We start from the raw sequence: 144,179 nt of genomic DNA on the forward strand, positions 1-144,179 counted from the left end.
CAATACTTGACTTTTACCAGACCAACATCCGATCATCCCCATAATATTTAAGGATTCTAATTCCATCACAGCCCTCCCTACAGTAATATCTGGACTACAGAGAAGAGCAACCACAGAGCTCTTCAGGGAAGATGGAGTTAGTCTTACAAATTTATCCATCACAGTCCTTGTTAAAGGTGTGTCCTCTGGACATTCCTGGGGTGGGTGGGCAGCTCTCAAAAGGTAAATCCATTCTAGCATTCCAATCTCTCTAAGCCTTTTTTTTTTTTAATTATTTATTTATTTATTTTTAAATTACATTAAAAAAAATATGAGGTCCCATTCAACCCCACCGCCCCCGCCCCCCACTCCCCACACAGCAACACTCTCTCCCATCATCATGACACATCCATTGCATCTGGTAAGTTCATCTCTGAGCATCACTGCACCCCATAGTCAATGGTCCACATCATAGCCCAGACTCTCTCACGTTCCATCCAGTGGGCCCTGGGGGGATCTACAATGTCCCGTAATTGTCCATGAAGCACTATCCAGGACAACTCCACGTCCCGAAAACGCCTCCACATCTCCTCTCTTCCTCCCGTTCCCCTCTCTAAGTCTTTGAATTCCCTCTTCTACTGTGTACCAGGGCAAATTGGACAGCTCAACCTCAGACATACTAGGCCATCTTTTGGCCCATGTTTCAATCAGCCACCCAAACAAACGGTTAGAGCCCTTTCCAACCCCTCGAGCTAGAGCATTGAATCCAGAATTTCTGCTTAGTGGGCCCGTATCAATAAATTCAGCCTGATCCAACTTTATATTCCTTCCACCATTATCTCATACCATTGGTATCCATTCCCACACATATTCCCCTGATTTCTGTCTATATAAATGGGAAAGCTCATGCAGTTCTTTGTGAGTATACCTTACTTCCGCATGGGTCACATTGTGTATTTCACCTTTGGGCACTTGTTGTGATTTTAGTCTATTAATAGGTCTCAAAGACAAGAGAGGTGGTGGGGGTGGGTAAGGAGAAGGATTAGAAATGCCTTGCAAGCTACTGACCTCAGGACATTTCCTTACATTTTCTTCTGGTGAGACAGGATTAATCTCTTCAGGCAGAGGTTGGAAGGCAGTTTCCTCAGGGCAGACTGGAGACTGGGCTGTGCATGCTGGAGTTTGGCTGGTATGTTCCTCAGGTCTGGGAGGAGATCCAGACTCCCTGAAGCAGGCTGAAGGCTGGGCAGGGCAGGCTTCAGTTTGGCTGGTACCCACCTCAGGGCTGGAAGTTGTTTCAGATTCCCTGGGGCAGGCTGGAGGCTGGATGATAAAAGGTTGACAAGGTCTGGTCTGGACAGGGCAGACAAGGGCAGGCTTATCTGATAAAATCTCAGCAGAATTCAGGGTTCAATGTCTCCATCACTGTCATCATCATCTCATATGTTTCCATCCCAAGTCTCTGGATTCCACTCTTTTCCAATCAATGCCTTCACTTTAACTGCAGAAACCCTGCAGGGTTGAGATTTTAGTTTCCTTTGTAACTCTGCTACTCGTACAATGAGAGTCTGAGTTTGGTTCTCAGATATTTCGAATCTGTGGCTACAGGAGACAAGATTTTCTTTCAGAGCACACATAGAAACTTTCGCATCATCCATTTGGTGTTTAAGTTTCAAATTTGAAGACTTTAACTCATCTTTCTTTTGTAAGAGTATCCAGAGTATCTAGGAGGAGCTAGCCAACATTATTTTACCATTTGACTCCACAAAACTCTGTTAAGGTGTTAAAAACACTCTCACCCAGATCCTTTCTTACAAGCATGGAAGTAGGGGAACCCAGTGGTGCTATTTTGTGTATCTTGATTGCGAACTTGTACCATGAACTGTTAGCAGCATCTTCGTTATTGGAAAGGGAGTCGTCAGTACCCTTGAGTCCAATTAGGGTAGGGAGAAAATTGCAAAACTCCCAGAACCATTTCAGACACCCCATGTTTAAGATTCTGTTCCTCAAGAATGGCTCCCGGTAACAAGCTGTATCACTCAGGGTTCTCTAGAGAAACAGAATCAACAAGAGATACCTGTTAATAGTATGTGATTCTATAAAAGTCTCTCACATAGCCATGAAGGATGCACAAGTCCAGGTTCTGCAGGCAGGCTGCAATCAGGGGCTGCAGTGAAAGTCCAATGAAGGTTCTCAATGAGTTCTGGGAGATGTTGGCTATCCAGAGACGAGCTGGGAAATTCTCAATGCTGGAATTGCTTCCCCTTTTATATATATATTTTTTTATTTTTTTTATTTTATTTTTTTATTTTTTTATTTTTTAATTTTTTGCTTCCCCTTTTAAGGAATTCAATTAATTGCATTAAGCGTCACTCATTACTGATGGCCGTCTCCCTGATTGATGTAATTATAACCAGCTATCTATGATTTACCACTGCAGGGAAGTCAATGGTGATTTAAGTCCATAAATGCCCTTGTATTATACTTAGCCCAGTGCTTGCTTGACCAAATAACTTGGCACAATTACTTGGGCGAGTTGTCAGATAAAAACTGTTTTCTGGTCTACTAAGAGGGAAAGGGGACAGGGGACCTGGGCTCTGGAGGAGAGCCAGTGATGCTGGGGAAGGGATGTCCAGGAATGGGGGAAGGTGGACGAGTATCACTTGGTATCAATTCCATCCCAACCTACTGTTATAGACCAGCGATATTGACCAGACTCAGACTCTGAATAAAGTTCAATTGAGAGCTTTATTAGCCATGAGGCGACTGCCTCATCCTACCCAGAGGAGAGAGCAGCCCCGGGTCGGGGTGGGGAGTTGGCTTATATAGGCTTTTAGGTTCAGGGCAGGGGGTGGGGGGGGCCATAGCTCAGCAAGCAAGCACCTACAGAAGCAGGTGTTTGCGGTTAATCAAGCGCTGGGAATTCTATCAGGGGAGACAAGCGGTCGGAGAGTTCTTGTTATTTACAAGGGTCTGGGTCAGGTTGGTCTTTTGGCAGGGGCTGACGAGACTTTCTACAGGAGGAGGCCTTGAGGTAAGGTTTTACAGTTGAGCAAGCTTGTTACAGAAGCGAGATATATGCGGTTAGGGGACTGCGGAATTTTCCTGTTGGGTGGCGGTGGTCACGGGCTCCTACTTCTCCACACTACCTCCACCCAGAATCCGAGAGCATTATCAAGTGGGAGCAAAGAGGGACTTTCTGCCCAATAACCTGGAGGGTGGAATAAGAATCTACCACAAAGACTTCTGTGTGTCCACCAGCCAGGATAATGGATAAATGTGAATTAGTCGTTTCCAGAGGTCCTTCACTATGAAGCTGTAAAGGGCCAAAAACCATGGGTCCAGGGCCAACATCAAAGAAGAGACATCTTTGCTCCTTCAGTGATGGCAGAGAGAAAGGCCATCATCTAGAGTGACAAAGAGAGGAAGTGGCAGAGCTGCATGAGAGAGGATGTGGTGCTTTGAGAGAGAGGAAGGAGGAGGGAAGTGAGACATGGAGAGGGGGCGGTGGAGGAGGAGAACGAGAACAGCCATCTTCCTAATGGTACCCTTTTCAGAACGCTTCCTGCTGTGGTAGTGTTTAGTGCTCACAGCCGCCCTTCCTGATTGGTGATGCCTGTGGGCCTGTGTCTCTGGTGAGAAAACTAGAGAGTCCGTGTGTTTGCCTGGGGCCGATGATCGAGGAGGCCATGGGCTTAGCCCAGGCGCTGAGAGCCCCCAGCCCTGTCCTGCCACCCACGTCTTCAGCAGAAGAGACAGAGACAGGAAGCGAAAACAGCTGATCTGTGTAGAGAAAGACCCAGCAAAGAGAAACACCAAGAGGCGGAGGGAGGGAAGGGGAACCTGACACTGAAGAGCTCATGGAGAGGCCCAGAAGGAGTAACAGAAGTGTGTGGGGAGGGTGGCGTCAAAGGGGTGGGGACCTGTGGGCAGGAAGGCAAGTCCCCGGGCCCAGGCGGCCTGGGGACAAAGGCAGGTTTGCCTTAATGTAACAGTTTGATATTGTTTATGAATTCCAAAAATAGATATTGTGTTTGGAAACTGGTCTGTTCCTCTGGGTGTATTAGACTGTATTAGACTCAGAGGTTTCACTTTTACTTTATTAAATCAAGATTAGGGCTTTTATTTGACCATGTCATTAGGGTTGAGTCCTCACCCCCTTGGTGGGGATAAAACAGACTCTCACACATAAGTAAACACATGGAGAAGGACAACACAGAAACGGGCACACTGGAAGAGAGAGTGCTCCATAGACATGGCCCTAGGCAGAGAGAGGAGCCTGATAGTCTATAGCTGCCCTTGCGAAGAGAACTGAGCAGCTGAGCCCAGAAAGAAATGAGCCCTGGGGAGAGAGATGAGTCTTATGCCAGCCTACAGCTGAGATCAGAAGAAGCTGGGACCATGGAGCCTTAAGGGAAGGAGGAAGGCTGAGCCCTCGCAGACACCGTCCACCATCTTGCATCAACATGTGGCAACAGACTGGGTGAGAAAGTATCTTTTATGGTACCTTAAAGAGTTGGACTCTTTAAGCCTTGTGACTGTAAGCTCTATCCCAAATAAATATCCTTTATAAAAGCTAACAGAGTTCTGGTACTTTTCATCAGCACCCCTTTGGCTAACACACTTAGGGAGTGTGTCAAGACAAGCCCCTCCAGGTATCAGGCTGCCCCGTGGAGGATGCCCAGGGCAGGTGGCCTGGCCGAGGCCCCTCAGCCAGGGAAGCAGCTGACCCTGTCTGCTTACTTCGGGGCTGGAGTCTGCCTGCGGATTTGGGTAGGCCCTCTGGGCCTACATGGTCTGTACTGGTATTGAGCCGTGCTCCAGGCTGCCACCAAGCAAAGAGGCTCACCACATGCAGAACAGCAAAGATATGCCAGTGCCTGAGAGCAGGGGTCCAGACCCTTCTGCCCACTCCGTGGTACCCGTGGAGTCATTGTCGCCAAGGAAGACCCAAAACACACAAGCAGTGGTTGGAACAATGCTTCACTCACATGGGAAAGAGCATACTAAATTTGCTGTACTCGTCCCATTCCAGAATGTTCTCTGGAGGCTGCTGCTTTGTGTCACTGATTGTCCAGAATTTAGTCTTTGTGCCTTCAGTTTTTCTAGGTTTAGGGTTTAAAGAACAGGGTCTTTATCCTGTTACTTCCTCCCATACTCCTTAGACACACTTGCTTCTGGTGCTGGATGGCTCTGGGCCTGGATTGAGCCCCATGTGCCTGGAGCTGCACCGTCTTCTGCCTCTCTCTTGCTTGAACTTGGCTGCTGCCTCGGTACTTAGAACCTCATGTCCAGCAGGGGTCAATGCAGTGGTGGTGGGTGGGGGTGGGAGTGATGAGCGTGCCCCTTCGGTTGGGCAGTGTCCACCCCATAGGAGCACAAACACCATGGTGACCCCGTCTGCCACCACTGCCCATTGCCAACACAAGACAGACACCACAGAAGCCCTTTGGTACTTTTGTACCAAAACTAGTCTGTGTTTCTAGATTTTTAATCATATTATTCTTTTTGTTACAAATGCTCTCCCTCCTTAAATCATATGGTCCATAACAAACTTGATTTCTTTGTTCAGTGTTTAATGATTACTTCTTTTGAAATGATTGACATAGAATAAACAAAAAGGAATATCAGTGTTATTGAAGGTCACTCTCAGGTCACCTCTAATTGGAATATGTGACTCAAGAAAGGATACTTAATTAATTTATTAATGCACTTCAATAGAAAATTTAGGTGCTACTGAAAATTGAGTAACACTTTCAAAAGAATGAAATTACATAGGCAGAAATTTCAAACAGGCCCCCAAATAGATTTTGCTACTTACCTACTATTAAAGTTAGTGTGAAGGAAGCAGGGGTGGTGGAAGTAATTGTAAGTAGTGAAGAACATACAGGTTCACAGTATGGTGTGGGAAGCAAGTAAAATTTCCATAAAGCACAATGTGCCTACAGGTGATCCTACCTGGAACAGGTGACAGATAGAAAAGCCATTCAACCTGTGAAGCAAAAACTGCCCATTGAGGGAAGCGGACTTGGCCCAGTGGTTAGGGCATCCGTCTACCACATGGGAGGTCTGCGGTTCAAACCCCGGGCCTCCTTGACCCATGTGGAGCTGGCCCATGCACAGTACTGATGCGCGCAAGGAGTGCCGTGCCGTGAAGGGGTGTCCCCCGTGTAGGGGAGCCCCACGTGCAAGGAGTGCACCCCATAAGGAGAGCCGGCCAGCGCGAAAGAAAGTGCAGCCTGCCCAGGATGGTGCCGCACACATGGAGATCTGATATAGCAAGATGACGCAACAGAGAGAAACACAGATTCCAGTGCCGCTGACATCAACAGAAGCGGACGAAGAAGAACACACAGCAAATGGTCACAGAGAACAGACAACTTGGGGGTGGGGGGAAGAGGAGAGAAATAAATAAAAATAAATCTTTAAAAAACAACAAAACAAACAAAAAACCACCAAAAACTGCCCATTGATCTGAACCAAGTGATGCTGACTGCCTAGAGATGTGCTGGACAATGCACGGTGGCATCTGCAAACCATAGGCGTGGGACAGAACGTGTCAAATGGCCAGAGTCTCAAGAGGAGCTCCCAAAGAGCCCCAAGGAGTATTTTTTAAAAATGGATTTATTGGGGGAAGGAGTGAGGTGAGGGGGGTGGGGGGTATATTGGGATCTCATATTTTTTTAATGTAACATTAAATAAAGACAAAAAATGAAAAAAAAATAAAATGGATTTATTGGAATATAATTTATGTACCATACAATTCGCCCATTTGAAGTGCACAATTCAATGGCTTTTATTAATAGTATATCCAGAGTTATGCAACCATCGCTGCAATCTAATTTTAGAATATTTTCGTCATGCCAAAAGGAAACTTTGTACCCATTAGTGGTCACTCCTCACCCTTCCTTCCTTGCCTCCAGCCTCTGGTAGTCACTAATCTACTTTCAGTCTCTATAGGTTTGTCCGTTCTGAATATTTCAGATATAGGGAATCATACAATAAAGTGTTTTTTTGGTCTGCCTTTTTGTCTCTTAGAATAGGGATTTCAAAGTTCAAACATGTTATAGGGACCTAACTTTTAAATAAAAACTTTTGGAGCTGTTTTTAAAGATCATTGTTATACTTTCAACAAATAACTCATCCAGAAGAATAAACTTATGCAAAAAAGCATTCAAATTATAATTATCCACCTGCCACTAAAATTAGTGAGATGAGAATGAGGTGGGTGGTTGCACAATATTGAGCTGAAGAGGTTAACCATGGGAGGAGGGAAGTAAGATCTTTAAATCATCCTGGCATCTCGGGGCCATCCAAGCTGGAAGGACAGTGAGGATCTTAGAGCCTGGGTGTGATGTGAAGACTTGTATAAAGAGAGAAGAGCCCATCTGTGACCCAGATGAGGCTCTTGAAATACAGCAAGTACATGGTGGATGTGCCCAAGCGGAGAGCAGGTAAGGCTGGCTGACGGCCCAGTGTTTGCATGGGTGACTGGTGGTGGGTTTTGGGGTACATATTCAGGGAGGGGTCAGTGCTGCATCCCATGGTCAGAATCCAGAGAGGACATCCCATAGAACCCTGAATGTTGAATAGGATAGACCAGTGCTCCTGCAAGGAGACATTTCTATAACTAAAACGTGTGTTTTTTAGTTTCTGTGGGGAGTAAAGGGAAACTTCCAGAGAAAGAGAGACCGGAATGAAGCCTGACACTCAGGATGGGACTGACCAGGAGGAAGAGGGCGGGGAAGGGGAAGCAGAGATAATGTGGAGAGAGCTGAGAACATCCCTGGAGAGAAGAGAGAGAAGCGTGACCCTCAGAAGTCAGGGAGAGAGAAGCAGATGGAGACGTACAAACACCTTCCTGGGGTAGGAGCAGTGGTGCGGGGAGATTGGGTGCTGGTGGAAAAGGAGGGAGAAAGGAGCGAGGTCTAAGGAGATGGGGAGAGGCAGAGCAAGGCACCGCTGGCTCTCAGGTGTGGTCCTTGGTGCAGGCGGGTTTCTTAACAGGAATGGTTCCCTTGAGTTTTCAGTGTCAGAGAGCAGCGTGGCCACCCAGGGTCTGTTTCCCAGCCACTGCCTCTGGCCTGGCCTTTCCTTTTCCCTCTCCTCAGTCCCTGGTGAAGCCAAAGCTCAAATGAAAAAAGAGGCAACCAGAGGAGGTGCCCAGCCTACTGCCACGGGGTCACGGTAACTGTGACTGAGTCTTCCGTTTTAAGAGAAGAATTACCCAGTGAAGCTGCTGTGTGACTGTCTGCAGGGACGAGAAGCTTCCCTTTCTCCCCCGCCACCCACTGCCCCTGTGCACACAAGCCCAGCCTCTGGCTATTGAGGGAGGCAAGCAGGGCCTGGACAAGGATGCAGCCACCCACACTGCAACCGTTAAGGAGCCACTTGCTTGCAGGCACCCTGAGTGCCTCCTTAAATCTTGCACCTTAGGCATCTTCGTGCCTCATTCTCGACCTGCCCTGGAGGCCAGAGAGGAAGTAGTGAAGTCCTCAGTGGAAGAAGGAGGCCTGGCTGGAGAGGAGAACAAGGGTGGAAAATGTGGACAGACCAGGACCAGCAAATGATGAGTTATGCCAGGAAGCCCAGGTTTACCTAAACAGATATGAAATCCAGACTTTTCCAGGTTGGTGGAGGGTTGCTAGGGGGAGTCACAGGAACATGCAAATAATGTGTGTGAATGTCAGATTTGCAAAAAGGAAGATCACTGTGGTGGATCTCTGGACTGGAGAAGGAAAGGCTGGCTCTGGGGCTGTGTCCAAAGCCAAAAGATGAGACCTTTGGTGAGAGAGGGGAGTGACATTTGAGACAAGGACCACATGTAGGAAAACAATGATTGGAATAGTAGAGGCAGACAGAGTCAAGGTAGGTCCTGGAGAAACAGAGACAGAGGAGAAGAAGTGAGAGACCAGCAGAGAGGAGATAAATGGAAAACTCAAAAGAAAGACAGTGATAAACATTACCTGGAGAGAGGGGCATAGAGAACCAAGTAAATGACAAGAAAAGAGAAAGTGGGGGAAAGGCACAGAGGCATCTGAAGAAAAGGTGCTAGGTGAGAGGGAATGAAAGCTCCGTGGACAAAGAGGTCATGTGACAGAGAGAGGAGGCACCCTGAGATATTTAGGATTGGAGGGGAGGGTCATGAGTCACTGGATGGAAGTTTCTGGTACAGGAGGTTGTCCCCATTAGTAATGAGTGTTCAGGGTAAAATAGCCCCAGTTTCTGAAGGGGCATCTGTAACCCACTGAGATTAAAACAAACCCTCTCCAGAGTATCTCATCCTCCACAGGTCTCTCCATAGCCGACTGTGATGTTTAGGTAATTCTATCAACTTGGCCAGGTAATTGTGCCCAATTGTTTGGTCAAGCAAGCACTGGGCTAACTGTAATACAAAGGTATTTATGGACTTTAGTCACCATTGACTTTCCTGCAATGGTAAATCATAGAGAGCTGATTACAATTACATCAGTCAGGGAGATGGCCATCAGCAATGAGTGATGCTTTATCCAATCAGTTGAATGCCTTAAAAAGGGAAGTGATTCCAGCATTGAGTGAGAATTTCCCAGCTCGTCTTTGGACAGCCAACGTCTTCCAGAACTCGTTAAGAACCTTCACTGGACTTTCACTGCAGCCCCTGGTTGCAGCCTGGCCTTGTGCATCCCCACAGGTGCATGAGAGACTCATAAAATCTCATACTATTGACAGACATCTCTTGTCGATTCTGTTTCCCTAGAGAACCCTGAATAATACACCGAGTGATTCCAAACGCACATCCACCGCCCAGAACTATCTTCTTGCCCCATTCACCTAAGAGCCTAAATGTATCTCACTTGGATGTTTTCCAAGAACCTCAAACCCAGTGCTTCTAAAACTGAGCTCAGCAGCTTCTTCCATGAAACCAGATCCTTGTCCTCCTCTTTTTCCAGGTTCCTTCTTTCAGCAATGTAGCCATTCCTGTCCAATTTTCTCAAGCAAGAAACCCAGGAGTCCTCCATGAACCCTCCCCTTTGCCACCTCCATGCCCCACCTCCCCAGCACCCAGCCCTGTTGCCTTGACCTTGGCAGTATTTCCAACCTGACCATTTTTTCTCCATTGGTAAAGCTGTGGTCTAATCAGATGCTAACTTCTCTCCCTTGAACTTCAGCTGATGGATCTTACAAGATTGCAATATGTTCATGCTATATTCCCACCTAATACCCAGTGACTTTCACGACACTTGGGACTAAGTTGATTCTCCTCCACGAGGCTTCCGTAAACCACTGGCCTTGAGGACACTCTTCCTATTTCTCCAGCCTCTATCATCTCACTCCAAGTTCTGGTCTTGCTGACTTCTTTTAGTTACTGAAATGGGCCTCCAGTTCCCATGCTGGACCTTTGTATTTGCCCATGCTCTGTACTCTTCTTGGGTCTATTTTCTTGGCCTTATCTCTTCTCATGAGCCTCCCTAACCTACCTACCTCCTACTTGCATGAGAAGCCTTTCCTGTTTCTCAGAAGAGTAGTCCTTTGGCTTTCTGCTCTCAGAGCTCTTTGAACTGGCAGTAAGTTAACACTTACAACACTGTTATGATAATGCATTTCATGTGTGCCACCCCTGCCAAGCTGTGCGATTGGTGATGTGGGCGCCATGCCTGTCTTGTTCTTGCTGTGTCCTCAGAACCTAGCATGGTGCCTGGCACATAATAGAAGTTCATTTAATACTCATCAGGGAATGAAAGTGCCCATATTTCTGTATGCTAAAAATTGGACCCATCTTGGAAAAGTTCACAAACTTCACATTACTGATGTACTTCCACAGGAAGTTTGAAAAATATATATTTGTGTATTTATGTATTAAGCTACCTTTGTGGGAAGGAGCATAACTTGAGAATAAATACAAGGGAGCGGACTTGGCCCAGTGGTTAGGGTGCCTGCCTACCACATGGGAGGTCCGAGGCTCAAACCCCGGGCCTCCTTGACCCGTGTGGAGCTGGCCCATGCGCAGTGCTGATGTGCGCAAGGAGTGCCGTGCCACGCAGGGGTGTCCCCCGCGTAGGGGAGCCCCACATGCAAGGAGTGCGCCCCGTAAGGAGAGCTGCCCAGCACGAAAGAAAGTGCAGCCTGCCCAGGAATGGCCCCGCCCACACGGAGAGCTGACGAAGCAAGGTGGTGCAACAAACAGAAACACAGATTCCTGTGCCGCTGATAAGGATAGATGCAGTCGCGGAAGAACACACAGCAAGTGGACACAGAGAGCAGACAACTGGGGGGGCGGGGAAGGGGAGAGAAATAAATAAAATCATAAAAAATAAAAGAATAAATACAAAATTCAGCCAATGTAATTACCAGTTAATGGATGCGAATGATGGTTAAAAGGAAAAGAGAAAACTAGAAAGATACAGAGTCCAAGATAAAAAGAAAAAACACATGAGAAATGAAGAAAGAGTGAGGCAGCAGAAGAGAAGGAGTGATTCAGCACTAGAGTTATGCTCTGAAGTGGAAGTGGGGACAGGAGAGGAAGGGCTGAGGGGATGCTCTTTGAGGGAGGTAATGAAAATCTTCACAAATCATTATTTGGTCCAAGGGCAAAGCTATCCAGACATGAAGTTCAGGTATGTCTTTATGTTGTACAACTGGTAGATATATGGGATGTTCCTTGTTACTACCCAAAAAGTAACCACAAAGGCCAGTGAGCAAGAACAAAGCACTTGACAGACATCACGGCAGGGGCTGGGTGAGCAAGTCTACGGTGCGGTGACATCAGGTGTCACAGTGGAGATGACAGGCTGCCCTGCGTGGTGACCCAGCACAGGCTGCTGCAGGGGGAGGGGGACAGAGATGCGTAATGAGGGGCTGCTCCTAAACAGAGGAGAGTTGGTAGGAAATTGAAAAATATCAAGAGACATAGGAAGGGGAGAAAGAGCTGAGATATATAGAGCAAGATAGCCAGAGGGAAAGAAAAAGGGAGTAAGGAGAAGAACGCCACGTGAGGTCAGAGGAAGGAGAAACAGAAAGAGCTGGGGAGAAGAAAGAGCTATGGGCTGTGAGAAACAGGCAGAGAAATGGGCAGAGATGGGGGAAGGGTAAAAAGAGAGCGAGGGGTAAGAAGATGCGCAGCAAGACAAGCACAGCCAGTGACAGTAGCTGGAGTGCCGGTGACCTGCAGGCTGGAGGATTCCACGGGAAGACGGGGAGGGGCAGGACGTTCCTACCTGGGCGTGTGGGAGCTTCCAGGTCTTACGGGATTTCCCGCTGTGTCAGCTCCTCGGTCCCACATCGAGATCCCTAGGGAGTCTTGTTGCTTCAGGCAGGTATCAGCAGTGAGGACTCTGAAGAACCCCGTGAGGAGGAGGGTCCCAGGGAAGAATTGTCGGGGTCCAGCTGAGGAAGGGGAGGTCTGGTCTGTTGCTGGAAGTCCATAGTCTGTCTTCAGAGCCCCCCTTTCCTGGGGTGTTTTCCTCTGAGTGCATTCCACAGGCGACGGTTCAGTGAACACTGGGAGTCCGTTCTCTGCATCGATCTTATTTGGTACTTGGGGAAATGCAGGAAGGAAAGACCCTATTTATTGGATATGTGTGTTCACATACGGATGCTAGAGTAGAAACAAGCTGGCATATTTCTGTCATCATCCTTTCGCGCTTTCATGCCTATTTATACTGATGTCCTGAAATGATGTACTGATTTTCATCCCAACTGGTTTAGTTTCATAGGCTACTCCAGCAAATGCTGTGAAAAGGGTTGTTTTAAACAATGATAATTTATTAGCTTACAGTTTTGAGGCCAGGAAAATGTCCAAATTAAGGCATCATCAAGGCAATGCTTTCTTCTCATTTGTATACCTATGTATGTGTTTTTTTTATGCTTTCTTTTCAAAGACTGACTGCCGTGATCCTTGGCTCCTCTGCCATATGGCAAGGCATGTGGCAGCTTCTCTTAATCTCTCTCTTCTCTTCCCAGTTTTGCTGAGTTCAGCTTCTTGCTTCTGTGGTTTTGCTCTATGTCTGAATTTCATTCTCTTGTAAAGGACTCCAAAATTAGGATTAAGACCCATCCTGATTGAGGTGAATCACACCTTAACTGAAGCAACCTCATCAAAAGATCCTATGTACAATGGGTTTACCTTCACAGGAATGGATTAGATTTAAGTACATTCAGCTTCAAACCACCACACTCCTCCCCCTGGACCCCTAAAAGACATGTTCTTTCCATATGCAAAATACATTCATTCCATCACCATATCCCAAAAGCCTTAAATGATTTCTGAAACAGGGTTTAGTACAAAGTCTTATCAAAATTGGTTATGGGTATGGTCTGCCCTGGTGCACAGTTCCCCTCTCTATGGAACTGTGAAACCTAGAGAACAAGTTATCTGCTTCCAATATACAATGGAGGGACAGGAATAGGATAAACATTTCCATTCCCCTAGGAAGAAATAGGAAAGAAAACAAGGATCACAGGTCCCAAACAATTCCAAAACTCTAAAAGGCATACTCCATTAGATTTCAAGATCAGAGAGTCAACTATGGAATGATTTTTTGTCCTTCGGGCCTCATGGAGCAGCACCCCCACCCCTTCCGAGCACTTGCACAATGGTCTTGCTCTCCCGGAAAATGGGAGTGAAGTTTCCACCCTCTTCAAGCATTGGGGTGACACCAGACTTTGCAGTCTTCAGGGCACAGGGTCAACCCTTTTAAAATAGTCTAGTCAAAGCCATTCTATGCAATCTCCAGTGCATGGGCTCCACCCTATCTGAAGCCTGGGACAGCAGCACTCTTCCTGAACAACAGGGTAGAAGTTCTCCCTCTTTAAGGGCCGGGGCATACTCACCATATCCATACACATAGGTGGGCCTGCTTTGTTGGCCCAGGAAGATGTCTTCAGTCCAGACCTCAGTTTCCATGATTCTGCCCTTGAAGTAGTTTTTCCTTCAATCTGTCCCTTTTCTGTTCCTTTTATTCTGGGTTGGCAGTGGTTCCATTCATACAGATCTCACGACAAAACTGTTTTGCTTGTAGTACACAGGGGTTCCAAACCGTATGACAAAAGAACTTTCCACAGATCTCTGGAAAACTACATCTCCAATCCTGACTTGCTCTGAAATGGCTAACTGGGTCTGTATTAGTCAGCCAATGGGGTGCTGATACAAAGTACTAGGAATCTGTTGGCTTTTATAAAGGGTATTTATTTGCGGTAGAAGCTTACAGTTACAAGGCCCTAAATAGTCCAGCTGAAGGTTACTTCCTGTGACGTTAGGCTAATGTGTCAGCTCGGCCAGGTAATTGTGCCCAGTTGTTTGGTCAAGCAAGCACTGGGCTAACTGTAATACAAGAGAATTTATGGACTTTAATCACCATTGGCTTTCCTGCAGTGGTAAATCTTAGATAGCTGATCACAATTACATCAATCAGGGAGATTGCCATCAGCAGTGAGTGATGCTTTATCCAATCAGTTGAATGCCTTAAAAGGGGAAGTGATTCCAGCATTGAGTGAGAATTTCTCAGCTCATCTTTGAACTCTCAGAACTCATCAAGAACCTTCATTGGACTTTCACTGGAGCCCCTAGTTGCAGCCTGCCTGCGGAACCTCAACTTGTACATCCTCATCATCATGTGAGAGACTCTTATAGAATTGCATACTATTGACAGATATCTCTTGTTGATTCTGTTTCCCTAGAGAACACTGACTAATACATTTCCCTACCATACTCTGTTGCCAGGTGTTGAAGCAAGATGGCAATCAACATCTGTGAGGATTCAGCCTTCCTCTTCTCTTTAAGGCTCTCTAGGTCCAGCTTCTGATCTCAACTGTAGGCTGGCATAGGCCTCATCTCTCTCCCCAGGGCTTGTTTCTTTCTGGGCTCAGCTGCTCTTTTTTTCCCCACAAGGTCAGCTGTAAACTATCAGGCAAATGGCTCATCTCTTCTCCCAGGTTCTCTGCCCTATCAATGGAGCTGTCTCTCATCCTCTGTGTATCTTCTCTGTGTATCTACTTCTGTCTTCTTGATTGAATGCTCATTTATATAATCCACCAAGGGAGTGGGGACTCAACCCTGCTTACCCTAATGACTTGGTCAAATCAAAGCCCTAATCTTGATTTCCTAATCTGAGGAAAGCCTTTGAATTTAAATCAATCATAGGGTGTCATGCCCAGAGTAACAGACCAGTTTGCAAACATAATCAATATCTCTTTTTTTGGAATTCATAAATAATATCAAACTGTCACAGGGTCCATATTCAGTTAAATCCATATATGGAACATTATTCTCTGGGGACTCACTTTCTAGAAGCTCAGAATTTTCAAGCCATAAATTTCTACTTTCTTTGTGCTCAGGAGTTCAGTTTTCACCTTATCCCTTTCCTTTCACATTTTACCATAAACTGCAAGGAGAAACCAGGCTTCACTTTCCTCATTTAGCTTAGAAATTTCCTCAGCTAGATATCTAAGTTCATCACTCTCAAATTCTGCCTTCTGTCTGGCATCAGAATTCAATTTTGCCAATTCTTCTGCCACTTTAAAACAAGGATTGCCTTTCTTCCAGTTTCCAGTAACACATTCATCATTTTCTTCTAAGACCTCATCAGAAATAACTTTAGCAACCATATTTCTATGAACAGTCTCTTTAAAGCAAAGTAGCACCTCACATTTCTTTCACCCTCTACCGATTACCCAATTCTAAAGCCATTTCCACATTTTTGCAGTAGCAACACCCTACTCCTGGTACCAAAATCAGTTTCATTTCCTGGGCTGCTCCAGCAAATACCATGAAAAAGGTTGGCTCAAACAATGGGTATTTATAAAGTTACAGTTTTTGAGGCCAGGGAAATTTTCAAGTTAAGGCCTCATCAAAGTGATGTTTTTTTTCCTGAAGACTGGCTGCTACAATCCTTGGCTCCTCTGGCAAGGCAAAGCAAATGGTGATACCTGCTGGTCTCTCTCTTCTCTTCCTAGTTTTGTTGATTTCAGCTTCTTTCTTCCATGGTGCTCGCTCTGCCTTTATTTCATTATCTTATAAAGGACCTCAGGAATAGGATTAAGATCCACCTTGATTGAGGTGGGTCACTCCTTAACTGAAGTAGCCTCATCTACAGGTCCTACTTACAATGGGTTTACATTCACAGGAATGGATTTGATTTAAGAACATATTTTTTTCTGGGGTACATGTAGCTTTAAACTACCACAGCAACCAGCCCCTAACATCTGTAGAAAACAGAAAGCTAAATAATTTTTGATCGCTTGATACATAATATTGTCACTGGAAACTTGGAAAGACATAAATTTCCAATCCTGCCATTTAACTACTGATGGAAATGATTAATCTCAAATCCAATAATAGTCATTTTGACCAGTGTCTTCCAGCATGGCATTGGCTTGTATACAGAATTATTTTTCAAAAATAATTTTGAAAACAACATCTCATGTTATCTTTACAACATCCATAAAGAGTGGGCAGAATAACTATAATTATCCTTGTTTTATGATGAGGAAACTTAAGCACATCAATGCCTAAGTGCCTCTTAAAAAGTCATATGGAGAGGTAAAGCCAGAGGCAAGACTAGCATCCTAGATACCCACACCTGATTTCAGTGGCCATTTGTTTCCTTTAGAAAGAAGAGAAGGAAATAATAATTGAACATGACTGATATTACTTGTTACAGAATTTATGACTCTTTTATCAAACTGTTGCTATTTCTCTCCCATGGAGTTTATAAACATAAGCATTATTTTTATGTTTATGTTTATATATCCCAAGTTCAATCCTGCAAGAACTTTAGCAAATGTTTTGCCATTGCATAATGAGGGAAGCTCTGTTTCTAGGTTCTGATATCAATTTCCTTACCACCAAGCCAATAGAACATTTTAAGTTTTTAGTATGGCAATATCCCAATACCAGTACCAATATCTTTACTGGTTCCATATTATAGTCTATAGGATAATTGTTATAATAAATAGAATCCAAACATATAATAGCTCAAGCAAAATAGAAGTTAGTTTTTAAAGATTTATTGTTTTAAGTTTATTTCTCTCCCCTTCCTCCTCCCCACCCCCATTGTCTGCTCTCTGTGTCCATTCGCTGTATGTTCTTCTGTGTCCACATTGCAGTCTTAGCAGCAGCACCAGGAATCTGTGTCTCTTTTTGTTGCATCATCTTGCTGCATCAGCTCTCTGTGTGTGTGGCACCACTCCTGTGCAGGCTGCGCTTTTTTCACGTGCGGTGGCTCTCCTTGCGGGGCGCACTCCTTGCACATGGGGCTCCCCTATGTGGGAGACACCCCTGCGTGGCACGGCACTCCTATGCACATCAGCAGTGCACATGGGCCAGCTCACCACATGGGTCAGGAGGGCCCTGGGTTTGAACCCTGGACCTCCCATATGGTAGGCAGACGCTCTATCAGTTGAGCCAAATCTGCTTCCCCAAAATAGAAATTTGTTTCTAATTTTTGTGAACAGTCCGAGGTTCCTTTTGGTAGGAAGGATGGATGAGATTCTACTTACTTATTTGAAGAACCTGATCGGTGGAGCTTCTATTGCCTTTTGCACATGTTCTCGAAGTTTTCCACATATGAGAAAAATTGCATAGGTAGAAAAATATGTAGAAGCAAATTGAAAAGGTAAGAAGTGGAGCGTGAGTTGTAAGAAGAGTTTTTTAAGACAAAGCAATGTTGGCCATTGTGGGTAAAATTTTCCCAGCCTTTGGTGGTAAGTCAGATGAATCCAAAGGACAGACTAGCATAATTTGGGGGTGGGGGTACATTCCAGCCCTAGGTCTTTATCTTTCCATGTCTTTCCTATTGTTTTTTTGTTTTTTGTTTTGTGTGTGTGTGTTTTGTTTTTGTGTGTGTGTATGTGTGTGATTTTCTTCTGAGTTGGTTCCTGGGTCACACATCAAAATCCCTAAAGGATTTCACTCCCTTCTACAATGATCAGCACTTGTTTCTCTTCAGGAAATAATAAAGGAGAAAAGACCCAAGAACATAATTCTTCAAGAACATGGCCAGGCAAGGAAGATGAGGACTGTGGTTAGGAGCCTGCAATTCCTCCTTGTGTTCCACATGCAAGGGGTCCAGTTTATCCTTGGATCCATTATCTACATTTACCTTCTACGTCATAAATTCCCTGTTTAAGGAGCTGCACCCTTTGATTGACTGTATGTACTCGTATACTAATGTTTTAGTTGAAATATGCTAGCAAGATTATGTTGTTCATTTATTAGAACAGTTGTAAATTTACAGAAAAACCGTGCAGAAAGGACATATATGCCCCTGCCCCCCCAGTCTTCCTTATTATTAACATTTTCATTAGTGTGGGGTTTTTGTTACAGTTGATGGAACAATGTTATTATAATTATACTATTAACTATACTCCACAGGTTACATTAGGGTTCATTCTTATGTTGTTTTTTAAACTGCATAAAGTCAAAGTTTTGACTTTATGATGTGATTTCCATACTAAATTCTCATATTTACTTTGTTTTCTATAGAGCACAGAAAAGTAAGTATTCTATAAGTTGATAACGTTGTCATTTAGGCACAAATATGAAAGGTCTCAAAAGACAACTGGCTATCTAGTTAGTGCCAAAAAGAAAATCTGCAGAACAACTATTCCTAACCCAAATAATATCTTTGACAAATGTCCTCCAGTATGCCATTGGCTAATGTAATACTTCTTCAAAGAATTTTTGCAAATAAATAAGGACTTTCTTTTTCATACACCCTGAAGGGTTAGGCAGGATACTTGTTGTCTCTCTGTTTCATAAATGAAGAAATCAAACATATACATATTTAAGTCTTTTGTTTTGCAAAGTTTCATGGAGATTTTAAGATTCATACTAACTCTTTGCTCTGTCTTTCCCAATTAAAAATTTTGTTTTATATATGATGTACAGCATATTATGATTAGATGAATCTATCTGTTGTAACAAATACCTACCCCCCTGCCCACTGTGGCTCAAACACAATAGAACTTTATTTCCAACTTATCTAAAAAGGTCAAGGGTGTTACATGTTGGTGGAGGTGGAGGCAAGGTGTGTTGGATGGTTCTGCTACAGAGTCATTCAGGGACTCTGGAGTCTTTGCCATTCTCATCCAGGGCTTCCAATCCGCAAAAGGAGTATAGGAGATATCACTTTTGTGCACATTCCTTTGGCTAGAACTCAGGCAAATGGTCACACCTTGCTGCAAGGGAAGTTGGGGAATATAGTTTAGTTGTGTGTCCTAGAAAAAGAGAAGGCCATGGGTTTTGGTGAGCAGCGTGCAACGTCCAGTGCCCTGCTCCTGGGCTCTCCTGGGTCCTCCACCAAGTATTTGGTGGCGTTTCGGGCAGGAAAAATGTTCCTGAAAGGAACGACCGTCACCGCAGGGAACCGGAGAGGGCTCACGTACACGCTGCAGGCTGACGATTGCCTCATTCGCGTCTGCGGGGCCACCTGGACGCGGGGAAGGTCCCCGCGCAGCCTGCCCCACGCCCGTGCGTTCCGGCGGGGCCGCCGCGCCCCAGCGACAGCCCGAGGTGCTCAGGCTTGAGGCAGGGTGCGGGCGCCTCTTCTTTGGGATGCAGGAGCCCCAAACCGAGCGGGACCAGGAGCGCTGCGGGAGAGTGGACGCGGATCTGAGCAAGGCCGCGCTGCCGGGGCACCGCGGGCATCTGCAGTGCCTGCTGGGGACCGGGTGCGGCAGCGGCTCACGCAGCTCACCGCACCCGCCTGCGTGGAGGACTGGGTGGCTTCGGGCCCTGGAGCCTAGTTACCGGGCAGCGGGGGCTTCCGACCTGCAGCCCTTCGTGCAGCTCCCAGAGCCAGGCGGCCACTACCCTCCGCCGCCTCCTCTGCCCGTGCCACCCCAGGCCCCTCTGCTCCGGCAGCTGCCGCTGTCACCAGCCCGAGCCCCGCCCCCAACCCATCCAACTGAGCGACCTCCAGAACCTTCCAGCCGGCGAGGGTGGGAGTGACCTGGCCAGCGGGCCGACGCCCGACCTCGTGCTCCCGTGGCCCTCGCCCAGACAGCGAGGAGAGGCAGGGCGCGCCCTCTGGCCGCGCTTCCCGCGGTCTCGGGCATGGAGAGGCAGGGCGCGCCCTCTGGCCGCGCTTCCCGCGGTCTCGGGCATGGAGAGGCAGGGCGCGCCCTCTGGCCGCGCTTCCCGCGGTCTCGGGCATGGAGAGGCAGGGCGCGCCCTCTGGCCGCGCTTCCCGCGGTCTCGGGCATGGAGAGGCAGGGCGCGCCCTCTGGCCGCGCTTCCCGCGGTCTCGGGCACGCCCAGCGCGACCTTGGCCTCGGGACAGCGGGGCCGCTCAGGTGCCAGTCCCACCTGCCCGCGGAGGCTGGAGGCCGCCAGCAGGGGCGACGTGGGGGCATTTGCCAAAGCACTGCAGACCAGCGCCAAGTCGGGGCAGAGCTGGGCGACACCAAGGGCAAGAAGGATGAGGAGGAAGACGTGAGTTTAGATTGTTATTTGCGTCTTGTAAGGAGTTCAGAATTCTTAGTAATTCTGGCTTCAGTAGCCGCGTTTGTGGCTACCTTCACACCTCTGTTTAAACTTACTAATAAATAAAAGTCGTTTCTTCTACCTGCCAAAAGAATTTAAAAAGGCTGTACTGGTTAAGAAAACAAGCACCAACTGTATGCTAATCACAATAAAACCTGCTTTAAATAGGTTAAGAGAAAAAGGATGGAAAATAGATTCCTTGTTAACCTTAGTTGTTAAAATTAATCAAAAGAATGCTGGAGAAGGTGATATAATATCAAACAAAGTAGATTTCATAACCAAGAATATTATACCAGCAAGGCATTTCATGTTAATAAAGGGGCCAAATCATCAAGAGGATATAATAATCCCAAATGCATATGCACTGAACAGGAGAGCTTCAAAATGCATGAAGCAGAGAACTCCAAGAGGAAAAGATAAATCGACAATTATAGGAGGAGATTCCAAAATCCTTCTTTCTATGATTCGTAGAACAAATGGGAAAAAAAAAATCAGTAAGAATACAGACATCTTCAACAACACTATCAACCAGCTGGACCTAACATACATAATGCATTCCAATATATATTAGGTTTTGCTAGTTTATGCTATGGCCATGAACAACCCTGAGGTTTCAATGACTCAGTACAACAAAAGTTTTATTTCTTGCTCACTCGAAGCCCACTGTGGATCTGGAAGCCTTTCTGGGGTGGTAGTGAATTTATGTACCAAGGTTTCTTTAGGCTCTGTCCTCTCAACGCAAAGGCTCCATGGTCAGTGTGGCAGGGGAGAGGATGCACAGAGACCTCTTACTCCTTTTCTTTGACTCAGCTTGAGAATGGCACGTCACTTCTATCTAGAGACCATGGTCAGAATTAGCCATTTGGCCCTGCCTAGTGCAAAGGCTGGGAAATGTAGGGTGAGCTGCACTGTTTCTGTCACAAATACAAATGATAGACTGGCATAGAACCACTTCTAGATAATGATGTAAGGATCCTGCCAATCCAACACACTAAACAAAAAGGAGTTACAAAGAACAAAGGCCAAAGACTTAAACACTAAACCTAAGTGAAAGATATGACTTTATGAGGAGGCAAAGGAGTGAAAATAGAATACACTACAAGGGAAAGATTCAAGGAGAAAATATTTTGCTTGATCTGGGATGGAATTTCTTCAGTTCTTCTAGATAACTGTAGTCCCAGAAAATCTATTTTCTGTCAAGACCCTTGAAGTTTGACCTGTTTAAGAAACCATCCTCCTTTTAGTCCTTCTGTATGTAATGCATCTCTTTCTGGACTGTTGTAAGATTTTCCCCCTTATCACTCGTTTTTAAGGGATTTGATTATGATGTGTTTTCTTCATGTTTCTTGTGGCTGGTGCTTTGTTGAGCCTCTTGGGTGTATGGGTTTCTGTCTCATTTGTTTCTGAATCATCCCTAAGTATTTTCATTAATTGTAATGAGAAGTTTTTTTGATTGGGTATACTGGGACCCAATAAATGCAAAACTGCATTTATTACCCAAACCCCAGTCTCCTGGTAGATGGGCCATATGACTTTCCATAGCCCCCCAAAATGCACCAAGGGTCAGTGCTCAATAATCCTTTAAAGATAAGAGAATTTCCCTTTTTTTCCAGAACATGGTTACCTTGAAGAATAGACATAGGTCTCTGGGAAGGACTAGGAAACATATCAACTGTGGTTTCTGGGGTCTGCATTTATTTCACTTACCACCATCTAGCTCAGTAGACAACTAGAACTGCTTCTTCTTGCTTGAATTAACATTTTGAATACAGAATTTTTGCTATGTGTAGCCACAGTTATACAGTCATGTGTCTTAGACATGATTTTAAATGATTTATGTACAAAACCTCATTCAATGTTCAAAATTACCCACTCCAACAATAGAAGTTCTTTATTGAATCATGAAATGGTGCACTGGAGACTCAATTTTGGGGCAGCTAGAGACAGTAGTTTGTGGGGCTGTGATACTTCCCTGCAGTATATGTTCTGAAACAGCTAACAATACAACAAAATACATTTATCCTTGTTGCAGATACATTGAGTCAGAGAACCTGTCAAGCAAGGCTTGTCAGTGTGCTCTTTTCAGATTCCAGCAGTTCAATTACTTTCGTAGTCAGCAAAGAAAGAAAGGCGAAGGTGGCAGCTCCCTGTGACCTTTGTCCCACAAGACAGCAGTGAAAAGAAAGGGGCTGGATGGTATGAAGATGCAACATGAGGGATGGCACAAACTCATGCTGCACCTACGTGGTTTTATAGCCTGTAGCTGTACCCTAAAGAGGGCAAAGCAGAAAGCCTCCTATCTCATCAGAACCCCAAGGTGATGAGAAACTGTCATGACAGCCTCCCAAAAAGTTAGGGGGAGAGTGGGAAATGGCTGTGTAGCAGCTCCTCACTAGCCTCTCAACCCCTGCTGTTCCAAGAGGATCACACTGAGGGTTAGTGTTCAAGCAGTTCCTTGAAGATACGGGACTTAGACTTAGGTATGCTGAGGCTTAGGTCAGCTGCAGGGAAGACTTGCTTGGGTGGCCTGCGCAGGGATGTGCAGGGTTGCTGGGATCCGCTGGCAGAGCCTTTCCACAATGGGACCAAGAAGTATCTAAGGTTTTAGTGTCCAAGGGAGGAATGCTTCTCCCAGCAGGACCTACTAGGGTTCCATGAATAGAAAGTTGGAAATGCTATGTAGCCACTTGGGGCTTCCTGATGCCACTGATAAATGGCAAAAAGGGAGCTATCCAGTATTAAGAAAGGTAATCAGTGACAAAATGGGTATATAAATAACAGTAGCCATCTATGACAGGTTCAGATGTTAATAAAATACAATGGAGAAAAGATCACTTTCATGGTAACAACAAAATGCATAAAACAGTCAGGTTTGAACACACACATGTAGTCTTGTGCTGGGAGAAGGAAAGCAGAGAATATTTTACTGTAGAACCCAATGGAAGATTTGAATAAGTAGAAAGACGTAGTATGATCCTTTATGGAAAGACTCAATAACTTTAATAGTAAATTTCGCTCCAAATTAATCACTAAAAGAACTTGACGAGACAATTTAAAAAAGAAAGAGTTTGAAAAAGAAGTGTGCTATTGTTACAGCAAAGCCAGGAGTTCTGAGCAGCAGAAAAACCCAAACGGCATTTGGAGAGGCAGAGGAACAGATTTATTACGTGCGGGCCCAGAGGAGAGTCAGTCTCCAAATTCTGAACCCTGTCTTACAGTTTTACAGGTTTATATAGGGTTTTATGTAGAATTAGCATGGCTCTCACTTATTGGCTAATGCATTGCTGGGTTGGTGTGCAAATTTCCTACTGTAATATGCAAGTGGGGTTACAGAAGTAGAAAGCAAGAATGGTCAATTAGATAGTTTCTTGCAAGGTCATATTCTTGCAAGGGAGTTACAGAAGCAAAAGGCAGGTGTGGTCCATTAGACAGTCTCTTGCAAGGTCATGCTCTCCTGTTTCTCAACACTATGATAGTATTTGCAAGCTGCTGATAGGACTGAAACAGGGAGATAGAAATTGGATACATTAACACAGGGGCTCCAAACCAGAAATGTTGTCTGTTTCCTGGATTGCAAAAATCTCTTTGAAATATTTCTCAAATGCGGCTTCTAGTTTATGTCCCAGGTAGATGAAATTACTGCCCTGAAAAAGTAAGGACAAAAAATATTAATCACCATTGTCCATGAGTCTAGACTCCTTATGTTTCAGATAATTGGGAACCTCATTTTATATTATCATCTCAAATGTCAAGTGAGAATTAATCCAGATAAAAGTATCTTATGTTCCCTGAGAGCTTGGTTACTTCTCTGTTTCTGGAAAACAGAAAATCAAAAATTGGACTCTATTATGGTCTAATTACTGATCAGAAATTGATTAAATTTTCTTAAAAGTCTAGTTATTTGATTTTTGAACACAGTATTTATTATTCATAACACTATGATAGTACAGAAGTGTCTAAAGTAAATTAATGATGTCTTCCTTTTCCCTTCCCTCTCACCCATTGAGGTAATCCTTGTTAACTTTTTGATATACCACTAGGAATTTCAGGGGTAAAGAAATCCAAAATTTTGAAATTTGAGATATTTGATTTTATTTCATCTTTAGAAAAGAGAAGCACTTTTGCCTTTAAGTGCAACTCTGTTTCTGTGCAAGGGAATAGGTCTGCAATCTAGTGCTCTCTCTGGGAGAAAATCCAGTATGGAGACGTGAAGAAGGTCCCCAAGGTCCTAGGGAGTTTATCGTTACTTTTCCCTCCTTGGGTAGTGTAGCAGTTTAATATTACTTATGAATTGCAATAAAAGATATTTGATTATGTTTGTAAACTGATCTGTTCCTCTGGGTGTGATACCCCTTTGATTGTATTAGATTCAGCTGAGATGTCTTTGATTAAATTATGTTAAGATTAGGGCTTTAATTCAACCATGGCAGTAAGACAACTCACAATGAGTTCCTGCTCCCTTTGTAGGCTGTATAAAAGGACATTCACTCAAGAAGAACACAGAAGTAAATGCACAGAAGCCCATACATGAGAAAAGAGGAAGGGAGCTCCATGGACATGGTAGAGGTCCTGGAAGAGAGATGAGCCATTCGCCTGATAGTCTACAGCTGACTTTGTAAAGAGACTGGAGTAGCTGAGTCCAGAAAGAAATGAGCCCTCCAGTCTGCAGCTGAGATCAGAAGTTGGGCCCATGGAGCCTTAAGAGAAAGAGGAAGGTTGAGCCCTCTCAGACGTCACCCACCATCTTGTGTCAATAAATGGCAACAGACATTTGGTGAGGAAGTACCTTTTTTGGTACCTTGAGTTGGACTCTTTAAGGCTTTGTAATTGTAAGCTTCTACCCCAAATAAATACCCTTTATAGAAGCCAACAGATTTCAGTACCCCTTCGGCTAACTAATACAGATGAAAAGGTTTTTAGAAAATTTCAATATTTTATTTGGATGAGATTGCCACATGAGGAGGGAAATTGTAAAATTTTTATGATATAAGAAGATGAAAGACAAAGTGACTTAATTGAAAGAAAACAAAAACAAAAAAAAAAACCCCCACAAACGAACAAACAAAAGAACCCCAGGGCAGCATGGAAAGCCACTTACCTGGTAAAATATCCTGTGGTTATGAAAGATGAGGCGCATGTCCTGCACAAATTTTTCCACTCTCAAGTAAAGATTCTTATTAAGCCTTTTCCGGATCAGGTTTAATGACACAGGCTTCTTTGTATTCTTTTGACAAAAACACCCAAGGAAAGACTATTAGTGTAGGTCAAAGTCTATTTTTTATAGATTCCCATCAGTAAGGCAAAGATAATGGCAGCTTTATCCCATGAAATTCAGACCACAAATTCCACAACTGCCAGATTTATTGTTTGTTGTTGTTACTTACATAATTTGGCCTGTTGGCAAAAAAGAGGCTTTCTGAACAGCAACAGATCTTTAAGAGAAGGAATTCACATTTCTACAACAGAAGAAGAGGTTTGAAGTAAAAAGTGGCTTGAAGGGAATGAGCCCATACACACCCCTCATCAGAATCTATGACTCAGACTGTCATCCAGAACTTTCCCCAAATGTGGTGCTTTTTGGAAAAAATTCCAAAGAAAAACAATTTTCTTTGGAATACCAGTTTTGGCATTAGGTCATGTGATCACAGCACCGCGTGGGGCAATATTCCTCTAGCCTTCTGCAAAGCTCTGCTTCTCTCATGTTAAAGAAAAAGAGGAGGCTTCAGGTTTGCTTCAAACTCACCAACTTTTCCTCAGGTAGCATCGGCCTCTGTAGGACTTCCGATTCCTGACAGAGTGGGAATTCTGGGCACCTCTCCTGAGTATCCTTTATCCTGCAGAAGATACAGCTCCACGGTTCCCTGAGAGGTCAGGCATAAAAGTGAACAGAAGGAAGGTTCTCTGTGAAAACAGCCACCATTTCTATGGCTTCTGAAGTCCTCTATTCAAGAATGGTTGGTGGATTCCACCCTTCAGCCAACTAGACAAAAACACACACACTCTCACTCTTAATTGTGGTAACACACATACAACACAAATACTTCCCACTTTAATGACTTTTAAGTGTAATTTCAGTGGTATTAATTACATCCACCTGTTATACTATCATCACCACCATCCACTACCAAGAAATTTTCATGACCATAAACAGAAACTCTGTACCTATTAAGCAATAACTCTCCATTTCCCTCTCTCCCTAGCCCCCGGTAATCTTAAATCTACTTTCCATCTCTGTGAATTTGCTTATTCTAGAGACCTCACAAAAGTGAAATTGTACAATATTTCTTCCTTTTATGTCTGGATCATTTCACTTAATGTAATGTCTTAGAGATTCATCCATGCTGTAGCAGGTATGAGGACTTCATTTCTTTTTATGGCTAAATCATACTCCATGATATGTCTGTACCACACTTTGTTTATTCGTTCATCTGTTGATGAACACTTCGATTGTTCCCACCTTTTGGCTGTTGTGCATAATGCTGCTATGAACATTGGTGTGGAAGAATCTGAGCTCCTGCCAACTTCTCCCTTGAAGGCCCCCTGCACTCGAGCCCCATGTGGAGCCAATAGCCCTCCATTATCCTACTCATTCCACCTTCTACCATCAATTGTGGTTGCAGAGATGTCAGTCTGTTGAGTGAGGTGACAGGATGAGTGTTGAACTCTCATTCACCTCCAAGCTTGAGGTTCCCACCTGAGCCACAATGAGCTTGATGATGAGCCCTGCCTGCCAGAATCAAACATTGGAAACTGGTACCTTAATTACTGGGGTCTTTGACCTCGATGAACTCAATCACACCATGGTAAACAACAAAGAAACAAACAAAAAACAACAGGAAACCAGCTCTTATTTCTCAACTATGCTGAATGGCACAGAGGACAATCTATAAGCATCCTCTCCTCTAGCATTGCCATGTCTGTGAATAGAATCTGCAGAAACTTCTTAGAAAAGAAATCTATAGATAGGTGTCAGATATCTGCCATTTGCCCCTAGATTCTTTCTCCATTCTTCTCTACATGGTGTCTGCCTTGGGAGACTGTTGATTTGATGGATATGATGATCCATCTATAGTCAGTCAGCTTCTTTCCTTGGTCACCAGTGCTTACTCAGGGAGCCACATAGTGCCAAGATGGTGCTATACATGGGCTCAACAAAAAAGCAGATCTGTCTTCTGCTTCAGCAGCTTGCTCAACTAGCCAAAAGCAGAGATTAATGCTGAACCACTTGGATGGGACCATTCCCTGAGGGGGTGGTAGGCTACTAGTGGCAGATAGATTTTATTAGCCTTCTTCCGTTAAGGAGAATTCCTGGCCGAGATCTGTCTTTCCTATCTGTGCAGCAATTCTGCCACACCATCACTTACAGAATGACTTCTCAATCACCATGGTATACTACACATCACTTCTGACCAAAGACACATTTCACAGCAAAGGAAGTGTAGCGGTGGGTTCACACCCACAGAATCATGTGTCTAATCATGTACCCTGTAACCTACAATCAGCTAGATTGACAGACTGCTGGAATGATCATTAGAAGGATCATTTCAAGCCCAGCTTTATCAACTTTGTGGTGCACCCATAGGAGATATTATATGCAGCCAATGTGTGGTTTAACCACCCCGAACCCAGAATACATGCATCTGGGAACCAGGCAGGGGAGTAAGGTGTGATACCTCCCACTAGTACACCTAGAGGCCACTTGAAGAGTTCTTGCTTCCAATTAAACAGCTCTGGATTACGATTCTGGGTCCTTGCTTCCTCTGCATCAAGACATACATGACAAGTGGCAGAAACTCTGCAGGGTGAGCATGCATGGTTGGGAGAAGAGATGTGCAATGCAGAGGGGAGGAGAGGGACTACAGCCCACTGACCTCTCTGTTTCCACAGATGGAATGTGACAATCTTTATGAAAGGATCTTGAACAAGTATCACAGCAGTAGAGTTGTCCTGCATCTTTGCACACCTCACATTCATTTGCGTTTTCTGGCTGGAAGATGAGATAATAGAGACATGGCTGGAATCAGTGGGACCCCAGAATATGACATGATGGGCTACAACACATTACCTCTGCAAGTAGCAAACTGGACACCTTTAACTTTCTCTTCCCCAAAATGCTAAGGAACGAACACTGAGTGGAAATTTTATAAGTTCAGGGGGAAAGGGCTGTGTGCTAGGCTAGAAAAGTTTTCTCTGTGTGAAAAAAGGATGATGATTTAAAGGCAATCTGAGAAACGTATTATTCTGCTGGCAAAACCCAGTCCTGGACTACAATACCTTCTCTAGTTGTTTTATTGCATTGTCTAAATTGACTTGTGGAAGAGTGACATACTGAGAATTAAATATGATGGAATACATTGAGAAATCACTGCATTCTGTTTTGTTGGCTGTTTGCTGTCCATGAGGTGGAGACAAGGCCTGTGGAGGAGTTCCCAGGCTCTGGATTCTGTGACTGGAGGAACCCCTGGCCTATGCCAGCACCTCTGGGTTAGATGGACTGTGGAGATGACCAGATGGGTTCCTGGGAGGACTCAGCGCTTTGGCTCTGGGCCTGGGGCTTAGTTTGGCATGGAAGTCATGGATGTCAATGGGAAGGAAGGTGGTAGCAGCAACCACCCTGGGCTGAAGACTGGGGCTCTACTCTTATTCTCTGGGCCCATAAAAAAGAGCTGGCATTCTTGTTCTATATAGGAAAGTGAAGGGGCCCACAAAATTGACTGGCACTGGATTTCTTACCATTCTCAATGTTGGCACTTTTAGCCAGATTTAATTTCATTTGGAGAAGTTAAAATTTTGACAGTATTTGCATCCAAGTATTCTGGAGTAATTCACACATTTGAAAAACAATAGAATTTATAGGCCAAAAGTAAGAATTGGTCAAGGAATGAGCCCATTGCTGGGTAAGGGAAACCAAAGTCTTTTTTCCCCTTATTTATTTATTTTATAATTTTGTAGCAATACCACGTGAACGCCTACAGACTACAAATTCAATGTGTGAGTATCATGTGTCTGTGCTGAACAAATGTCCAGGAGAATGGGTACCTGCTTCCTCTCCTGGTCCTACCGAAGCAGAAAGAGGGCAGTTTGAGGAAACCTGTGAGGTGTGGAAACATTTTACCAATGACTAGCAGGGTCTACACCTAGGCGAAAACATCCCACGTATACCATAAGCTGGAAAGAATAATTCTCACCCTCGTGTGACAGTCTAAGTGTCCAGTGCTATTACAGACTGGGGGACTAGTCTGCCCAGTCCTGGGTGGTTGGGACTCTGGTGGGGAGTCAGGAAGTGGGGAAACTGATGAGCAGGGTATCAAGGAACACTATTCTAATTTGTGGGCCAGTTCTTCCTTCTAGAAACTCTACTGCTTTGTTCCATGACACTCTCTCGGAATTTTCCCAACACTCTGCCTCTTCTTTTCATGCTCTTTCCTTAGAATATTGGAATTCCTGGGGGCTCTGTCCTAGACACCCTGCTCATTTCACTACCGGTTCTCCATGGATGACCACAACTACTCCCATGACCACATTTAACCATCGTTATTATTCCCAGGTCTGTATCTCTGCCTCCTTTCAAGCCCCCAAACATCCAAACCCTGCTTTCCATAATCTCCAGTTAGATACCTTTCTTTCATCACATCTTAAATCCATCCTCTCCAGACCACATTGCTTATCTTCATGCTCCAAGATTGCTCCTATTTTAGTGCTCTTCATCTCACCAACCAACCTACCACCCCTTCAGAAACCTGGAAGTGAAGACTGAGTCCCTCCATTCCCTTATCCCATGTATCTGACCCACCATCAGTCCTGCTGGTTCTAATTTTTAAATATTTCATCACATTTTCAGAGCTTTTGTAAATTGGCTGCTATAAGGATGCAAAGGCCTTGATTAATAATACTATCATATTAACCCAAGAAAAACAGCCTGCTATTTGGGGTAAAATAATAAAGATCAGGCTATCATCTGTGATGGTTACTTTCACGATGACTTGGCTAGGTTATAGTGTCCAGTTGTTTGGTCAAACAGCCACTGGCTTGATTGTTAACTGTGAGGGTATTTTGTAGAGGTAATTTACATCCTTATTTCATTGCATCTACAGCTGATTACGTCTACAATCAACAAAGGAGATTGCTCTAAGCAATGGGGGGGTCTCCTTATCCAATCAGTTGGCAGTCTTAACGTGAGAACTTTAAGTCAGAAGTCAAAAGAAGAATTTCTATCTCTACTTCCAAAAATTCTACTTTTGGAGAATTCAGCATCATCTTCATCAGAGTTTCCAACTTGCAGCTTCTCCTAAGGAATTCAACTTCACCTTCATGGAGTTTCCAACTTGCTGCCTGCCTCAAAGAGTGTGGACTTGTCAATCCCCTTGGTCATGTGAGCCAGTTCCTCTATCACTTCTCTTTCTAGAACTGAAAAGAAACTTTACTAGTGCAAATATTGGTCCCAAGAGTTGTTGTTGAGAAATGAAATCTTAGTGGTGAGATTTCTGAATTGGTTCTGGGGTTTTTGGAATTGATTCTCTAATTTGATTAGATTAAAATGCCCTAATGACTCTTTTTCCAATGATCAAGAGAGCACTGATATTCCATGGTGTGAAATGGTAATAGGGATATGCAAATATCACCATTGGATACTACTACTCAAATGCTTATAAGAGGCAAGGCTCTGGGTGACAGTCTATTTGATAACTTAGCAGAGTTTTGGGAAGTTAAAAAATATATGAGAAAATTCTAGGCTGTTATCCTCTCAACTTTGTTCATTTCCTCTAATCAGCAGATTGGCCCTGACCTTTATCACTTTGAGATCCCTTTCTAGAGCTCCTGCTAGTCTACAGCTCTGACTCCCATACTCACTGTTGACAGGAAATGAGGAAGTGGGAATGTTTCCATCCAAGCAAATGGAAAAGATGCTTTCAAATGAAAACACCCAATGCAGGACCATCTGTCTGGTTTAGGTGATGCACCTGATAGTCTTTGCTCATCACTCTCGGTAACATACTCCAACTGAGAGTGAGCCTGCTTCAGGGAAAAGCAGTACTGTTACACATAATGTACCTAGGGGAAAGCCCTGGATTATTCTGGGATTATACAGTTGGAAATTATTACTTACATAAGGGTCGTTAATGATATTGTTGTCAGATGTCAGGATTTTCTGTTGAAAACGGAGAAAGACTGAATGTCAATATTAAATGTGATTTTTTATATCAATTGCACATTTGAGCAGGCTTCTTTATTCAAGAGATTCAAACCACAGACTACCTTTTACCTCTCTCTCTTCACCTTCCCCATTATCTATACAGCATGGGAACTATTGGCTTTTCACCTCCATGTACTCCTTCCATGGAGGGAGAATTCACCTTCATAGATGGATGTGAAGTCTTCATAGCCCTTCTTGCGGGACCAAAGGGAATCTTCCCAAAGGAAAGTAGCCCCTCAGAAGGGTGTATCTGCCTCCTGACCACCCTATTCCTAAAATTATCTCCATAAAGGAAAAAAAATCCCTTTGAAGTACTGCATGTGTGTGTGTTTGTGTAGGTATATGTAGTGGGAGGGAGTGGAAGATAAAAAAGAAAGGGAGAGAATGTGCTTTTTGCTGCTTATTTCACCAGATCACATATGTCTATACTACATTCCAGGGGGAATTCTCCTCTATATCAGGTCATTTGGAGTGACCATGGGGGGAATTTCGATTCCATTCTTATTTCATTAAATATAGAACCCAGAAAAATCAATGAAAAAAAAAATCAGTGTTCAAGTTGAGGCTGCAAAGACAATGGTTGTTACATGGATTGTTTTGTACATTTCAAAATTATGCTTGCTTTCCCAACTCCAGCACAAATTTTTAATGTTTAACTGTAAGCTGATATGGCCTCCAGACCCTTTTCTAAAACATATACACAACGTTAGTTCTGTCTCACTATCTATTTTTAAGGATCCACCCTTCCCATCTCATATGTGTTGATGCTTAAAGATGTCCTTATAATGTTCTAAAGCAGCTTTTACAGCCTATCACAAAAGGAGATTATTAGAATCAGTCTTTAGAAACTACAAAATAAAGCTACAGATATGGTAAAGCAACCATATGGTAGATGAGTCGTTGACAGAAGAACATATAAATATCACCTTTTTCCTTCGTCTTGGTGGGTCTGGTAGATATCCCTTCTGAAAGATAAAAGGGATTAATGATATGATGGGTCTTTGCTTCTGTTTTGTGAATTTGGCATTTCCAACTACTTTCCAGGTATTTCTACCTGGATGTCCTACTTTCACTTCAAATTCAAGATATCTTCATAGTAAATAACCTTCTCCAAATCTGTAACATGCCACTCTCTGTTATCCAGGATCAGCTTTAAAGTCAGCTCTGAAAACTGCACCCCATCTCTCCTTTTAAATTCTTGCTAGGTTTTCCTTCACAAACTCATCTACACACACCACTTCCTGTCCATTCCCGCAGTACCTTCAGCTGTGTCCTTACAGCTTCCATACTAAGGCAATTCCATCGGCACACACCTAGCGGGTAACAGACAGGTGTCACTCACCCTCCAAGACCTTGGGCACACAAAGGTATCCAGGCCCTTGGGTTAAGTGAGAAAAGTAAATATAAGATGAGTAAGGACAAGAGGGTATAAACTGTGTCCTCACAGAGTGCTTTGGGAGCCAGAGATGTGTGGGTTTTAAAGGGCTTCAGAGAGCATGTGATATCTGAGCTGGGCTTTGCAGGTTGTGTGTGGGTCTATTAGGCAAAAAGGCTGGTGTAGCCGTTTGATATAGTTCATGAATTCCAGAAAGAAATATTGGATTATGTAAACTGGTCTTTTCCTCCGGGCATATTAGAGTAGCTTGGATTCAGAGGTTTTACTTTTACTCAATTAAATCAAAATTAAGGTTTTGATTGGGCCATGCCAGTAGGCCATTGCATCCCTGCCCCTTCGGTGGGTGGGGACACACAGAGAAACTGCACCACAGAGAAGGAAGGTTGGAGTCTTGAGCTGGAGCTCCGGGAAGTAAGCACACAGAGGAATGTGGATATAAGGAAAGAGAGATGGTCCTGGGAATAGAAACAAGCAGTTTGCCTTATAGTCTGTAATATACAGCTGGCCTTGTGGAGATAATAGCAGCTGAGCCCAGAGAGAAGCAAGCCCGGGAAGAGAGGAACCCAGGAAGCCTGAACTCTGGCTGATGTCAGCAGCCATCTTGCTTCAACACATGGTAACAGACTTTGGTGGGGGAAGTAACTCACACTTTATGACCTGGTAACTGTAAGCTTCTACCCCAAATAAATACCCTTTGTAAAAGCGAACCCATTTCTGGTATTTTGCATCAGCACCCCTTTGGCTGACTATTACAGCTGGGGAATGTAATATCTGGTCTCCTTGGCTTCGGAGCACTCCACCCTCTGATTTTGCTCATGATCAGATGACTCCTTTTTGAGCACTGTTTCAACTGTCATTCCCTAATGCAAACCTTCAGTGATGTCCCAGTGTTTAAAGGAAGGGTTCGGACTCCTTCCTCAGGCCCCAGGCTGTGTGTTGAGGCTTATTACCCACAACATCGAGACAAACAGTAGGGTGGATTTTTATTCCATCCTTTCTACGCAGAATACCCTGTTCCTATATTTTTGCCTGTCAGAACTGTCTTTACTTGAGACCCAGCTCAGTGCAAACTCTGCCCTGAAACTGTCCTCAGCCACAAAGCCAGAAATGGCCTTTGTCTGCCTCCTGCATCTGTTCCCAATGGTGCCTGCATCCAGCACTGATAAGCCGTGTGGTCCTGTGGTTGAGAGTGTGCAGGCTTCCTCCTGGGTAAAAGGGGCACTTAGGGACTGGGGCTACACCTTGTGTCTTTAGCTATAGCTCAATAAATGTTTGCTGAGCAAAGAGCTTTTCCTTTATTATTCGAGTGCCACAAGGCAGGGCCTTTGGGGTATGTGAAAGAAAGAACACTGAATTTGAAATCAGAAAACACAAGGTTGCCTGCAGCAGATGCCATGGTCCCTGCTTTTTCCACCTCTAAGAGGTTGATATGAGACCAAAGGAGGTATTTAATATTCTTTCAAGAATGAGTCTGAGGCAGCTAATCCAAAGAAATAATGTTGAAACATTCTATACTCCAGGAAACACCCATACAGATGTATTATTTTCAGATATGTAATTTTACCATGTTACATTGGTCCCCAAGGTTTAAGAACCCACAGGTTTAAATAAATTTCTTCTGACCAAGTTATACAGTTGATTGGTGGCAGAGTCCAGACCACAACTAACTTTCCTACCTTGCAAATGATGAGAGTTCAATGCACTTAGAGGATTAAGCCATCATCTACCCCAGCCAGGATAATGCTTGGGTGGAACATGAATCTTAACGTAAGCACTGTGCCCTGAGCAATGGGGGTCATGACATTAAGAAAGTCTGCTAAAGTTTGGTGTCAGTGGATTATGACAGCTGAATCCTCGATCTAGGTCTCTTGGCACTGGAATACCTTTAATAGGGCTTGCAGGGGCCATCCACCACAGCGTATGCTTATCTTCCAGTTCTTTGATCTTCCATAGCCTCCTTCAATTTCAAATTCCCTGGGAGTGAACCATTTTCCATCCTCACTCTGTATAGACTTATCCAAGACTCCTGTAAAAACCAAGACCAGCTGAGTTGCCTTGTTCATGAGGAGGACCCAGACTGTGAAAATTCCTAAACTCGGTCTCCTAACACTGGCTTTGGAGCCAAGATCAGTAGCCGGAGAGTCTGAGTTTCCTGCAGACTTCTGGGGCCCCAGGCCCAGCCCGAGAGGCGAGGGCAGAAGGAGATTCCCCACTGCATGTGCTTGCTTCTTTGACCTTCACGCAATGAGAAGGGGGACAATAACCAGCAAAATGTATCTAGTTCAAGTACCTGACCATTTTTAAAAGGGAAAAAAAAGAATGGTTCTAAAGGATGACCAGGATTCTTCTCTTTCCCTTCTCTGAGACCCCTGCTAGAGGTTCAGCAGATCACACAGCTCTATCTTCTTGCTTGATATTTTCCACCCGGTGAATGGTAATCACTTTTTTATTTCTCACATTTTGCACTCACGGATATTTTATGTTGAAAGTAATTATGGAAAGGTTAGCAGTAGGTAACAATCTAGTCACAGAGTAAACATTTATACTTCTTGATGCCAGAAGGTGTATATTTTGGGAGGGAGGATCAATCATAACAGGCAAACATTACTACTGTGCTTTAACAATGATAATTTACAGCGTATTTTACATCTATTATCAATTTTTTTCTCACAAAAATACAACGAGGCAAATTTTATTATTTATTCCTATTTTATGCAGGAGGAAGTTCAGGATCAGTGAGACTGAGAATCTTGTTGCAGATGAAACAGATTCTTAACTTTTGGTATGATTGAAACTTGAATCCAGGTTTTCTGATTCTAAATCTTATTCACACTTAGCAGAAGACTGATATTACAGGGGGTGGGGCCATGAAGGATGTGTTTGTGCCTGAATTTCTCAAATACGTACATTAACTTTTTAAAAATTATTTTGTATAATTTTTTAATTAGAGGAGTTGTAGGTTTACAGAAAAATCATGCATGAAACCCAGAGTTCCCAATACCACCCTATTATTAACATCTTGCATCAGTTGGTACATTTCTTGCAATACAAATGCATATGTTAACTTTCGGAGGAAATAGCAAATTGTTTTCCATAAAAATGGAACCATTTGCGTTCCTATCAGCCATGAACATGAAGGAGGGCTCCAGTTTCTCCACATTCTGGCCAGCTTTTGTTATTTTCTTTACTTTTCCTTTTTTTTTTTTTTTTAAATTATGTCCATTCTAGTGGATGTGAAGTGTTATCTCATCATGATTTTGACTTGCATTTCCCTAATTTTTACTAAAGATATTGAACACCGTTCCACATGCATTTCATGAATTTTAAAAGTGTGGGGATGCCATCATTTCTTCAGCTAACTGGGTTGCCAACCCCCTGACAGTACGTTATTCACAAGGGTATTTTCCAGTTGAAAAAGACCGTGAAACTCACCTTGTTTAATTATCTGCTTATAGAGGATCCCCTTCAGCTTACCACAGGCCACAGGAAGTTCAGAAGAATGGAAATTCATATTTTCAGCTCTAAGAAATCTTGGAACTGAAAGACAGCATTTTTTATTCATTCTGTTTTCCTCTATAATTATGTCCTATTTCTCTCCCCTCTTTCTCCACACTTTTAAAAAAGATTTATTTATTTGTTTTTTTATTCCTCTCCCCTTCCATCCCCCGCCCCGCCCCGCCCCGCCCCGCCCCAGTTGTCTGTTCTCTGTGTCTATTTGCTGTGTGTTTTTCTTTGTCCTCATCTGTTGTTGTCAGCAGCACGGGAATCTGTGTTTCTTTTTGTTGCATCATCTTGTTGTGTCAGCTCTCTGTGTGTGCGGCGCCATTCCTGGGCAGGCTGAACTTCGTTTCACACTGGGCAGCTCTCCTTGCGGGGTGCAGTCCTTGCGCGTGGGGATCTCCTACCCGGGGACACCCCTGTGTGGCAGGGCACTCCTTGCACGCATCAGCACTGCGCATGGGCCAGCTCCACATGGGTCAAGTAGGCCCGGGGTTTGAACCGCGGACCTCCCATGTGGTAGACGGACACCCTATCCACTGGGCCAAGTCCGCTTCCCTTTCTCCACATTTTGGGATCCCTCTTTTATAATTTAAAATGTACTGAAAGAAATGAAATAGTTACATTTCAAGGTATTTATTTTATGGCAGATTAGATCCATATAACAATGTCTTTCTCCACTTCTACCCTTTAAAATCCTATGCAAAAGCCTTGCAATGAAGGATCTGAACGGTCAATTTAGTTGCCCACTGCTACCTATTACATGGTGATTTTAAAAAATTTTTATTGGGTAACGTATATGTAACACAAATTTTGAAATTCTAACTATTTTTAAGTGTATAACTCAGTGGTATTAATTACACTTATAGGGAAGCAGGTGTGGCTCAACTGACAGAGCATCTGCCTACCATATGGGAGGTCCAGGGTTCAAACCCAGGGCCTCCTGACCTGTGTGGTGAGCTGGCCCATGCACAGTGCTGATGTGCGCAAGGAGTGCCATGCCACGCAGGGGTATCCCCCACATAGGGGAGTCCCACACGCAAGGAGTGCACCCCACATGGAGAGCCGGCCTGCATGACAAAAAGTGCAGCTTGCCCAGGAGTGGCACTGCACACATGGAGAGCTGATGCAGCAAGACAATGCAATAAAAAGAGACACAGATTCCCAGTGCCACTGACAAGAATGCAAGCAGACACAGAAGAACACACAGCAAATGGACACAGAGAGCAGACAACTGGGGGTGGGGGGGAGAGAAAGAAATAAAAAATAAATCTTAAAAAAAATTACACGTATGATGTTGTGCCACCGTACCACTACCAGCAGCCATTATCCAAACGTTCTTATCACCTCAGAGAGCAAGTCTTTATTCATTAAGCAATACCACCACCACGACCCCCAGTTCCTCCTCCATGGCCCCTGGTTACCTCTAAACTATTTGATTATTCTAGATATTTTATATAACTGGAACCAAGCAGTATTTGACTATTTGTGTCTGGTTTATTTTTAGCATTATGTCCTCCTGATGTTTTGAAGGGCCAGCTCTATTCATGTTATTACTTTGCAGATACGGTTCGAGAAAAACATCCGCAATACCTTCAATTTGAGTGTTATGTCTCCATGTGTGGCACAGCCTGGAGGACAGAGAGCTGGAGAGCAAGGCGGCGCCTCTCAGGGGCGCTGGCCCTCGTCCCGCCCTGCTCTCTGCTCAGCTTCACTTCTCCTGCAGGTGAACTATCTCTGTGGCAGAAAGGGAAGTTCAGGAGGTTCTAGACCAGGGTTCTTATCAAGGGGTCCATGAGCTTGAATCAAAAGTCAAAAAAAACATTCTTCTTGTGTTGGTGCAGGTGTGGTAGATCTACTAAATAATACACAGTATAGTGTGGACTTAGGAAGGGGTCAGCGGTTTTCACCTGACTGGCAAAGGGGTAGGTGGAACAAAAAAGGTTAAGAACCCCTGCACTAGAAGAACGTGAAAACTGCTCAGGGAGAGGGTCCTTGCACACCCTTTGAGTGGGATGCACTGAGGATCTGATTCCACCGACGCAGGCCCTGAAGGTCTTCTATGAACTGCAGCAGCAGGAGCAGCTGCTGCTGACCTGCCAGCCATGGTGACGGGACCCATGAAAGACACCTGGCCTTGGCTTCTCCCCGGGATGGGCAAGGAAAGGCTGGCCATGGTCCTTCCAAGTCCAGCTCAGATATACCCAGAATATTAGAACTGGGGTGGGACCAGGAGAGCAGTGCATCCGGTCCACTCCCGCTTCCCTTACACATGAAGAAATTGAGGGAAAAAGGTCAAAAGACAGGAAATGTTGCTCAGTCCAAAGCAGTATAGGAATTAGAGCACAGGCCTGTATTGCCACCCAGGACCCCACGGCGGGCCACCTGTGCTCTCATTTGGACATGAGGAGGGACAACTAAATATCACATGGGTCACACACTTTATGCATTTTTCTTTATATTTCCCTCCTCAGAAGTTGTCAGTGCAATGCAACGGGCCCTGAGTCCTCTCCCATACAGCTAGCAAATCAGTGGGGCAGGTGCCATCACCACCCTGCCATGTTGTCAAAATTGTCTGATGCTGATGAATGTTCTAACTTTGGTGCCACTCTGTCAGGCAACTAATGAAATTGATTTGTCAGTCAGAACACAGAGTATAGAGTAAGAATTTCAACGTTTAATTCTTAAAAGTATAGTAATTACTTTTTTTACCTCTTTTTCGGACTTTTCTTAGATGTGCACTGTAGATTCTCTTTCTCTCTGTGAAAGTAGAAAAATAATATAAATTTCTCTTATTTATAATATTGCACTGCAAACAGTAATGTTTTACCAAAACCACATTCATGGGTAAATTTTCAAGGACCCATTTGGTACTTAAAAATATCAAATACTAGGAATTGGCAACTTTTTCTGTAAAGGGGCAGATAGTAAATCTTTTAGGTTTTACAGACCATAGTCTCCGTCACAACTTTTAACTTGGCCATTGTAGTATGAGGCAGTCATAAATAATATGTAAATGCATGGACATGGCTGTGACCCAATAAAACTTTATTTACAAAAATCAGGCAGTGTGCTGGATTTGGCGTGTGGGTTTTCTTTAGCTACAAATCTCATCCCTCTAGACTTAGGTATAAAGTAGATGCTTAACTAAGACCCATCCTATATTTCATTTATTAATTACCTAAATCATTCCAAATAAGCTTGAATGAGGAATTTTCCAAGCAACAGCGTGAGAACAATAATGAAAATGAAAATCTGTTGCGTGCTTATTGTATACCAGGAACTGTCCTTAGAATTTAACTTGTATTAACTTACTCCATCCTTGGAGCAAATCTATCCAATAGGGATGGATATTATTCTCATTTTACAGGTGATGAAACTGATACACAAGCAAGTTAATAGAGGCATTACGTCTTTCCTTTGGTGATGAGACAGAGATAAAAGGCAGTGATATAAGGCCTCAAGGGAAACCTCACCAAGGGCTTCATCAGCCAGGTAGCTGCTACAAAGGTGAAACTGAGTGAAGACTTTTGTGCTAAAAAAGGTGGGGAAAATGACCAAGGGCTTCACAACTAACCCAGTGAAGACTGCCCTAGAGGAATCACTTCCCAAGAGCAGTTGGTTCTACCCATTAAGATGTTACCCTGAGAGAGTTTGTCAAGATTATAGAAGAGCGTTTTGAGAGGAGAGATTACTAAACTTGCACAAAAAATTGTAAGCTCGACTATGGATACAAAAGGTGAAGGAGAAACAAGGAAAATAGAGAAAATGTAGACCTCAAGGAGAGAGATGAAGCTTTCTTGTCGCTCTTTGCCCATCTCTTAGTGAAAAGCTCTAGGTTGGTCAACTCCAAGACCGTATTGGGTCAGGTAGAGTAGTGGGTGTGGCCGCCCGGGGTAGAAGTTCTCTCTCACAGGTGTGGCTCTCGGGGGACTCTCCTCTCCTGCCACTCATGATGCCGAAGGGGTAAGTGTGCGGAGGAAAGCTGACCTGCTCTACTCTCTTGCTCCTTCTCCTTCTCCTCCTGCAAGGTTCAAGACCCCCTTCCGATTAAGAACCCCGACAATCCCGCTCTGCCTGCTCTCCTTTTCTGTAAATTGGCCAGATGAAGCCCTGGCCCTGGCCTTCACCTAGGTTTGTTCAGCAATACGCATTCCTGGCAAACATACACTCTCTTGCCGCCCCCTCCTCCCTCTGTTGAAATCCTTCTGGGGCTAGTGGGTGGGTTGGACTCACCTTTCATCCAAACCTACAGAGGACCAACAACTTCAGGGGAAAAAAAAGAAGCTTGTTCTTCAGCCCAGCAGCTGTTAGCATGGTAAAATTTGGGATGAAGAACAGATTTTATGTAATAAGGTACATATGAATTTTCTTCTACAAGTTTTTGTTTGTGTGTTTGTTTTGCTGCCTTGAGTTGGTTTGTTCATTTGTTTCCTTGTTGTGTTTTTTTGTTTGTTTGTTTTTAGGAGGCCCTGGGGATGGAACCCAGGACCTCCCATGTGGGCAGCAGGCACTCAACCACTTGAGCAGCATCTGGTCCCCAACAATGGTTCTTTGTGTGTTACATGCTCCAGCACCATGAGTATTGTTCCACATCCAGGAATTAAAATGTCTGGTGAAGTAAGATTTACCTATTCTTGGGCCCAGCAGTCTAAATGACCACCTAATAATGCTAACACCCTACCTTGACCCCTAATAAATAATAATGGGTTATTTAAAATTTAAAAAAGTTATTGAAAACTAATTTTGTGAATAGTAGGGCCTTACCATTCTGGGCAAAAAGAAAAATTGTATCAGCATGTTTAAGTGACTTTTATGTTTCCTCAGAGTATCAGCAGAAGCCCCAAAGTCCAAGAATAATTCAACAGAAGCCGCATAAAGCAAGGTGTTAGCCTTGCTGCACAGAACAAGGGAGGGGAAGTGAGGCTGGCTCCACCAGCAGAAGTCCTCTTCTACCTCCATGCCTATTGGAAAAGGTTACATTTCTTGGGAGATAATTGTTCAGTGCCTCCCCTCAAGCCAAGTAGAAGGAAGCAAGAGATGCCGGCAAGAGAGAGAGCTCTGTCCTTGGGAATGTGAGAGAAGGAGAGACTATTGAATTCATTCCTGAGATGAAAGGATAAAGGTGAAGGTTGTGGTGAGAAAGGCTTAGTGACAGAAAGGCTGAGCTGGGAACCTGCAAGGGAATCAAGCATGATTAAGCAGCATGGTTCCCAGGGACGGTGGGACCCTGTTGATGGGAGCTGGACTGGTTGTTCTTGTTAACTGCCAAAGAGGACCACCTGGAGTGGAGAGGTGACCATATCAATGCTGTGACCTTGTAGAAGGACCATCCAAATGTCTTAATTCCCAAGCAAGTTGGCTACCATCAGCTACTGAGAGGTGGTAGGGCATACTGCTTCTGCTGAACTAATAGGAGATTTCAAATGAAATCATGTCTTGCAGTTATGTGCCCAGAGAAAGAGTCTTAGACTGTAACTGTGTCCATAATTTGAGCAGGGACTGGCTGAGTGGAGAGGAGGACCATAGTGGGCCAGCCTGACTGGAGACGGTATCTGTCTTCTCTGTTTGCTTTATTTTTTCCTCACAGCAGCTTTCTCCTGGTAAAAAGAGAAGCTCTGGGGAGCTTCAGGATAATCTTCAAATTGCACAGGGAAGAGACTTTGCACTTCATAACCTCTATGTGGGAAAAGAAAGGAGCTGATTCCTAGAAATAGGTATAAAAGGTCTTAAAATGAACTTCAGGAAGATGGCTCACAGTTCCTTCCAGTCATTGACTCTGGGGAATCCATTAAAGTCACTCTATGGGGTTTCCCTTCATGGTACAAGGGAGTGGAACTGTCCATGGCCCTTCCCAAGTCTAGCGGGAGATACACAGAATGTATCACATGATCATTGCAGGCCACCATCAGACAAGGTGCACCAGCTCACTCACCTTGACTGGAGAACCAGCTTTTAGTCAGTTCCCCTCAAATTTTAGGCTCCAGGCTCCTGGGAAGAGCCTCCCCTTCCACCACTGCTCTCCCCACTTGTTGCTTACACCCTGCTTCATGGTGACACCAGTAGAACCACTCATTTATGGTCAACTTATACAGTCCTCCAAGTAAGAATCCCACTTAGGGCATGCAGTGTAGAGGGAGTCTCACCCCCACCAAAATAAGACCTACAGAAGTTCTGGGAGAAACTGTATTAGCCTTCCACATTGATTACTCAGGCTATTATCCATGGCAAAACAATGAAAATTTACCCATCTTCTAATTTGTCATTTCTGGCATCTCTTTATCCATTTCTTTATTTTTAATTAAAGTTTTTGTTTTTGCTTTAAGTATGTTTTGTACACATCATGTATTTGGATTAAACTTTTCATGGACTTTTTAAATCAACTTAATCATTTAATTTACTGATTCAACAAACATTTATTGGTCCCTTATTATGAAACAACCCACTATTCTAGGTGTTGAGAATGCAGTTGTGAATAAAACAATGTCCTTGCTTCCACAGAGCATTTATTATAGTGGAGAGACAAACGATGAAGAAATAAATACACTATGACAGTCTGTGGTCAGTCTATGATGAAAAATAAAGCAGAATCTGGAATCAAAGTGTGTTGGGTGAGGCAAAATGAGTGAGTAGTACTTTACAGAGAAAGATCAGAAAAAAACTTCTAGTAAGTCCACATTTGAGCAGAGAGGTGAAAGAAGTCAGGAAGTAAGCCATATATATCTCTGTAAGAAGTCCAATTATGTCGAGGGAAAGAGCAGAGTCCTGAGCTGGGAACATAGAAGAGTAATTGAATTACTCTTCATAGAAGAGTAATTGATCTTAAAAAGAAAAATCTAGCCCATTCACATTCATTGTGGTAAGTGCTATTCTGTGTTCCTCCTGCCATTATATATATATATATATATATATATATATATATATATATTTTACTCCTGCCACTCCTTCTGTGTTTTTGCTTATCTCCCCTTTTTTTGTGGTGTCACCTTGCTGAGTCAGCTTTCCACGGTGCTGGCGGGCTAGGCGGCACTCCACGGCACTGGCAGACTTGGCAGCACTGGCAGACTGGGCGGCACTCTGCGGCGCTCCTGCTATTACATTTTGAGTTTTACTTACTACATTCTCTGCTTGTTTCCTTTGTTTCTTTTCCTGATTTTTGCTAAAATCATGCATTATTTTTTCCCTTTCAATTTTCCTCCTAGCGATTCTGATGTTCAACATTCCATTTCTATCCTAAGAGAGAATATATTTAAATCTTTATCTGACATATTTGATACTGTATTGATGTTATTTCCCGGTTTTAAGATAAATTTTGAGGCACTTTCACCTCCCTCTTTTGCCCCTCCCATTTACATGCTTTCTTAAAATAATCTGGACCAATAAATGAGTAAAGTTTTTATATTCCACATCTTCCTTTTCAAGAATTTTTCACAAAAGCATCATCAAAAAATATTTTGATTTAATTATTAATGTTTTAGGTTAGGGTTCATTATAGTTTCTGGTACATTTTGTACAAATTCTCCCTGAGGCTTGTTCAGCGAGAGGGTCCTTGCACACCCTTTGAGTGGGATGCACTGAGGATCTGATTCCACCGACGCAGGCCCTGAAGGTCTTCTATGAACTGCAGCAGCAGGAGCAGCTGCTGCTGACCTGCCAGCCATGGTGACGGGACCCATGAAAGACACCTGGCCTTGGCTTCTCCCCGGGATGGGCAAGGAAAGGCTGGCCATGGTCCTTCCAAGTCCAGCTCAGATATACCCAGAATATTAGAACTGGGGTGGGACCAGGAGAGCAGTGCATCCGGTCCACTCCCGCTTCCCTTACACATGAAGAAATTGAGGGAAAAAGGTCAAAAGACAGGAAATGTTGCTCAGTCCAAAGCAGTATAGGAATTAGAGCACAGGCCTGTATTGCCACCCAGGACCCCACGGCGGGCCACCTGTGCTCTCATTTGGACATGAGGAGGGACAACTAAATATCACATGGGTCACACACTTTATGCATTTTTCTTTATATTTCCCTCCTCAGAAGTTGTCAGTGCAATGCAACGGGTCCTGAGTCCTCTCCCATACAGCTAGCAAATCAGTGGGGCAGGTGCCATCACCACCCTGCCATGTTGTCAAAATTGTCTGATGCTGATGAATGTTCTAACTTTGGTGCCACTCTGTCAGGCAACTAATGAAATTGATTTGTCAGTCAGAACACAGAGTATAGAGTAAGAATTTCAACGTTTAATTCTTAAAAGTATAGTAATTACTTCTTTTTACCTCTTTTTTGGACTTTTCTTAGATGTACACTGTAGATTCTCTTTCTCTCTGTGAAAGTAGAAAAATAATATAAATTTCTCTTATTTATAATACTGCATCGCAAACAGTAATGTTTTACCAAAACCACATTCATGGGTAAATTTTCAAGGACCCATTTGGTACTTAAAAATATCAAATACTAGGAATTGGCAACTTTTTCTGTAAAGGGGCAGATAGTAAATCTTTTAGGTTTTACAGACCATAGTCTCTGTCACAACTTTTAATTTGGCCGTTGTAGTATGAGGCAGTCATAAATAATATGTAAATGCATGGACATGGCTGTGACCCAATAAAACTTTATTTACAAAAATCAGGCAGTGTGCTGGATTTGGCGTGTAAGCTATATTAGCTACAAACCTGATCCCTCTAGACTTAGTTATAAAGCAGATGTTTAACTAAGACCTATCCTATATTTCATTTATTAATTACTTAAATCATTCCAAATAAGCTTGAAACAGTGGATGAGAAATTTTGCAAGCAACAGGGTGAGAACAATAATGAAAATGAAAATCTGTTGCGTGCTTATTGTATACCAGGAACTGTTCTTAGAATTTAACTTGTATTAACTTACTCCATCCTTGGAGCAAATCTATCCAATAGGGATGGATATTATTCTCATTTTACAGGTGATGAAACTGATACACAAGCAAGTTAATAGAGGCATTACGTCTTTCCTTTGGTGATGAGACAGTGATAAAAGGCAGTGATATAAGGCCTCAAGGGAAACCTCACCAAGGGCTTCATCAGCCAGGTAGCTGCTACAAAGGTGAAACTGAGTGAAGACTTTTGTGCTAAAAAAGGTGGGGAAAATGACCAAGGGCTTCACAACTAACCCAGTGAAGACTGCCCTAGAGGAATCACTTCCCAAGAGCAGTTGGTTCTACCCATTAAGATGTTACCCTGAGAGAGTTTATCAAGATTATAGAAGAGCGTTTTGAGAGGAGAGATTACTAAACTTGCACAAAAAATTGTAAGCTTGACTATGGATACAAAAGGTGAAGGAGAAACAAGGAAAATGGAGAAAATGTAGACCTCAAGGAAAGAGATGAAGCTTTCTTGTTACTCTTTGCCCATCTCTTAGTGAAAAGCTCTAGGTTGGTCAACTCCAAGACCGTATTGGGTCAGGTAGAGTAGTGGGTGTGGCCGCCCGGGGTAGAAGTTCTCTCTCACAGGTGTGGCTCTCGGGGGACTCTCCTCTCCTGCCACTCATGATGCCGAAGGGGTAAGTGTGCGGAGGAAAGCTGACCTGCTCTACTCTCTTGCTCCTTCTCCTTCTCCTCCTGCAAGGTTCAAGACCCCCTTCCGATTAAGAACCCCGACAATCCCGCTCTGCCTGCTCTCCTTTTCTGTTGTTTTTTAAAAAGATTTATTTATTTATTTCTCTCCCCTTCCCCCCCACCCAGGTTGTCTGTTCTCTGTGTCTATTTGCTGCATCTTCTTTGTCCGCTTCTGTTGTCGTCAGCGGCATGGGAATCTGTGTTTCTTTTTGTTGCATCATCTTGTTGTGTCAGCTCTCCGTGTGGGGCGGTGCCATTCTTGGGCAGGCTGCACTTTCTCTCCTGCTGGGCAACTCTCCTTACGGGGCGCACTCCTTGCGCGTGGGGCTCCCCTACATGGGGACACCCCTGCGTGGCACGGCACTCCTTGCGTGCATCAGCACTGCGCATGGGCCAGCTCCACACGGGTCAAGGATGCCCGGGATTTGAACCGCGGAACTCCCATGTGGTAGACGGGCGCCCTAACCCCTGGCCAAGTCCGCCGCCTCTCCTTTTCTGTTAATTGGCCAGATAAAACCCTTGCCCCAGACTTGTTCAGCAATATGCATTCCTGGCAAACATACACTCTCTTGCCGCCCCCTCCTCCCTCTGTTGAAATCCTTCTGGGGCTAGTGGGTGGGTTAGACTCACCTTTCATCCAAACCTACAGAGGACCAACAACTTCAGGGGAAAAAAAAGAAGCTTGTTCTTCAGCCCAGCAGCTGTTAGCATGGTAAAATTTGGGATGAAGAACAAATATTATGTAATGAAGTGCATCTGACTTTTCCTTTACAATTTTTTGTGTGTTTGTGTGTTTATTTTGCTGCCCTGAGTTGGTTTGTTCATTTGTTTGCTTGTTGTGGTTTTTTGTTTGTTTGTTTGTTTTTAGGAAGCCCTGGGGATGGAACCCAGGACCTCCCATGTGGGCAGCAGGTACTCAACCACTTGAGCAGCATCTGTTCCCCGACAATGGTTCTTTGTGTGTTACATGCTCCAGTACCATGAGTATTGTCCCACATCCAGGAAGTAAAATGTCTGGTGAAGTAAGATTTAACTATTATTGGGCTCACCAGCCTAAATAACCACTGAATAATGCTAATACCCAGTCTTGAAACCTATTAAATAATAATGAGTTATTTAAAAATCGTTTAGAACTAAAAAAGTTATTCAAAACTAATTTTGTGAATAATTAGGTCTAACCATTCTGGGCAAAAAAAATTGTATCAGGATGTTTAAGTGACTTTTATGTTTCCTCAGTATCAGCAGAAGCCCTAATGTCCAAGAATAATGCAACAGAAGCCCAGTACTCCTACCTCTTAAAGCAAGGTGTTAGCCTTGCTGCATGGAACAAGGCAGGGGAAGTGAGGCTGGCTTGGTCAGCAGAAACCCTCTTCTACTTCCAGGTCTGTTAGAAAAGGTAACATTTCTTGGGAGATAATTGTCCCATGCCTCCCCTCAAGCCAAGCAGAAAGAAGCAAGAGATCCAGGCAGGAGAGAGAGTACTGTCCTTGGGGATGTGATGAAGGAGAGATTATTGAATTCATCCCTATGATGAAAGTATAAAGGTGAAGGGTGTGGTAAGAAGGGCTTAGTGGCAGAAGGTCTGAGCTGGGAGCCTGCAAGGGAATCAAGCATGATTAAGCAGCATGGTTCCCACAGATGGTAGGGACCCTTTGATGGGAGCTTGACCGGTTGTTCTTGTTACTCTGCCAAAGAGGACCACCTGGAGTGGTGAGGTGACCATATCAATGGTGTGACCTTGTAGAAGGACCATCCAAATGTCTTAATTCCCAAGCAAGTTGACTACCATCAGCTACTGAGAGATGGTAGAGCATACTGCTTCTGCTGTACTAATAGGAGATTTCTAGCTAAATCATGTCTTTGCAGTTATGTGGCCAGAGAAAGAACCTTAGACTGTAATTGTGTTCATAATTTGTGAAATTTGTCTGTGACTTTGAGCAGGGACTGGCTGAGTGGAGAGCAGGACCATAGTGGGCCAGCCTAGTTGGAGATGGTATCTGTCTCCTTTGCTTGCTTCATTTTTCCTTCATAGCAGCTGAAAGGGAAGCTCTGGGGAGCTCCAGAATAATCTTCAAATTGCACAGGGAAGAGACTTTGCACTTCATAACCTCTATGTGGGAGGAGTGAGGAGCTGATTCCTAGAAATAGGTATAAAAGGTCTTAAAATGAACTTCAGGAAGATGGCCCACAGTTCCTTCCACTCATTGATTCTGGGGAATCCATTAAAATCACTTTATGGGGTTTCCCTTCACAGTGCAGGGGAGGGGGGCTGTCCTTCCCAAGGCCAATGGGAGATACACAGAATGTATCACATGATCACTGCAGGCCACCATCAGACAAGGCACACCAGCTCACTCACCTTGACTGGAGAACCAGCTTTTAGTCAGTTCCCCTCAAATCTTAGGTTCCAGGCTCCTGGGAAGAGCCTCCCCTTCCACTACTGCTCTCCCTACCTGTTGCTCACACCCTGCTTCATGGTGACACTAGTAGAGCCACTCATTTATGGTCAACTTATAGAGTCCTCCAGGTAAGAATCCCACTTAGGGCTTGCAGTCTAGAGGGAGTCTCACTCCCACCAAAATAAGACCTACAAAAGTTCTGGGAGAAACTGCATTAGCCTTCCACATTGATTACTCAGGTTATTATCTATGACAAAACAATGAAAATTCACCCATCTTCTAATTTGTCATTTCTGGCATCTTTTTTTTTTAAGATTTATTTTTTATTTATTTCTCTCTCCCCACCCCACTGTCTGCTCTCTGTGTCTATTCACTGTGTGTTCTTATATGTCCGCTTGGATTTTTGTCAGTGACACTGGGAATCTGTGTTTCTTTTTGTTGCGTCATCTCGCTACTTCACCTCTCCTTGTGGGTGGTGCCATACCTGGTCAGGCTGGGCTTTCTTTCTGCAGGGCAGCTCTCCTTCGCACTCCTTGTGCATGATGCTCCCCTATGCAGGGGACACCCCTGCGTGGCAGGGCACTCCTTGTGCACATCAGCATTGTGCGTGGGCCAGCTCACCACACGGGTCAGGAGGCCCTGGGTTTGAACCCTGGACCTCCATGTGGTAGGCACACACTCCATCTGTTGAGCCAAATCCACTTCCCTCTGGCATCTCTTTATCCATCTCTTTATTTTTAATGTTTTTTGTTTTTGTTTTAAGTATATACTTTGTACACATCATGTATTTGGATTAAACTTTTCATGGACTTTTTTAACCAACTTAATCATTTAATTTATTCATTCAACAAATATTTATTGGGCCCTTATTATGAAACAACCCACTATTCTAGGTGTTAAGAATGCAATTGTGAATAAAACACAATCCTTGCTTCCATAGAGCATGTATTACAGTGGAGAGACAAACAATGAAGAAATAAATACACTATGACAGTCTGTGGTCAGTCTATGATGAAAAATAAAGCAGAATCCAGAATCAAAGTGTGTTGGGTGGGGCAAAATGAGTGAGTGCTACTTTATATAGAAGGATCAGAAAAAAACTTCTAATAAGTCAACATTTGAGCAGAGATGGGAAAGAAGTCAGGGAATAAGCCATATATATTTCTGTAGGAAGACCAATATATGTCGAGGGAAAGAGGAAAGTTCTGAGCTGGGAACAATACTTGACACCTTCATGGAAGTGTAATTGGTCTTAAAATAGAAAAATTTAACCCGTTCACATTCAGTGGTAAGTGCTATTCTGTGCTCTTCCTGCCATTATATTTCCAGTTTTGTTTACTACATTCTCTGGTTGTTTTCTTTCTTTTCATGATTTTTGCTAAAATCATATTTATTTATTTATTTTTGCCTTTCAATTTTCCTCCCAGCAATTCTGATATTCAACATTCCATTTCTATCCTAAGAGAGAATATATTTAAATCTTTATCTAACATATTTGTTACTATATTGATGTTATTTCCCTGTAGTAAGATAAAAATTTCATGTACTTTCACCCCTCCCATTTCCATGCTTTGTTAAAATAATCTGGTCCAATAAATGAGCAAAGTTTTTATATTCTGCATCTTCCTTTTCAAGAATTTTTCACAAAAGCATCATCAAAAAATATTTTGATTTAATTATTAATGCTTTAGGTTTAGGGTTCACTATAGTTTTTGGTACATTTTGTTTTACCTTTCCTTGAATTCTCCATTCTGATTCAGTGTTTATTTACTGAATTACTTCCACTAGTAAGTATTTTTAAATAAAATTTGGTGATAGCTTGAAGTCCTGAAAATCTGAAAAATATCTTTTCTGTTACAAATAAAACATAGTTTGTTTGGGTATTGAAATCAAAGGTCATAAACTTTCTTTTAGAACTCTATAAAGATGTTTCCCTGCATTCCACTATGCAGTGATTTTGTTTCTCCTTCTCTAGGTTAACTTTTACTTTTACTTTCATGGTTGGATGATTACAGGGTTTTGGGTTTCTGTTTTCCTTGAATTCATAAATTTAGCAAATTAGATCAAGGCATGGATCTTTTTTCCATAATTGGTCTTGTCACTTTGTAAGCCATTTTGATGTAAGTTTCAGGAATTTCTATAAAATTTTCATTTTTCCTCTTGATTGTGGGCAGAGCTATCAAGACAAAAAGAGTTTTCTTCTGGGGAGAGAGGTTTTCAGTAAATATTCAGTTCAGTTTCCTGCGGATAAAGTGTTTTTCATTGGAAGGCCTTAGGAATGGTCTAAATCTTTCAGGCAGGAGCAGGTGCATGAGTGAGAACAGTCAGAATATGCTTTTCTATTAATAATAACTGGGGCATATACTTTACAAGAGTGTTTGTAATAGGTTCATAAAGCCCTATAGATTCAGTAAAACCTCCACTGTCCATATTGCCCAAAATGGAATTCTGAGAAAAATTATCAGGTCAAGATTTGTGTAGAAACTGGACTAATACATCCAGATGTTACATTCAACCCTTGTGGATGTCCCAGGAAAATTTTGCTTCTGACTTTGCTCATGTGTTCATTATTAAATTGTCATTTTTATCTCATAAATATGGATCTACCTGTGCTTATTCATCCAAGTTCGAAACTGAGTTAAAAGGCTTAATGAGATTGCTAATCTATTCTCCTTCTATCAGAAAAAAAACCTACCTAATGATCATTGGAATCACCAGTGGGTGCCTCTAGAAAGCTCTCTGGTGGTTGTGAGTTGCTGTCCTGTTCTACCTGAGAGCTCTAGTTTGTCTTTGAGGGGAATGGATTCACTAAAAAATATTTAACAAACCTGAGTTCCACTGGAAAATAATGGCCCTGGAAATCTGGTTTGGTTACTATTATATTGACTATGGATGCTTAAAGATAAAATAGCACCAAGCTGCAAAGGCTTAACTGCTTCCAATGCAGCATCTCTTCTTACCTTCTAAACAGCAGGGAGGAAGGACTTCCTATGTTGCTGGTCCCTTTTACCTTGAACAATATGAAGTATGGTCAGAGAGAAGAGGAAACTCTTCAAGAATTTGGGATATGACACTGGCCTAAACTTGCAGAATTTGTGCTTCTCTGCTTCATCATGGTGGGAAAATAAGGTAGTATTCACCTTGCATTTAGCACGGAAAGTTGCTGGGTTGTGGAGTTACGTCAACCAGTACATGTGTCAGTGAGAACCAGTGTTGAGACCATACCCTGGACTATACCAAATGAGACTCTTGCCATTTGCTTCTAGGTGAAACTTAGAGCACAAAAGTTCAGCTGCTCTGGGTTCACCATCTTATCCTTATCTTGTCCTGCCCGAATAGGCTCAGGTATGAGAGCTTCATCTGCAGCCAGTAAGATTCTGCCCACTCTTCAGAGGAGCACGAGCTTAGACAATGTTCTTCAAAGACCCGCCCTCTCTGTTGAAGCCTTCCATACCCCTGTTTGGGGGGACATCCCTATACCACCCAAATCTGGGCTTTTCCTTCCATTCCACCGAACTCTCTGTGTTACTCCAGTAATTATGGGTAGTCCTAAAGTCAAAGTTTGTTTTCCCCATCCAAAACAGATACTTTGAAGGAAGACAGTTTCAGCAGTCTGTAGCATAGATGTGGCCTGATTTACAAGGAAAGAAAAGTTGTGGAAGAACTAAGAGTGAGAAATGGGTAAGTAGAGCTATTAAAAGGGAAGTGTGAAGAGGTCATACGGATGAGGTATAGTAAAAGGAAAGTGTACAAAAAGACTCATCAATATTTGAAGATAAAAGGAAAAAATGTAGAAAGCATTTTAATGATGCTGAGAATAGTAATTAGCCTATAACTAGTGGTCTTACTTATAAAATATTATATAAGCTGTAGTCTTAAAAGAAGGCATCATCCGCACCCTCATGTAAATATTGAACAAATCGTTCACATTATGTATTTAGGAGAAGAGAAGAAAGAGAAATATAAAAATAAAAAGATAGGGGATCTCAAGCTGGTTCTGACTTAAGTAATGAGGATGAGGGGCTGTAAAAGAAAAAATCCATATGCATCCTTTTTCATTGTCTTTAGGTAAAATCACTTTCAGGCCCTTCTCCATTTCTGCCAATAAAATTGAGCTCTAGGGCCAGCTTTTCTTATAAAGCTAACCAATGAAATTCCAGACCCCATACTTTAAAAATGTACGTCTTTGTAACAAAACAAAAGGAATTACAGCAAGAGATGAGCAGATAGTCCCTTCAAACCACAGCTGTGGAAGGAGTGAGAGCATCCTGTACTGTAAAACTAACATGAAGAATATGATTTGACAAAATTCTAAACTGGGAAATTTCATAAGAATATACATCTTATTCTCTGGTAAAGTATGGAGAGTTATATAGCTATTCATAACCTTTACCAATCTATTATGTTCTCTGGTAACACAAATTTATCCTCAGATGAGTTATTTGAATGTCGGGGTCTTATAATAATCCCCAAATTAAGAATTATTGCCACTTCTCAGGAAATCCATTTCCAAAGAAACTTGTAATTCTGATTGATTATCTTATTTGATAATTTTTGGGCCTGGCCATAATATTCTTAAAGACATCTGGATCCCTAACTGTATATATGCTTGTAAGATTCTATATTAAATAAAAAGAGGATACTTGGCGCATGCAAGTAGGTAATAAAACGGCTTTAGATTTCCTACTTAAATTAAGAATTTGAGAGTGTGGTCTAATTTAAGTAAACTCCAGCTGTTACATAAGGGAATAAAAAGATATCATTGATAGTAACAAACAAATTTATCCAAGATATAAGTGTAAGTTAATAACAAAAGCATAAGAAATTTTTTTAAAACCTTAAACTTAAAAAAAGTACGAGACATAAAAAGAAAATTCTAAAACTTAATGGAAGAACTTTAAATGATATGGTTAAATGGGTAAAAGTCTCTGTTCTCCCCAGATTAATCTGAAAATTCAATACATTGCTAACCAGAATCCCAATGGACTTGGAGATGGGTTTAGGGACTATTCTAGAGTTGATTCTAAAGTTCACTCCAGTGAGTCATTAGGATAGCTCTACCTCTGAACATTCCTTTCTCTCCTATAGTCACTTCTGATGCTATAGTAAATACACACACACACAGATAAAGGCACTGTGTGGTCAAAGTGACGATTCAAATTCCAAGGCAATGGTGAAAGGAATGTTTTTTCAATTCCTACTTCATATATTCACAAAGAGTTAAAACCCATGTGAGTTATAGATGTAAACAGTGAAAATGATCAGGTACATCATTCTAGAATCAAATATACGGCAATATTTTTTAAATCTTGAGGTAGAAATGCCCTTGTAAATATGATATGAAACCCAGGAATCATAGAGAAAAAGGTAGACAGATTTGACTACCTAAAAACTTGAAATTTCTCTAGCATAAGAGTCCATTAACAAACCTAAAGGAAAAACAACTAATGGAACAAAATCTTAGCAACATCCATGACTAAGACTTAATATGCATTTTATAAACATTCCTATACTTCTTCAACATAGGAAGGAAAAAGACAACACCACAACAGAAAACACTGGCAAAGCATTCTATGACAAAGAATTCGATGAAGAATTGACCAATGACAAATGGAAAGTGCTCAACCACTTAAGAACAATGCATGTTAAAACACCACCAAAATAGGACTTTTCATAGTTCAATTAAAAAACATTAAATGTTTTTGGATAGGTATGATATATTAATTTAAAAAGCACAAAAAAGAGGAAAAGTATGTATAGAATTACCTTGTTTAGTTATATAAAAGTACATTTCTAAATGTGCTAACATCTGCTAAAAATTCTGACATGCATAAATGTTTACATGAAACAGATATTTAAAAATCAGAATAAAAGCAACGTTAAGATATGAGAATTTTTTAAAAAAATCTTACTTTAAAAGGTATTCACTTTTTGTCTTATGCAGTATATAGAAAATATTGATAAAAACTAAGCTTTAAAAATAATTTGTTTGCAACATCAAAATCAAGTGAATTCTTATTTATGCTTACTTCTTTTCTTACGACGTTTTCCCAAAGCAAAATTGTTTCCGATATCCATTGTATCTAGAAAATAACAGGTGGTAGTGAGACAACTGCAATTTATAAATAAAAGTCACACATCTTTAAGTCTTCACACTGAGCAAAGCTTGCATGTATAATGATACTTTGAAAATTATTTCTCTTTCTTCTCTCTAAAGGAACTGGACAGGTACGGAATTGATAAACAAAGATTCCTCATTTGTGACCCAGAGATAGTGACAGTTATCTTGTTCAGGCTTTGAATTCTCTGTGTGAAGATTAAATAGGACTTACTTGTAAGAGCCCATAGAAAATTCTTCTGTGAGTCAATAACATGGTGGAGGGCATCCCTAAAGCTGTGTGCTGTATTTAAGACCAGTGAATCTGAAGTATTTTTTTCCGACAGGCAGTGGGGCCATTTGTCTTTTGAGGTTTTCCCAGGATTGTGACAAAGTGACACTGTTATCTACCATCAAAAGAACACTGGGTTTCTTTGTTTCATGGACAAGGGTGAAAGTCACCATGAAAAGGCAGCACTTTAGTATTAATATGCTAATGTAGTAAATAAGATATTGTCATTTCTACCATGATATCCATATGTAATCACCTGGGCTTGTCCTCTTAAACACAACTCCATAACAATCTCTTGCCTCACTGCAGTTCCCAAAAGGGTCAGGTCAAGCAAATGCAGAGAACAGGGCTCTGGGATGGACCGGACCCATTCCTCATCACAATACCTTGCCCAGAGTCAAGGGCATTAGGAAATGGGAACTTTGATTTCAGACTTCTAATATCCTACAGTCTGGAACCTGGGCCTCACCTTCCAAGCCTGGCCCACTTCCTAATACCCTCTTTGAACCCTGATCACCTCCCATGCCCTTCTGTGGGCCTGTGGTACCTGCAAGCCATCCCAACCCCAGGTCCCTTGGGCAGCCTTACCCATCTTGTCAAATGCTTGACAGCTTCCACCTTCTGCTTCCTGGGCTCCTGACACATATTCTGGGGCACACATGATACAGGGACACTTCTCAACTCCAGGTCCCAGTAGCTCTGTTCCTAAAATGTGATTAGTAAAGAATTTTCATTTGTGCCCTCCCTTCAATGAGTTTCTTTTCTGCCAACATTAGTGACTGCTTCCTCCCCACTCCCACCTCAAAAGACAGCTCTACCTCTGAAACCTCTTTCTTTTATGTTCCCCCTCACAATGTCTATCCCTTATTTTCAATCATTGTCTTTTTTCTCTTTTCCCCAAATCTCTTTTTTTTCCAGTTTTTCTTGATCTCTTTCTCCCATCTACTCAATGACGATTTTTTCCCTGTATTTTGTATTTACCTTCATGTGATATTACTCTCTTCCAAAAGTATTATTTGTTACATATGGAGAGAGTCATACATATACACATATGATTCTTTACATAATTTTAATAAAATGTTCCATACAAATGCCATAATAAACTAACTTTTGTCAGAACACTTTTCCAAATTGAAATGTTGGAGGTGAACAGTTTTATTCACTCACTCAACACATATTTGTCAAGCTCCTCAAGGCAGCTTCTGGAACGGGTGCTAATGATAGCTCAGGACACAAGACAGCTGAAGTGCTGGTGCTTGTCAATCTTATGGGCAACCGGGAACTGACACATAAATGAGTGAATGTATCAAACCGTGAAGAGTATTGAGACACATAATACAGGTTATTCTGGGGGCATAAGGCAGAGAGAACTAGCCTATTTGGCATGAGGGACACTCTTCCACAGGAGGTAGCATGGAATCAGGAGTTATTAATATCAAGATGATGCCCCTAATGGAGAGCAAATCATGTGCAAGGTTATAGATTCAGCAAATGCCAGTAACCTAAATAAGTAAGTCTGAACATGGAGTGACATGGAGGGTCAACTATGAGGCTGGAGAAAGAGGCAGAAGCCCCGAGGCAGGTGGCTTTGGAGGCCACGTGACAGACAATTGGCTAAGGGAAATGAAAGGTTATTGGCTTTGATGTAAGAAATAAGCACAAATATATTTGCATCTTTGAAAGATCCATTTAGTCAAATCCCAGAGAATATATTTTATGTGAACAGCATTGGGAGGAGACCAAACAGGACGCTGTTGCACTGGTTCAAGACAGCAGTGTTATAGATCTGGGTGAGAATGACATTATTGGGGATGGAGAGACATAGACAGATGGGAGATAGTCAAAGGCAGATTTGACAGACATGGGTGACAAATGGGGCACATATGGCTAAGGGGAGGGTGTTGTCATGGATGACTTCTAGACATTCAACTTGAGAAAATGGGACAATTAATCACATGTTTTCAGAGACAGAGAACCCTGGAGAAGCAGATGCTGCTTTTAATGAAGAAGATGATGTGCTCAGTTTTGGAAGTGTTGAGTTTGAAGTTTGACTGTCTTAGATATCCAAATGGCAATGTCCATCAGGACCTTGGATAGAAGTCTCCTGCCACTTGGATGAACGTGTTTAGAAGACAGGACTGGGCTGGAGATGTGTGTTTAGGAATCATTACTTTGTGAATGGTGATAGAAGTCTTACGAGTAGGTGAGATGCCTGGGGAATGGCCTTTTGCATTCTGCTTGAGTTACAGGACTCTGAGATTTTAAACCTTGGGACACCGAAATCTGAAGATTTACTGCCACTGCAATCCACTTGTACCAAAGGTACGCCAGTCCAATGATCACTTCAGATCCCACAATGTCCCCATTTTTTGCCTCTCTCCCTTTTACACTGCCCCATTTCTCTATCCATTTTCTCTCATCTTTTAACTTTCTGTACATACTTCTCTTTGTGCTCACCTCCAATCATTTACTTCTTTCTACTTATTATCCCCTGCATGTATCTCATCCATCTATTTCCTTTGCTCATATCTCTGCATTTTGTTTTATTATTGGGGTAATCCTTTTTCTCCTGTCACTTCCCTTTCTGTTATGTTTTTCACCATCTTATCTTGATCTTTTGGCTATTTTCATACTTTCTTAATCTATATTTTCCTCATCTAGATTCACTCTCATCTCACAAATTACTACTCTGATCATCACCAAACACGTGCTATTTTGACACTGAGCACATAGCCAGCTGTATTCTCTTTGCCAGATCCCCATGAGATTTCTACATTGCAAGCCCGTCAATAAGTCCTGGACCTTATTTATGTGTTCTGATACAGCTTCAAAGAAGTGCCCTGAAAATTATCCCTCTTCCCCCACCAAATTCCTCAACTTAGTGATCTTTGGATTTCATGTCTTCCTAGGAAAACTTACCACTTACTCAGCTAACCTCTCCTTTGGTGATCTCAGCTTACCTTTCCATTTATTTTCCTTACACTATCCACTCAGTATCACCTCCCTCCACTTAGGAGGCCAGCTCTCCTTTCTCTTTTCACTCCCTCAAACCTTTTGAAAGTATTTGGTGGCTGTGCACTAGTCTGTGGGTGTATGTATGTGTGCATTTTTGAGCACATCAACTCATGGTTGTGTGATATGTTTTGGAGAGAAGTAAGGAAAAGAAGGAAGAGCATTTTCTGGGTGCAGACAAGAAAGCAAAGAAAATTGATCATTAATATTATATCATAATTGGCTTCTCTATCATATGCTAATAGGCTGGGCTTCTCTTCTGACTCTCCTCTATTCATCTAGAGAGCTTTGGATTCATAGGACATTGAAGAGAAATAAAGAAATGGCAGGCTATAGATGGTGATGAGGGAATACACTTCAGTGCAGTCATGCTATTATGTTCAGAACTCAGGTAAACTGATCCTTGATAAAAAGTATATCCACTCTACGGGTTACACTTCAGATACAACAGAAATGTGCTCTGTCTCTTTCTATCTGGTCATACCTCATTCTCCTTATTTCTCATTTTTCTGCTTATTTCCCTGTCTCTATACATTTCTATCTCTTGTCATGTCATCTTGTCATGAGACTCTTAATCTCTGTTTCCTTTCATTTATCTGTTCACCATTTTGGACTCTATCAGTCTAGGTAGCTTGCATACCATATAGCTGGGTGCGTTCCTACTTCCTTTGTAGTTTTGTGATTTTCATTTTCCTCTACATATATTTGCATCAGGCACTGATGCATTTAACTGTGAATATGCTGGTTCTTGTACTTCCTCTTTGAACTTTCACCATGTGACACAGCTCTTATTTCCTGCCTGTTACACGCAATAGTCACTCACAATAAGACATCTGGGTTGCTAGTCCCTATTGCTCCTTTAGTTTTTTTACCTTTATACCTTGAAATAGCATAATATAATCCAGTTATATGGTGAAAGACAACTGTCAAAAACTATTTTACAGTTTGAAACTAGTTGGTCTGAAGATTTATTTCTGTCTGTGATTACACAGCAAGACCAGTTGTCTTTGGAGGCTTTTATAATTTTGTGACCAAATGGCATTAATATCAACCAATACATCACTACAGAAATCTAAGACCTTTGTATAAAGGGCATGACAGTAGGTATTTAAAAAGATAGCATCAGCGGCGGACTTGGCCCAGTGGTTAGGGCGTCCGTCTACCACATGGGAGTTCCGCGGTTCAAACCCGGGGTCTCCTTGACCCGTGTGGAGCTGGCCCATGCACAGCGCTGATGCACGCAAGGAGTGCCGTTCCACACAGGGGTGTCCCCTGCATAGGGGAGCCCCACGTGTAAGGAGTGTGTCCCATAAGGAGAGCCACCCAGCGCGAAAGAAAGTGCAGACTGCCCAGGAATGGCGCCGCACACACGGAGAGCTGACACACAAGATGATGCAACAAAAAAAGAAACACAGATTCCTGTGCTGCTGACAATAGAAGCGGACAAAGAAGATGCAGCAAATAGACACAGAGAACAGACAACCGGGGTTGGGGCGGGAGGGAGAGAAATAAATAAATGTAAAAAAAGATAGCATCATTTTGTTATTTATTTCTTCTACAATAGCAATATATAATTACATACATTTAATCAATATGACTCATCCTATTAAATATGAGTTTATAATAATTTTCCTCTTTCTTCTGTTTTCTAAAAGGACAAAGGAAGGTAAATGCTAAAAGGACTTTCCCAGATTAACTGGATCCAGGGCAGTTAAGGTGGTCAGAATAAAATGCATCTGGAAACAGTCATGTTTCCATGACATCATGAAGGCCAAGGCTTGACATTCTAATCAGCTTTACCTGACTGATGAGGTGGTGAGTTAAAGGCTTCCTGGGGCTCTTCTCCATTACTCAATTCTGAATCATCATAAAGGGCGATCCCTAGATAAAGAAATAAAATTATTTTAACAGTCTCGGTCTGTGTCCTAGGAATCAATCCAACAAGAAATCCTTTAAAAGAAAAATTGGAAAAGGGAAGCTCAAGTAGGAGGGATAGGAAGATTTCCACCACTAGACTAGTTAAGACAGCGCTTGACCTGGTTGACTTAACGCAGGCAGCATTCCTAAGGCTGAGACTGGGGACTTTCATGCCCAATGGGCAACTTGACCACGGTGGGGCTCCTTGTCACAATCCACTTTCTTACACTTCCCACCCTTGGCGCTCATCTGCACACACTTCTGCTTCTGCCTCTTTTTCTCATCCAGGGGATCGTGGAAGCAACATGTTGGAAATGTCCCAAGTGACCACGGGGAGCAGAGCAAGCCCTCTGCCCTGGGAACTACTTATCTTGTTTATGTGAGTGAAGAATAAATGTGTACAGTGTTGGTGCCCTTAAACATTTGAAGGCCTGTGTATTACACCCACTCAGCCAAACCCACCTAAATCAAAATGAATAATGTGAATCATCTAAAATTGCATCAGTTTATTTTTAAAAGATATAACAAAAGTTGTGAATGAAGCTTTTGTAGTAAAAAGAAAGGGCATTTTTTCATTACAACAAAGGTTTTTAATTGTTCATTCATCTTTTCCTATTGTATTTCCTCAAAATAGTTCTGTCTCCAATATCTTCAGGATCTAGAAAGGAAAACAAAACGAGTAATTTACAATGAAAAGTTATAAATATTATGACGACTCTCACTGCAGACTGAAATGAGATTATAAAGATGGTTCAACGATCGTTTCTGTCTCTTCCCACCTGAAGGAAATGGAGACCCCCAATTGCAAAATTAAAGAGCTTTTGAAAAACAATATTTTTCATAGCTTTGCAGTTATCTAATTTGTCAGCGAATCTGGACTTGAGGTGTCAAGAGTCGATGTAAAATCTTTATTAATCACACTTGGTGTGAATAATCACAGAATTTGCTGCAGAAACATGAATTAAAATAGTATATTTGAAAATAGGATTCTGCTTCAGACTCTGCTGAGGCATTCTGTAGTATACAGGATATAAACCATATTATCTTTCTAAATAAAAAAACACTGTTGAATTCTGAAGTACATCTGGTCTCAAAGTTTTCAAACCAAGGATTACAGATCTTTGCTAGGAATCAGGTTGTCTCACCACTGCCTGTATCCCTCTACATGTGACATGGAAAAGATCCTGAAGTATTGATGTGCTGGAGTTTCTTCCTCTGTGAAATGGGGGGAACGACAGTTGCCTTGTGTGGCAGTTTGATATTATTATGAATTCCTAAAAGAGATATGGATTATGTTTGTAAACTGGCCTGTTCCTCTGGGTGTGATACTCCTTTGATTGTATTAAACTCAGAGGTTTCACTTTTACTTTATTAAATCAAGATTAAGGCTTTAGGGCAACTCTGAGTCCCTCCCCTCTTTGTCGCTATATAAATGGATGCTCAATCAAGAACAGGGAAGTAGATACATGGAGAAGAACACAGAAGAAGAGAGACTGCTCCACGGACATGGCAGAGGTCCCAGGAAGAGAGGTGAGCCTGCTAGTCTAGAGCTGACCTTGTGAAGAGACCAGAGCAGCTGAGCCCAGAAAGAAAGGAGCCTTCTAGCCTACAGCTGTGATCAGAAGGAGCTGGCACCACGGAGCCTTAAGAGACATGGCTGGCCATCTTGTTTCAACACGTGGCAACGGTTTGGTGAGGAAGGAACTTTGAGGTGGACTCCTTAGGGCCTTGTAACTGTAAGCTTTTACCCCAAATAAACATCCTTTATAAAAGCCAACAGATTTCTGGTACTTTGCATCAGTACCCCTTTTGGCAGACTAATACACCTTGCCTAAATTTTAAGGTTGTTGTAAAGAGAAAATGATATTTTATTTGCAGAGATATTTTCAAATATCACTATATAGGTCAATGTCAGGTTGAGGGTCATCTGTCAAAAGCAATACATTGAATTTGACCCTACTAACACAAAGCCTTTCTTTCAGTCAATAAGTAGAGAGAATGACCAGGGCCTTTTGGGTTTTGAACAAGTTTGTGACAATATCGAGCAATAGCTGGTTACCCCACTCTCTACACTCCACAAAGTGGGGAATGGGCAAGGGTGGATATCACTATACAAATTCAATACTTTTGGATGAATAGGTATGACAGACAGAATGGGAAAAAAGACTCCCATTCAACTACAGTCATCTTGTTAAGCTTCCATTTATAATATGATGAGTCGAATGCAGAAGGTGGGCTCCCAGTGCTCACTGGGAGTCTGCACCGAGAGGAAAGCTCATCAGGAAACAAGAGCTCTGAAATCAAACTTGGTAGCAGACCTCACCCTGCTCAGCAGGCCCCCAACTCTGTGCAGAGTGCCAGGCTTCCCTGGGAGCCTCCTCCTCGCTGGATTCTGCAGGGCCGCCATGTCCCATCACCGCAGGAAGGTGCAAATATTCCTTGGAGGTCTCAGAGCATGACAGAGGAAAATCTTGGGAAGCCCTGAAATGCCAGGGCAAGTCGTCCCTGCCCTCAAGGCTGCACGACCTGCCTTCTGAATTCACTTGGCCTTAGATGGCTGCTTTACCCCTCCCTTTGCTGCATGTGAGGCTGATAAAATGCACCTATAGTGAGCATCTTTGTTTTGTCTTGGCCCTCAGTCCTCCTACACCTCATTCTCGTTCTTTTTCTACTTGTCTCTTTATAGATTTTCAGGGCTATCTCTCTACTGATGCCCTTGCATTTCGCCCAGGATATCCTTGGAAGTCTGGTCTTGAAGACTGCAGATTCTCCTCTTAGCTGCTTCCTGAATAACTACTTGAAACAGAGCTCCATCCTTCCCCCAATCTGGAATTCCTTAGAATGCTTACTCGAGGAAAAAATAAACTTGTTTTGTGTTTGGGTCTTTTACTTCTTTGGGTTTATATGTTACAGAAGTTAGTATACCTTACCAATAGAAGAGTTAAACTCTGAACCATGTAAAATTAAATCGCATTTGTATTTTACTTGGAAGGATATAGCAAAGAATTTGAATGACTCTTTTGCAGAATAAACTGTTCATTTGTAATATTAAGAGTTCTTATTTTCTATTACCTCTTCTGCAAGAGCTTTTTCTGGATGCAGGTGTTTTTCTCAAATCAATGGGTCCTGTGAAGTAAAGGGGAGAAAACAATTGTTTGTATACAGAAGACTTACAAATTGTATATCAACTGACACTGAAGATAGGCTTGAGATCACAAAGGGGTTTGGATAACCACTTCTTTCTTCCCATCTACTGATCCATTTTTGTTGGTCCAGGGTCATAAAACTGGGATCCCACCTGTCTCTTCCTTTTACTCTCTGTGAATTTGTAAATGACTCTTACACTTTACTAGCTTCAGTTTCTTCATCTATAAATCATGGATGACCGAGTTACACAGCCTATCTGTTAATGTTTTTGCGAAGATTAAATGAAACTTAATCTACAAAAGCACGTGAAAAAAAATCATAATATTACGTAACGTTTTAACTATAAAAGGGGTTTGAGAGTAGTGGATCTGAAGTCATTTTTTCCACTAAGTTTGTGACTAATGACAATATTATCAATCAACAAAGAAATCCTGTGCTTATATGCGACAGAATATCGCATATAAGCGATATGGAGAATAATACATTATTTCAGTTCTTTAGCATTAATAGATAAGATAGTAAAAAAGACACTGCCATTTTACTAGCATATTTTTACTACATTTTCAATATATCAACTGAGTGGGCCCATCCAATTAAACAACAGTTTATAATGCCTTCTTGCCTCCATCTATTTTCCGGTAGGGCCAGAGAAGTTGAATGAAGACAGTGGTATCCTAGAAGTTCCAGAATCAAGGCACATGGAGAATGCTCAGAATAAAACTCATCAGGTAAAGAGAACTCTGAATTTAGACTGTGAATATCTTGCAGCTCAGGGCTTGCAGTCCTAGTGTTTTTACCTGGTGCAATCTGGGGTTGTGAGCAGGTGGCTTCCAGGGCTGCTTCTCCCTCATTTGACTCTAAAAAGTCAAGGTTGCTGGTTCCTGCATAAAGGAAGAAGACCATGTAGGGATCTCTGTGGAACCAAAGAACTAATTCCTTGATAAAAACAACTTGGAAAGACTTTAAAAAACCCATATAAATCCTAGCCTGCACCCAGGCCACCTGTTCTACTTTCCAAGTCATCTGCCTCATAGATTAGGGATGCGCCATGACCTACTCCCAGAGTTGGGGCCAATTCAGCCCAATGGGAGGCTTTGCTTTGTTTGACCCTTGCTCTTCTACACTCTCTGTTTTACTTCTTGCCCTCCCTATTTGCCATTTCACGTTTCTTTATCTCTAGCGCTGTTTCTCATGCAGAAAGAGCTAGCACACCTTGTGTTCAAGATGGCAGAGCCTCCATCAGCCTGGAGAGACTGACAAGCCCTCAAGTCCCACTGACCTGGTACCTCTGAATTATCTACAAGGCTGAGCAATAATCTTCTCTTTTAAAAATCGTCTTCCAATGTGGGGATCCCATTTTTTTTCTACAAGGCGAAAACCTACGTACTTGTAATTTTTAATAATTTTAATCATTATTAACTTTTTATTCTAGTAATACATATATGTATTCTTTCCAAGGACTCTTCCCTCAAATCATACAATGTTGGGATTTGTTCCCTCTGTTTTCACATGCTCCACTCTCTACCAATTTTTATTATCCTTGAACTCCCTCTCCATGTTTATTTTTGTCCCTCACCCCTATTTCTTGGTATTTCTTTTCCTCTGCATCTTTCTCTATTCTCACTGTTCTGCTCTACAGTTTTCATTAATTTTCCCCAGAGCACGGACTGTGGGTGAGGGAAAGGAGGTGCCTAGAGCACAAAATTTCAGGAGGTGCTCACTCTCAGGTTTGTGGATCACTCTCATCCTGGTCTTGCTGTCCCCAATCTGATTTTTTTAAAAACAATCTCTAGAATTAAAATAGACCTAAGGTGAATCCATGCAGATTTTTAAAATGATAATTATTCACATAACTAGCTATACATAATTAATTGTGTGCCTTAATAATGGAATCTTTCTACCTGGTCTTCTTTGCTGATAATATGTATGTTCTACCTCAACAACAAAAAAATGATATTTATTTCAGGAGATATAATATAGAAGACAAGATAATTTTTATCAATCATTTCTCTTAAATCGGGAAAGAAAACTTAAGGCAAAATCCCCAAGAGAAGCAAGAAAATGTGAAGACTAATGACAATAGAAAAAAATCTTAAAATAGAAAAGTGTGATTTTTGTTTAATCTTTAAAATAGGCTGCCTAATGAATCTGGACAGTGGGGAAGGGAGCATGAAGCAGGAAATAAGGAATGGGACTAAACAAATGTTAAGAAGAAAATCTGCAAAATATAGAGATAAAGAGTACTCCTTCCCAGTGCAGGGACAACAGAGAAAATAGAAAATCTTATCTCTCATTATGTCCCACTAACATTATCTATAAAAATGGGAAGAGAATTAGGTAAAACTATACCACCCTAAGTGACTGGAGGACAATCACAGTTCAAACAAATCTTTTAACTGTAATCATTTTGCATTCTAAAGCAATAGTCTGAGAAGGGAGAAAGCCAGTAGCTATTTTAAGCTCAAAGTAAATTGAATCTTTGTACTAATGTAAGAACTTTCAGTTATCTTATTAATACAGAAACCTTTAATTGGTCAAATTAATATTTAATTGAATCTTTGTACTCATGTAAGAACTTTTGGCTATCTTCTTTTTTTTTTAAGTACTGGAAGGCTGGGGATTAAACCTGGGACCTCATATGTGGGAAGCCGTCACTCAATCACCAAGCCACATTGGCTCCCCTGAGCTGTTTTTCATCTGCTCGTCATTTGTCTTTTCATTGTTGTTATTTTTAGGAAACATCAGGACCCAAATCAGAACCTCCTACGTGGGAAGCAGGCACTCAACTGCTTGAGCCACATGGGCTCCCTCAGCTATCTTTTTTCTTTTTTATAAAGATTTATTTATTTTCCCCTTTCCCTCCCCGCCCCCCGCCCTGCTGTTTTTGTTGTCTGTGTCCATTCACTGTGTGGTCTTCTGTATCTATTTCTCTTTTGTCTTCTTTTCTCATTTTTTCTTCTCTGGGATCCACTGGGATTTGATCCTGGGGACCTCTAATGTGGAGAGAGGTTCCCTGTCAATTGCGCCACCTCAGTTCCTCGTTTCTGCTGTGCTTCACCTTGACTCTCCCCTTGGTCTCTCTTTTGTTGTGTCATCATCTTGCTGTGTGACTCACTTGCACGGACACTGGCTCACCATGTGGGCACTCGGCTCTCTATGCAGGCACTGGCTCACACGCGGGCACTGGCTCAACACGTGGGCACTCACGCGGGCACTTGGCTCACCACGCGGGCACTCGGCTCACCACACGGGCACTTGCGCAGGCACTCAGCTCACTGCGCAGGCACTCGGCTCGCCACATAGGCACTCACATGGGCACTTGGCTTGCCATGTGGGCACCTCAGCTCCCTCACCTATCTTTTTAATACAGAAACATTTAATTGGCCAAAATCCCAAGCAAAAGGATGAAAGAAATCTCACCCATACCACAGATGGAGAAACAAAGGTAGAGTAAAGATTGTGTGTCTTATAAGATACATTATGTCACCACCAAACTGGGAACAAAGTCTAACCTATTCCTCTATAAATGTGTCACAGACACATTAATAAATATCAATGAAGTGATAAATTTGGTATTATCTTTGACATAATTTAAGGTGGAAAGAGAGAAATGATCAAAAACACTTATAATAAAACATCAGAATCCTTACTCTAGAAAGTCCTTAAATTCCACTTGTCATCTTTTAATAGCTGCACTAATTTATACAGAACACACTACTCTTTGCTATGTAACATTAAAGCTACCCCAAAACTTTTGCATAAGATTCATCTAAAAAGTTTTCTCTCTTGCAATAAAAATGGCTAAACACTTGGATATTCCAGAGAAACTTGTATGAAAATGGAACTACATAGATACACAAAGCTGAAGTCTTTGGAAACGTGGCTGCCTGAGGTCTTCAGTGAGATCACCAAGTGCTCAAAAATTCTTTGACCTTTTCGGCCAGACTCTCAGGTTTATTTTTAAAGTCTTCATTAACATTCAGTGTTAATATAGGCACCTCTTGAAGATAATCAAGGTTGGTTTTCAGTGTTCTACGCAGTAGCCAGCTTTTGTGCGTACAGTGATGCTTCTCTAAATATCCAAGAAGAATGCCTTGCTCTGCATTTCTTCCTCATAGATTTATTCTATTCAAGCATTTCTCTGGAGTGGCTTGAAGATAAATGATTTCACCCAGTTCAAGGCTTTGGCCAAACAGGTTTTTCATCCAGTCTTGATGAATGGGTTATTCAGCCAGTCTTGATAAATGGTCCACTCTGTTTCATTCATGCAGTCGGATTCATACAAATTAGATGCAAAAATATACGTCATCTAAAGAACATCCCCATCACTTTTCTGAGTCCTCAAAATCTGAGTACTTCGAGCACTGCATCTTCTGGCAACAGGTTCAGGAGCCACTTCTCAATCCTCACAGACTTGTTTGAGGATATTCACAAATGTTGACTTCCCTGCCCCGATGTTTTGTTCCCTTCGATGGAGATTTTCTTGATGTGGATCTCCTTGGAGCTGGTCACAGAGGATGGAACTTCTCTAGGGCAGGGGGCCATTCTGTCTTTTCATTGCATCCCTGAACATACTGGGCAGGGAGGTCCCCGATCTGATTTTTCAGTTTGTTTATTCTCTGCCCCATTTCCCACTTTAGCTTAGTCTTTGTTTCTTGATTACTAGATTAAGAATAATTTAATAATTCTGTATGTTTCTTCTACAGTTTCCTCAATGCAAGTACCCCAACATCATCAAAGTTCTCCTCTTTTGCCAATGTACCACACACTAGAGTCTTTTCACTTGCTAAGTTACATGCTACAGACTTTCCACCTGGGCTTTCTTACTTGCAAATCTGATGGGCAGCATTGTGTATTATTTCCATGTTTCTATTATAATCTCTGAAAAGTCAGCGGAAAGTCATTTCTTTCCACCAATGCCACAACAGAGCAGTGTTTGGATTCCAGGTCAATTCATCTAAATTCACTCATATAATTTGTTTTTTGGTATCCTCCAGACCATGTGCTCGTATCCTCTCCTTATCTTCTCTACCCTGGGACACCCCCTCATTAGAGAGCTCAGCTCTCTTTCTCTTTGTTTCTCACACCAGTGAAAAGCAGTAGGCAGCTGCACACAATGACTGTGCTTTGGGGACAGGTAGGGCAAGAGTGGAGGAGGTCAAGCTGTGATAAGAAAGGAATGTTTTTTCTCTCATGCAAAAATAAAGATGTAATTGGAAAATTGTAAGGTAAATAAGAATCCCTTTTATCATCACAGGGTAATGGGCTAGTGTCTCTTCTAACCTGCATCTCCATTATTCTCTTGGAGAGCTCCTTGTAGGCAGGACTCAAGACAGAGGACAACAGCTGAGACCCAACAGCCCTGGCTCTGCCTCTCCCGCCATTTTGTGAGCCATGGCCCTCCTTCCCATTTTTTCCTTGGAGGGCCGTCTCCACACATTGCTACCTCCACCTTGTGAAGGTGTTCATGCTTTTCTGACCCCACAGGCCTCCCTCTCCGCCCCTACTTGCCCTTTCACCTTTTGTTCCGGTCTCTCTTCCCCAAGGATGCTCAGCAATGCTTTCCCCTTGTTTTCTCAGTTTTCCCTTTCCACCTTCTTCCCCCAGCTCTCGCCTCTCCCATTCATACCCCCATCTCTGGGTGACACGTGTCTCCTTTCACTGTGTATTAGTCTGTTTGTTTGCCACCACCCAGGACCAGGTCCCTCCTCATTCATGCAAGTAGTTCATCAGTCTTACCAGTGGGCTCAGATTCTTGGGTATAATTATAGTTTGCTTCTTGGCTTCCTAGGGCATCACTTTCATCACTGGTTGAAACTTTTCCCTCTGCATTCTTCTGGTCTGTTTCATAGAGACATTCTGAAATTCCATTTTCAGGTGAGGTTGTACCTAAATCACATTTTGATTCCTAAGTATTTTATTTGCCACATGTATCAATCAGGATCCAACAGGAAAATACAAGCCACTCAAAGCATTTCAAGCAGAGGGAATTGGTTACACAGGTGATGGAAGAATTGGGAGGTGCAAATGGGAGAGGGCAACAACACAAAGAATGGTCAACGGCAGGGGTGGGGGGTGGGAGAGGAGTGAGGGTGAGCCCAGGGACCCCGGGGCCACTGGACAGGTAGAAGCTGGAACCAGGACTAGTCTGGTATGAGGTGGGGCTGCGGAGGAGGTGCCACCAGAACTGCTGCCTGAGGCAAGGGTGTGATGTCACCCAGGATTCTCCCTTCCTGCCACTCTCCAATCTCTTGCTAGTGACTCCCATTGCAGAGACACAGTAAGAAGCCATCTGGCAAGGGAATCTGGGAAGCAAGCCTGGAGGGACCAGGTCCCATGGATGGAGGGCAGCGCAGAGCAGAGCACGGGAAGGGGAAGGAACGAAACCCAAGCAAACAAGCCCACCGGCAGCAGGTGCTCGCCTTGGCTCTAGAGTGGACCTCCTTTGCCCAGTAACAACTCCAACTACTCGCCCCACTCTGCTCCCACTCACCTCAACAGCATATGAATGGATTTGCAGATTTTTCAATGAAGTTTGGCCTGTTTTCATTTAATACAATTTTTCTAAATAAAATGATTTATTTAAAGTATCATTTAAATAATGAAGCCAAAGGTTTAAATACAGAATTTGAGTTCTGATGCATTTTTTTCCCCTGACACCATCCATAGCTCCCTGGAGGCTCCTCTTTGGGTCCTGGGCATGAGATCTGCCCTTTCCCTGCCCGCACATGTCACAGCCAGCCGTCCATGCAGGTTCTGACTCTTGGACATACACACTCATTGGTGGCTTATGCTCTCTGTGCACGATGTGGGTCACAGGGAGAATTTTCTGTCTTTATACTCATCTGCTTCCCATCACTGAGTGGTCCCAAGATTTCTTTCTCCAGGTAGGCTTAACCCTGGACACATTGTAGGTTGCAAAGAATTTACTTACCTCCCTCCAACTGTGCCTCTTCTTCTCCTCTCACAACTAATCACAATTCCAAACACACACACCCCTTTCTGTTCCCACTATCTGCAACAGTAGATGAATGGCTAAGATATAGAATATGCATTTTGTATTTTTAAATATTTTTTGAATAAAAGTTTTTGTTAGTAATATAAATATGGTTTAAAAATCATTTCAAAGGTGATTATTTTTCCTTTTGTAAAAATGAATTACTAATTTAAAACCTCTTTCTTAAATAACACATCCCAATCGGAAACTATACAATGAGGGTCTTTCACTGTGCTGGAAGTTTCCTGAGACTTTTCTGTGTTGCCCATTTCCAAAGAATCATGGAATAAAGACACAAAATTTATTACAGACAAGTGAGTTTTCAGGGTGGGAGCCTCTGGCCCTCAATTTGCTTTCTTGGCCCGAGGTCGGTATTGGCTCTATCACTGCTTCTCCGCTCTGGGGAATAATTATATCCACAGTAACATCTGGCTCAGACACAGTGTGAGAAGAAAACTCGTGTTTACTGTGATGGTTAAATGCTTAGACTCTGGAGGCCAATACAAATAATAATCATAATTTAACTCCAAGAGCAAGTAGCAGTAATGAGACACCAGGCACGATTGCAAATGTTTCATGGGAACTAACTTATTTAAAGAATTAATCTGCCATGTAACACGATTATCCCGGGCTGTGGGATAGCCCGCCCTATATTACAGCAGTTAAACTTAGTTGAGTGAATGCACACAAATCACCAAACTCATCTAAGAATTTTGAGCTTTTTGAAAAGATTAAATGAGACCCTGCACGTGAGGAACTCTTGGGGTTATTGTAACTGATTGAAAAAATAAAATCATTAGAATTAATGTCTTAAATTGGAAATGTTTAAAATAATTTAATAATGTATTATTAGTGGTTTTATGGATTAAGGCAGGGTCAAGAGTTGTGAACAGTGGTTATTGGTTAAAAAGGTGCCAAAGGGCTCCTGCAGTGCCCCAAAGAAGCGATGCGCTCATCACTCCCACCGCCACCCACCACCACTGCATTGACCACTGCTGGACGCGAGGTCCAAGTGCCGAGGCGGCAGCCAAGTTCAAGCAAGACAGAGGCAGAAGAAGGTGAAGCTCCAGGCACGTGGGGCACAGTCCAGTCCCAGAGCCATCCAGCACCAGGAGCCAGTGTGTCTAAGGAGTACGGGAGGAAGTAACAGTCCTTAGCAACCCCATGGATAAAGACCCTGTGTTTAAATCTTAAACTTTGAAAAACTAAAGACACAAAGACTGAAAATTCTGGGCAAGCAGTAACACAAAGCAGCAGTCCCCAGAGGACGTTCCAGAATGGGACAAGAACAGCAAAGACTCAATAGGAACAGACCAAGATCAAACGAGGGATCTGTGTACAACCAGGACAGGCTCGGATAAGAGTCTTCACCAGTTCCTAGGGGAAGGAAATTAGAAGTTTATCTCAGACATTGAAATACCTGTTCTGCCATTTGCCCCTAATTCTTCTTTATAATCCCTTTATGACCTAGGAGTTAAAAACGCCCTCAAGGTCTTACGACAGACCCAGATGTGCACCTGGCGGACCCCACCCCACTCTGCAGGCAGACTCCAGCCTGGAGCAGGCAGACCGGGTCAGCTCCCCTGCATCCTCCGGGGCAGCCTGGACCTGGAGGGGCTTGTCTTGACACCCTTGTTAGGGCCTCTGTCCACAGGCCACCCCCGCCCCATGGCCTTGCCTTCCTGCCCACAGGTCCCCACCCCCCTTGACACCACCCTCCCCACACACTTCCGTTCACTCCTTCTGGGCCCTTCTGTGAGCACTTCAGTGTTGGGGTCCCCACCCCCCTCTCTGGCTCTCGGCGTTTCTCTTTGCTGGGTCTTTCTCTACATAGATCAGCCGTTTTCACTTCGTGTCTCTGTCTCTTCCGCTGAAGACCTGGGTGGCAGGACAGGGCTGGGGGCTCTCAGCGCCTGGGCTAACCCCCCGACCTCATCGAGCACGGGCCTCAGGTGAACACACACAGGCTCTCTAGGCTTCTGGCAGAGACACAGGCCCGCAGGTGTCGCCGACCTCGAAGGGCAGCTGTGAGCAGTAAACACAAGCGCTGCAGGAAGCCTTAGGAAAAGGGCGCCTCGAGGGAGAGGGCTGTTCTCCTTCTCCTCCGACGCCCCCTCTCCAGGTCTCACTTCCCTGCTCCTTCCTCTCTCTCAAAGCACCTCATCCTCTCTCAGGCAGCTCTGCCACTTCCTCTCTTTGTCACTCTAGATGACCGCCTGTTCCTCTGCCATCACTGACGGAGCAAAGCGGGCTCTTGATACTGCTCACGGACCAGAGCCTTTGGCCCTTCACGACTTCTGAAGGGATCTTTCTAAGTCCCAATTACTCCCAGGTAGTTCTTCCCCTTAAATCTGCCTTACTGACACACCAGATGCCTGTTCCTTCAACCAGGACAATGCGCCAGCAGTCTCTTTTATATGTACTGCTCTGAGATTCCACATCCAGAGCACCCCTCTCTGCCTTCTCCGTGGTCCCCCGACCTTTCCTCCCTGGTTTACAATCTCCACTCAGGAACTCGGGTCCCTGATCCCTTTGGTCTCCTCCTCCCCTTACTCCAGGTGAGACGGTTTCCATCCCATCACAGTTACCTTGTTCCAGGCTTGGTTGGCTGCTGAGCCATTCCTCCTTCCTCTGTTTATCACTGTGTCGGAGATAAAGTTTGTAGTGGACCTCTGAAGAGAAGGAGAAGACGGCAATCAGGGCTCTCCAACAGAGGCCAGGGACGAGTGCCATTGTCACGCACTCGAGGGCTTCTAGCCCTCGCATCCACTCGGTGGGACTCTCCTGTCATTCCCTGGGACAGCCAAGAGGAGACCCCAACAGGGATCCCTTCTGGTTCCCACATGGAAAGAAGCTGCCAAAGATTTAAGGACCAGGGAGTGGAAACATTGTAAGCAGTGTTTACCCACCTAATCCAACGATCAGATGGCAGAGAAAGCACATATCAAAATCAACAATAGGGCTGAAATGTGTTTTGTGAACCGTTCACACTTTCAGGAATAAAGAGAAAGATTTTGCTCAGGAGAAGGGCATAGGGAAATCAGTGCATATAAAAGAGAAAGCCCTAACAGCTTTACCAGACGGTGCCAGAAAAGAAAGAGCAGGATTTGGGTTTAATTGAGTCAGGGAGGAAGGTAGGATGGACGGTTCCAGAAGAGACTAAGAGAGGAAAGGGATAGAACTAGAGAGGCTTCCCTAGGGGACAGATCCAAGGAACTAAGTTGACAGTCCCACACCTCCACCGCCTCCCCACTCGCACCGCCATCACCCCCCCCCCCCCCCCCCCCCCCGCGTCCCACCTGGATCGGGGACCGGGAGGGTGTCAACGAGGGGTGGCTAGGACACCTGCCCAGGGACCCGCACTTTTTTCTTTTTTTCTTACCGTCGCCATCAATATCATGAGGTGACTCTTGGGCATCGCTATGAGGGTGTCGCACGAAAAGACCACTAGGGGCGCCCTGCAACACGCCCCCCAATTCCGCGCAGGCACGGCCCGCGCTGGGGGGAGCGTGCCCTCCAGGGGCTGGGTTCACGCGGGGCGGAGCTCAGAGCCCGTGCATTCCCTTGGGGATGGGGTTGCCGGGGCCCGAGGACGGCTGGACCCCCGCACGGACGACGGGCGCCTTCAGGGGAGAGGGCACCCCTGAAGCGGGCTGAAATGCTGTGCAAAGGAGGCGTTAAAGCCCGGGTCTACCTCCCAGGGAATGGAAACCCTACCAGACCCGTCACCGTGGGGGACGCGGAGACAGCCAGCTGCGCGGGAGAGAGACCGAGAAGAGCCGGCGCTGGGTGTCTGCGGGGAAGTACCGGGAGGAGGGGACGCCCTCTGGGGCCTGTGGGTGCGGCTGCGCGCCGAGCAGGGGGGCGCGGGGCGGGGAGCTCCTGGGGGGCGGGGAGCTCCTGGGGGGCGGGGGGGGCGACTCAGAGCGGGAAGATGGACGGGAGTGGGTGCTCTGTCGACATTTCCAAGACAGGACTGTGGGAGAGATGAGAACGAACGGGAGCCGAAGCCCAGAAAAGGTAGAGGAGGCCCCGCAGCCGGGCTTTTTAATGGGGCGTCCGAGGGGCTTGCCCGCGTGGGGTAAAGTTGGGGCGGGGCAGCAGGAGAGGGCGGGCAGCCCGGGCCACACCCCAGCTTCCGCTTCGGGCTGCTGACCCGCTGCCTCCGGGGACGGCAGGTGCGTGAGCCTGGGCAGCCTTAGGCGAGGTGGCGCAGCGCCCACAGCGCGAGTGTCCGCCGGGGCAGGGGTGGTGAGCTTAGCGGGTGCCGGTGGACCGCGCCGTCGCCCTGGACTGCTGTGTGCCTGCCTGAATCTTACTACTTAGAAGGTCTTAGAAGCCGGTGCGCGCAGGACATCTTGGGAGTCGAAATGCCAAGTTCACAAACTTCAGGCGAGTTACCCCTACGCTTCAAGACGGCCCCTTGACGAGGGTTCTGCTGCCTCTGAGAACCCCGCTGCTCAGCAAAGAGCGTGGCAAATGGTCGGAGCGCAATAAGCACTTGTTGATGGGGAAAAGAAAGAAAATGGCCCTGGACCCCGAAAGGTGGAGGGGCTAAACCTAATTACCTTTTTCAAAGTTTTTATAGACGTGCAGTAAGTCAGGGTAATTCTTCATGATGACGTCGCTGAACAGCACTTCCAGGAGCGTCAGGTCAAACGTCTTCTCCAGTTTGTCAAGGACATTGTACACCACTCTTTCGACAGGGATCAGGTTTCTACAAGATTCTTCAGAATCCTTTAAAAATATTGAATGGAGAAAACATAACTACAGACTGCTAAGGTACAGAAGGATCTTTAAAAGTAATTTTAGGAATTAGGTATTCTAATAGGACAAGGTAGGTATCTTCTCATGTTTATAATTTGTCTGTTATTTGTATGGCTGCTAAATGAAAGAAGCAAATTCTTCCTTTTAAGAAAAATACTCATTTGTGATTATGATTTCCTCTCTCTGATTTACATCAAACGTAAGAAGGAGCAATTTTGAAAAATAAAAATGGGTTCAAAGTTAGAGGATGTGTAGCCCTTAAAGAGCCCAGTCAAGATGTTTTAGGGCTAGACTTGGCAGGTGATGAGTGGCCATTCTGTTGACTGGACAACCACTGTCTTTCGCTGAGGACTGACTTGGCCTTCAAGGGTTGCAGGCAACTATGTTACCAACCAGCCATTCCTTGCAGTGAACTTGGGCACAGGAAAGGCATATTTTTAGGGCAAAGGGAAGATCCGGTCCTTTGTATCTCCAAGAGGGCCTACTGCTGAGATATACCCAAATTCAAAGGTTCTAGCAATGACCAAAAAAAAAAAAAAAGGAAATTTGAAACCCACTGGAGAAAGAAAAGCAAACATCTACAGTCAAATTTTCCTAACAAGATAAAAATTCCTTGTGGGTTTTAATGTTCTCATATCCAGGTATTTTAACCTGTTAACTGAAATGAAATGTTCTGCCAATTGCCTTGTTTTTGATTTGTAGCTTATGTTATACTGTATGAATTACCAAAAGACCAATATACCCATGGAGCATGCCTGCTTCCAGTCCAGCTCATCTCTAGTATCAAGTTCAGTCCAACTCCAGTGGGCACCAAGGGCACTAGTTCCTTCAGAGAAAAGCAGGGATGTTTCTGGTGATGCTTGCTTTTCACCTCACTTTTTAAACTTTACAGGAATATTTACAGAAATACTTGAAAAGGTCCCCCCAGTGATGGGAGGCCCCTCAGCCAGCTAGTTGTTCCCTGAAATTGGATCCAGGTTATCAAAGCATAACTTAGTTTGGGGCTAGTTTATCAGGTTATGGCATTATAAACTTTACTTACTTCAACCATTTTGTCGGTGATAAATTTACGGTCTCGGAGGAGATACAGGAAGGGAAATGTTTTTTTAATTGCACTTGAAATCTCCACCTTATACTCTCTGAAGTGATTGAAGACAACCTCATAGAGAAGCTGCTCGTCTATGTGCTGGTCTTCTACAAGCATCCTAGGAAAAAAATGTCATATGTTATGGGTTGAATTGTGTTCCCATGAAAAGACAAATTCAAGTCCTAAGCCCCGGATCTGTGAATAGGTCACTTATTTGGAAATAGGGTCATTTCAGAAGGAATTAAATTAAAATGAGCCCAAACTGGATTAGGATGGGCCCTAATCCAATACGACTGGGCTCCTTATAAGAGGAAATTTGGACACACAACCAGACACAGGGGAGAAGGCCACGCGATGACCGAGGCAGAGAGTGAAGTACTGCAAGCGTGGAACACCGAGGACCACTGCCAGAAGCTAGAGAGAAGCATAAGCCAGATTCTTCCCTACAGACTTCAGAAGGAGCAGCCCTGTAACGCCTCGATTTCAGACTTCTAGCTTCCAGAATTGTGGGCAAAAAATTTCTGTTGTTTTAAGCAGTTTGTGGTACTTTGTTATGGCAGCCCTTAGAAAATGAATACACCATGTGAAACTAGTCATAGAAATCCCATGATAATTGTGGAGGTTGTAAAATTTTATACATGATGAATAGACTGCAAGGAACCAACATTGATTTAAGCAGTGGGCCTGATTAGAGACCAGAGTAAATAAAATTGAAGGAATACTCAAAGATGTAATAAGAAGGACGTTAAGAAGGCTTATACATAAGACTGATAAAGGCCAGACTGTCCCAAACAGCAATTTTAAAGATATCTTCATCTAAACATATCTGGAAATTTTTTTGAAATTAAATTTATTTTTTAATTCCTATAAAAATCGAGATGGAATCAATGGAGGAATAAAAAACAATGGAATAAAAGTAGAATCTAACCTTGAAATGCAAGACTTAATTAACAAATAATATAAGATCTTAAAAAGATGAAAACCAGATGTCCCTTCTCTGACCTGAACCTGAAATACCATCCTACAACATGAAACCAATCCTGCAATATGAACTAATTCATGAATGATATGGTTTGGTTTAATAATGATAATGATATGGTAAAGTATAAATTGAGAATTTCACAAAAATATCAGTCATTTTCTCCTGGGACATCCAGGTCCACTTTCTGTTAATATAAATCTGTCTGTGCTATTGTTTATATGTATAGTCTTTTTTAAAAATGTATTTTTTATTTATTTTTTAAAAATACATAGATTACATTTAAAATATAGGGGATTCCCATATGCCCCACTCCCCATACCTCCCACTTTTCCCACATTAACCACTTCTTTCATTAGTGTGGTACATTCATTGCAATTGATGAGCACATTTTGGAATATTGCCACTAAGAATGGATTATAGTTTACATTGTAATTTACACTCTGTCCCACTCCATTCTGTAGGTTATAGTAGGATATATAATGGCCTTTATCTGTCTTTGCAGTGTCATTCAGGGCAATTCCAAGTCCCGAAAATGCCTCCATTTTACACCTCTTTTTCCTTCTCCCTGCCTTCAGCAACTCCATTGGCCACTGTCTCCACATCAATGACATAAGTTCTTCCATTGCTAGAATCACAATAAGTCTATAGCAGAATACCAGTAAATCCACGCTAGTCCATATTTTATTCCCCAATCCTGAGGATTCTGGGATGGTGATTCCCATTCCACCTCTAATTGAGAGGGGGCTTTGATCCCATATGGCTGACAGATGGGACTCTCTTGCTTGCAGTTGTAGACTCTCTGAGTTCCTTAGTGTGGTGGCTGTCCATCTTCACCTCTTTGTTAGTTGTCCTGGGTTAGTCCCATGTCTTTTTTAGGCATCTGGATTTTAGAAATTGTTGTTCTTTCCAGTGAAAATAATTTTAAATGTGGATCTGTAATCTCACTTGATAATTTTGTTGCTCTGCTTAATTTTTTACTCAACATCGTCTGAGGAAGTTTCTAAGTGAATTGATGAATGTAAAGCTCACAGGCAGTGTGCTTGGGCTTTTCTCAGGACCACAGCCTATTGAAGACATGCAAAAAGCCTGGTACTTAGATCAAAACAAAAACCACCATGGCTCTCTGAGGTTGACTGGGATGCCCTGGAAGGATGCAGCCAAGAGCAGGGCTGTGGGAACCATCAAAGGGTCTGTCCTGTAAACACCCAAAAGTAAAGATGGTGGAAGACAGGTAAGAGACCAAAATCGAAACTAGAAATATTACTTCTTTAGAGACCCAATTCAGTCTAAGAGATTTTGTCCAAAAAGACAATGAGAAGGGGGCAGATTCGTTTCTATGTATCTTTATATGGGATGAGAGTTATGTGTGTCATCACAAGAGATGCATCGGTTAGCAGGTGTAACCTGAGAACAACCTATAGTCTCCTTAGGGATCCACAGACTTTACCTGCTCAATTTTTACATAAGTTGGTGGACTCTCTATTCAAACTGGCCTTATAAGAAAAAGGAGAACCCAAGATGAAGATTAAAAAGGAAAAGTAGAAGAAGGTGCCGTGGTCCTTAAGACCAGTTTACTGAGTCCCCTCCCTTATCACAGTGCACACTGATGGCTTGGGAAGAGGCTCACCCCACGGGGGTGATTATAGCTGCCAAAGGAGATGCTCTGAGAAAGAAGTACAGACCCTGCTTCTAAAATTGGCATGGCCTTATGGGTCTATCACTTTACTGACCTGACCTTAGGGATCCTGGGCCATTACTGATCCCAAATCTGTTGGACTCAGGGCCCCAAAATTTATTTTTTACAAGGACTCCCAACTACAGGTCAATACTGCTCTCTATTACCACAGTGCCCTTCCAGGAAGAGAAGCCCTGGATGGTGTTTGGTCACTCATTGTCCTGGTTTGAGTCTTTTGTGGACCCTAGAAAATTGTGTTCTCAAGCTAACCCATTCCTGTGCAGGTAAGCCTATAGTCTATGGGAAGTTTTGGTTAGATTCAATTAAGGACCGTTAGATTAGATCACTTTTGATTAAGTTCCTTCTCTTAAGGGCATTTGATTAGAGTGTGAGACTCCTTTTATTGGAGTCTTATATATACTGAAGACTGGAAGCAGAAACACACAGAGAAGGAAAGCCACTAGTATACTCTGCCGTGTGAGAGAGGACTCCAGAATCTCCTCCAGCCACAGAAATACAGAAAAACTCTGACAGCCAGTCAGTGGAGCAGCCTAAAGCTGAAGAAGTGAGCCATGTGCCTGATCTCCTGCAGCTGAGCTTGGGGAGAAAGTGAGCCTGGAGGAGAAAGCAGAGACTGGCCACCATTTTGCCTTGCCACATGGCAGGAGTCCAGGATCTGCCAGCAGCCAATCATTTGTGAGACAGCATCTCTGATGAAGCCTGGATTTGGACATTTTCACAGCCTCAGAACTCTAAAATTTTACCCTAACAAATTCCTATAATAAAAGCCAACCCATTTCTGTATATTTTGCATTGGCAGCCTTTAGCAAACTAAAACACCCTCCATGAAGACAAAACCCATCCAGACACCCAGATTCTTGCTCAGCAGCAACTTCCAAACTCTGAGTGACCAAGCCCCAATGACCTATACCTTCACCCTGGGACTCCCAAAACCCCTTTGTTGGAAACCAAGAGACCTTGGGGTACCAAATGACTTAAACTTCTAGGCAGCTAAATAAAAGTTACAACTCAAAGAGACATTACAAGATCAGGGAGCAAAACATTTGAGAAGGGTCACCCAGACTCTCTGGACCCCTTTCCCCATAATCACCCAGAAAGTCCATGCTGTGAATGATGGGTGATAACAAAGATGGAAAACTGAGACTCTGGGGCTTGAAAACACAATACAGAGGGAAAAAAGGAAGGTTAAAACCCCGAGATACTCGAGTAGCAGAAGGCACCCTTAAAGCTGCCAGCACTTCTCCCTGCCCCCACGTCTCCATGCAGTTCTGGGTGAATCTACCCACATCTTCCCCTTGTTGACTTTAGGATTCATACTCTTGGCTTTAAAAGAAGGGTGTGTATGACTGTGTTAATTCAAACTCGACTGAAGCCCAGAGGTCCTTAAACCACACATATCATGGGAAAGGCCCTTCATCCTGACAACACTAGTTTGAGATTATCTAGAGGAAGAAATTTATAAATATAAATGGGGTCAAAACCTCTTTCTGTCCCTTAAAATACATCCATTTTAAAACAAACAAACAACAACAGAACTGCATACAAGGAGAGAAAACAAACAAAAAATTTTTAAAGTTAAAGCAAAGGTACCCCATTAAAAATTCAAACTTTAATAATGTAATTATAAAACAAAGAGGTGTAAGGTCACTGTGATAGTTTGAAGCTGCATGGACTCTGGCAAATTATGTCCTTGGAGCTACTCCATTCCTGTTGGGGTAAACTATTGTAGGTGGGACCTTTTGATTAGGTCACTCTACTTAGGGGCCTTTTCAGTAGATTAATGCAGAAGGGCATGACCCAGGGTGGGCCTTAATCCTCTTACTGGAGTCCTTTATAAATAGGATGAATACAGAGAGGAAGCCACAGAGGCAGAGAGAAATTCCCAGAATCTGACACAGAAAAAACCACAGGAGCAGAGAGAGAAAGTCGTAAGAGCAAGGAGCTGAAATCAACAGAACCCAGGAGAAAGGAAGCCAGAAGCTGAAGCAATGAAACCAGAAGAGAAGGGAGAGACTAGTAGATGCCTTCATATGCTGGTCTTCGGGGAGGAAACATCACCTGATAAGCCTTGATCTGGACATTTTCACAGCCTCAGAACTGTAAGCTTATAACCTAATAAATGCCCGTTGTAAAAGCTAACCCATTTCTGGTACAATGCTTTTGGCAGCTTTAGCAAACTAAAACAGTTACCAAATGGCTTTTTGTGTCTCTGCCATGTAGGCTCTAATCTAATTTTTACATCTTTTGAATGCACCAACTGAGAAATCATCATGATTCATCATGATCAATACAGGGCCTCCAGTTATATCCCTGAAGATCCCACTAAATGTAAACATGTTATCTCTTAGGGGGAGTAACTAAAGATAGAACAGAGGACAGAGGTATGTCTCACCTTAGCAATTACAACTGTTGCCTTGCCTAAGTGTCCCACATCCATAGCACCCATTGCCCTAAATTACCCCATAATGGGCATTTGACACTTACAAATTGAATTGACAAAAGGAGACCCCACGGACCCCCCAAATTAAAATAGTTAATCCAGCCCAATGTAAGTGGAAAAAAAACACACACAGGGCTTTCATAAATTAAAGCTTATTATATAGAACATCAGTAATAAAGGAGAAATGATCTGCACTGATTCTCTTTTAAACAGCCCAATGGAGGCCTGCTTTTAATCCTGGGAAGAATGAATGGCGCCCCAGGGGTGGATTGTCACAGCCTTAGTGCTGAACTCTATCCATTCAGGCCCCACACCCAATACCCAATACTGTTAGAATTGCTGATTTCTTCTGATCAATGACTGGTAAATATTTTACTACCATAAAGTTAACCAATATGTTCTGTTTGGTACCTTTCTTTTTTTTTTTTTTTTAATTATTTATTTATATTTAAAAATTACATTAAAAAAATATGAGTCCCAATCAACCCCAGCACCCCTACCCCCCACACCCCCCACAGCAACACTCTCTTCCATCATCGTGACACATCCATTGTACCTGGTAAGTACATCTCTGAGCATCACTGCACCCCATAGTCAATGGTCCACATCATAGCCCACACTCTCCCACGTTCCATCCAGTGGGCCCTGGGGGGATCTACAATGTCCCGTAATTGTCCGTGAAGCACCACCCAGGACAACTCCATGTCCCGAAAACGCCTCCACATCTCATCTCTTCCTCCCATTCCCCAAACCCAGCAGCCACCATGGCTACTCTTCCCACACCCATTCCACATTTTCTCTGTGGACATTGGATTGGTTGTGTCCATTGCACATCTATGTCAAGTGGGGGCTTAGATTCCACATGGATACTGGATGTACTCCTCCTGCTTTCAGTTGTAGGCACTCTAAGCTCCATGGTGTGGTGGTTGATGTTTGGTACCTTTCTCATCCTCGGTTTGCCTTCACCTCCAAAGGGATATGATTTACCTTTCCTGGGTCACCAAGGGGTACCCCAGCACCCTAGCCAACTTACTGACAAGATCTTAACTGCATCCATCTTTCTCCAGAAACCCAGGTGGCATTATATTGATAACACCATCCTTGAGGAGATCGACTTGACACTCTCATTAGGGACATACATATATTCACAAAAGAGCTCACAAAGAGGGGAATGCCCCCCCCCCACATGCCCTCCCAGTGCCCCCCACACAAGGCAAGATCCTGCAGCTTAGTTAAATGCACAAAAATTATTTGGTAAACCAAGAGCCACTCCATGCTGATGCTGTCAAGAAACAGCGGGTGAACCTCTCAGCAGCCACATCATCTTCTAGTCCTTTCTGGGTTCTAGATGCAGCCTATTGCTCATTTACAGTTTTACTCACCCTCATAGATGTTGTTACTTGTGATGGTTCTACCCTGAAGAACCTCCTCCAACAAAAGGCTCTAAAATCTGTCCAAATTACAATATAACTATTAATCCTGCTGATGTCCTTAGAGACTCCTTTACTCTAATAATCTCCTCTTGTACCTCCCAACATTTCTGAACCATCCATCATGGCCAAAAGTGGCTCTTGGGCTTCTGATGCAAGATGCTCCTCTCCTCAGCCCTGTTCTATGCAATTAGAGCAACAGCTGTTAGCCACACAATGGCTTCTCTTGGAAGTGGAGGCTCTCACAGCCCCTGAGCCTGTGACCCTCTGGCTGCCTATCATGCACAGCTATCAAGGCCTCTTTGATACAGGATGGAGTCAAACTGGGCCCTCTGGCACCTTCCACCAGCAGGAAGGGGTAGCCTCCCCGTCCTCAGTCCCTTGCCATCAGGCAGGTGCTATAAGAGGACACCCCTCCCCCTGACCCTCTGGCTACCTGGGGAGCCCTTTGGGCATGTTATGCTGTATGGGGGCAGAGTCACCATCATAAGTGATGGTGCTAAGTGGAACGTTGCTCTTTTCCATCCCTTTACCAGATGTCCCTTGCAAGTGGCTTTCCATGTCCATAATGATTCCATCCCCTTTATTTTATTTATTTATTTATTTATTTATTTATTTATTTATTTATTTATTTATTTATTTATACCAGCTCCACCACTTTTACTTCCCATTTCCAATTTTTGATCATCCTGCCCTCCTAGAAGTTCTGGTGCCTGATCAAAGGCAGATAATATCTTATGACCCAGTTATCAGAGTCTCCTGAGGGTCTCCCACATACCCTACTAAGGGGTCCATAAGGAGACACTGCCTCATAAAGGCTGGTTGGTAAATCCTAATTCTTTCTCTGACTCTTTACAGGAAATAGAAATTATTTTGACAACTGAAATACACAAAGAACTCTAAAAACTCAACAGTAAGAAAAAAAATTATCCAACTAAAAAAATGGTCAAAAGGCATGAACAGACATCTCACCAAAGAAGATATACAGATGGCAAAATCACCTTTTTCAAAATCTCTTTTTCAAAAGAGAATTGGAAAGGAAAACAATGAGATACCACCACAAGCCTATTAGATTGCTTAAAATAAAAGTTTAAAAACTGACAATTCCAGTTTTTGTAAGGATGCAGAACAACGGTTATTCTCATTAATTACCGATGAGCTTGCAAAAGACAGCTTTGGAAGAAGTTCCTTAAAAAGGTAAACATAATTTTATCATCCAATCCAGCAATCATATTCTATGTGTTTTTGCAAGTGATAAATAAACTTATATACACTCAAAAACCTGCATGCACATGTTTATAGCTGCTTTATTCATACTTGTCAAAACCTGGAAGCAACCAAGATGGCCTTCAGTAAGTCAATGGTAAACATGGTGTGGCTCATCCATATAATGGAATATTATTCAGCCATTAAAAGAAATAAGAGACTAACCACAAGAAGACATAGACAAATCCTAAAGCACCTTACTAAGTGAAAGAAGCCAGTCCACAAGTCTACATACGATATGATTGCAATTATATGGCATTCTAGTAAAGACAAGACTACAGCGTGGTTGCCAGAGTTCCGGGAGGGGAGAGGGCAGGGGGTTTAATAGGTGAAGCACAGGGGACTTTTCATGGTGGTGGAACTATTCTGTATGCTACTGTAATGGTGGATACGCAACACTATGTATTTGTCAAAACCCATAGCACTTTACAGCACAAAGAGTGAACCATAGAGATCTACGTAACTCCATTAGAACTAGAAAAAAAAATTTGCCAAGGAGCATGAATAGAAAATAAATACATAAACCTATACCTTCTCGTTTGAACAATATAAATCTAAAAGAAATATAAAATAATAATTCAGATACAAGAGGAAGCATACATATCTGATAACATAACATCTGATAAGTTCAGGACTTATACAAGGAAAACTATAAAATCCTATTGAAGGAAATGAAATAAGGTCTAAATAAATGGGCATATATAAGGTGCTCTTGATTAAGGACACATAATAATTTAAAAATGTCAATCCTTCTGAAGTCTTTGAGCAAGTGTGGAGCACTTGGCATTTGAAACCAGATGAAAATAACGTTAACATTTATATGACAGAACAAATCTCTGAGTCAAGCCAAGAAAAATATGAAAAAGAAAATAGCTAGGGGAAGTTTTCTCTTCATAGACTTACATACAAAAAATGATTCATAAAGACACTAAAAGACAATGTAGAAAAATAACTTCAACTCATGACAAAGGATTAATATACATAGTTAATATACAAAGACTTGAGCTTATTAATAAAAATTACAACCCCAAAGAAAAAATGGATCTGAGGGGGCAGTTTAAAGAAGAAATCAAAACTTCAATAAACATATGAACATATGCAAATTAAATAATCAGCAAGGCTCATTTTCACCCATTAGATTGGCAAACACGTGAAGCGTGGGAGAACAGGTGGAGAAACCATTCATTACTGGTAGGAGCCTGATTTGCTACGCAGCCTTTACAGAAAAGATCTGACAATACCTACGTTTTAAGACACTCTAAAATGACCCTGCAGTCACACTTTGGGGAACCAATCTTAGGAAATAAAACATCAATAGGCATGTTATAGAAGCAAGGGCTCCAGAACTTTCAGTGGCTACCCATTTCCCTCAGAGTAAAAGCCCAACCCTTCTAGTGTCCAACAGGCCCGCATGGCCTAGCCCGACTTCCCCTGCTGGCTTCTCTCTGGCCAAACCTGTCTATTTGCTTTCTCAGCTTGGAGCTGGCTGTTTCCTCTGCTTGCATGTTCTTCATCCAGATATCCACATGTAAACCAACTCCCTCTTCTCCTTTAGTTTCTTGCCCCCATGTCACCTCCTCGTGGCGGCCTGCCTGGACCAACTATTTAAAATGACACCCACAGGGAAGTGGATTTGGCCCAATGGATAGGGCATCTGCCTACCACATGGGAGGTCTGTGGTTCAAACCCCGGGCCTCCTTGACCCGTGTGGAGCTGGCCCATGCACAGTGCTGATGCCCAAGGAGTGCTGTGCCACGCAGGGGTGTCCCCCGCATAGGGGAGCCCCACACACAAGGAGTGTGCCCAATAAGGGGAGCCGCCCAGCGCGATAAAAGTGCAGCCTGCCCAGGAATGGCGCCGCACACACAGCTGACGCAGCAAGATGGCACTACAAAAACAAGACACGGATTCCAGGTGCCGCTGACACAAGCAGACACAGAAGAACACACAGCAAATGGACACAGAGAGCAGACAATTGGGGGGGGGGAGAAGGAAGAGAAATAAATAAAAAATCTTAAAAAAAAAAAAAAGACACCCCAGACACCCCCACACACACACTACTCTATACTACCAACCTCCTGATCTGGCTGTATTTCTTTCTTCCATGTCCTCATCACTTCATAATACATTAAGTAATTTGTATATTTTATTTGTTGTTTATGGTCTTACTTTGCCTTGAAAGTGTATGTGTCATGAGGGCAGGGAGTTTGTCTATTTTGTCCACTGATTTTTCTTGAGTACCTGATACATACGAGGTACTTAATAAATATTTGTTTATTGGAGGCCCGTAAGTGCAAAGATATTTACTGAAGCAGTGTATTTAGTAGCAAACAACCACAGCAGCAATATATTATGAGCTTCCTTTTATAAAAATCAAATTATTGAAACATTTTCATTTGGAACAAATGTTGGGAAAGGTGGTGAAGGCTACAAGCCTGACGATGAACACTGACTTAGCAGATGAAGTCAGGGCTCGCCCGGGTCCCGTCGGATCCTCTAATTTACCATTTTTGGGTCTCCCCTTGCAAGCCCCCGTCTTCAGCGTGCTTTCGGCAGTCAGCGGTTCCAGGTGCCAGGGCTGCTCCATCTGCAGACAGAGAACCCCGAGGGCTCCCGAGTGGCCTTTAGCAGTGGCCGAAGGGACAGAGGAAGGGAAGTCCCGCTGCCCTACCCCAGGTCAGGACAACCTCAGGCATTATTTATACTCCAGGGTTGTCCGAAATGCTCAGGCAAATCAGTTTTCTTCAGGATTTTGCTGTGCTGCTCTCCCTGCCCTGCACACCCACTCCCTTTCTAGTTTCTCCTGGGAGCCTTTCTTCGTAAAGTGCTTACTAAATCCCTGGGTCTGTTTCTAGGCATCCTGATCTAAAACAATCTGCTCCCTGTAGGTCAAGACAGTCAAGTAGCCCTAAGTAGAAGCCTGAGTAGAAAAGACCCCGTGCCCCGCTTGCCCGAGGGCAGCCACCCACACCTGCTTCCCCTTCACCCCAAACACCCAACCACAAAATGAGCAAACATCCTGCCTCTCAGAGAATAGCCTCCTGAAACAGGCCCCCACATCCTCCCGGTACCCTCCTAAGTCATCCCCAAGCAGTACTAATCAGTACTTTTCCACCCTGAGAATATATATAGTACCCCTTTGCTATGGGGGCAGGCTGAAGCCTTCACTTCAGACACCCCCCATGCCAATCAACTGCTGCACTGCAATTTCGATTGGTCTCTGAGTCTCATTGAACTGGGTATCCAACATATTATTGGTGCCAACACCCAGGAGGCTTCATTGAGACTCACTGAAACTTCTCCCTCCCTCCCTGTCCCACTGCACATCCACCATCCAACACCGGTCCATCTGTGGGGTAAGTCTTGGCACCCCTCTTGGGATCCTGATTGCCTTTTTTCCCATCTGTCTAAAAATCCTAGTGCTAGGTCAGTGACCTCCTACCCTCAGAGAATCTTTCTCTCTTGACCACCCTGAGGGTGAGGACGCTCAGCCCTGGGATTGGTCACCGGCCTTCGTTGGCCCCGTTTGACCCACTCGGCGCTGGGGACGCCTGGTCCTGAGAGTGGTCACTGGCAACTGTGCCACCTACAACCTGAAGGCGTGAGAACTTGGGATGCATGCCGCTCTCCTCTCAGGTTCCCACTTTTCCTAAGCGGTTTCCGAGCTTACTTCCTCCTCCTAGTCTTGCTGGGGAACTCACAGTCACTTCCTCCCAAGGAAACTCCTCTTGGATGTCTCCTAAGAAATCCAAAATCTCTCTACCCAGGAGGGTGAAATTAGACCAAAAAGACTTGTCTTCTATTCTACTTCCATTTGGCCGCAGTATAAACTAGATCATAATAGTCAACAGCCTGAACATGGCACTTTGACATACAGATTCTCCAAGATCTCAAAAACTTCCTTGAGTGCAATGGCAAGTGGTCAGAGGTCCCTTATGTTCAAGCTTTCCACTTCCTCTGCAACAGCCCCTTCTTATGTCAGTCCTGTTTCACCTACCAGATCCTCCTCCTTCGCCAAGAGAAGTCCTCCCCCTGTACACCAATGACCCTTCTGCTGACTTTGATCCTTCCAATCACCCTCCACCCCCCCATACGCCCCTCCTTTCTCCGAAGCTGCCACCCCTCCCTCTCCCAAATCCCCACTTCTCTCTTCACCTGTCACCTGCCCTTGGACACAGGGACCGAAACAGAATACCCTAAACCCACCAACAATTCCCTCTGCCCCTGTCCTGCCACTATGAGAAGTAGCCGGGACGGAAGGGATAGTGAGAGTACATGTCCCCTTCTCTCTATCCGATCTCTCCCACATTGAAAAGTGCCTTGGCTCTTTCTCAACTGATCCTGCACAATACACCAAGGAATTCCAGTACATTGCTCAATCACACAACTTCACATACCAAGATGTCGACGCCATTTCCTCCTCCACTACCCCGGAGGGCAAAACCTGCATCTGGGCTGCAACCATGGCCTTTGCCAATGCACTTCACACATAAGACCCAGCCCAATACCCGTCCACATCCCGAGCTGTACCCCCTCCCACCCCGATTGGGACCCAACTCCCTAGGTCTAGGTCACTTCACCCACTTTCTCACATGGATCATAGAGGGCCTCAAAAAGCAGTTCTACAGGCAGTCAACTAAGACAAAGACCATAAAATTACCCCAAAACCTGATGAAAACCTAGCTGCCTTCATGAGCCGACTTACAGAAACGATCTTAAAATATACCAACTTAGGTCCCGAATCCAAGGCAGAGAAACTGTATCTGCACACTCACTTCATTGCATAGTCCAGCTCAGACATCAAAAAGAAATTACAAAAACTAGAAGATGGCCCACAAACTCCTCAAAGGGACTTAATTAAAGCAGCCTTCAGAGTCTTTAACAATAGAAATGAAGAAATAAAACAACAAAAGTTAAAAAGCTATCAGGCTGAATACCATTTACTTGCAGCAGAAAGACAGCAGAAAGAAGACAGCATCAGGCTGCCAGGCCCTTGCTTCAAGTCTGGCAAAGATGCTGAGCACAGCTTGCCCTAACCCCAGAGCTCTGCGAGTCCCTGTCCCGTGTGCTGGGTAAAGGGGCACTGGAAGACAGACTGCCCTCTGGCCACCAGCCAGAAACAGTCTGGCCAAAAGTCAGCCCCAAACCTAGAGCTGGGATTGTCCTTCCCAGTTAGTGGGCCTTGCCACTGAAGATGATGACACCCAGGCTTGGAGCACCCCCATTCCCATTGTTGGAGCCAAACCTAGAGCAATCTAATAAAAATGAGATTGGCTTACCCTCCTTAATTTTCTTGCTGACTAGGGCTACCAAGTATCCCCTGAAAAAGACCAGTTCTTTAAAGCTAAAGTTACTTATCTTGGGCTGCACCTAACCCCTACTCACAAATGCTTAACTCAAAAGCACAGAAAACTTACCTCCGAAGCCCCAGTACCAACAACCAAACCAAAACTACTTTCTTTCTTAGGACTTGCTAATTTCTTCCACCTCTGGATACCTAACTTTGGGTTAATTACCAAATCTCTTTATCAGGCAACATCTGGACAACTAGGTAAACTATCCCCTAACAAATTTCCATCCACGTTTCATTTAAGCAGCTACAAAAAGTTTTATCCTCAGCCCTGGCCCTTGCCCTAACAAATCAAAATAAGCCCTTCCTTTTATATGTTAATATAAGAGGGAAATATGCCCTCGGACTTTTAGGCCCAAAACATGGACCTGACCTTCGAGCTGTAGCTTACTTTTCAAAACAATTAAACAACACCATTACAGGATAGTCCCACCGTCTCAAATCGCTAGTGGCAGCAGCCTTACTGGGCCATGAGACACTTAAGCTCACTCCTGCTCAAATCAATGAGGTATACACATCTCATTCACTCTCCTCATTACTCTCACACCAGCTGTTTCCATCATTTCCAACATGTGTTTCCAAGCAATTCATGCCTCCCTCCTACAAAACTCAACCATCACCCTACACAGATACCCCTCCCTAAATCCTGCCATCCTTCTACCTATACCCCAAAAAACTGCCGATCATGACCATGACTGTCTGGAAATACGCAATCACTTCATTAACCCGTTTCCCAACATCTTCGGAACTCCCCTACCAGAGCCTGCTCCAAACTGGCTTATTGATGGCAGCTCTTACAAAGACACCACTTGTGCAGGGTATGCTATAGTCATTCAACACAAAGTCCTTGAGTCGAGACCACTGTTGCTGCCAGGTATCACCTCCCAGTGGGCCAAATTAGTAGCACTCACCGGAACCCTGACACTGGTTCAAAATCTGTCAACATAGACATGGATTCAAAGTATGCATTCCATATCATACACCCACATGCCCCTTTATGGAAAAAGAGAAAATACCTGACCACCATGAGCTCTCCCATGATTAATGGCATTTAATCATGAAATTCCTCCAAGCTACCGCCTTACCCAAACAGATAGCAATCATGCACTGCAGAGGACAGCAAAAGCTAACCACCCAAATTGCACAGAGAAATAAGCCAAGAAGCAACAAGGCAAGCCTCTATACCTCCTACTCGCTCCTAAAGGCCCACTCCCTTTATTGTTAGTTTTGCCCATAGAAGCCCCCTCCCCCTCAACCCCAAAGAAACCCAGTCCCTCTTTCAGCCTGGAGCATCGGTTAGCAAGAGAGAGATGATCAAAGATGGCAAAATCATAATACCAAAGCAGAAAACAATGGAAATAGCCACAGCCATATATAATTGTTTTCATGTGACCCTAAACCCCTGGCTCACCTCCTCTCTCAAAACCTCACTGTCCCCAACCTGCAAACAACTCTTCCGACAATTACAGCATCAGGTCATATTTGTCAAACAAACCTCCACAGATGACCTTCCAAGCCCACCTTCCCCACACACCAATTGGGGGGCCAAATTCCAGGTCAAGACTGGCCGACAGACTTCACGCATATGCCTGCCATCAAGGAGCTAAAGTATCTCTTGGTTATGGTGGACGCATTCTCAAGATGGGTTGAGGTCGTCCCTAGTACCTCTGAAAACACCAACGAAGTAATCAAAGTGCTCCTATCTGACAAAATAAGTCAATTTGGTCTCCCCAACTACTTGTAGTCAGACAATAAGCTGATATTCATCTCCAGGGTCATACAGGAAATCTGTAGAGCACTCAACATTAAGTAAAAGCTACATACGCAGCACCAGCCCCAATTGTCTGGTAAAGTTGAGCACATGAATGGCCTCATAAAGACACACTTAACCAAACTCATAACAAGGACACGGCAAACCTGAACAGATTTGCTGCCACTTGTGCTTCTCAAACTCTGCGCTACTCCTAAAAGACCGTTCCTCCTTAGCCCTTTGAAATTATGTATGGTAGGCCACATGTCCGCGGGATGCCCTCCCCTCAACTCCTTTATGAGAGACTGTATCCCCTTGCTAAATATCACCCAAAACCTCCTCCGACAACACACACACATTAATCTGCCTCTGCCAATGCCTCAGTTCCCAGCCCCTCAATTTGTTCTGAGCGACTGAGTACACCTCAAAACATTAAATCACAAACCTCTCCCTCTTTGAACCCAACCTTACATAACCCTACTAATTACTCCCGTTGTGGCAAAGCTAGGGGGCAGCAATTCGTGGATCCCTTTCACCCAGTTGAAATCGGCACCCCTTTCTTCTCCAATACAACCCCTTCCTTCTCCAACACAGCCTAATGTACTCATCTCCCCACAGATGAACCCCCACCTCACTGAATTGTACAGCTGCGAACCTCTGAAATTCCTCTTCTGCAGAATTCGGAGTGAGACCGATCCAATATCTGATTCATAAAATGTCCACAGTCTGCCCGGCGATAGTTGCAGTGCCGATAGCCTCACTTCTGCTTCTCTCCCTGCTCTGTCGCCCACAGCAGAGTGTGCCTGCCCCTTGCTGTGTCCAGCCTGCAACCATCCCTTCGTTTGGTGGCATGTCCCATCAGCAGTTCTTAAACCTTACTTCTAAAGGTCCTTCAAGAACTCTCAGCTTACCAATCTCTTCCCCTTTCCCACCCACAATTGATTTCTCTTGTTTCAGACCTTCAGCTCCAAGGAAACCTTGCAAATTTCTCCCCCGTACAAATCCAGTTCTTCACCTTTGTACCTCTATTACTAACAATCTAACCCCAAGAGTCAAAATGGCCATCCTTCTCTTCACGTGCATCCTATAAGTTCCCCTCACTCTGTGCTCTTGCGACCCTCAAAATATCATGCTCCACCTGGCCAACCTAACAGCCCAGTTCCTTACACTATCTTCATGTTGGCTTTGTCCCAAGATAACCAAGCCACCTACGCTAGGCCCTGCTTCAGAAAAGGATTGGGGAGACCCAGGAATGTTTATCCAAGGCCACCTAAAATCAGGATCAGTATCCACCTTTTTCAATCTCTTTCTGACGGTTTTGCCAGCCGTTGATAAATCAGTACAGAAGCTACGCTTCCAACCACTACACACAGGGCCCCTTTACTGCAACCTGAACATCTCCAAGTTACACTTCCATTCTGTGTCTCAGCCAGTAGCACCAAAACATAAAAATCTTGGGTGAATACCCTTAAACCAATGCAGACACACATTTCACGTGCACAGAGTCAAAACACCTAAGCCAGTCAGTGGTAAGAGCACCTGCTCCTTGGGGGTCTGCGTGACGCGAGCCAAATTACAACTGCACAATAACTCGAATACCTATGACCCCTCCCGCAACCTCTCACAACACAACTGGGGGGCCACAGGGTCTCCTGCCAAGGCAGACCCTTCGCACAATATGCTGACTCCTATCACCGTATCAATACCACTTATTCGCCCACTAGACGACACGACAACTGTGACCCCTAAACACCACCTTCCCCACGCTTCGGGACCCCAGTGGAGGATACTCCTGGGCCTTCCACAGTGCATCCACACCAAAGCCAGCCCCGAACCCAACCATGACCCTATCTATGTCCCACAAAGCAATCACTAGCAAGGCAACCACTGAATACATAAATTATCCTTCTACATAGCCCCTGAGAGTCACTCTGGGCTGTCATTCCTCTGTAGAAATTCTCTGTACGCTTTTCTCCCCGCTGAATGGCAGGGTGCCGGCATGTTAGTCTATGCTGTTCCCTGGATAGGATACACTAATGTCTTGGGCACTCCTACCTCCCTTCTATGACCCCTCACCTCAAAATCTAAACACACAATACACATCCCTGCAATGCTCACTCTTGGGATCCTTGGAACCGCTGCAGGAGCCACCTCGTTAGGTCTCTCTCAACACCAATACTCCCAAGTAGCCACCACTCTCACCAAACTATCTGAGGAAATCACCTCAGGATTACAAGCGTTAGCTGCACAGCCAGTCTCTAGCCGAACTGGTCCTACAAAACAGAAGGGCACTAGATGCTCTCCCTGCTGCACAAGGAGGCACTTGAGTCTTCTAGGGAGAAGAATACTCTTATTATGTTAACCATTCGGGGCAGGTACAGACAGTCATAAAAGAGATTCAGAAAATACAAAGAGACATCACCTCTGCTTCCACCTCTGCTTGGGGCTCATGGCTCTTGTCTCTTTTTACGCCCTTTCTCCGGTTCCTTATAGCAATAATAGGCTTACTCCTTTTTGGCCCATGTCTTCTCGGCCTCTTTTCCAGATTCATTCAGACCTCCGTTTGCCTCTTCACTGAAAGCAGTGTAGACAACGTTCCACTCATGAGAAGAGTCAGCGGTATGCCACTAGCACCCAGCACGCAGACTCCCAGCCCTACAGCGGCCCTGAGGGAGGGTGAAACCCACAACGCCCACATCCAGCAGGAAGCAGCCAGAAGAACGGCACCCCTATACCCCCACTTTCTCTTTTTCTCTCTCCCACTCTCTGTAGCTCAGCCACCAATTAAAGGAGTCGGGTATGTAAGTTAAGACAGTCAAGCAGTCCTACGGAGAAGCCTGAGTAGAAGAGACCCCGGAGAAGCCTGAGTAGAAGAGACCCCGTGTCCCGTTTGCCCGAGGGCAGCCACCACAGCTGCTTCCCCTTTTCCCCAAACACCCAACGGCAGAATGGGCAAACATCTGCCTCTCAGAAAAGAGCCTCCTGAAACGGGCCCCCATATCCTCCTGGTAACCCCCCCCGCCCCCAGTCAGCCCCAGGCTAAGCAGTACTTTCCATGCCTGAGAATATAGGTAGCACCCCTTGGCCACGGGGGTGGGCTGAAGTCTTCCCTTCAGACCCCTCTTCCCCCATGCCAATAAGTTGCTGCTCACTGCAATTTTGGTTGGTCTCCGAGTCTCCTTGAACCAGGTATCCAACAAGACCGTTGGGAATAGAGAGGAATTGAGAGGCTGTAAATTACTTGCTCTTTCAGTATATATTGCTGGACAATTTTGCTTGTTTCACAGAGCATAGTGGCAGTACAGGGGCAGAGTATGAGGAAGAAATTAATAAGGCTAAACTATGAAAAATAGTAATGAGGAAACAGAAAAGATGTTGAACTTTGTAATAAATTCAATTGAAGGTTTAAAAAAATGAGCAAAAAAAGAGACACAAGTCTCTGGCAAGGATAATCAAGAAGAGGAAAAAAATAGGGCAAATCAGAAATTCAGAATGAGAGAGGTTATAGCCCAAAGTATAGTTTCATAAATATATATAAAATGGATGATTTTCTGGGAAAGTAAAATCTACTAATATGGATTTTTTTTAAGTGCCAGGCTCTAATGTCACAAGTGACTTTTGTCATATGTTTAATATTATATAATTCCATTGCCATTTCAATTACTCTAGAGCAGAGAAAACAATGTAAGTCATCCCAAATCATTTTATAAAGGCAACATAATGTAGATAGCAAGACTTGACAAAGTGAACACAGAAATAAAATTAATTTTCTCGTAAATAGAAGTGCAAAACTCACCCATGGAGTATTAACCAAACAAATATAGTATCATGGTAACATAATAATATATCATGACTAAAAAGAGTTTTCCAGCGATTCAAGCATAGATGGCTTGGAGTTTAGAGCCTAAGTGAAGGAAGATCATAGAATCATGTCTATGGATTAGATAAAGCATTTAATAATATTCACTATCAATTATTATTTAATTTATATCCTTAGTATTTCCATATGTTAACCATGAAAATCCATTGAATGTACATATCTCATAGTAAATAAATTATAAAAGTTTACAGAGAGATATGCTAGAACTTTTGAAATAATATACAGCATTTGTCCCTAAGTAGAAAGACATAATAGTGCAAAAATATCAGTTCTCTCAAATTGATCTAAACAATAAAAATCAAGTGAAAAGTATAAAATATGGAACACAGGTGGGTTGAGAGCCTCATTAAAGTATGTTTCTACAGGGAAGCAAATGTGGCCTGAGTGATTGGGCTCCTGTCTCTCATATGGGAGTTCCAGCTTTCGATTCTCAAGGCCTCCTGGTAAAGGCAAGCTGGCCTGCATAGTGAGCTGGCCCAAGGTGGAGAGCTGGCCTGAGTGGAGTACTGGTCTGCGCTAGAGTGCTGGCTGGCATAGCAAGATGATGCAACAGAAAGAGACCCAGAGGAGAGGCAATGAGAGACTCGGCAGACCAGGGAGCTGAGGTGGCGTGAAAGACTGAGCACCTCTCTCCCACTCCAGAACGTCCCACAATCAGTTCCCAGTGCCACCTAAGGAGAAGACAAGCAGACACAGAAGAACACCCAGTGAATAAACACAGAGAACAGAAAATGAGGGGGGTGGGGGATGGGAGAAATAAATCTTTAAAAAAAAAGGTATGTTTCTACACACTGTAAAAAGATTCTCAGAGGCTGAGAGCAGAGAAGAAGGAGAGAAAAAGTTGTGGGAGGGGTAGGGGCTTTGTAGTACAACCATGAACAAAACTGCAAGACCAGGCTCCGAGAATACCTAGGTAGGGGTGACCCCATTCAGTCTTGCAAAGCTTCCAAGACCTTGGCTCAAGCACTGGATGGAAGAGAAATATGATTCCTGTCTCCCCAGGTATGGTCCAGAAGTGACAGGGAAAGCTGCCAGATCTGAGGCGCCATATTAACCAGGAGTATGGACATCTGAGTGCCAGAGATTTCTATCAAAATCCAGCAGAACTTTTTTTTTTGTGGGCAGAAATTGAGAAGTTGCTGCTAAAATTTATATGGAAATGTAAAGGACCCAAAATTGCCAAAACAATCTTGAAAAACAGAGTTGAATGACATACTTCCTGATTTCAAAACTTATTATAAAGCTATAATAATCAAGACAGTTGTAGTACTAGCATAATGATATGCATATGGATCAAGGGAGAGGAAATAAACCCTTACAATGTAAATGTAAATCCTTGCATTTTTGATTAATTGATTTTCGACAAAAGTGCCAACTGGCATATCAACAAAAGTGGATGTCCACATGCAAAAAAGATGAATTTATTTTCTTTTATCACACCATACACAAAACCCAACCCCTAATGGATCACAGACCTAAAAGCTAGAGCAGGGTTGACTTCATGGATATGGAATCTGTGCAGTCATACAAGACACGACTCTTGGTTTAATGTTTGGCTTCCACTATTGAAAAATCCTTGATAATTTTTGGGCAAGCGGCCTGCATTTTCATCTTGCACTGGGACTGAAAATTTTGTAGCTGTATTAAAGATAAAACTATAAAACTTTTAGAAGAAATGAATGGAGATAATGTTCACAACTTTGGGTTAGGCAAAGTGTACTTAGATAGAACACCAAAAGGATGATTCATAAAAGACTAAAATTGGTAAATTAGAATTAACAAAAAGTTAAATTGTTTGCCTCAAAAGAAACCCTTAAGAAAATGAAAAGACAAGCACAGACTGGGAAAGATATTTGTGAATCATATTTCTAATAAAGGACTTGTATCCAGACTATGTAAAGAGCTCTTACAAGTTAATAAGAAGAGGCAAACAAGCCAATTTAAAAAATGGGCAAATGCAAATACCTTGCGTGGTGTCTCTCCATTTGAGTTATTGGGTAGGTTGGTCATTGACCCCTAAAACAATAAAGGTATCTACTACATCTCTGGTTATGCCCTTGAAGTGGATGGAGAGTACATTACAGATTCTGACTCCTGCAACCATTGGCAACAGCTTGATATGGACAGATGTACAATGGATATTGCCTCCAGACTGGCTCTGTTTCATAGTGCTGAAGGCCAATGAAACAGTGGAGCCTTACCTTTCTAGTATCTCTCTAGGATCAATGGTGCTGTGTGAAAGACATACCAAATGGAGCAATAATTTTATTGTCTTTTTAAAAAAAAGATAAATAGATCACATAAAACATTACATGAAAAAACAGAAGAGGTTCCCATATACCCCACTCCCCACCCCACCCCCACTCCTCCTACATCAACATTCTCTTTCATCCATAAGGTACATTCATTGCATTTGGTGATTGCACCCTGGAGCACTGCCACACCACATGGATGATAGTTTACATTGTAGTTCACACTCTCCCCCAGTCCATCCAGTGGGTTATGGCAGGATATGCAATGTTCTGGCATGTGTCCATGCAATATCATTCAGAACAACTCCAAGTCCTGAAAATGCTCCATATCATACCTCTTGCTCCCTTTCCCTGCCTTCAGCAACTCCCATGGCCACTGTCTCCATATCAATGATAAAATTTCTTCCATTGCTAGAGTCATAATAGTTCTATAGTAGAATACCAGCAAATTCACTCCAATCCATATTATATTCCTCCATCCTGTGGACCCTGGGATGGCAATGTCAACTCTACCTCTATCAAGAAGGGACTTAGGTCCCACTTGGCTGATGGATGTGATTCTCTTGCTTGCAGTTGTAGACACTCTTGATTCCATGGTATGGTGGTTGACCATTCTCATCTCCCCATCATCTGACCTGGGTAAGTCCAACAAACCAGAGAATAGATGTTGCAACTCTGCTGAGGCTCAGGGCCCAGCTGGCACATGGGCAGTCCAGAGATTCAAGTCTCCTGGGCATACACAAACCTCAGTGCCAGTCACAGGCTCAGTAAAAGTGACAGAAGAGGCATATATAGAGAGGTCACACCTGAGTCCAACTCCATCACAAGCACAAGCACAAATTCCAAGGTAGGGCCCACTGGCAAGGCAATGAGCTCCAGAGCCATCTGTCATGACAGTAGAACCTGTGTCTCTCCAGAGCCCTCAGGAGAACAAGTACCTGGGGTTGTATCTACTTTGGCTGTCTCTGGGGTCCTGCTGAGATGTGCGTAAGTGCAACCCTCTGATGACCTCCCTACTCACTTTGAAGTCTCTTAGCCATATAAACTCATTTGTCTTTACCATTTTCCCCTTTTATTCAAGGTCTTTTTCTAGTTGCATCACCAGCTGGTGATAGTAGTAATCCCTTGGTGCCAGGGAGGTTCACCCCAAAGAGTCATGTCCCATGCTGGGGGAAAGGTAATGCATTTACATGCTGAGTTTGGCTTAGGGAGTGGCCACATTTGAGCAACATGGAGGCTCTCGGGAGGTAACTGTTAGGCACCCTGCAGTTCTAGGCCTAATTGAAATTTCAAGCAAATGGGCTCATAAGCATAGTTGTCACTAACAAGGGTCCATCATTGGACCATTCTTCTTCACTAGTCTTTGCCCTTGCACTTGGATGATTGTTGCTTTTCCACTGGGGTATGTGACAGAGCTCCCCCAGATGGGAACTCAGCACTCCCTCAGTTGTCATGTGTAACTCTAGCCACTATGACAATACCCAGTGAACATCCAAACATATCTATATGCTCTAAATGCATGCCCTGGAGAACTCCCTCCCACCCATGCATCCCCAATCAATGACACCCCACACCAGTGCTCCTCCCCTGCCATAGTTAAACCCCTCTGTGATCCAAAACTTCTTAAAAAATGAAGCCTAATATATTGCCAAGTTCAATTAGCAGAAAAATGAAATAGTATTAACAGGTTTAAAGATTAGAAATAGAATACATAAAAATTTAGAAAAATTAAAGTAAAAATAAATTGGGGTATTAAAAAATGAAAAATATCGTAAACCTTTGTTTTTGACGTTTTGCCTTTCATCACAGTAATAGGTGTTGTCCTGCATGTACACTGGCAAGGCAATCTCTTCCATTCCTTCCTCAGTGTCTGCATCCCTTTTTTTTTTTTTTAAATTTTGTCTTTTAAAAAGTTTTAGATCACAGTAAAGTCACATATATAGTATGTGACTGTACATGAGGACTCCCATATACCCAATACCAAACCCTTTTCCCCCTTCCCCAATGAATTTTTTACATGTGGATGTTATATTTGCTATAGCTGATATAGAGCTATTGAAACATAGCTACTAACCATGGTTCCATTATGGCTTACATTATGGTTTACATTTTAGATTATACACTTCTATAAATTTTTGGTGAAATTTAGCGTGGCTTATATCCATCATCGCACAATCTTGTGGCACACTTCCATTGTCCCCCAGTTAACTCCTCTTCCATCTATTCTATTCCTCTTACCCCCTCCCCTCAAGGCCCACAGTGACAACCAAGCTTCAGTGCTTGATGGACAAGATTCTTAGATACATACAAGAATGTTGAGCCATTTGTCTGTCCTCCCCAATTGGGAGCCACCCATGCTCTCAAGAGACACCCTCTCTTCTGTTTGAGAATATCAGTCCTCCCCAGGAAAGGGGTACAACATTTTCCTGCACATTGTATGTGTCTCTACCCACTGTAATAACCCAATATAAGATGAGTGCTCACACACTCCCTAGAAGCCTGCCCCAGGTGCACCCTGTGCCAAATGCCCCCCGTCAAACACCTTAAACAAGTAACCCTTCTTTATTGTATTTTCTAAAGAGTTTTCTCAACATTATAGTTTCCACTACGTACCTGAGAATCTCCCATGTTCACCCTCTCCCCCCAATTCCATGGACCATTTGACCCATCCTCCCAACCCTAGCCCCCCTCAAGCCTGCAAAGCACCACCCAGTAGTATCCCTATGCCCCTTCTTATCCCTGCACAACTACTTACCTCCACTGTATCATAGACTTCGCCCATGTAGGCATCAGCTCACAACCTTCCCCTTCCCCACTATTTCCAGGAAGCCTATCGCCCAGTCTCTAGTTCTCTGAGACAGCTGGATTTGCTTAATTCATATCAGAGAGGTCATGTAGTATTTGTCCTTCAATGCCTGGCTTGCTTCACTCAACATAAGGTCCTCGAGATTCATCCATGTTATCACATGTGTTTGTACTGTATTCATTCTTATAGCTGAGTAATATTCCATTGTATGTATGTACCACACTTTATTTATCCGTTCTTGGGGGACTAGGGTTGGGGGGCTAGGATTGGGAGAATAGGTCAGATGACCCAAGGAACTGGGGGGAGGGCTGGGGGGAACCGTTGAATATGGAGAATGTCAGGTTTATGTTTGAAACTATACTCTTGAGAAAACTCTTTAGAAAATATAATAAGGAAGGATCACATGTTTAAGGTGCTTAAGGGGGGTGGCATCTGGTACAAGGGCAAGCTTGTAGGAAGTATGTGAGGCTCATTTTGTCATAGTGCGTTATATCATTTGGTGGAGACCCATACAATGAGTGTGAAGGTGTACCCACATCCTGGGGAGACTTGATGTTCCCAAAGTGAGGGAATCGTGTCTCTGAGAGAGGATTGCTGGCTCCCAATTAGTTAGGGCAGTCTAGTATGTCAAGCCCTCAGCATTGTTGCAGTATCTGTAAATCTGGTTCCTCAAGTAGTGAAGATTGAGTGTCACGGTGTGTCCTGAGGGGAGGGGGAGAGAGGTATAGTATGGATGGAAGCAGGGACCTGGGGGGCAATGGAAGTGCTCCACAAGATTATGCAATGATGGACATGTCAACTTACATCTAAAGAGTATAAAAGACTATAAACTAAAATGTAAACTACAATGTAAAACATAAGGAAACTAAAAATTTAGAAATTTGTACAGTCTAAAATATACACGATAATGTAAAACAAAATGGAGCCCTGTTTGATAGCTATATTTCAAAATTTGTACATCAGCTGCAGCAAATATAACATGAACATGTAAAGAGATCATTGCTGGGGAAAGGGGAAAAGGGTTTGATGTTGGATATATTGTGTATGTGAATTACTGTGATCTAAAACTTTTCTGAAGACAAAATTAAAAATTAGGAAAAAAAAAAAAAGAAAGAACGTAGACACTGAGGAAGAAATGAAAGTGCCTTGCCACTGTACATACAGGGCAACACCAATTACAGTGATGAAAGGCAAAACATTAGAAACAAAGCTTTATAATATTTTTCATTTTCTTAATACACCAATTTATTTTACTTTATTTTAGTATTTCTAAATTACTCTGTATTTTATTTCTAAACTTTAAACCCATCACTGTATTTCAACTTCCTATTAATTGAATTTGACAAAGTTCTTCATTGTTGAAGAACTTTTGGACCACAGAGAGGTTCAACTATGGCAGGAGAGGAACTCTGGTGTGGGGTGTTATTGATGGGGGGGGCACATGGGTGGGGAGGAGTTCTCCAGGGCATGTAAATAGGGAACATAAATGTGTTAGGATATATGTTGGGTATTTTTATAGTAGTTACAGTTACAAACGTCAACTGAGGGAGTGCTGAGTTCCTACCCATTGTAGTTTTGATTTGCATTTCCCCAGTAGCTAGTGATGTTGAACATTTTTTCATGTGCTTTTTAGCCATTTGTATTTCTTTTTTGGAGAAATGTCTGTTCAAATCTCTTGCCCATTTTTTGAATGGGTTGTTTTTCTTTTTATTTTCAAGATACAGAATTTCTTTATATATGTTGGATATTATACTCCTATCAGATATAGGGTTACCAAATATTTTCTCCCATTGGGTAGGCTCTCTTTTCACTTTCTTGATAAACTCCTTTAAGGTGCAAAAGGCTTTAATTTTGAGGAGGTCCCATTTATCTATTTTTTCTTTCACTGCTCATGCTTTGGGTGTGAAGTTCATGAAGCCATTTCCTATTACAAGGTCGTGTAGATGCTTTCCTGCATTGTCTTCCAAGGTCTTTATGGTCTTGGCTCTTATATTTAGATCTTTGATCCATCTTGAATTAATTTTTGTATAATGCATGAGATGGTAATCCTCTCATTTTTTTGCATATGGATATCCAATTTTCCAAGCACCATTTATTGAAGAGGCAATTTTCTCCCAGTTGAGTGGGCTTTGTGGCCTCATCAAATATCAGATGACTGTATATGCAAGGATCTATATCCAAACTCTCAATTCAGTTCTGTTGTCTATCCTTGTGCCAATACCATGCCGTTTTGATCCCTATAGCTTTGTAGTATGTTTTAGAGTCAGGTACTGTGATTCTTCCAATTTCATTTTTCTTTTTCAATATGTCTTTGGCTATTTGGGGTCTCTTTCCCTTGCAAATAAATTTTTGGGACTGCCTACCACCACCTTCTTTATTCTTTTAATAGGATCATGTATCTTCAAAATTCTAATTAAGTTTATTTCTTCCAGAATCAACACCTTCCAGAACAAGATATTAGACATGCAGGGATTTCATCCAGTTCCAACTAGTATTTCAGACCTGCTCCCCTCAACCTCAATAGAATAGCCAGACAGGTTTATGCCCTGTCAGGTAGGGACTATTGCCTTAACCCGCAGGAAGTAACTACAGAAGAATGATTATCACCCCTCAGCACCCCCTTAAGAATAAAGGCGTGAACTCTCTGATGGGGGAGTTGAGGCAGGTTAGCCAGGGAAACAAGAATAAGATGAGCTACAACATGGCCAACAGACAAATGACTGTGAGACCTTCCTGAGACCTTGACCTTGACCTTGAGGTCCCAGTTGGGACTCTTTCTTTCCAGGACAAGGAAAGACCCCGGATATTCCAAGCAGGCCCCACCATTGGCCCCCACTATTGGTAGGATAACCAGTAACAGCTGGGGCCCCTCCCCTTAGCATTAGCAAAGGGAAGAATAATTAATAGTTTAAAAGGTAACCACAGAAGGAAAATCTTGCTCTCTCTGCTTAGAGGAGCCCACATCAAATCTTGGTGCATATTTCCATCCTTCTCTCTTATTTCTCAGCAAGCTCTGTTCTTTTCTCCCATTTCTCAATAAATTATTTTTACTGGCCTAACTAAAAGAAAAAGGGGGGGGGGGAAGGCGGCGCAAATGATTTGCACAAACACTTCATCAAAGAATATATATGGATGGTTACTAAGTAGATGAGTTCCACATCATAAGTTAGTAGGGAAATGCAATTTAAAACCACAATGAGATACCAATTCACACCCACCAGTATGGCTATAACCACAATAACAAGTTTTAGCAAGGATGGAAGCAAACTAGAATCCTTATGCTTTGTCTGTAATAATGTAAAATGAAGCTTTGGAAACACTGTAAGACAGCTTCTTAAAAAATTAAACATAATATTACCATATGATCCAGTAACCTGAGAGATATGAAAATATATGTCCACACAAAGAATTAAATGCAAATGCCCAGGGTAGTATTAGTCATAATTGTCCCAAAGTGGAATCATTCCAAACATCCATTAACTGGTGAATGGATAAATAAAACGTGGTTTATGGAATACTATTCAGCCATAAAAAAAAACAACAAAGCATTGATACCTGCTACAAAATGGATAAGCCTCAAAAACATTAATTGAAAGAAGCCAAATGCAAAAGACCATCTACTATATGTTTCCACTTATATGAATGTGTAGAAAAAGCAAATCTATAAAGAAAGTAAATGGGGCGTTGGCTGTGGCAGGGGCGTGGAAACAGGAATTGACCCCAGTTGGGTATGAGGGAACTGTTTGGGAAGATGAAAATGTTCTAAAATTGTGAGGGCTGCACGAATTTGCAAATTTACAAAGAATCATTGAATTGTACACTTAACAGGTAAATTTTATATGTAAATTATACATGTTAAAGAAAATTAATGGTAGGTGGGTTAAACAGCAGAATAAACCCAGCTGAAGAGTGAATCCTATGGAAGGTTTTACTCTGGAGTTCTTGAAAATGCAGGAAAAGAAAAAAGACACGAGAGACATGAGAGACATGAAAAATTAAAAGATGTGTATTCCACAATCAGATGTTTCAACATTCTGCCAACTGGAATTCAAGAAGGAGAGAAAAGAAAAAACAAGAACAAGGAAATCAAATCAAATGAGAAAAAAATCCCAAAAATGAAACTAGATCCTTAGATTAAAAAGGACCATCCAAATGCAGAGTATTTAAAACCCATATCTATATATAGTGGACATCAAGAATAAAAAGAAAATCCTAAAGTTTCCAGAAAGTAAAATCAAAGTACTTACAAAAGAATTAAAATCTAACTGAAGTTAGCTTTTTCATCTATGACACTAAATGCAAATAAACACTAAAGAACAATCTCCAAAGTTCTAAGTGGAAAATCATTTTGAAATTTAATTCTAAGTATACTCAAACACCCATTCAAGTATGACAATGAAATAAAGATGTTTTCACACACACAAGAACTCAGAAAGTTTGTAGGTGGAATGAGAAAACAGAAGAGAAAAATAGAATCAAGTTACAATTTTTAGCTTACCAAATAACTACAGACATTGAGAGAAAAATATAAATCTATTAAAAATTTAATTTTAACTGATCAAAAAGGAAGGTATAACTCCCAAGGTATTGGAGGGAAAATATGTAGCAAAGATAATACATAAAATTCAAAAACAGGTAAGAAAGAAGATGGAAGAACAAAAATAAATCCTTTTAAGTATGAAATTTTAAAGGATAGCAAGAGGAGTTCCAGCAAGATGGTGTTGGCTTAGTTGGTGTTGGAGATTGTAGATGTATGTCCAAGAGACTTGAATCTCTGGGCTGTCTGTATGCCAGCTGGGCCCTGAGCCTCAAAAGAGTTGCAACACCTACTCTCCAGTTCATTGGACTCACCTAGGACAATTAACAAGGAGGTGATGATGGACAACTACCATACCAAGGAAACGAGTAAGTCTACACCTACAAGCAAGAGAGTCCCATCCATCAGCCACACATAATTGAACTCCCCTCTCAATCAGAGGTGGAGTGGGCATCCCCATCCCAGAATCCTCAGGATTGGGGAAGGAACTATGGACCATAGTAGACTTACAGGTATTCTACTATAGACTAATTGTGATTCTAGCAATGGAAGAACTTACATCATTGATGTGGAGGCAGTGGCCACTGGAGGTTCTGAGGTCAGGGAGAGGAAAAACAGATGAAATATGGGGGCATTTTTGGGATTTTGGAATTGTCCTGAATGACACTGCAATGACAGATATAGGCCATTATATATCTTGCCATAACCTATGGAATTGTGGGAGAGAGTTGTAAATTACAACATAAACTACAATCCATGCTTAGTGGCAATGTTCCAAAATGTGTTCATCAATTGCAATGAATATACCACACTAATGAAGGATGTTGTTAATGTGGGTAAATGTGGGTAGTGTGGGTAGCAGGGCATATGGGAATCCCCTATATTTTTATGTAACATTTATGTAATCTAAATATCTCTTAAAATTTTTTTTAAAACATAGCAAGAAAAAATACAAATGTAGTGATCAAATTAATGGTAAGGGAATAAATTAATATAAAATATAGAGGCACCTAAATTACATAGGAAACAGGATTCATCTCTATTCTATTTATTAAGCACACAAATAATAAAGTCAGCAAGATTGAAAACGAAATAATTGGAAAAGACCTACCAGGCAACACAAGCTAAAAGACAGCTTTGCAGCAAAATCAATATCATAAACAAATAGAATTTACACTAAAAAAAAAACATTAGAAAGAACATAGAAAAGTATTTCATACTGAAAAGTTAAAAAGACAGCTTTGCAGCAAAATCAATATCATAAACAAATAGAATTTACACTAAAAAAAAAAATTAGAAAGAACATAGAAAAGTATTTCATACTGAAAAGTTATACTGTGCTAGAAGATATAGTAGGTCATGAGCCATGAGAAAACAGCTTCAAAATACTTAATGGAGAGTCTGAAGGAGGTGTGAGGAAAAATTTTAAATCCATAGTTGTAGTAAAAAATGTTCGCATACCAATGTAAGAAACTAGGAAATTGAATAAACCCAAAGTAAATTAGGAATAAAAGATTTTAATAAAATAATAAACAATCTTAATTAAATAAACATGTAAAGAAGACATTCCAACTGTTCAGTATATTTAAAAATATCTGACACTTTGGAGTGCTCACTCTACTTTCAGCCTTCTTCAAAGAACTTGATACTTGGTTTAACTAATTCCTTCCTTCCTGGCCTGGTGTCAGATACTACCCTGTTAATCACTGCACAGAGAAGCTTCACAAACGAGCACGTATTAGGCCACAGAAGAAACAGCAATAGACTCTACAAAGCATAAATCTTAGCAAACACAACTTCTAATCCAATATGATAAGATCAGATAGTGTGAACAACAAAAAAACAAAGGTAGACTGGTTCCTCAATCTATCCACTGAGAAATAAATTTTAAAGCTCCTCTTGGGAAGTAGATGTGGCTCAACCAGTTGGGTGCCCACCTACCACATGGGGGTTCCTGGGTTCAGGTCCTGGTGCCTCCTAAAGAAGATGAGCAGACGCTACCCCCGCCGCAACAAGCAGACATCTAAACGAGCAGATGCATAAGCCAGCAGACTCTGCTGCCCGTGGGATGCGGATGTGGCTCAGGCCATTTGGGCACTCCCCTCTCACATGGGAGGTCCCTGGTTAGGTTCCCAGTGCCTCCTGGAGAAAGCAAGCAAACAATAAGCAGACAGATGAGAGAACCATCTCGGGGAGAGGGTTATAAAAAAAATAATAATAAAGTAAGTAAATAAATCTTTTTTTTAAAAAAAAGTTCCTCTTAAGCCCTTCTTAGGTGAAAGAGCAAATCAAGATAGAAATTATAAATGGCTGAGAAATAAACTCCAATGAATACAGTACATATAAAAATCCCAGAAGTTTCCAAAGAGGCACAGAGGTGAACATTTATGACCTAAAATTCATTTATTAGTTTAAAAGAAATATTGACATATAAATTAAGTTTTAAATTAAGATATAAAAAAAACAAGGTAATCCCCCAAAAAAGTCAAAGAAAGAATTAGCAAAGAAAAAATATGCAGAAATATAATAAAGAAATGCAGGATTTCATCAAACCTCCAACAACAAATAAGAGTAGCAGATCTATAAAACCAAAAGGTGTTTTTTTTTAAAGACCAACAAAAGAGAAAAAAAGAAATAAATCAACAATGTGAGAAATAAGAAAAAGAAATATCTCCAGATAAGGAAGAGATTAAAATATTATAAAAGAAATCCTTGAACAACTATCTACCAATAAATATGACAATTTAGGAGGAATAAATACTTTTTAGGAACATAGAAATGATCAAAACTAGTCCTAGAATCTGCATGAGAACTACGTAGATCTAAAAGTAATAGAAGTGCATAATACTCTTAAAGACCTATGCTGTCCCTGCCTTCTCGCCGCCCACCCCCCGCCCAGAGACATCAATTTCAAAATTTTATGGATGATTTCCAGCAATCCTTCAAGGAGCTGATAAGGCCCGTATTAAAAATAAACTGTTCCAATACATTTTAAAAAATTTCATATCACCCTAAAACATTTCATGAGGGCACTATTATTCTACAATCAAATGCAGACCTATAAACACATAAGGCAAAAATCTCATAATAAAATATTAGCATGCTTAATACAGGAATGGATGAAAAAAGTCATGTGACATGACCAAGTAGCCGTTATCTCAGGAATTCTATGACAGGTCACATTAGAAACTCTATTTATGCTTTTGCTTAAACCCAGTAGAATGGAACACATCCACATTCAGCTCTGCTCCCTCTAAACCTCACTGGCCAGTCAATAAATGACACCTCTTGCAGAGCTCCTAAGAAGGTTTTAGTATCTTATTCTTAAATGTGAATGGACACCCAGTGGACTAACTTAGAAAATCTTTGAGAATAAACAAATACTGGGGCAGGATCCAGGAAGAAATTTTGAAGAAACTAACACTTAGCAGAACCTTGGAAGAAACAGAAGGGGATTAAAAAAGCAACTTTTTGACTATCATCCTCACTACTACTCAGGAAAATACTGTATTCATTAAAAAGAACAGGATGTGATAAAAGAAACAAAACAAGAAGGAGCTTTCGGAAACTAAATATATGGTAGTAGAAATTTAAAAATCACTGGAGGAAGGAAAAAACAGAACTGAGAAAAACTCACTGATGGTAGAACAAAAGAAAAATAGATAAAAGATTGTCAAGAAAAAAAGAAAAGGAGGAAGAATCTAGAGGATCAGTTCAGGAGAACCCATATCCAACTAAAAGGAATTCCAAAGGATAGAAGACAGAAAGCAGAAGCAAGGAAATCGTCATAGAAATATTAAGAGCAGAATTCTGAAAACTGAAATGTTTGTTTCCAATTGCATAGGGCCCTCGGATATTACTAGCCCAAGGAATGAGACGAACAACACTCCAAGGCAGATCAGCATGAAATTTCAGAATCAGCGGATTAGAGAATTGAAAAGTTTCAGAGCCAAAACAGTGATGTGTAAAGGACGGCGTTAGACTTACTAGAGGCACTGAAAACTGCAAGACAATAGACTAAATTAATTTGCAAGAAATTCATACCCACAAAATTATAATACAAAGGTGAGGATGAAAATAAAAGACTTTTCAAACATGAATGATCTTAAAAATACATGTATACCTCTTTACCAGGAGGCTACTGGATACTGTGCTAAATAAAATGAGGGAGTGGAACAAAATCGAGGAACACAACTGTCTGCATCGGGCGCCTGAGTCATCAGAACTAATTGGAAAATGGAGAGTTCCAGGAGGGACATCTCCAAGAAAATAAAATAGAATTGATAAATTAACTAATGTAGTTGGTTATATTGAGAGGAATTGTATAGTTCTGTAGAAGAATTTGGGAGAATTAGAAATGGGGATACACAAAATTCAAGCAAATATATAACAACTTAATTTTATTGGGGACAGGGGTTACGCTGGAAAGGAAATATGATCATAACACATTACAAGGTTTAGCTATAGACAATGCTGATGTAGTCATAATGATGATGACACTGACTATTGATTAACCCCAAGTCGTGATATATTACAAAAATGGGAGGAGGTGGGAAGTTTTAAGAGCGAGCTAAACTTAAATCTACTTTACCTCCTGTTGGCTCGGTGAAATGTCCTGCTCCAATCCAAGGGCAGCCCACATGCTGGGCATCTTTCCATCCCCCCTCCCTACGCAGGTGGAATATTGCCCTCCTCCTTTCTCCTGCTCTATCAATCTTTTCTTCTCTACTGGAATGTTCCTGTAAACATACCGGCATAATCTGATATCATACATCCCACTGCCCCTTCAAATGACATCTTCTTTTCTGTTACCCTTTCTATAAAAACCCTGTGAAATTATCTAATGTTCACCACCTCCGCTTACCTCTTAATTTCTCTGAAACCCATTCAAGTTTTTTCCCTACTGATAATTTCTTGAATCTTCTGGATGTAGGTCTTCATTGACCTCCACACGGCCAAGTGCAAAGGCCAAATCTCAGTCCTCATCTTAATCCTCAGCAGCTTTTCACGTCTTTGTCCACTTCTTTCTTCTTGAAATGCCATCTTCTCTTGGCTTCTGACAACCCCGGCTTCTGTGGCTTTCCTGCTGCCTCCCTGGCCACTCCTTCTGTTCTTTCTGCACATACTGGAGTGGCCCAGGGCCAGTCCTCCAGCCTCTTCTCTAACTTCTCCACCTACACTTCTTCCCTGGGTGATTTTCATCCATTTCTATGACTTTGAATACCAGCTACACATGGACAATTCCCAAATGTGTATCTCTAGCTTAGAATCTCTTCCCTGAACTCCAGACTTTATCTTCAACCATCTCTACCTTGAGGACGTGTAGGTTTTTGAAATGAATCAGGCAAGACCTAGTCAGTGATCTCTTGATTGTCCATCTCCCCAACACTGCTCGTTCTCAAGTTTTCCCAATGTAGGACATAGTAAATACACACCACGCTTGCTCTAGGCGAATCATCATTCCTGTCATTTTACATACACTACCTTGTTGAATCCTCACAGCACCTATGAAGTATACACTATTTATTTTACAGAGACTCAGAGATGTTAAACAATTTCCCCAAGGCCATAGTGCTATTCAAGTGTAGAAAAAGGCTTTGAACCTGAGCAGTCTGGTTCCAGAGGTCAGGCCCTTTAACCACTATAAAATATTGCCATCTTGGCCAATAACAACTTTATCTTTGGTGTTCAGAAAAACATAAAACATTTGGAGTCTTTTTTAAATTTTTTTACCCTGTCTTAGTTTGCTAGGCTGCTACAACATATAAACTGGTTGACTTAAACAACAGAAATTTATTGTCTCACAGTTTGGGAGGCTTGAAGTCTAAAACCAAGGCATCTGCAGGATCAAGCTTTCTCCCAACACTTAATCCACCTGAAACGGCTCTTAGCTGTGCCACAGAATATAGCTAGTATTTGCATCCCTTTTCTTTACATCTACTTTTCTGTACATGTATCTGTGGCTTGGGCTATTACAATGGCTCTAAATAGTCTCCTGCTTCCACTCTTATACAACATTGCCACTGTTCCCCCAAACACCAAGCATAAGCAAAGAGATATTTTTAAAACATAAGGCAGGGAAGCAGATGTGGCTCAAGCGATTGAGCTCCCACCTACCACATGGTGGGGGGGGGGAGTCCCAAGTTCTGTTCCAGTGCCTCCTGGAGAGCTGGAGAGGATGAGCAAGACAGTGTGCTAACACAGTAGGCTGATGCAACAAGACAATGCAACAAGAGACACAAGAAGGAAAACATGAGGGACCCAAAAAAGCAGGGAGTAGAGGTGGCTCAAGTAATGAGGCACCTCCCTTCCACATGGGAGGTCCCAGGTTTGGTTCCTGGTGCCTCCTGGAGAAAACGAACAAGACAGCGAGCTTGCACAATGGACTGATGTAACAAGATGAGGCAACAAGAGACACAAGGAAGAAAACATAATAAGAGACCCAACAAAGCAGGGAGCAGAGGTGGCTCAAGCAATTAGGCACCTCCCTCCCACATGGGAGGTCCCAGGTTTGATTCCCAATGCCTGCTAAAAAATGGAAGATGGGCACACAACAAACAGACACAGCAAGTGGAAGGAGTGGAAAGAAAAAAATAAAATGATTCTTTAAAAAAAAAAAAAAACAACATAAGGCAGATCATTTTACTCCTCTGCTGGAAACTTCCCAATTGCTCCCCATCTGTCTTGAATAAAATTCAAGTCTGGCCATGACCCTTAAGAATTGACAGGGGTCTGCCTCTTGGTAACAGGCCATCTTCATTTCCTACCACTACTCTTCCAGCTCACTGCTCTTCAGACTTTCCAAGCATATTTCTATACTAGGAATTTGCCTGAGGCTTTTCATGAATTCATTCAGATTTCTGATCTAATACTAATTCCTCGGAAAGCCCTCCCATGACATCCAGTCTAAAATAGGACCCTCATTACTCTGAATCCATGCACCCCGTGGCTTTTTTCTTCACGGGCTAACCACTCTCTTACATTAAATTATACACTTATCCATTCATCAGTTTCTCACTTGTCTCCTCACTGGGATGTCACCTTCATTGTGGGCAGGAATTTGCTTTGCTTTGCTCACCTTTATATCCCCAGCTCAGAGCTTGGAACATGGAAGTATCAGGAAATATTTGTAAATGAACAAATAAAGTGATAGAAGAATACATAAGAGAATATGATTCGAATTCTGAGCATGGAAAAGGTATTTTTACACAAGGAGGAAAATAGTGATAGACTCAAGTATATAAAAATTGTTTTAAAATGTGATTTGGGGGTAAAGATGGGAGAGTGAGAAACCAGGTTATAGAAACCCTTGCTCAATGCCTATCCAAAAATCTACCTCAAAATCCATCAGGGAGTAGATTGGAATAGTTTGAGGGAAGTCAAAAGTCCAATATATAGAAAAAAAGCTGCATAAAATTCAAATAAACAGAAACCCATAATTTTAAAGACTTTAAAGAGTTACAGAAGCAACACAGACTTAACTTTCTAGGTACAGAACTTCACAGTGGGAAGTGAAGAGCTGAAGCGGTTCCTTTTTTTTTTGGTACTGGAGCCAGGGAAGGAACCTGGGACCTCTTATGTGGGAAGCCGGCGCTCAACTACTGAGCTGCACTGGCTTGTCTGGGCTGGTTTTTCCATGTTTGTTTTTGGAGGTACCAGGGATCGAACCTCGTATGCGGGAAGCAGGCGCTCAACCACTTGAGCTTCGTCCGCTCCCCTGTGGTTGTCTTTACAGGGTGTCATTTGCTGGTTACGGGTGCAGGGCTGAGAATCTCGGTGTGGACCAGGCAGGGGAGTGCTGCTGGGGGCTGAGAAAAGACAAGAGCTTGCGATGGGCACGCAGGGCTGGAGTGAGGCCGCCGGAGCCTGGAGGGGCCTCGACACCCAGCCAGCTCTCCATCAAGGTACGTGTGAAGTTGTTCAGGGCAGGAGGCTAGAGAACCGTGTCAAAAGCCCCTGAAAGGCAATCCAGGATTTCCTGCAGGCTCGCTGTGCTGAAAAGCAGCCACACAGGGCAGACCCGGAAGCGCCAGAGGGAGTGGTGAGCTGGCTACGGGATCGTGTGGAAGCACGTGCTGATCCGGACACAGGTAGGGGCTGAGAAATCGGGGGTAGCCCCTGGCAGAGGGATGCAGGTGGAGGACAGAGAAACTGGCAGAGCTTTGGGTGGCCAAGATTAGAGACTTGAAAGAATGAAAAAAAAACTGACCATTTTTTTTCCTTGAGAACTTCTCTCCATTCTAAAGCTATGTGAAGCAAGAGGCCAAAAATACAAGAAAATCAGAGAGCATTTGGTTAAGTCTCTTAGTGGAAAACACTGGCCGTCCTTATCCCAGGATAAGGGAAAAGCAGACATAGACTGTATCTTAATCAAACACTGCACACCGATCTTGACTCAGCACATGGTCTTATTTGATTAATGTGATACCCCATTTCTTTAATTGTCTAGTAGAGGAAAGAGGATGGGTGTCACTCTCCTGTAGAAGATAACATCTGGAGGCTCCACAGCCTTTTATAGTCAATGTCTGCCTTTGATAAAAAATTAATAGTCATACCATCTATAGAAATTGTAAATAGAAATACATTTATAGAAATGGAATTTGATTAGTGGCTATATATGGCAGGGGATGGATAGAGAGATTGAGAGGTGACTGCTAAGGGTTTGGGTTTTTTATTTTGTTGTGGTTTTTTGAGTGATGAAAATGCTCTAATATTGATTGTAGTGATGAATGCACAACTCTGTGATTATATCAAAAGCCACCGAATGTACACTTTAAATGGATTGTATGGTATGTAACTATATCTCGAAAAAATTGCCTTCAAAACTACTAGTCATTTCAAGAGGCAGGACAATATGACAAAACCAAGAGAAAAAAATAAAACATGTAACTGACAGTGAAACAGGTAACTGGCACAGATCCAGGTATGATCCAGAAAGAAGAGTTAACATGCAAAGACTATGGTTAAAATGTCCAAGAAAATAGATGAGAACATGGAAAAATAGATTAAAAATACAGGCAATGTCACCAGAGAATTGAAATTTATAAAAAATCTAATGAGCATTTCAGAGCTGAAAAAAAACCCGCGTCTTAAATTGAACTCAGGCGGAAGGGTTTAACAGCAGCTTGGATATAGCTAGATACCCAAACACGGAGTTAGTGAACAGATTAATTAAAAATACCCAAGTAGGGAAACGGACTTTGGCTCAGTGGTTAGGGCGTCCGTCTACCATATGGGAGGTCCGCAGTTCAAACCCCGGGCCTCCTTGACCCGTGTGGAGCTGGCCGTGCGCAGTGCTGATGCGCGCAAGGAGTGCCGTACCACGCAAAGGTGTCCCCCGCGTGGGGCAGCCCCACGCGCAAGGAGTGCGCCCATGAGGAAAGCCGCCCAGCGTGAAAAGAAAGAGCAGCCTGCCCAGGAATGGCGCCGCCCACACTTCCCGTGCCGCTGACGACAACAGAAGCGGACAAAGAAACAAGACGCAGCAAACAGACACCAAGAACAGACAACCAGGGGAGGGGGGGAAATTAAATAAATAAATCTTTAAAAAAAAAAAAAAAAATACCCAAGTAAAGTACAGAAAAATTTTAATGGAATAAAGCAGAAAAGAGTGTGAGGGAAAGAGTTAAAATATATGCCATAATCCGTGCTTGAACCCTAGAAGGAGAGAGGAAGGAGGAGGGGGTAGAGAATTGGAAGTAATATTTTAAGAGATAACAGCTGAGGATTTTCCAAACTGACTGAAAGACGTCAACTCACAAATTCAAGGAGCTTTGAAATCCGCAAGTCGGATACATAAAAAGAATGCGCATAGTAGGCACATTGCAGAGAAAAATCTTAGAAACAGCCAGAGAAAATCTTCAAAAGCAGTAACCAAATCTTAAGTCATAAAATGTGCAAAGTGACAGTCAATAAATCTACAACTGGAAGTTTTTGGTTGGTGGGCAGGACTCAGAAAACTTGCATTCTCTCCAGCCCCAAAGGCAATATAGACTTTTGTTTTAAAAAAAAAAAAAAGACTTAAAAACTGTAAAAAGTATTTTTAAATGTTATTGAATCATCGAAGAGATGAAAAGACAGGGTTTGCGCCTCGCAGTAGGGCCACAGTGACGGGAAAGGAGAAAGCACAGTGCAGGCAAGCACAGAGGCCATTTTTGACTTGAGGCCATTTGCTATTTCCCGAGAAGTAAGACTTTAGGTTTAACCGCCTTAGAGGGTGAAAGTCCAGAGGGGTGAGGGTCTACAGGCATCCACCATCATCATGATTAGGGACCACAAGCGCCACCTGCTGACCTGGGAATAACGAGGCAGCCAGCAGCCCCCGCCTGGAACAGCATCGCAGGCCTTGAGCTCGGTTTAAAGGATTCGGGGTCAGTCGTGCTCAGAGGCCCCAGGCAGTAGCACCCACAATCCTCTCCAAAAGACAGTACCTTCCCTTAGGCCTCCAACTTTTCCTATAAATGATCTTACAGGAATTTCTATGCAAAAACAGTGCTAGTACATAGTCAAAGACAAGAAACACAAGCAAAATAATCGTTGTGAACAGAATACGGAAAGGGAAAAACAACGACTTTATCATGAAATCTGGCAAACACCAGTAAAGGACCAAGGTTGACATCACAGGCGACAGAGGCAATGCGCACGTCATCGCGGTTGTAATCTTAAAAAAAAAAATATATATATATATATATATATATATAAAACCATAGTCGAATTTTGAGAAAAAGATCAAGACAACCCAATTTGACATTCTGTCGAAAAGCAAGGCAAGGCTAGAAACTGTAACAGACCATACGTAATGGCTAAATGCAGTATGCTACCCTGGATTGGATCCTGGAAGAGAAAAAGGACATTCACGGAAAACCTGGTAAAATCTAAATAAAGTCTGGGGTTTCTTTTAACAGTGATGTGTCAGCGTGAGTTTCTTAATTTTGACCAATACACCACAATAATATCAGATGATAACATCAGGGGGAAATGAAAGTGAATGTGGATTATATGGCAAGTCTGTGCTATCTTTGAGCTTTCCTGTTAATTAAAATTTTTCCAAAATGAAAATTTATGTTAAAAAATCTTTGTGAGAATCAGCAGAAACAACAGAAAATAGGACCATTAACAGTCCATACATTGAAAAAAGCAGATATCAATAATAAAACTCTGTGATCTGAGCAAGGCTTGTTATGTAATTTACTGCAAGCATCACCCATATTTGTGAAATGATAAAAATTTTCCTTTTGAGATAGGGACCAAGACATAAATAATTACAATCACTACTTCTGTTTCAACATAATGCTGGCAGTCCTAGACAACGCAGGCAAGGAAGCTAAAGAAATAAGCATAAGAATTTGATTGGGAGAAACAAAACTTTCATTATTTATGGATTATGTAAATACATATATATTATATACCTACATTTAATTTTAAAATTAAAAAGAAATTAGCAAAATTTCTGTTGTATTTTTATATCTTTTATAACTAAAAAATCTATTTTTAAAATATCTAGCTTATAATAATATAAAAATATCAAGTATCTGTGAATAAATCCAGCAGAAGTATAAGACCTACATTGTAATGCAATGTATTACAAAAGATTTTTAAAATTAATAATATACATACACCATATTCATTAAAAGGAAGATACAATATTGTAAAGACGCCAGTTCTCTCCAGACTGATCCATAGTGTCAATGCCATCCCCAACAAAATCTCAACAAGATTTTGGCAAGCTGCTTTGGAAATGTTTAGGGCCAAAATACTTTGGAAAAAGACAGGAAGATTTGCTGGCCCAGATATCAAGAGGTCACATAAAGCTGTAGTCTATGACAGCATGGTATTGGCATAAAAGTAGTAAATCACAGGCCAGTGGTGGAGAAGAGAGGGCCCAGAAACAGACCCTTGAAGATGTGGCCACACGATGAACAGAAAGGGTAGCACTGCAGGTCAGTGGGGTAAAGGATGGCTTCAATCAATTAACAATGTCGTCCGGAAAAAAATGATAAAAATTAAAATGGAGCCTTCGAACTATATATCAGAGAGAAAACTATATGGTTTCACATAAGGCAGGAAATGTGAAAAAGAGAAAATATTCAAGTTACATCTGAGCAAAAGGAAGGTTTGGAGAGGACTGCACCGGGCAGGTATGGGAAAAAGAAAAGCAAGGAACCTAGAATGCAACATTTAGATGACGTCCATTTGGAAGAATAACTCTAAGAAGATGAGTAAAATGTCCCCAAAGCACTTTTCATGACAAAACAACTTAAATAAAGGAGGAATGTGATGATGGGAAGATAAAATAATGTGATTTAAAATGGAGCTTGCAGAGCTATAGAAACAAATCAAGGTGCTCCTCAAAAACAACCAAAAACAATCATTTTAAAAAAATTTTTTAGCAATCATTTTTAAAAAAGACTTAGACACTACAAGAAACAAACAAACCATCTACTAAAAATTAAGCAACTGTCATGGAGGAAAAGGTTGAAACATCTATTATAAAGGCAAAGTAAAAAAATGAAAGCATTAGGAGACATAAAAGTTAGAAGGGATGAAGTTGCTCTCACGTGAGAATAATTTTGCCCAAAAATTGAAATAGAAAACATTTTCAGGGATATTAGAGATAACTTTCCCTGAAATATTAATAAATAGAGTTGGAACTGAGGTGGCAGACCTAAAGAACATGAGATCTGGGGTTAAAATTTGATGGTGGGTCTGGAATTCACCAGTGACTTCTGGCATTGGTTTATTTATTTATTTTTAATAACAAGGATGCATCTATTTTTATAAAATCAATACTATATTAATCCTCTAATTTAAATCTTAAATCTTTCATAAGCCTTTTAGCTTAACACCATAAATAAAAGACAAGGAAAGTAGATTTGTAATTTTCACAATATTTAATGAAAATTTCCAAATAACACTGGCAAAAAAATAAAGCAGTGATTGACAGAAGAGGAAATGGCAATGGCCTGTAAACAGGAGAACCTGTTCAACTTCCTGCGTAATCAGGAAAATACAAATTAAATCAATATGCAACCCATTATACATCCTCTTAGCAAACTTTGCCTGGGTATGGGGAGACGGCTCGTCTAGTGCTGTCGGTTGAAGATACATTGGTTTCAGCCGTGGGAAAGGCAATTTGGCATAATCTATAAATGAATTAATGTTAGTTCCCTTGCTTCCAATATTCTACATTTTTTGGTTATTGACACAAGAAAAATACTTGTATATATCCACAAAATACATAATCATTGTCATTACAGATTGTTTATAAAAGTGAACAACTGAAAACTTAAGTATCCACTCACAGGGGAATGGTTTAAAAATGATGGTTTGTGGATTCTATGGAATAGTTTGTAGCTGTTAATGAGAATAAGGTAGAACTTATTATATATTGCCGTGAAAAAGCTCTATGAATTTCAGTATTAAAATCAGTGAAAATACAAAATGTAGACCAGTATGTACAATATGATGCCATTTATTAGGAAACAAGAACAAAAATTATATATTGATGAAAATAAATTCTACATGTGAATGCATAGAAAATGACACGGAAGGCTGTGCACACATCCTCTTAGCACAGAATTAGAAGTTGTGAGGAGGTAGTGGCAATGGAGAAATGTGAAAGGAGATTTTTTGACTCTAAGTACTTTTTTTTAATCCCCCCCTTGTGGCTTTTTGCTTGCTGTCTGCTCTCTGTGTCCATTCACTGTGTGTTCTTCTGTGTCTGTATTTATTTTTTATTCCCCCCCCCCGCCCTCCTTGCAGCTTGCTTGCTGTCTGTTCTCTGTGTCCGCTCGCTGCGTACTCTTCTGCATTTTTACTTGTCTCCCTTTTTTGTTGCATCACCCTGCTGAGTCGGCTCTCTACGGCACTTGCAGCTGGGTGGCACTCCGCGGCGCCCAGGCCGGAGGCTCTCTGCAGTGTGCGGGCAAGCCTGCTTCACAAGAGGGCCCCAGGACGTGATCCCAGGGCCTCCCATATGGTAGACAGGAGCCCCACTGATTGAGTCACTGCCCCTTGCCATCTCTAAGTACTTTTATGATCACGAAAGTATTATGTATTTCTTTTGTATTAAAAACTAAAAATTTGAAAAACCACTAAGGGATATTATGTCTGAAGCGATGCTATGGAGAAAAAGATAGGACTCCCAACTTTTCTTTATCAGAGATACAACCCACCCTAGAACAGAAAATTAAAGTAGAACTAAAAATACTCAGCCTGTCCCCAGGCTTTTGCCACCTTTGGGCCTTTCTCCACCTTTTACTTCCTTTGATCAAAATCAGTGCACAAAGAGCTGAGACCCCTGGGCCAGAGACGGGATAGGCCGACAGCCGGCCCCTGCCCCGCCCCAGGGACGAAACCACAGTGTCCTGTGTGTGAAAATGCGACAGGAGTTGGGCCTGAGTTTGAAATGGCCTAAGCTGTGCTTTTTGCAATTATCTGAGTGAAGGTAGAGGAGGCCCGAGGGCACTGAGCAAACAACAGGTTCCTGCAGCAAAGCCTCTGAAAGTTCCGGGAGTTCAGAGAGTTCTGCCAGCTGAGTCGTGGCTGACAAACACCATATCAAAGTCACGTGCACCCCGGCAGGCTGGACTTAGACCAGCAGCTCCCTCCCGCAGTTTAAAGCCTCCAGTTTCCTCGTGACATATTTTATTCCGTTCTCTTGCACACTGGTGGTCTTGACTCTACCCTGAAGCAGCAACACGGCCAGTGATAAAAGTTAAAGGAAGGCAAAGGCTCACCTGGGGTTGAGGTCGTCACTCCCACCTGCCATCCTGTCACTGGTCCTGCTGGGTCCAGAGCTCCAGCGGGGAGCTCACCTGTCCCTGTGCTCAGAGTGACTGCGGGGCCCTAACAGGAAGTCCCGACTGATTCATCCTGCCGACGAAAGCTCCACCCCAACAGGGAAAATAAAAGTGAAAGTATTAACTGAACAGCAAGGGTCTTCCTCCTTCCTCAACTCCCAGGCTTTCCTGGAATGGGGCAGCAGGGACGGGGGACTGACCGGTCAAGGCCAGCAGGAAAGGACCCGGGGAGGGCCAGCCTGGGAGGAGGAGCCGAGCCAGCTCCGCTCGTTTGTGCAAGAGGGCACAGACAAATCCATCTGAACCCAAACTGCCTTGCTGGGAGGTGGTGTAGGCTTGCCCCTTGCCCTTGCCGAGACTGCCAAGCAGCAGGGACAGGAGGCAGCTGGGAGCCGGGGTGTGTAGGGTCCAGGGCCCACGGTGGAGCAGGATGCAGAACAGGGGAGGAGTCAGGAGCCAGTGCCCGACAGCGCTCCAGGGCGGCATTGGCCTAACCAAGTCCCGCAGATCCCCCTGCTCCCAGCTGCCCAGTCGCATTTGAGAAATATAGAGGGAAGGAGGTGACTGCCCTCTGCCCACTTCTTCCCTGTCTTTCCCAGAGGAGGGGACATCAACCTGATTAGGACAGATTCCAGGTCACCGAGGAGGACATCTCCTGCAGTGGCAGGCTCTCTGAGCCTACCAGGTCCTGCAACCAGGCAGGCCTGTCCCTCTTGCTGGCCCTGACTTGTCACATGGCGGGGGTGGTGGGCAGAGGGGTGGTGAGCTGGGTCTCTGTTGGGCACGGCTCTCCTCTGCCCCCTGCCCCATGGAGCACCATGGCCCGGACAAGGCCGGCCAGAGTCCGCTCGCCGAGCTGGGCATTGGCATGAACATGCCGGCTTTTCCCTGCCCGTACCTGGGGTCTGCTAAGCCGAGCACCTGGCATTAGAGGCCACTAACCGCAGCCCGGCGAGGAGACGCCCAGAAGCTTCAGGAGAGCCGGCCCTTGCTGTTCAGGTGCTCCTGGCGGTAGGGGTCAGAGGAAGCTGTGCAGGGACCACACTGAGAGAGCAGCGACCCCGTAGGAGAAATCCACTGGTCTCTGGGGGAAAAACAAACTTCCTTTGCTCCAGAAAGCAATGACACCCCCTCCAGGGTTAGGGAAGGGACAGCACCAACTTGGGAAGAAGGCTGAACTTCTAAAACTCCTGCTGGACTGATTTAAAGAAAATAATGGTCTGCCTGAGGCATCAGCCATGACTGCAAGGAAAGCAGTGGTGACTGGGAACTTTGCTGCTGTCACTGCCTTAACTCAGGGTACTTGAGGCTGGAAGCCTCAGAAGCAGGAGAGGCAGCCCCTGACAGAAAAAGGACCATGGGCCGAGGGCTATCAAGGCAACAGGGTGTCGTAAGCATCACCAAGAGCAACTTCAGTCCCAGCTTCTGTTCTGGGGGCCAGTCTCCAACCTGGGAGACCCCCAAGAGACCAGATGTGCCAGAAGGACATCCACTGGGCACAAATAGGAGTCTCAGCTCCCTCCTTTGGATGTAGAAATGGAAGGTGAGAAGCAGGCATCTGGGACCTTCAGGTGGGAACCCTTGTTCCTACCTCTCGATGTAGGAGGTGGGACATCAGCCAGCGAGACGCTCCTGGTCCGTCTCCGCCATCTCCCTCTTCCCTGTGGAGAATTCTCTGACTGAGGGGCTCCGTGAAAGTCTGTGATTTGCTCCTTGTTGTCTTTCTGGGTTCATCCTGTTGGCAGAGACCAGGACCCTGTCGGCCCCTCTAGGTGCCTGCGTGGGGGAGTGTGATTGGAGCAGCCTGAGTCATGTGGAAAAGCCCAATTCTGGGGTTCAGTTTTAGGGAGCCTTTCGCTGCCATGCATCTAAACTATATCCCGCTCCCGAGCTTTTATCAGGAATATGCTGGTATTTTGATCCCTGTCTCACGTCTTTGCTTATCTCTCTGTTGCTTGGAACCAGATGGGGAAAGGGATATAATTTGGGGAACCCTCTCTTCCTAAACATGGTCAGGCACCTGGGATATGCCCCTCGCCTCAGTTTCCCTTCTATCTGTGCTCCAGAATGGGTAAAGGGGCTGGAGTCAATGCCCCTGCAATTGCGTGGTCAAGATGGAATTATCCGTGGGCTCAGCATCTGGTGGCAATATCGTGGCTTCTGAGGACCAGGTGAAGCACAGCCTGTCCTCCCCGTCAGCAGAAGCTCCGAACTAGGCAAAGGGGTGGTGGAGTTTTTGACACCAGAGGCCACAAAGTCTGTCAGACACCAGAGGGACTGTTGGATGTTGGGGTGGAAATGTGGTTACTTTTCACAGGGAAGTCCCTTCATGTGGGAAGGGACAGAAGCCTTGGAGAGGAGGATGGGAAGAGGCACTAACCACAGCAGAGGAGGAAGGGGTTAAAGAGAGCGAGGCAGCAGGGAGCCAGGAGGAGGGGGGGGGAGCTCTAGGGAGCTAAGGAGCCCCAGTGGACCAGCTTCAGAAGGTCTGGGGGCCACCCATGAAGAGCATCGCCAGGGGAGTGCAGATTCCTTGTGCAGCACAGGGGGGAAGGGCTGCTCCAGGGCCACCTCCGCAGGCCCCGCCACCTGGCAGCATCCCCCATAGCTCTTGGGCTCGCTTCGGGGGTTGACCCCAGGGAAGGGTGGGTGGCCGCGTGGCATCCAGAGTTGGGAGAGGACCCAGACCCTCCTCCTGTCCCCTGGTTCCTGATGGGCAGCACCGCCCTCCGGTGACCCACTGACACCGCTCGGCCGGCGAGACCAGCCGCAGAGGGCAAGGAGGAGCCGGGCAGCGCCGCTGCGCTTTGCCTTTTGCTGACCCGGTTCGATTCACATCGGCCCGGCTGAGCCCAGCGCGTCACGGCCGGCTCGGGCCACACCTCCCTCTGGTGGCCGCGGGTGGCTTTACAGTCTCCTCAGAACTGGTGCTGTAGCCGGGAAATAGAAACCGAAAATCTTCCTCCTTTTCTTAACTTACAATTATCCAGAGAGCGGCTTGGCGCGGCGGGGCGCGGGGTCTGCGCGCTCCCCGAGTGCCACCCCCGTCCCTCCTGCCCCGCCCTCAGGGACAGCTGCCGGGAGCCGAGCAGCCCAGGGCGACCCCGACAGCCAGGCGGGCGAGGGGGCGGCCTGCTCCCCCGGGGGCCCGGGAGAGGCGCGGACCCAGCAGACAGGCCAACGGGCCAGGGCCCTGGGCACGGGGGATGCCGGGGCAGCGACTTCAGGTAGAAGGTCAAGCGGGGACAGCAGGCTGGACCCCGGCTGAGGGCTCAGAGGTCCCCCCCCACCGGGCGGGGCTGAGATCCCCCGTGGGGAGCACTTGCTGTAAAATGTGCACCCGCTCCAGCACCCGGATTTACTGGGTTTAGAGACAAAAGGCCCTGGAGCCTTGTGAAGCCAAGTGCCAGTTTAAAAAGGCCGAGCCTTGTGGGGGAACTTCCCCCTTCAGGGCGGCCCTGTGGACACTGGGGCTGCGCCTGGCCCGGCCTTTGCTCTGTGTTCTAGAACACCAGAGAGGCCAGCTGGAGGGAGCTGATAAAAGGGCATGGGGAGGGCCTGCCCTGCAGATAAACCAGGACGGGTGCGGCCTCCTGGCTTCAGAGCCCTGGGCTGGGCTGCTCTGGCGGCCTCAGGTGTTTCTGGGGGAGGGGGGCACCTCCAAGAGGGTGCTGGGACTGAAGGGTCTGTGAGCTCAGGGAGGAGGGGCCACTTGAGCTGGTCCCAGTTGAATAAACCAGCAAGGACTGTGTATTAGAAACTGGGTTGCACGTGGAAATGTCTGCTCCTCATTCTTTTAGGAGCAGGAATATATCCATAACACACTACATTAAAATAGAAGTCCTCAGGGCTCCCAACCTTACAGAGGAGGTTGAGTGGTTGTATATTTCTCCAACATTAAAAAAAAAAAAAAGAAACGGGGGTGCATGGGCAGGTTGGGCCTGGATTTACCGTTTTCCATCTGCCATCAGAGCAGGCACCCAAGGGCTATTTCTTGTATTTCCTGAGTAAGCGTGAAGCCACCGGTTCCTGTACAGCACTCATAACCACATGGTGTTTTGCAAAAACATCCAAGAGCAGACCTCCCCCAGGGCAGTAAAAGTGTGCCTGAGAAGGGGCTGAGCCATAGCTCTCAGAGCCGGAGAGAGCTGCATGTCCACACAGCTCAGACCAGTGTTCCTGGACCTGGGTCCTCCCGGACCAGGCAGAGGCAGCTGCAGACGAGCCCCCGGGGAGGGGCAGGTTTAGTGGGGAGGGGGTGGAGCCTGGTCTTACCTGCCTGTCCCCAGCAGTTCAGGCAGGATGTGATTATAGACATAAGATGTGTCTCGGCAGAGGAGTTGCCCCTTCTCCCATCACTTCACATCCTAGTTTCCAGTTAAAATATTGGTGAGGCTAACACTATAGGAATCTACAATGCACCAGTGTGCATGAACCACTGTGCACCTTTTCAGGAAAAAACATGAATGAAGATTTCAGAAGAGTAAAACCTCAGTTTCAATGAAATGTAGGAACAGATGGCTTCATGGCCGGTGAAAATTTTCAGATCAGAGGGTCTAAACAGATGTGCTAGCCAAAGGTCTGGCTGGATCCAGAGGAAACTTGCCCCCCACCCGCGGGGTCCAGTCTTCATCTAGTATTTACTAAGCGGGCAGCTAATTGCCAGCACTGCCTTGATTGGGAGCAGAATCAGCTCTGTGTAAGCAGATGACTCCCTTGCGTAGGCTTAAATGGCACTCCCTGTCTGGCCCGCAGCGGGCAAGCTCAGGCCTCACTTCAGACTGATTTCAGTTCACCCCAGGCGTCAGCCAAAGACTTGCAAAGAGTTTACACATGGACTCGGGGGTTCCTTTCTAAGACGTCCTCCTCCCTGCGATTCCCCCTCACTCCCTAAAGCCTGGTTGTGCTGGGTCTTCCCTGGGTTGTCCTGGCCGGAAAGAAGGCCCCCTTTCAGTCGAGGTTTCAGCCATCCCACAACAAGGCTGCAGCTGCTCTCGGGGCAAAACGAAGATCAAGAGGACATTTTAAAATCTCATGCTGGTTGTTTCCTCATGTTTCAACTTCCCACAAGGTCTACCTGCTTTTGTTGACTTTCTAGAAGTGAGGTGCTTGTGGAATGCCCGGTCCCCACCCCTGAGCAGTGGACCAGCCCTGCCTATCCCACACCCAGCCCTGGGTCTGAAAACACCCCATAGTTCCATAGCCCTGAGCACCTCGCCCACGAGAGGAATGGAGACACACACCCACAAGACTTCCCCCAGAAAGCTCATCGGTTAGGAGATATGTCACCCAGAACCAGGAACACTCTGTACTTTTGTGTTCGCTGGAGCATGAATATTTATCTACTTGAAAACAAGTGGGCTAATAAAGCAAATAATGTGCCTGGGGAAACACATGGTTTATTCTAGAATTTCAGTTGGGTGTTAATACAAACCATACAAGATGCTGAGAAGCTGAAGGATATTTTTTCCTGGACGAAGGAGGAGTGTTGGGTACTGATGCCACTCCTCCCTGACACGCACGGAGGCTGGGAGATGGGAAGACCGGCCCCCAAAGGGGACTTTGTCCAGGACTCCAACAGCTTCCACTACCCAAGAGGACTGCTCTCATTGTTTCCTGCATAGCAAACACTTCCTTGAAATTCTCAAATTCCACTTCCACTCTAAGTTCCATTTGATCTGAGTCGTACTGAAAAAAATAATAAAGAAAAAAGAAATAATGACACTCAGGGCCAGTGTCACGAGACACCTTACAGTTGAGAACAAACAAGACCCGCATCTTATCTTCTGTTCCCAGAGCGCATGGTTGTTTCTGATGAATTGGACAGAAATGTGCAATTGTGACCACACCTGGGGACTATTGCTTATTTGCTTTGGGTGGTTTATGTTAGTGAGAGTTAGAAAAATAATCCATGTTCTTTATAACAATCCAAATAGTACAGTACTAAAGTAAAATCGGTGATCTCCTGGAGTGACCTCAGTCCTCAGGCCATCCCTGTTAACTGCAGGGGTGGGGTCATTGCTGGGAAGTTGTATGTAAAGGAATCTGGGGCTTGGGGTGTCTGGGAAGTCTGACTCAGTATGGGATGGAGGGTACAGCACAATATGACTTTAAAATGCATATCTCTTCTCCTTACGTGAAGAAGCACGTAGAACTCTTGTGCAGGTTGCAATGGGGTGAGGGAAACAGTAAACTTTCCCGTCACCAGAATATGAGGGACAGAGTGACTCAAGAGAAAGAGAAGGAAATGGAAGCAGCGCCTACCGCTTACCTTGTAAGATGCTCCGTGGTTCTTGAAGATGAGGCGCATGTCCTGCGCAAACCCTGCCACCTGATGATGTCCAGCCACGTGGGTTCCTGAATTCCCTCAGAATCCTTTCTATTCTGGTGACAAAAATACCAAAAGGAGAGCTAGAGCATAGTTCAAGGTCTACCTCCTACAGATGCTCCTATAACCCGGTGTGCATACAAGGTAAAGATAAGGCCAGCTCATAAGCACAGGGGCAAACAACATGGCAGCCTGGTTATTGTTGTCACCTAGGTCATAGCCATTTGGAATGTTGACAAAAACGGATCTCTTTGAACAGCAATAGACCTTCAACAGGAAGAACTCACATTTCTGCAAAAGAAAGAGGTTTTTCATGGAGAGCAACTGAGAGAGGGCGGGCCCAGACAGAACCCTGACTCAGACCAGGCATGTGTGGTTCTTGGAAACAGACATGTAACAGATTAATTATTTTTTCTGACAACAAGTTCTAGTGTAATAACAGTTTGACTGAGGCATGGCCCAGAAGAACAGGCTGCCTTTGGGTGGCATTCCCCTGACCCTTTGCTGTTGGTGTTTTTCCTGGGTGAAGGGAAAGAAGACGGCTTGCAGTTTGCATCCAACTCCCCAGCTTTTTCTCAGGCCACATCTGCCTCTCCAGGATCTCAGACTCCTGAGACACTGTAGGCTTCCCAAAGCATCCTTTATCCTGCAAATGGTGCAGCTCCATGGGGTCCTGAGAGGAGAGGTTTGGCATAAAGTGAGCAGAGGGCAGGTCTGTGGGAACAGTCACCATCCTTATGGCTGCCATGCCCTCCTTTGGGAACGGCTGATGGACTCAGCCATGGGGGGACACCTCCTGGAGGAAATGGAGGGCCCCTTGCCCAAGTCCCGCACATGGGGTCTTGAGCTGATGATCTCCCCAACAGTGGTGATATCAAGGGTTTCAGCTTACAAGATATGGTGTCGCAGTGAGGGGTAGGCTCTGCTCTACTAGTCTGAACTGCTGGCAGCACAGAAACTGGCCTCAACCTGGGCAGCCTTGGGCCTTCATCAGACCAATGAGACCATGGCAAAAGGTGGGAGCTGAGCCATGCTTCCTGCCTTTTTTGCGTAATCACAGGACACAAATAATTGGCATTTCTCATCCCCTGCACCTTTGGACAGCAATCTGTGCTGCACAACTTCTAGGAAAGGGTTGTGACTGTGCATGGGCCAAAGAGCCCAGGTACCAGTCTCAGAAGCCCAGGAGGTGTCTTTGTAGCATAAAAAGTACTGAACTCCTGCTGTAGGTATCATGAAACTGCTTCTGAATCTGGTCCCTCTTTCTCCATTTAGATGCAAGTGACAACTTTGCAGGGGTGAGCATCACAATGGGAGGAGGTATCTCCAGTAAGGGTGGGAGGGACAGGCTGCATCTCACTGACCTGTCAGAGTCCACAGGCGAGATGTGTGTGATGAGATGTGACAGTCCTCATGAAAGGATCTTGGACAAGTATCACAGCAGAACAGCCAGCCTTCCCTCAGGCACACCTCACATTCATTTGCCTTTTCTGGCTGGAAGAGGAAATCACGTCCCATCACCAGCATCACAGCCGTCTGTCTGCCCAGTTGGGCAAAATCACTCTCCAGCTCCAGTTAGGGCTTTGTGTCTACAGCTCCCAGCCGTTTAGCCTCCTTCTGCACATGTGGCCATCCCAATGCTTGCCTAACATCTCCTGTAGAAGTGTAATATATTCTCCTACCATCCCCTGAAGCTGACATGTTCTTTCTCTAGGGGTTCTGTCTTGTAAAATACATATTATCTGCACAGATCTGAAAGTCCATCTTGGTTCTTTCCTCTCTCTCATCTCCCAAATCCAATCCATCCCCAACGCTGCTGACACATGCTTGTAGGCAGCTTTTATTATTTCCATTGTCCTGGTTAGGTCCAATCTATACAAAGACGTTGAGACTCTAATGAATGGCTCTACCCTAATAAAGAAAAGTGGTCCACTTCTCAAAGTCTCTATTGTATTTGGGTTAATAACACATGGAGAGAAGAATAATCCTTCCTGAGGTCAGTGGACTGAAGAGATTTGGAACATAACTGTTTTACTTCTCTTGGTGTGGAAAGTAATTAAAGAGGAAAAGACATCTTTTAATAGGCATTTTGAGACTTGTGCTAGGCTTCTGGTGAAAATACTTCGGTTGGGCAAATTAGGGTTCTGGCATTTCCTGTACTTTAAAAATGGCCATGTACAAGGAAATGCTCTGCTGGAGGAATGTCTTGCCAAGAGCTCCCATTCAGTGTTACGGGGGATCCTCTAGTACTTCCCCACTGGAAATTGAGACTGCTCTAGCATGGAACCATGTAACTATTTTCTTCTCATCAGTGCAGGGATTCATGGACTATCATCATCATTCTCAGAAAAGTGGTGAGCACTCTCCCCAGAGGAAGAGGGAAAGAATAACGAATGTAAAAAATGGTGAAAGGTCTTGCCTTCTGGTAAATGTTTCCCTAATTCTCTCTCTATATATACATATAATTCATCCATGAATTTTTGTTTCTGGCTTATTTCACTTAGTGTAATGTCTTCAAGATTCACCTCCATTATAGTCTGTATCAAACCTTTATCCTGTTATATAGGTAATAATATTCCATTGTACATATATAACACATTTTTTATCAGTTCATTTGTTGATGAACACTTGAGTTGTTCCATAGGTCTTTTAACAAGAAATTTGTTTCTCAGTTTGCCAGTGGTTCTTAGCCCAATTGTATCTTAAAATATCCTGGGGAGAGTATATCAAACAATAATGACCTGGTCTAAATGCCAATGATTTTGAGGCAATTGGTATGGCTTAGGGCACAGGCACTGGTATTCTTCTTTAAGTCATACACTATATAATTCTATGTATCAGAATCATATCAGGAGTGTAGCAGCTTGATATTATTGATGAATTCTAAAAGGAAATATTGGATTATGTTTGTAAACTAATCTTTTCCTCTGGGCATATTAGATTATATTGGATTCATAGGTTTACTTAAGTAATTATATGAACTTCCTGTGCCAGTAAGGCGTTGAGTCCCCACTCTTTGGTGGATGGGGACTCACAGATAAAAGGCATGGCAAAGGACGGAGTTGGGGGTTCTTAATGTCGGAATTTTGATGTTGGAGTTTGATGCTGAAGCTGGAGCCCTGGGAAGAGAGGAACCCTAAGACCAGAGAGAAGAAGACCTGGGAAGAGAGGAACCCGAGAAGCCTGAACCCTGTCAGACATCAGCAGCCTTCTTGCTCCAACACGTGGAAATAGACTTCTGTGAGGGAAGTAACTTATGCTTTATGGCCTGGTATCTGTAAGCTCCTACCCCAAATAAATACCCTTTATAAAAACCAACCAATTTCTGGTATTTTGCATCAGCACCCTTTTGGCTAACTAATACAGGGAGTTTTTTAAATCCTATGTCCAAGTCTTAGTCCAGATTAAATTATAGTATCCTTTAGGGGTGAGTTCCAGGCACTGCTATTTTAAAAGCTCTTCAGGTGGCTCCAGAGTGCAAAGTTGGCAATTAACTTGAACAAGGTTTAGTTCTTAAGGTATGAGACAATGTTGTTACTGACCTATAATATCTTTTCCAGAAAAGGTTACTAGCAGGAGTGGGGGTACCCTTGCTAGAACAGTTGTTCTCTCCTCCCCAAAGATTCTTGGCCAAAGGCTATGGGGCATATCTTTCTGTTTCTAAGCCCAATCCAAACACTGAAGTCCAGGGCCACTTAGACCATTGAAGATTTCTTCAGTTGGCCAACGGTCAGAACCAGTGCAGATAACCCAAAGTCCATCAACATGTGAATGAATAAGCAAACTGTGGTATATACATACAATGGAATATTACTCAGCTATAAGAAGAAATGCAGTATCAACACACAGGGTAACATGTATGAATCTTGAAGACTTTGTTAAGTGAAGTAAGCCATGCACTGAAGGACAAATATTACATGACCTCACTGATATAACTTAAGAAAATTGAGCAGACTCACAGAGCTAGAGTATGGACAAAAGGGAGTAGAAGGTGGTGAGCTGATGCCCATATGGGCAAAGTCTATGGTAAGGTAGAAGGGTGTGGTTGGGCAGTGGGTGGGCATGAGAGCGATGCAGTGATGTGATTGGGTTTGGCAGTGCTGGTCTGTGAGGGGAAGTAGGGTGGGGGGTTGGATTGGACTATCCATGGAACTGGGGGGAGGGTTGGAGGAAGGAACAGGTGAACTCTGGGGATGTGCTGATCTGTAGTTAAAACTACAACACTGGGAATGTTCTTTTGGCAAATATGCAGGGGAGGGTTACTGGTGTTAAGGTGTCAGGTGTGTGGGGGTGTATATAGGATAGGGTGCACCTGGTGAATGCTTCTATGGAATATGTAAGTGTTCATCTTGTCATAGTGTGTTATCTCAGTGGGTGGAGACCCATACAATAAACAAGAAAATATTAAACTCCCAGCCTGGGTAGTCCTGCTGTGTTCTCAATTAGAGGGACAAGAATCCCTTGAGAACATAGGCAGTGCCTAATAAAAGAAGACAGACCAATACCTTAAGCCCTCAATATTATTGCAAATAATTATGAATCTTATTCTTCAAAAGTGGGAACTTAGTGGTTTCCATAGGTTCCAAGCAGAGGGGGATAGAAGAATATAATAAATGCAACATAAGGCATTTTTTGGGAATTGGAATTGTTCTGCATGATCTTGCAATAATGGATACAGGTCATTTTAAATTTTGTCAAAACCTATAAAAGAGTACGGTCCAAAATGTAAACCATAATGTAAATTATTCACGATGGTTAATAGCAATGCTTCAATATTTATACATCAATTGAAAGAAATGTACCATCCGCATGTAAATGTTATCAATAGGGGAGAATGGAAAAGGGGGAGGGCGCTGAGAATATGGGAATCCCCTATATTTTTTATGTGACTTTTCTGGAACCTAAAGCTTTGAAGATAAAATGGAAAAAATAAGACACTGAGGGAATATACAGAAGAAATTGTCACTACGTACAAAACAACAGATCTTACAGTAATGAAAGATACAATGTCTAAAATTTTTTTATATTATTTTAATTTTAAATATTTTTTATATTTTATTTGCTATTTTCAAAACTATTCTTATTTCATTTTCTATTAATTTTATTTGGTAATCTTGTTAGCTTTGTTTTTGGAGAGGTTTTGGATCACAGAAGGGTCACTCACAACTGTGGCAGATAAACATCACTGGTGTGGGGTGTCAGTGATGGGGAGATGTGTGAGGAGGAGTGCAACTGGGGCATGTCCCTAAGGCATAGGAATATGTTCAAGTGTTCATGGGGCATTGTCTCAGTGGGTGGAGACCCATACAATAACTGAAAGAATGTTGAATTCCCATCCTGCGGAGTTCTGCTACATTCTCTAATAGAACAGCAAGAATCCCCTGAGTACAAAGATAGTACCTATTAAAGGAAGCCAGGCCCTTGTATATTGATGATTGTACTTATGAACCTTTTCTTGTGAAATTGCAACTTAGCCTAGTATTATATATTGCCTAAGAGTTACCTCCTGAAAGCCTCCTTGTTGCTCAAATGTGGCCTCTCTCCAAGCCAAACGCAGCATATAAATGCACTACCTTCACCACCCCCACGTGGGACATGAGAACCAGGGATAGGGCTCCCTGGCACCGAGGGATTATTACCAAGCATCGACTAGCAATGCATCCAGAAAAAGACCTTGGCCCAAAGGGGGAACTATTAAATACTAGCGAGTTTTTATGGCTCAGAGGTTTCAAGTGAGTCAGGAGGTCATTCCAGATGTTATGCCTATGCCTGTCTCAGTGGGATCTCATTAACTGCCACAGTGAACAGTGCCTCAAACAGTGGGGCTTCTGAGGCCTCTAGAGATATCCAGACACTATAAGCAGGATAGACAAACTCAGAAATTCAGCATCTTGTCAATGGGCCTTACTTTGGAATTTATGCTCCCCAGTGTAATAAAATTAGACTCATTTATGGTTTCCCCACACATGGCTTTTCTGCGCCTTTTATCTGAACTTATAATTAGCACTGTATTTTTAAAATATATGTCCCAGAGACTTAAATCTTTGGTCTGTTCATGTGCTGGTTGAGTCCTGAATCTCAGCAGAATTGTGACACCTACTGTCCAGTTCATTGGACTCACCCAGGACAACTAACAGGGAGATAATGATGGACAATGCCCATTCCAAGGAACAGTGTCTGCAACTGCAAGCAAGATAGCTCCATCCATCTTCCCCATGGCATCTAAGACCCCTCTCAATTAGAAACATAGTGGGTATCACCATCCCAAAATCCTCAGGATTGGAGAATGAACAATGGACTAAAGTAGACTTATTATTCTATTATAGATGTATTATTATTCTAGCAATGGAAGAACATTTTTCACTGATATAAAGGCAGAGGCCACCAGAGGTTCTGAGTGGAGGAAGAGGGAAGAATAGGTGTAACATGGGGCATTTTGGGGACATTGGAATTGTCCTGCTTTACACTGCAATGTCGGATATAGGCCAATATATAATATGTTATGACCTACAAATTGTGCAGGGTAGAGTGTAAACTATAATGTGAACTATAATCTACAGTTAGTAGCAATTCTTCAATATGTGTTCTCTTTTAACAAATGTACCACACAAATGAAGGATGTTGTCAATGTGGGAAAGTGTGGGAGGGGGAAAGTGTGGGGCATATGGGAATCCCCTATATTTTTATGTAGCATTCATGTAATCCAAAGCTACTTAAAATTTTTTTTTTAATTTAAAAAAACACAACAGTACAAATAAGATTTAGATCTTGTTGGAAGACTGCTTTGGAGGTAAATGAGGTGTGTGTAAAACGATTTGACCCTGCCTCCTCTGTGGGGCATCATGTATCAGCATTACTGCACATTTCATGGGAGTGCTGCTCCCTGGAGTTGTGTGCCAGGTGACCCTGCCTAAAATGCCCAACTCATTGAATGAAAGGAATCAAAGCATGATTTAGTTTAGAGAAGGGAGTCATCTATAGCCATGGTTTTGGCACACTCTAAAGCAGGCAGTCATACGGCAAGCAGAAAATAGTTGGGGGCAAGTGAAATTGGAATGGCTTGCACATCATAGTGCCCCAGACAAGCAGTTTGAGGGAAAATGCCCCATGATTTGCTAAGTGGTGATGGTTTCAGTCCTAAGCAGTTCAGCACCCTGAGGGCTCCATAAAGGACCCCCTTGCCCTGCATGCACTTCTCTACAGGACTTGTTACAGGAACCCCACCTTGAAGTCGCTGGCTTGCCCTAGCTTGCCCTGGCCTCTTCCTTCTGGCTGATGCTTAGGACCATCTGGCACCTGGAATGAAAGTCTGAGACTTTCCTTTCCTTCCTGCCTCCTTAAAAATGCTGTTATCCTCTCAAATTTGCTTCTTTTTGCTAAACAGCAGATTGTATTACTTTGAGCTCCAATTCTAGAGCTCCTGATGGTCTAAAGCTCTGACTCCCACATTCACCACTGAAGGGAAATGAGAAAGTGGGTAGATTTCCATCCAAGCAAATGGAAAAGATGCTTTCAAATGAAAACACCCAATGCAGGACCATCTATCTGGTTTAGGTGATGCACCTCATAGTCTTTGCTCATCACACTCAGTAACATACTCCAACTGAGAGTGAGCCTGCTTCAGGGAAAAGCAGTACTGTCACATATAATGTACCTAGGGGAAATTCTTGGATTATTCTGGGATTATGTAGTTGGGAGTTATTACTTACATAAGGGTCGATAAAGATATTCTTGTGAGATGTTAGTATTTTCTGTTGAAATGAGAAAAATTGAATGTCAATATTGAATGTGATTTTTTATATCAACTGCACATTTGAGCAGGCTTCTTTATTCGAGAGATTCAAACCACAGTCTACCCTTCATTCCATAACTGTTTTTAAGGTCCTTTTTCTCTACTAGGAAACTGAAAAGTGCCAAAGTCCCATTGCTTGGTCTAATGCTAGTTCCATTCCCTGGCTATCGAACCTGAAGTAGGCCTTTGGTTTTCACAGACAAGCTGGAGAAATGCCTCCGGTCATCCTAGTTTGAGGGCCCCTCAGACATTTTTTCCAACTCAGTTGACCAAGATGTGCCATCCCACCTGGAGAAGATGCAATGAGAGAATTAGGAGAGGACTCATCATTCCCAACCCCCAAGGACCAGGGGCCCAGGGTCCTGAAGGCCATGTAAGTGTCCCAGAGAATGCCACGCCTTCTGCAGCCCTCCTGGGGACACAGCCCACTGCCCTGAAGAGGAAATGCTTCCATGATCTCTAGTGACCCAGCTTCTTTTCCTGAACATCACCCTCCTCTTCCCTCCATTCAATCCCAAGAAGATGTCAGCCTGGCTCACTTTTCAGAGGAACTGTTACTTTCTAATAGAAAGGAAGGGCTTGGCTTCCTTCCTTTCTGGGATTCAGCCACCTCAGCTTTTACTTCTAGCCTGGGGCATATTTGCCATACGCAAACCATTGTCATCCAAGGAACAATGACCTGAAAGGTAGCCATGTGTCTGCCTGCCTCTCTGACATGGCCTAGAAACCCCCAACCCATCCCCAATTAGTTATTCTTCTATATTATACACAAATTGAAACAATTTCTTGAGATCCAGGATATTGATTCAATATTCTTTAATGACCATTGGACATTTAATATGCATTCAATAAATATATGTTGAATGAATGAATGAATATAGTTTCACTGAGAAAAAGAGATTATTTCATCTCTTAAGTGAATATTTGCATACAATAAATGATTGTCCTGATTTAGTGCATCAGATTATGTTACATGTCAGCTGTCACTAGAAGGTATATGTTTGGTGACAAGCAGGGAAGCTGTGATATGATGCAGAGTGACTCCAAAGTTTCCAGAAGCCAACGGGCTCAGACAGCAAGCAAGGCCTTGAAAGGCAAAGATGACCCTTGGAGATAGTAATGGATCCAGCTACCACTTTTAGGAGCTGCTGTTGTTGCCATTGCATCTTATCACTGCCAAGAATTGCTCCCATGAATAAGGGGAGATCCTGTTGTTTGGAAGTTGTCAGCTCATTTGGGTAATCGAGACTTAGTTACTTTTGAGACATGAGGAAAGCTAGATAGTGGTCTTGAATGTATTCACTGAAAAGGTCAAATAACTGTTTTCTACTTGGAAACTCAGTGGATGAAATGTGCCAGTGGCTGACTTAAACCAGCCATAATATCTGGCAATGTAAAGACCTGGACCTCAAATTCCCAATGGAAGATGAGGTCTCACAGGCCAGTTATTATGACTCGTCTTAGAAATCTCTAAATGCCTGGATGCCCACTTCCGTTTCAAGCTATTAAAAATGGTATTTTCCTTGCCCTCTCTCCATCAGGTTTTCATTATACCCAATCTTGGAAAAATCATGGAAAACATGACTTCTTCCATCACCCTCTCCTGGATCTGTACTGCACTTAACTTGTTTGTTTGGGATCTCCACAGCTTTCTTCCGTATCACTGTAGTTGACAGCAGGAAGTTTGCACAGTCCCTCTGGGGAAGCCACTTTGGGTCCCATCAAAGTAAAACATTCAGTTCAACCCCTCTTATAAGATACATCTGTTTCCCAGGAAGGAAGAGAGTCCCAAGAAATTCCTCCCCAGTAGTACCATCCTCATAAAGGGCAGACAAGTTCCCTTTGAAAAGGAAATCTGCATATGCATTTTATTAGAAGGGGAGAGAGGATGTAAAGAATCAGAAAAGAAATCTACTTGTTACTTATCTCTGGGGAAATTTTTGCTCCACCAGATTTCATTAAAGTTAGAAAACCATAAGATAAAAACCAAATATGGGTCCAAGTGAAGATGATCTTATTACCTTATTACAAAATGTGTTTACCTATTCCAGAATGTTATTTGCTTTTCCAACTTTGACACTTTTAAGACAATTGCATCTGTTGCTAAAATACATATATGAGGTTTAATTTGAAAGCTCATCATAATCTCCATCTTAAAGGGTTTAACATGAAAGAAGACCTGGCTTTATAAACATGATTTCAAAGTAGCAACTCTGAGGGCACATACTTCCCCCAAAGGAGCTTAACATTTTCAACTTCCTCCCAAATATTTCTGCCTGAATTTGCCACTGTCAGTTCAAACCCAAGGTGTCTAAATGAGAAACTATCACCCTGTCCTCATCTATACCTTTAGTGGATTTTAGTCCATGTTGGCTGGGAAATCATCTTTAGAACATTTTCCCTTTCCCTTGTGCCTCTCTCCCAAGTCCAGAGAGGCTTTCCTTAACAACTTTTTGTACCCATGACCTCCTTCCATTCCCACCAGCACCACTCTACCTTGGGTCCTTACATCACTAGGGACTATTCAATCAACACTCTTGTATTGCATGTGTGCTAGGTGTCAGACACTCTGATCAATCTTGGGCACACAAAGAGAGACTGGAGAGGAAAGAGACTGTTTAGAAGGCTAGGGATAAAACAGTGTAAGAAGGAGTCTAATAGTGAGCTCGAGGAGGGGATGACCAGAGCCAGGCCAGCCAGGGGGTATTTGGAGACAGCTGACATTTGAGCTGGTTGATTATGGGTTTGTAGGGCTGAAAGACAGTGAAGTTATTTCAAGGCCCCATAACTCTCTAAAATATTGTTTCACAAATGTCATTCCCCAACTCAAAAGACTTCAGATTCTTTATAGTCTAGACTCTGAGTTTAAACTCCTTAGCTTGGCATTAAAACCCTCCACAAACAATACCAACTGGTAGGTTATGCCTTATGTACAACATATCTACCTAAATCCAAAGATTAGCCAATCAAAGGTCCAGTAGTCATGCCATTCTTTCCTGGAAACATTCTTTCTCTTTCCACTTGTCTAGCAACTCTCCTCTTTCTTTTTGACCTCTCCCTCCACCAAGCACCCTAATGAAACCCTTTGTACAATATTGATGTCCTACATTGTCCTTTGGCTATGATTGTGGGAACCCCTCTCTCCAGTGAGGATTTTAGCTATACCTCAAACAAGTATTGGGTGAGGAAAGAATGACCTTATTATTAAGTTGCAACTAAGAAGGGCTTGTTTCTGCCCCTTGTCACTGGAATATCTCTGTCAGCCATCACAGGGGCCATCTACCACAGTGTACTCTTCTTCCAATTCCTTGATCTTGAGTAGCCTGCAGTGATTTCAGATTTCCTGGGGGAGAACCACTTTCCATTCTCACTGTGTATAGACTTCACAAAGACTCCTGCAAAACCAAGGTAAGTTGATCTTGAGGTCTCTTTGTCCCTAGAGTTTCAGCCTCTCATGACTGAAACTGGAGTCACCCAAGTAGAGCGCAAGAGTAATAGCAGAAAGTCTACCCTACCTCTCAGACTTCCAGGACCCCAAACCCAGGCTGAAAGTCCCCCCAAAGGAGATCACCTTCTTTGTGTTCATGTCTTTGGCCTTTGTGCACAAAAAGACTGGTGCCACCAAAATCAACCTTTTAAAAGTATTTCAAAATCACCTACAAAGCAAACCCAAAGTGATTCCAAAGGATGAGAGGGTGCCAATTTGCTACAGAACCTGGATATAGAGAATAGATCAGCGTCTCCTGCTGGCTCTCAGGGCCAATGTGGAGGCAGAATCTTCAAGTTAGCTTTTGTGTTAATGAGACTGAGATCCCAGGTGGGTGCCATATAGCTCAGAATATCACCAAAGCATCATCTGCATCCTCTACTGCTTCTGACTTAATGGCATTATTGAGCAGAGATTTTCCTATTCCTGAAATCACTGACTGCTGATATTAAAAATAATTATGAAATATAACCCAGTGGAAAACTTGTTATATAAAAAAAGATAGTCATATGGTCAACCATCACTATTCATTCAAATTAAATTAAAACCCAAGACATTACTTCACATCCACTAGGATGGCTATAATCACATAGTACACAATAACAAGTGTTGGCGAGGATGTGGAGAAATTGGCACCCTCATACATTGCTGGTAGAATTATAAGATGATGAAACCACTGTGGAAAACACTCCGGCAGTTCATCACACAGTTAAACATAGAGTCACCATCTAACCCAGAAATTCCACTCCTAGATATATACCCAAGATAACTGACAGCAGGTATTTAGCAAAAATGAGTACAGGCATATTTTTAGCAATATAATTCATAATAGTCTAAAAGTGGAAATAACTCCAAGGTCCGGCAACTGAAGGATGGATGAACAAAATGGGGTTTACCCATACAGTGGAAAATTACACTGTTTGGCAATATAAAGGGACAAAGTACAACAAGTTACAACATAAATCTTGAAAAGTTCATGCTAAATGAAAGAAGTCAGTCACAAAAGACCGTATATTATATGATTCCATTTATATGAAGTGTCCAGAATTAGGCAAATTTATAGAGCAGAAAACAGATTAGTGGTATGAGGTAGCATGGCAATAGGGATTGACTACAGATGGGTACAGGGTTAATTTTTGGAACAACAACAACAAAATGTTCTAAAATTAGATTGGAATGATAGTTGTACAACCCTGGGACTATATGAAAATCCATTTAATTGTATACTTTTTAAAAAAACATCATGTAGACTTTTTTATTTCAAAGATTTATTTTTTATTTATTTCTCTCCCCTTCCCCTCCCTCCCCCCTTCCCCCCCCCCCCCCCAGTTGTCTGCTCTCTGTGTCCATTCACTGTGTGTTCTTCTGTGACCGCTTCTATCCTTATCAGCGGCATTTCTTTTTGTTGCGTCATCTTGTTGTGTCGGCTCTCTGGGTGTGCAGCACCATTCTTGGGCAGGCTGCACTTTCTTCCGTGCTGGGCGGCTTTCCTTATGGGGAACACTCCTTGCACTGGGGCTCTCCTACCCGGGGTCACCCCTGGGTGGCACGGCACTCCTTGCATACATCAGCACTGCACATGGGCCAGCTCCACACGGGTCAAGGAGCCCCAGGGTTTGAACCACGGACCTCCCATGTGGTAGGCGGATGCCCTATTCATTGAGCCAAGTCTGCTTTCGCTAATAGCATACTTTAAATAGGTGAATTGTGTGGTATGTGGATATCTTTTTAAAAGTTTTAAAAGTAGCCATAAGGCAAACATTTAAATTAGTGTTCAAAGTGCCATGTTAAGTGAGGTCTGAGATGAATTCCATTATATGGACATTTTGTACAAAGCTTTAGAATTTATAATCGTGAAATATTTTACATCAGGTATGTAAATTAATTCTCACAGCTATACCAAGAGGCAAGTTTTTAATTATAGCTCCTTTTTTAGAAAAAGAAATTCAGGCTCAGAAAAGTCCCCTTCTCTACTCAGAATGAAAGTTACTCTTGGCATAGCTAAAAACGGGCCTCAGGCTTTCGGATGCTAAATTCCATATTTTGTCACTCTGTAAATCCCCCTGCCTTGGTGGTGAGATGCTTCTAGAAGGGCTAGAGGGTATAAAGGTGAAGGTTGAGTATCTGAATTGAAGTAGAATATGGGACATTATCCATCTAGATTGGAGTCCCTTAGCTTCGCTTATGCTTGAAAGTAAGGTTCTTTGGGCATCGCTATGGTTACTTCCACATGGGAGTGAACACCTAGTATGTGTGATTTTTTAATGTGAAAAATATCATCTTAGAAACCTTTTCTCAAGCCAAGCGGGGGCCTCAATTCCTTGAAAAAATATTTAATTCATATGAGTAGTTCCATCACTTCTGTGATTCCTTCAGATAGGAGATCCACATTAAAGACCATGGAATCTACTTTTTTCAATTTCTTCTTATACAAAATCCCCTTCATCTCACCACAAGTCACAGGAAGTGAAGGAGCATGAAAATCCACAGTTTTGTCTCTGTGATTTCTTAAACCTGAAAGAGAAGATTTCTTCCTTCTGTCTTTTTTAATAATTAACATGTGACTCCTTCCTCCCTTGTTGGTATCATTCCTATAAAGACATAGAAAGACTTAGGAAAATGTAATCCACAAATCCCTGGAGTTTTGAAGTCTTTCTTCCAATTGGCATTTTTGGTACATAATTAGAGAATGTCTATTCCAATTCTACCCTTTAAATATTACACAGAGAAGAATGCTTTAGCAGAAAAACCAAGTTTCAATAAAGCTGTCCAACTCCCAACCTAGTTGGGTGCACTGATTTTTACATGACAATGAAACATACAGCTGCCCACACTGTTCTGCTGGGAGCTCTCCAGCTATAACTTCCACAACAATTAACAATTGAAATCATCATTTTACTTATATCCCAAACAGCAGTTTGTTAAGTGCTAAATACTGGCCAAACACATCTACTAATTTATTTAATCTTTACAACAACCATCTGAGATCAGTATGATGATTATATCCCCATTGCAAAAACTGAAGTGTGCAGAGAAATTGAGACAAAAATTCCCCAAATAAGTAACAGTGTTGCAGGTTCCTTTAGGAGAGAGAGAGAGAAATGGTAGTTGTATGAGCTCAGTGATACACTTGCCACTGACATCGCCTGAAAATATTTGTACATTTGTGTTCAAAGTATAGTAAATGTGAGCCGGGGTTTGAACAAGGAAATTAAGATCTTAGAAACTAACCAGAAGAAGGCTAACCAAGAGCAATGTGTAGAAACAGAGTTCTCCAAAATCTTAGTTCAATTGTAATGAAATATCAACTTGGTAGATGTCGCAGAGCATGTTTCTTCCATTTGCACGTTAATAGACTGTGGGTGTGCACCTCAATGTTTGGTACCATTTGAATGTGCTTGATTTTCTAAGGCAGGGCGATAAAATGCATTTTCCTTTTTTCTGGTGTTGAATGCCCACCATCTCGTGGAAAAGACTGAAATCTTTCCCAGACTCCTTGGTCTCAAGTGCTGAAAGCTCTGAGCATATTATGACCATATCAAACCAGCAAAGTAGAAAGGATTTTCGTTTCATTCGAACCCAAAGTGGACATACTGCTAGATAATAGAATCCTATTTTCTGGGCTAAACAGTCACTAGAGAGAGATTTCATTTCTCTTAGACCAAAATGACATCGTAGGACAAACACTGATAATTAGAGAGACCTTTACCCAATATCAAATAAGTTTCAGCCTTGCATATTTTCACCCTGTTAATATTGAAACATGATAATAGAAGCTCAAACAAGAGGTCCAGGAAAGATTGCTAAACTTGAGTAAGAAGTTGGAGACTTAGATATTACAAGCCAAGGGCTTAGAAAAAACTTAAAAATAGGTGGAAATGTGGCCCTTGATGAGGCAGATTAGTCTTTATGTTCACTCTCACTTCCTCCTTCTGGAAAGTCAGGCAACAGAAGGTCCTACACACAGATTCTCTGAAGGGCTCCCCTCACATCCCACATCCCACATCCTCACATCCTCACATCCCACGTCCCTCTCCAAATATCAAAGTGGCGAGGTACCCTGGAAGACCAGGCCATCTCCAGCACTCGTTCCTCTCTCTCTTCTTCCTGCCCTCCTCTCCTAAAGCTCAGTCCGATGAAAAGAGATGCAGACACCTTACTTTTGCTGCTCTTTTCCCTTCTACATTCCAGCCAGGTTGGGGACTAAAGCCCTGGCCACAACCTTGGACAGTTCAGAAAACAGAGTCTCTTTCTCTGCCTATCTCTGTCAGTTACATCTGTCCTGGATGGGGTTGAGAGTGAGGGTGGGGGGATATTGGATTTACCTTTCATCTAGTCTGATTAAGTCTAATGTTTAGAGAGAAAAGTAAAACACGTTCAAGTCCAGTCTAGCCTACAGAGCTCTCAGCATAGGGGATCTGGAGCTCAAACCAGGTAGCTCATAATCTATCACTGCTGTGCTTACTCTCAAAACACTGTGGAGTGATTGGGCAAGCCTGGATTCACTTATATTTGTGTCTTCAGGTTGTAATCCATCTAATAACAATAAAATTCCATCATAAACTCTAATATGTAATATGGTGGTCAGAATATAATTTAATGTTATTTTAAAACCATGTATGATTGGTACTAATAAAACTAGTAGTAAATGTGGCAGGGTTTTTAATTTCTACCTTTTTTTTTTTCCTTCAAAATTTCCACAGAAGTCCCAAGAGTTAGAAATAATTCATTTTGAATCTCTGGACTGACAATATGATAGCCAGGCCCTGAGCCTCAACAGACTTCAACTCCTACACTCTGATTTATTGGACTTACCCCACTCAGCTAACATGGAGTTGAAGAATGTCAACCACCACACCATGGAGCCTAGAGTGCCTACAACTGAAGCAGGAGGATTGCATCCAATATCCATGTGGAATCTAAGCCCCCTCTTGACATTGATGTGCAATGGACACAACCAATCCAAGGTCCACAGAGTAAATGTGGCATTGGTGTGGGAAAAGTGGCCATGGTGGCTGATGGGTGAAGGGAATGGGAGGAAGAGATGAGATGTGGAGGCATTTTCAGGACTTGGAGTTGTCCTGGGTGGTGCTTCAGGGACAATTACCGGACATTGTAGATCCTCCCAGGGCCCACTGGATGGAACGTGGGAGAGTATGGGCTATTATGTGGATCATTGACCATGAGGTGCAGTGATGCCCCAGAGATATACTTACCAAATGCAATGGATATATCATGATGATGGGAGAGTGTTGCTGGGGGGGGGAGTGGTGGGGTAGGGGCAATGGGGGTGAATGGGACCTCATATTTTTTGAATCTAATATTTTTACAAAATGAATAAAAAATTTAAAAAAAAAGATTTTTTAAAGGGAAAAAAGAAAAAAAAAAAGAAATAATTCATTAGGTTTCAAGAAGGGTGACCAGCCATTCTGATCTGCCCAGGATGTGAGACTTTCAGTGCTAAATCCTGGAAAGTCTGGAGCAAACCAGGATGAGTGAGTCACCCTAGTGCCAAACACCTCCACGGCAGTGCACCCGACCACCTAAGCAACCGTTCAAAGCATTGGTAGAACTGGTTATGCCAGCACTAGCCCATCACTTACATCCAGGCCATAGTGGAGAGGGCAGTTCTTTGGAGAGAAGTCAAGCTATGTTTGTCCCCTCCTCTTTCTTTGTGGTAGAGCTGATGAAAACATCCCATGGGACCAAGAGCTTCCTCCGCTTCCAAGGGCACCAATGTCATATCACAGCTGTGCTCATCAGGACACTTCCAGATCCTTCCCTGTGTTCTCCCTACCGTCACAGCAATCCTGGATGCCCCAAGCCCGCAGCTGCCGAGTGGTGGTGGAACAAAGAGAAGATGAAAGCTCAGTAATGTAAGGCGCTGGGAGTGGGGTGAGGCATGGGAAACCCATATGGTATACATGATTGTTTTGAAAACGTGCAACTTTTCTAATAAAAAAATGAAAAAAAAAAAAGACATGACGAAAGAAGAAAGTGAGGATGCCCCCTCCCCTCATCACATTTCCCCGAAGGGGCTTGTCCAGACTGAAAGAGGGAGGCCCTTTACTAAGTGTCAAATACTGACGTTGTAATAGTAGATCTGAAACAACTCTTTACTGAAATGAAACTCTTGCTGCTGCAAAAACCAGAGAAGCCCCAGGACCTGCCCAAGATGGGAAAGAACATATCTAAAGGGCAAAGAGATTGAACTTGCTTTCAGCTGATAATTTACTAAGTCCTGCCATTTTCAGAAACCAGTTGTGTAAGCTAAAAGGAATTTCCATGAAAATCAGATAAAACTCAGAGGAAGAAAAAAATTTAGAGGAGAACTATGATATACATGCAAACAGTTTACAACTCTGGCATCATTTGGTTTGCTTTCTAGATTTCACTGCTCTCAAATGTATTAGTAAGCTTGACTTGTAAAAAATTAAGGAGGATCAATGTTAATCAAAATCTAAGCAAATGTTGTATTGACCTGCAAAGCAAAGCAAAAGAAACCCACCAAATTTATCTTACTCCCAAATCTTCTTTCTGCCCGAGACCAAGTGGCCATCAGCTTCACTGCTCCCTAGGAATAGACAGGGGAAAATCTAGAGTTGGGCAAGAGAGCAGTACACACATGAGACCAAAAGCAAGAGAGGGAAACTGGGTTCAATTCTGGACTTTCCCTCACAACACATTCAGACAAGAAGGAAAGTTAAGGGCAGGGAACCTCCAAAATGTCCAGAGCATTTCCAGAGCATTTTAGCAGAGTCAACTTTTATATTACCTACAGGATTTAATTATACTACGGAAATAATTCTCTTAGAATTTTGTCTGTGTACACAGAGACATAAATGAAAATGTTATAATGATTAAATCCAAATAATTTATTTTGCAAATAGTAATTCTAAAATGGATGCAATCCCTTTTTATCTTTCCAAACAAAAATGTTCACATCCTACAACAGGGCCTCCACATGAGGTGGCAAGACAACACATATAGATTGGTGGAAATTATTTTCATTGGATTCTAAAATCTCATTATATAGATCTATTCATTCAAAACTGATAATAGTTTGGGGGAAAAAAGTTTAGTTTTGTAGAAAGGAAATTCCTTAAACTATTACTAACCTAAAGAAGATTTATGGGATCTGATTATAAAGGATATATATATATATTACAGGAAATTTAGAAAATAAAAATCATATGAAATATAACCATCTAGAAATAAGCACAATCAAACTTGTTCAAAAACATCTTTCTAACCTTTTCTCTTGCATGTATTGCTTTCTAAATAATGCATTTTTATTACAAAAGTTGAATGTTTAATATATTTTGGATATACTCACATACATTGAAAAAAATAAAAATATAAACATTACCTATATTTCAATGATGAAATGTAACTCCTATATATAGTTTTATATTAATTAAAATTAATTCCAATGAGTTTTCTATGTACTGTATGTCTCTATATTGACAAAGATTTCTAGATATATAAAAATATTTTACAATATATAACATATGTGCATATATTACACATTTATTACTTTTTTTACAAGCACACAT

At 43.1% G+C, this 144,179-nt stretch overlaps 1 protein-coding gene and 1 non-coding gene across 23 annotated transcripts; one reads left to right on the plus strand and one right to left on the minus strand.

Annotated features, from left to right (window-relative positions):
• Window positions 1-18,634: 18,634 nt before the first annotated feature.
• On the minus strand, window positions 18,635-119,443 carry SP100 (SP100 nuclear antigen). Of its 22 annotated transcripts, none has more exons than XM_058299912.2 (25): window positions 118,954-119,234; window positions 106,157-106,357; window positions 75,782-75,944; window positions 74,541-74,709; window positions 72,561-72,644; window positions 71,287-71,349; window positions 68,715-68,864; window positions 63,773-63,856; window positions 62,901-62,954; window positions 59,712-59,792; window positions 55,488-55,604; window positions 54,540-54,593; window positions 44,796-44,843; window positions 43,515-43,619; window positions 39,241-39,288; window positions 36,463-36,567; window positions 34,914-35,056; window positions 32,561-32,599; window positions 31,548-31,589; window positions 31,292-31,456; window positions 28,312-28,427; window positions 26,184-26,301; window positions 25,825-25,896; window positions 25,539-25,664; window positions 18,892-19,134 (listed from the first exon to the last, which is right to left on the minus strand). In XM_058299912.2, exons 2-25 carry the CDS (start codon window positions 106,159-106,161, stop codon window positions 18,907-18,909), a joined length of 2,379 nt encoding a protein of 792 aa, XP_058155895.1. In that variant the 5' UTR covers window positions 106,162-106,357; window positions 118,954-119,234; the 3' UTR covers window positions 18,892-18,906. The 22 variants fall into 22 exon arrangements, with proteins under 22 accessions (XP_071072163.1, XP_071072162.1, XP_058155895.1 ...); XM_058299913.2 differs by lacking the exon at window positions 106,157-106,357 and adding an exon at window positions 97,386-97,507 and having other exon boundaries at window positions 118,954-119,057; XM_071216062.1 differs by lacking the exon at window positions 31,292-31,456 and having other exon boundaries at window positions 18,635-19,134; window positions 43,515-43,616.
• Window positions 119,444-122,781: 3,338 nt separating this feature from the next.
• On the plus strand, window positions 122,782-122,916 carry LOC111761656 (small nucleolar RNA U109). The gene has a single exon (XR_002794951.1). It is a non-coding gene; the product is annotated as a small nucleolar RNA U109 (small nucleolar RNA).
• Window positions 122,917-144,179: the final 21,263 nt, after the last annotated feature.

This window comes from Dasypus novemcinctus, chromosome 7 (genome assembly GCF_030445035.2).
Source record: "Dasypus novemcinctus isolate mDasNov1 chromosome 7, mDasNov1.1.hap2, whole genome shotgun sequence".
NCBI lineage: Eukaryota > Metazoa > Chordata > Mammalia > Cingulata > Dasypodidae > Dasypus > Dasypus novemcinctus.

Coding starts and splice junctions, on each gene's coding strand:
- SP100 (XM_058299908.2), bottom strand. CDS start 118,985: ATGGCAGGTGGGAGTGACGACCTCAACCCCAG. Junction 68,865..71,286: donor AGATCCCTCGTTTGATCTTG/GTCTGTTCCTAT, acceptor AATGTGATTTAG/GTACAACCTCACCTGAAAAT. Junction 36,568..39,240: donor AAGAAAAGTCCGAAAAAGAG/GTAAAAAAAGTA, acceptor GCTGTCTTTCAG/TTCCAAGATTTCTTAGAGCT.